We start from the raw sequence: 103,270 nt of genomic DNA, 5'->3' as shown, positions 1-103,270 counted from the left end.
TCCATCTTATTTGCAAACATTCCAGTCCTGCCTGGACAACAAGCTGTCTGCCAAGGGACCACTCACTGGAAACTCAACTGAGAAATGGAACCAGTTCAGAGACTCAGTGAAGGAAACATCAAAGGCAATCCTAGGCCCCAAACAACGCAACCACCAGGACTGGTTCGATGAGAACAACACTGCTATTGAAGACCTATTGAGCAAGAAGAACAAAGCCTTTATGGAGTGGCAAAATAACCCAAACTCTGCTCCTAAAAAAGACAGATTCAAGTCTCTCCAAGCCACGGTGCAGCGTGAGATCAGGAAGATGCAAGACTGATGGTGGGAAAAAAAGGCAGAAGAAATCCAGTGGTTTGCTGATATGAAAAACTACAAACAATTTTTCAGTGCCCTCAAGACTGTCTATGGGCCATCAAAACCCACTACCACTCCCTTGCTATCCTCTGATGGTGACACTCTCATAAAAGATAAAATAGGTATCAGCAACAGGTGGAAAGAACACTTCAATCAGCTTCTCAACCGACCCTCTTCAGTTGACCAAAGAGCCCTTGACCAGATCTCCCAAAATCGCTCCATTGAACAACTTGATGTCCCTCCTTCAATAGAGGAAGTCCAAAAAGCCATTAAACAAATGAGTGCAGGCAAGGCACCCGGTAAAGACGGGATCCCAACCAAGGTGTACAAGGCCTTAAATGGAAAGGCACTCCAGGCATTCCACATAGTACTGACCAGCATATGGGAAGAGGAAGACATGCCCCCAGAACTCAGAGATGCCTCTATCGTAGCCCTATACAAGAACAAAGGCTCACGATGTAAACCTTAAAATTTCTTAGACTAATGAATGTTGGAAATTTCCCCATTGGGAAATTTCATACTGGAAAAAATTTCCTACTGATAGTAAGAAACTCTATTGGAACGTGAACCCCTAGGCATGGGAGGGTCCTTCTCCTCCCTACCTAAGACTACTTTAGGACAGAAACCTTTTGCTAAACAATGGAAAGGGCTTTGACCTATGCTTAAACATGGAACAGGAAGTTCTTTGAGTCATGATTGATTTTAGAATTAATACAATAGAGATACTTGGAATGACAGAACCAGGTCTTGGAAAATACAATCTCCACCCTACTCAGAGTAAAAGGATTTAGGAAGGGCTGCAGCAAAGGATCAAGATTTAATTATTTGAGAATATGACCTTCAACAGACATGTGCAAAGGGGCAGCCCTCTGGGCGGTCCTGGGTTAAGCTAGAGCCACCATTGGCACAGGGAAGACATGGACAGTGATTGGTAGATGTGAGAACTGAGGGGAGGGAACTTAGATGGTTTCCTTAAAGATAGTGAGGTCTGAGGACTGGAAGGGAGTTCGAGAGGTTTTGCTCTGAGAGGTTGTGCTCTGAGAAGTTTTGCTCTGAAGGAGGCTGGAGGTGGAGGCCCCTGAGACTGTTTCTCCATTTTGGTCACGTGAGTGATAGGGACTAATCTCTTTTCTTTGCCTCAGCTATCTAAGGGCTTGGGCCTTTTGGCCCAGCCTAAACAGAGGGGGTATTTAAGCCCTATTCCCTTCTCTCCCCTTTCTCTTTCCCTCTCTCTATCTCTAATACCTTTTTTCATCCTGTTTGTAATTAAACTCCATAAAAGGTTGACTGCTGACTTGAGTTTTCATTTAGGAATTACATAGCTGAATTCCTTGGCGACCTTAAATTAATATATATCAGTCTTTTAAAGTGATTTCCTTGTCACAACGAGCAGCCTGTGACAACTACAGAGGCATCTCACTACTCTCCACTGCCGGAAAGATCCTTGCTATAAACCTTAAAATTTCTTAGACTTATAAATGTTGGAAATTTCACCATTGGGAAATTTCATACTTGAAAAATTTCCTATTGAGAGTGGGAACTCTATTGGAATGTGAACCCCATTGGCATGGGAGGTTCCTCCTCCTCCCTTCTTAAGATTACTTTAGGACAGAAACCTTTTGCTGAACAATGGGAAGGGCTTTGACCTATGCTTAAGCATAGAACAGGAATTTCTTTGAGTCATGAGTGATTTTAGAATTGATACAATAGAGATACTTGGAATGACAGAACCAGGTCTTGGAAATTACAATCTCCACCCTACTCAGTCCTAACAGGATTTAGGAAGGGCTGCAGCATAGATCAAAATTTAATTATTCCAATCTCTACCCTACTCAGGGTAACAGGATTTAGGAAGGGCTGTATCAAAGGATCATGATTTAATTATTTGAGAATATGACCTTCAACAGACATGTGCAAAGCCACAGACCTCTGGGCAGTCCTGGGTTAAACTAGAGCCACCATTGGCACAGGGAAAATGATGGACAGTGATTGGTAGATGTGAGAACTGAGGGGAGGGAACTTGGATGGTTTCCTGAAAGAGAGAGGGGTCTGAGGACTGAGGGGGTTGGTTGGAGAGTTTTGGCTCTGAGTGGTTGGAGAGGTGCTCTGAGAAGCTTGCTCTGAAGGAAGCTGGAGGTGGAGGCCCCTGAGACTGTTTCTCCATTTTGGTCACGTGAGTAATAGGGACTGATCTCCTTTCTTTGCCCCAGCTATCTAAGGGCTTGGGCCTTTTGGCCCAGCCTAAACAGAAGGGGTATTTAAGCCCTATTCCCTTCTCTCCCCTTTCTCTCTCCCTCTCTCTCTCTATCTCTAATTCCTTTCTTCCTCCTGTTTGTAATTAAACTCTATAAAAGGTTGACTGCTGACTTGAGTTTTCATTTAGGAATTACATAGCTGAATTCCTTGGCAACCTTAAATTAATATATATCAGTCTTTTAAAGTGATTTCCTTGTCACATCGCCCGTGTTATACTCAACAGACTCCTGTCATCTGTTTCAGAGCAGAACCTGCCTGAATCACAATGTGGCTTCCAACCAGATCGCAGCACCATCGACATGGTCTTCACGGTGAGGCAAATGCAGGAAAAATGCCTTGAGCAGAACCTGAGTCTCTACATTGTCTTCATAGACCTGACAAAGGCATTCGACACAGTGAACAGGGACTCATTGTGGGTGATCCTCAGCAAGCTCGGTTGCCCAGCAAAATTCGTCAAACTGATCCAGCTCTTTCATGTCCACATGACAGGGGAAGTCCTGTGGAGAGACTTCCGATCGCTTCAACATTTCCAATGGCGTGAAACAAGGCTGTGTCCTCACTCCAGTACTATTCAACCTATTTTTCACCCAACTATTACGACATGCTGTGATGGATCTAGACCTGGGCAGCTACATCAAATACCGACTGGATGGCTCACTATTCGACCTTCACCACCTGACTGCAAAAACAAAGACAACAGAGAGACTCATCCTGGAAACTCTCTTCGCAGATGACTGTGCTCTCCTGGCCCACCAAGAACATCATCTCCAAACCATTGTGGACAGGTTCTCCACCGCAACAAAACTGTTTGGCCTGACTATCAGCCTCAGCAAAACAGAGGTGCTGTTCCAACCTGCACCAGGGAGGCCAACGAACGAGCCGTGCATTACAATTGATGGCACGCAGCTTTCTAACGTCAACACTTTCAAGTACCTGGGCAGCACCATTGCCAACGACGGGTCCCTGGACCACGAGATTAATGCCAGGATCCAAAAGGCCAGCCAGGCACTTGGGCAGCTGCGCTGCAAAGTCCTCCAACACAGTGGTGTAAGCACTGTGACGAAGCTCAAAGTATACAACGCAGTGGTCCTCAGCTCGCTCCTGTACGGTGTGAGACATGGACACTGTACCGGAAGCACATGAAACAGCTGGAGCAATTCCACCAACGCTCCCTCCAGTCAATCATGAGGATCCGATGGCAGGACCGAATCACCCACCAGGAAGTCCTCGACAGAGCCAACTCCACCAGCATCGAAGTCCTGGTCCTCAAAACCCAGCTACGATGGTCTGGACACGTCATCCGCATGGACCCACAGCGAATACCAAGACAGGTATTCTATGGTGAACTGTCAGCTGGACTCAGGAAACAAGGCCGACCAAAGAAAGGATTCAAGGATCAGCTACAGTCCAACTTGAAGTGGGCTGGCATGACACCAAAGCAACTAGAACTCGCAGCCTCAGACAGAAGCAGCTGGCGAGCCCACATTCACCATGCTGCCACCACCTTTGAAGATGAGCGACGTCGACATCTTGCCGATGGCGTGAACTTCGACACCAGGCCACAACCACACCTCCCGTAACAACTGGCGTCCCAGGCCCCATGTGACACAAACTCTGCGCCTCAGCCTTTGGACTCCAAAGCCACATGAGGGTACACCGTAGATGAAACTGCACTAAGACAATCGTCATTCTCTGTCACCGAGAGACTACTATATATATATATATATATGTATATATATATAAAAATCTATTTAGCCAGTGAAAGCATGCTTTTTTTGGCTGCTACCAGGTGTCTAAGGTTTAAAATTTGAGATCAAAGAAAAAAGGTAATATGAAGTTCTTTGTATTCTTGTCAGGAGAGGAAGAAGGTTATACTGCTAGTTAAAAGAAATGAGGCAGTAAGGTATTTTGCTTGTAAACCAGTGAGAAAGGAAGGGAGGTATTCGTGGTGAATGGCTAAGGAAGTATACTTAGACCAGACACAGGGTTTTGTATGACCTGGGTTCAAATCAGATTTTAGACACTTTTTAAGGATGTGATACTAGGAAAGTCACTTAACACCAATCGCCTAACCCTTGCCACTCTTTGTTTTCAGAATTGATACTAATATAGAGGATAAGGGTTTAAAAAAGAAATTAAGGGAAACCATCAATGGTTGATATTGGTATGAACATGACAGACTGAAGGGTCTGTCCAAGTTCCCCAATTTAAAAAGCTACCACATTTTGACTAAATAATTTAATCCCAACATTGGAAACTAATTCTAAATAATTCCTTTAATGTTTTGAAGGATTCTTGCATTTGTGGTGGGTTAAATCTGAAATGACTGAGGAAACAAAGATTCAGGCTCCCAAGTACATCAAAGGTTTAAGCTCCTCAGTATATAATGCATGCCCGTTGTATAATAAATCAGGTCCAGGCCTCCTTAGCTTGGCACTGGATCCCAAATACAGAGGGACACAGATTTTTCCACATTAAAAGAAAAAAATGAGATGGAAAACCAGAATGCAAGATTAGGGAATCTGTTTTCTAATTGAGGGAAAGACTAGGGACTTTCCACTTAATGAGAGGGAGAGTTGAAAAGTACAATTCTCTGAAATCAGAAAAAGAGGCCATTCCCCCAATCTGTGTTCAATGAAAAGAACATAAAAATAATATCTGACTTAATAGTATGGGCCCAGTTTTCAGGTAACACATATAGGTTGTATGAGGTGTAGAATTATGAGAAAACTCCTTGAAACAATCTTTGGATCTCACCCAGTCTCTGGTCAGCATAAGCCAAGTCCTTAGTTAAAAGTCTCTAAGATACCGGTAGAGGTGGTCCAGCTTCCCAGTCATGAAGGGAGAGGTTAAAACCAATGCAAAAGTTCCATAATGTTTTAAAATTTTTCTCACAAGACAGAAATTGGACTAGACTCATAATTGAATAGAAAGGGAACTGAGCGAGATCCAGAATTGAGTCACAAGATGGAGTCAGTGTGTTCTACTCAATTCCCTCAGGTCAGAGGATGGAAGCAGATGACCCAAAAAGAACATAGGTTGCAATTGGTTGAATAAAATTAGTCATGCCTTGTGGAACAATGGATTACAAACCAAAGTTCCAGGACTTCAACCATTTAAGATGTGCTTCAGTTGTGGAATCCTGGAAAGAAGCAATCCTTGTGGAGAATTCACACTGGTTATGGGAGATGAGAGAATTTCATCAATACTCTTGGTCCCCCACTCCCTCACTGTACAAAGGATGAAACAAAGAATCAGGAGTTCCCAAATTTATCTGCTTCATTGGTAGCAGAATCTAGAGAATTTAATAGCAAACCCATAAAACAGTAGTAGTCAGTTGTATCATGCATAAGGATATTGGAAATGTGGGCTTTGTTATATTAGTTTAGACATAAGAAGTAGAGAAGCTGGCTTGAGAAAGAATTGGCATTTCAAACAGAGCTGAGACGGTGTTCAGTTTCAAATCTAACGGTCTTTCTCTGGCAATTTGTCTTTGGCAGTTGGCAGAGTCACTCATGGAGACTCTCTTTGAGGGCTTGAATGAGGTAACATCCTTGCCTTCTCTCTCTCTCTCTCTCTCTCTCTCTCTCTCTCTCTCTCTCTCTCTCTCTCTCTCTCTCTCTCCTTGGGAAACACTATTGACTATCTATTATTGCTGTTTTATGAATTGGTTTAACACTGAGAAGACCAAAGAATACATTGGAGACTCATCCAGCTAATGTTTTTTATTTTTCTAAATTAGTGGCAAAGTTAAAAATTATAAGGATAATAGTGGTAGATTATTTAGAATAGTAAAAATTTGGATTTGTCAGATCAGGCAGGATTAGTTTAGCCTGTGAAAACAAGAGAAGCAGTTCCTCGTGGAAACAGGGAGTTTTATTTGGGTGGAGTTAGAATCCCTTAGAGTTAGAAATCCCTTTAACCTTATATATTTCAATAAATATATATTTTAATATAACAAGTCTCGTTAGCATCCTTGCACCTGGCCCTGAAGAGAAGTTCATTTATGATCTTCACTGCTATAAACTGAAGATACTTTGTTAGCACAGCAAGCAGAGTATCTAATCAGTTCATAATCAATAATCAATCCATCGCTTATTATTTTTACAATTCACCTACTATTATTACACCTGCTGGGGATCCAGGCCATCTATGTGAATAGAATTTGACATGGCACCCAGAGAGAATGCCACAATCTACTAATTATTTTGCTAGATTTGTGTGGGCTATTATTTAAGCCTATTATTTCCAAAACTGGATGTATAAGGTCTTGCTTCACATAAAATCTTGCCTCCAGAATCTCGTTTATTCTTGACCTGTTCCAGGGTGTTCCTCTCTGCCTTCAGGAGGATCACATAACATTTGGGAATAAAAATGCATCCCAGCAACCCCACACTGGAGACCAAGATGGAGAAGATCTCCACAGTCACCATGGCCTTCCCTTTGGTGCTCTGATAGGTGAGCAGAAAAGTGGCCCAGACACTGCAGAACACCAGCATGCTGAGGGTGATGAGCTTCGTCTCATTGAAGGTGTCAGGCAGGTTCCTGGCCAGGAAAGCCACGGTGAAGCTGCCCAAGGCCAGGAAGCCCATGTAGCCCAGGACACAGTAGAAGGCAAGGACAGAGCCCTCATTACATCTGATGATGATGTGACCATATTCAGAGTGAGTGTCAGCCTCTGGGAAGGGGGGAGAGGTGCCCAGCCAGGTGCCACAGAAAATCACCTGAATCCCTGAGCAGAGGAGGACAACATAGTTGGACACTCTAGGACGTAGGAATGTGCGAATCCTGCTCCCTGGTCTAACACCCCTAAAAGCCAGAACCACTATCATGGTTTTGGCCAAAATGGAAGAAACAGCCACCGTGAAGACAACTGCAAACACTGTTTGTTGGAGGAGACAAGTGGCGGTGGTAGGCTGGCCTATGAAGAGAAGGGAGCAGAGGAAGCAGAAGATGAGGGAGATGAGGAGAGTATAGCTGAGAGTCCGGTTATTGGCTTTGACTATGGGGGTGTCTCGGAACTTCACAAAGACCCCCAGAACCAGAGCAGTCAGTAAGGAGAAGGAAACAGCCACCAAGGCCAACATCTTGCCCAAAGGTTCTTTCACATTCAGGAAGGTCACAACCTTGGAAAGGCAGTGGTCTCTCTGCTTGTTCGGATATTCAACCTCTGAACACTTTGTACACCGCTCTGCATCTGCAGGAGAGAAACAAGGGCTCAAAGCTTAGACTCAAAGAATTCTCCCCATTCCCAGTTAGAGGCTAGAACCACGAGAGCTGAAACAATACCTTCTGCCTCCATAGGATGCACAATTCCTTTCCCTCTGTGCTGGGAGAATGTTACTGGTAAGCAACATGGCGCCCAAGGTTGGCCCGTTTTGTTTATAGCCTGGATTATTGGTTGGGCATAGAGCACATTGACACTCAGGGTTCCTTTTACTTAACTGATGATGTTGGTTCCTTTTAATCTATTCTCCTAGTACAAAACACTGAAAAACTGGAGCCCTTTCATATGCAACATGAAGATCTGCTCTGAGTCTGCTGTATTGGTCAATAACAACTCTAGCTGAAGACTGCCTGCATTAACCTTTCCTCGTTCTTCCCAGCTCCAGGGTGTACACATAGTTTGTAGTTGGCACTACTGTGTCTATTCATGTTGTCTCCTCCATTGGAGGAAGCTCCTTGACTGTAAGAACTGGTGCCTTTTTGTCTTTGTATCCCCACCCTTGTCACCAATACTGTTATACTAAATGGCTATTGCTTGATTAATTGATGATTTATTGCATAGTTGGCAAATTTCTTATAGAGAGGTCTTCCTAGGGACTTAGACCTCTAGCTGCCCCTATGCCTTTTTCTCTTCTGTCTTCTCAGGACTGTAATTTATTCCCTCTGCCTTTTGGAATCCCTTTGCTCAAGGCTTAGCTCCTGAGTCCTCAAGGACCTGGTTCCTTTAGACAGCCCCCTCTCTTCCCTCCTCCCCAAATTATCCCAAGCTTGGTTTGCCAGCTGTGTCATTTTTGCCAAACTTCAGCTCCTCCAGAGATGGAATGCTTTTTCTTTTTTCCATTTGGGGCTTTCAGTTTCTAGTACAGTGCTTTACACATAGAAAGTGCTTAATAAATGCAGGCTCACAGAGGGTTGGGTTAGGTGGGGTTCAGACGTGTTGGAGAAATGTTAACTTTCTAAGACTTAGAAAAGCAAAACCTCCCATCAGAGCAGGAACTGCAGGCGGTGTACTTTGTCCCAATTCCTAGCTCTCCTTTCCTCTCTTCTCTTCCCCTCTGGACCTGAACTAAATGGTCAGGGCAATGATGGCTCTCCAAAGAAATTCCCTGGGTTTGGCATGCAAATCTCCAAGGAATGAAGACCTCCACCTTCCTGGCTACCACTCAAGCTCTGGAGAGCAGCCCTGGCTCACCAGCTTAGGGTTGGCATCCTTAAGAGGTCATATCCCAAATCTTCCACTCTCTAGAGGCCATCAAAGGCGGAGACTTGAGGCAGAGTTCCTCAAGAATGACTATCAATCCACACAGCAAGCCTAGTCTTCTGGAGAGACTGACCTGCACTCTCTTTTAATCCCTGCCCTATCAGAAGAGGACAAATTCATATTCCAGAGGCAGCACAGTAGTGGAAGGAGCCCTGGGCTTCAGAGTGGTCTGGGTTCTAATCCTGTCCTGGACACTTACCAACTATGTGAACCTAGGGAGGGAAGCTCTGAGCCTTAGTTCCCTTGTTGATAAAATGAGATGGAGGAGGACTAGTAGCTCACAGGGCCATTAAAAGTAACAAATCAGATGTCTATAAATGCTTGGCAAGCCTCAGCCCTCCACACATGGGCTTTTCAAATACAAGCCTCTGCTGTGTTGTAAACCTTAAAATTTCTTAGACTTGTGAATGTTGGAAATTTCACCATTGGAAGGTTTCATGCTTGGAGGGAATTTCCTACTGATAGTGGGAACTCTATTGGAATGTGAACCCCATTGGCATGGGAGGGTCCTTCTCCTCCCTACCTAAGACTACTTTAGGACAGAAACCTTTTGCTAAACAATGGAAAGGGCTTTGACCTATGCTTAAGCATAGAACAGGAAGTTCTTTGAGTCATGATTGATTTTAGAATTGATACAATAGAGATACTTGGAATGACAGAACCAAGTCTTGGAACTTACAATCTCCACCCTACTCAGTCCTAACAGGATTTAGGAAGGGCTACAGCATAGATCAAAATTTAATTATTTGAGAATATGACCTTCAACAGACATGTGCAAAGGGGCAGCCCTCTGGGCGGTCCTGGGTTAAGCTAGAGCCACCATTGGCACAGGGAAGACATGGACAGTGATTGGTAGATGTGAGAACTGAGGGGAGGGAACTTAGATGGTTTCCTTAAAGATAGCAAGGTCTGAGGACTGGAGGTGGTTGGAGAGGTTTTGCTCTGAGAGGTGATGCTCTGAGAAGGCTTGCTCTGAAGGAGGCTGGAGGTGGAGGCCCCTGAGACTGTTTCTCCATTTTGGTCACGTGAGTGATAGGGACTGATCTCTTTATTTGCCTCAGCTATCTAAGGGCTTGGGCCTTTTGGCCCAGCCTAAACAGAGGGGGGTATTTAAGCCCTATTCCCTTCTCTCCCCTTTCTCTCTCTCTCTCTCTAATACCTTTCTTCCTCCTGTTTGTCATTAAAAACTCCATAAAAGGTTGATTGAGTTTTCATTTAGGAATTACATAGCTGAATTCCTTGGCGACCTTAAATTAATATATATCAGTCTTTTAAAGTGATTTCCTTGTCACAGTGTTGAGTCCTGAGGGCTAAGTCAGGGGGCCATGAAGGTAAAGGAAAGGAAAATTTCACCCCTGTTGGGCAGATTCCAGGAGCTTTGTGGAGAGAGTGTACTCTGGGGGCAGAGATTGAAGGAAAAAGCCTGCTGGACACTGCAGGACCCCAAAAATGCCAGAACAGAGGCAGCCTCAAAGCTAAGGAGGAAACTAGGGATTTATCAAGGTGGAGAGTGAGGGCAAGACATGAGGAGCCTCCCCAAGAAAAGGCATGGTAAGGGGAGATGCCATCTTAAACTCAGAGAATCGCTTGGAAGAAGGGCGCATGAAGGGCGTGACATGGATAGACAGGTAGGAGTCAAGATCAAAAAGGCTCTTCAATGCTCGACCAAGAGCAAAGTTCTGCTGAGAGTTGTAGCCCAGCAGCAGGTTTTGGCCCAAAGGATGGCATTCTCTATCCAGAGTTCCGCCAATGGGCAGAAGCCATACTCCCATTTCCCCATCCTAGCAGGGCTAGTCACAGGACCAGGCAGGGAATCTGCCTCAGAACAAGCTGGCCCACAGAAGCCTAGACACATTACTGGATGTGAAAGTTCACCGTTCACCCAAATTACCCAAGCCTTGGCCCCCAGAGGGCTGAGAATGGTGTCTCATCAATGGCCAACGTTCAGGTTCCCTAGCCTGGGTCATCAGGTTGAGGATATGAGAATTTAAAATTTAGGTCTTATGATAACATGAAAGTTCTAAAGTAATACTGTGGTAGACGATCTAAAAAATTAACTCTTAAGTCACAAATCTGTTAGCCACTCTTAACAATTTAATTTAATGGAGATATAGTAAAAGAGAGAAATGCAGAAAGTAAGTAGAAAGTATTGCTTAGCTAGATAACCTATAATTTCTGTCCAAAGATGTCCAGCTCACCACCCTGTAAGGGCTCTTAAATTCTGATCTTCACATGGATTTCTGGTAGTCTCAGCAAGGGTACCACCAATGTAGCCTCCTCCAGGAAAGGAAGGCCAGCTACTCACCCAGGAAACCAACACAGGATCCAGGGAAAGAGTCTCCTTCAGTCCAGCTCACTGACACAGAGACTCCAAAGACAAACTCCAAAGGAGAAGTTCAAAGGAAAAGTCCCAGGGAAAGGAATTTTAGGACTTTTTATAGTCCTTTTTCAAATCACTTCCTGTCCCTTCCTCACCTTAAAGGAACCAATCACAAGTCTTTCAATTTGCCTAACACTGCAGAGGGGTGGGGAAGTGGCCTCTGGAATTGTCACCCACTCTAGCAAATGTCTTGTGAACTCTAATAATTAGACTGGTAAGGTACTAAGTAGGGGTACTTAAGTCTTTGTTGATTAACTTAAATAAGAGAAGAATTAATCCTATATTCACGAGGAATGAGCTCCGCCCCCCCCCACAGGTCACCAAAGGGCCTTGTGGATCAAGGTCACATCCACACCAATTCAACAAGCTTTTAGTAGGTTCCTATCCTGTGTCAGTTTTGGTGCTGGGGGTACAAAGACAAAAATTAAATAGTCCCTTCCTTCAAGGAGTTCCCACTCCCCATCTCCTACCCATACCCAGCTTGCTTGACCTACAGGGACCATCCCAAGGGCCTACATCTGGACCAGTAGAAAGGAAAAAGGCAGAGCCAGGACCCAAACCAGAGAGGGACCCACTGGGTCATGGATCACTGCCATCAGACTAGACAGGATGGATTCCCTGATGTGCAGCAAGTGTGCTCCTCTGTATGAAAGCCATTCCACACTTTTAACATTCATAAGGTTTCTCCAGTGTGGATGCTCTGATGTGCAGTGGAAAACTTTCCATAAAAGCCTTTCCAAATTGTTTACATTCAAAAGGTTTCTCTCCAGTGTGGATTCTCTGATATGTATTAAGTCTCTCTATGAAAGCCTTTCCACACTATTCATATTCATGATGTTTCTCCCCAACATGGATTCTCTGATGTCTAGTTAGAGAGACCCTCCGTATGAAAGCCTTTCCACAATGTTCACATTCATAAGGTTTCTCTCTAGTGTGGATTCTCTGATGTGAAACAAGACTGCTCCTCTGTGTGAAAGCCTTTCCACAGTGTTTACATTCATAAAGTTTCTCTCCACTGTGGATGCTCTGATGTGCAGTGAGAGAGACCCTCACAGTGAAAGACTTTCCACATTGTTTACATTCATAAGGTTTCTCTCCAGTGTGGATTCTCTGATGTGAAACAAGACTGCCCCTCTCTGTGAAAGCCTTTCCACAGTGTTGACATTCAAAAGGTTTCTCTCCAGTGTGGGTTCTCTGATGTGCAGCAAGGTTGCTCCTCTGTGTGAAAGTCTTTCCACATTGTTTACATTCATAAGGTTTCTCTCCAGTGTGAATTCTCTGATGTCTAGTGAGAGAGATCCTCTGGGTGAAAGACTTTCCACAGTGTTTACATTCATAAGGTTTCTCTCCAGTGTGGATTCTCTGATGTGAAACAAGACTGCTCCTCTGTGTGAAAGCCTTTCTACAGTGTTTACATTCATAAGGTTTCTCTCCAGAGTGGATGCTCTGATGTGCAGTGAGAGAGACCCTCACAGTGAAAGACTTTCCACATTGTTTACATTCATAAGGTTTCTCTCCAGTGTGGATTCTCTGATGTGAAACAAGACTGCCCCTCTCTGTGAAAGCCTTTCCACAGTGTTGACATTCAAAAGGTTTCTCTCCAGTGTGGATTCTCTGATGTGCAGCAAGTTTGCTCCTCTGTGTGAAAGCCTTTCCACATTGTTTACATTCATAAGGTTTCTCTCCAGTGTGAATTCTCTGATGTCTAGTGAGAGAGATCCTCTGGGTGAAAGACTTTCCACAGTGTTTACATTCATAAGGTTTCTCTCCAGTGTGGATTCTCTGATGTGCAGCCAGATTGCCCCTCTGTGTGAAAGCCTTTCCACACTGTTTACATTCATAAGGTTTCTCTCCAGTGTGGATGCTATGATGTTCAGCAAGTTTGCTACTCTGTATGAAAGCCTTTCCACATTGTTTAAATTCATAAGGTTTCCCTCCAGTGTGGATGCCCTGATGTTCTGTAAGCTCAGAATTCTGAGTGAAACGTCTGTCACCTTTATCACTTGCAGAAAACATCGCAACACTTTTATGCTTAGAATGTCTAAAGAGATCTAAAATCCAGCCAAAGGTCATCCCTCCTAGGTTACCTTGATACAAGGACATTTCAGGAGGTTTCTCAGGTGAATGAACAAGACCTACTTCTTCAGGAAATGGTTTCCTATATTTGCTATCCTGGAAAGTGTCATTTCCTGAGGTCAATTTCACATACTCATTTAGGACGGAATATTGATTGAATTTCTTTGAAGTATCATCAAATTCAGAGTCATTTCTTGGATGTTTTTGCACCATATTAGAGTTGCAGATTTCTCGCAAAATGAGGTCACAGGGTCCCACATTCACGCATCTTTGGGCGTCAGATCCTTCCTCAAAAAGGCTCAGCTTTGTACACATCTCCTTCACTTCAAAATTCGTCTCAGCCTCTGAAGAAAACAAATGATGATAATGACACATAAGGAAGGAGGACACACACACACAGAAATATATTTCCTCTGGTGGCAGAAATTAAAGTGTTTATTTTTCTCTTTCCCCTGGCAAAAAGGAATTTCCAAATGTAAACATGAAGAACCAGTCCTTGTATATACCATTTGTTCATATCTGCAAGATGGATGATTTTAGAAAGACTTGCCCATGCACAATAACAATGAAACCTTACCAGGGACATGTGACACATGAAGGCCTGATTTATTCAACATCCTTTGCAACTCATGTCATGAGTAAAGAATGGAGGAATGACCTGACCAACTTCATTGCAACTAGATTACCACTCAAACACTATGCCTGATCATGCTTTGTTCACAGTATTGCATAGTGTTTCTCCATTGCCCTATTTTTCCTAAAAAGACACTTGTCCAATATTCTTGTAATTTTGTGAATCTCAGGTAACCTTTGAGATATTGTATTTATCATTTTAGATATCTATCATCACATGGTCATTCTTGGTAAATTTTGTATGCTAAGCAGAAAAACAATTTTGCTCTTAACTCTCATGCAGTAATTTTCAAAGTGGAATAGAAATTGTCTTCTTTTTTCTACACATGCAAACATATTATTACTCTTAGTACATACATACTAATTATTCATCATATTTTGTGATTAACCACATATTATGTCACAAGACCTATATTGAGACTATCATCCATGTCTCAGGAAACGAACAGCATAATTCAGCACTGGTCTCCGAGCCCCTAAGTCTAGCATTCCATTCACCACAACAGATAAAATTCTTTTGGGATAACAGCCCTCATACACCTGCTTTCACGTGACTTACCTGGGCAGGAAATCCTTGGGCCTTTTTGTTCTAGCAGCCATGGTGCCAACCCTTGTTGAAAACAGAAGATCAAATTTTCTCTAGGAACTGGAAGCCCTGGGCATGAGAAAGAAGGCAAAGATCAGGAGAGAAAAAACAAAAAATTTGGTCTTCTTAAAGGAAAGGGGACAGGCAAGTAAGGCCTACAGAATGGCTTCTGTTGTATTCACTGTTGGCATATGTGCAGGAGGGCAGAAATCATGGAAAACATTTGGAATCAGAAAAGCCCATATTGATTTATCTCTTGTAATAGGATTAGGCACATTATAAAACCTCCATTATCTAACAATTAAAGGCAGCTAGTAGAGAAGAGATAAGAGATTAGAACATGGAGTCAGAAAAGTACATTTAACCCAGGATCAGAGAGATGGTGCCCCTGGGCAAGTTATTTAATCTCTGTTTACCTCAATTGCTTCAAGTATGAACTGAAGACAAAAAGAAGATCAAACTCACAGGGATGTTAAGAAATTAATGATAATTACCAAATCCTTTACCCAGTAGAGGGGACATAGAGCAGATATTTTCAAATGCTTATTTCCTTCCTTTCCATTTCTATCATCTGACCTGGGATGTGAGGGAAGAATGAAGGTGTAATGAGGATAAATTTGCTAGACTTAGGGGCTATGAGGTTCAGTCTTATACTTCTTTATTGTTACGGATATAACAATACCCTTACCTTTATTCTGTATAAATCTATATGTCAAATATGTTTTTATAAACAACACATCACAGGATACAGGTTTTTTATCCACTCTTCTCTGTTTCCATTCTATGGGTGAGTTCATCTCATTTACAATCACAGTTATGATTACCATCTCTGTATTCCCCTTCATCTTGTTTTCCTCTTTTAATCCTACACTTTCTCCCTTCACTATCTATCCATATGCTTCCCTTTTAATCACTTCTTCCATTTCCCTTCCCTTATAATATTCTCCCTTCTATCTCCATGCTTCTTATTCTTCTCCTATTTCTCTATAGGGACTCTTAATTTCTCCACCTATTCCATTGCCCTGATATTATTCCCCTCTCTCCATCACCTTTCTTATTCTTCTATTTCTTTTATAGAATAAGATAAGATTGAATACCCCAATGAGTCTGGCTGTTGTTCCTGATGAGAATAGGTTATACTGATTGCCTGGCACCACTCTCATTGTCACCTCTACTGTAATAGTTTTTCTTCTTATGCCTCTTTATTTGATAAAATTTACTCCATGTTACTTCTCTCTTCTTTTTTCTCAGTGCTATCCTCTTTTTGACTTCTTAAATTTTTTAGCATATCTTCCTAAACACTTAATACCACCCCCATAAGTATTTTTCAAATAACTACTATGATAAGGAGAATAAATTTAAGAGTTACAAATATCATTGTTCCACTAGGCATATAAAAAACAGGACCTTCTTGAGTCCTATAAATATTCTCTCTCTCTTTTTAATTAAAACCCTTACCTTCCATCTTGGAGTCAATACACTCCAAGGCAGAAGAGTGGTAAGGGCTAGGCAATGGGGGTCAAGTGACTTGCCCAGGGTCACACAGCTGGGAAGTGTCTAATGCCAGATTTGAACCTAGGACATCCCATCTCTAGGCCTGGCTCTCAATCCACTGAGCTACCCAGCTGCCCCCAAATATTCTCTTTCTGATTTAACTTTTTATACTCTTGAATTTTGGACTGGAACATAAGCTTTTCTATTTTGGTCTGCTCTTTTCATCAGGAATGCTTGGAAATCTCTTTTTATTAAATAACCATTTTTCTCCCTGAAAATATATACTCAATCCTTATTGGTGGCTAATTCATGGTTATAAAACTATAAAACTAGTTTCCTTGGCTTTCAGAATCTCATATTACAAACTATTTTGATCTTTTGATGTAGAAGCTCCCAGATCCTGCGTAATCAACACTGGGGCTGCATAATATTTGAATTGTTTCTTAGTGGCTTAGCTGAGTTATTTCTCCTTAGCATCTTGGGAGTTGTCACTTGGGGACTTATTACAGGAGGTGATCTGTGGATTCTTTTCATTTCTCTTTTAAGCAATGATTCAAGAACATCAAGGCAGTTTTCTTTTATAATTTCTTATAAGACATCCAGGTTTTTTTCTTTTGTAATATATTCTAATAAATCTTAGATGGTCTTTCCTAGATCAATCTGCCAGGTTGGTTGTTATTTTCAATAAGATATTTCATGTTTTCTTCTCGTTTTAAATTCTTTTGATCTTCATAGTTTCTGGATGTCTAATGAAATTCTTAGCTTCTATATGTCCAATTCTAATTTTTAAAAAAAATAATTTCCTCCTATGACCTTTTGATCCTCCTTTTCCTTTGGGCCTTTTGACTCTTCCTGGAACTCTTTTCTACATTCGATTTTTTTTACCCTCTTTTCCCACTTGGTCAACTCTCCTTTTTAGAAAAACTCTTTTCTTCATTAGTTTTTTTGTATTTCTTTTGCCACTTGACCAATTTTCCTTTTTCAGGTCTTATTTTCTTTCTGCATTACTTACATTTCTTTTCCCCATTTTTCTTCCACTTCTCTCATTTCATTTTTGAATTTCTTTTTGAACTCTTCCATCAACTGAGACTAATTTCCATTATTATTTGAAATTCTGCATGTGGGAACTTTTGTATTCCAATGCCTGAGTCTGCACCTTGCTCTTCTTTGGCTCATTAGTCATTTTCTACATTTAGATGTTTTTCTTGCTATTTGCTTATTTTCCCAGGTTTTTTCCACTTTGACCTCTATCTCTGTTCTCAGGGTAGTAGGGGCATTATCTTAAACTTCAATTTTTCCTTGCTGCTCCCCTCAGCTGTAGTTCTGGTTTTCTGCAACTTTCGTTTCTTCCTAGGTGGTACCATGGCATGTGGGCTGGGTGCTCTGAAAGCTGCTGGTTTAGTCTCCTCTAGGGACTGCTGATGGCTTGCAGGTATCAGAGAACTGGGAGCTACTTTGTTCTGGGGTTAGGGGCTTCATTAGAGCCCTGAAGTGGCCAAGTCAATTTGGTGCCTCATATAAGAATAGTAGAGAAGAAGAGAGGTTTGTAAACGTCAGAGGCTTGGGTTTGCCATCTAGAATGGCTCATGTACAGAACACAAGGGAAAAGTTCCAAGGAGTGTCAGAAATATACATAAAAGGGAACAGAAAAGCTGTAGGAAACCTTTTGGTTCCTGTCTCTCAGGGATCTTGGAGAGGTCACTTACTGCCAGGAGAAAATAATGGGCTTTCAGTTGGACCCTACACCCACGATTTCTCCCATCAGCTATTCGGTCTCTGAAGAGAGATTTATCCACTGGAGTTATATCTGTTCCCGCTGACCATGTTCCTGAGTTCCCGTTTCTTATTTGTTATCTGATTTATTCAGAAGAAGCCAACCTGAGTCAAGAATATCTTTCTGTCATCAAGAAAAGCTGCAGTGGGCAGCTGGGTGGCTCAGGGGGCAGGTGGGTGGCTCAGTGGATCGAGAGCCAGGCCTAGAGATGGAAGGTCTTAGGTTCAAATCTGGTGTCAGACACTTCCCAGCTGTGGGACCCTGGGCAAGTCACTTGACCCCCATAGCCTAGCCCTTACCACTCTTCTGCCTTGGAGCCAATACACAGTATTGTTGTTCCATCCAAGATGGAAGGTAAGGGTTTTTAAAAAAATAGAAAAGCTGTAGCCACTTTGCTGGTCCCTTGAGGGTGACTCTGCCATTCACCTTCACCCTCTCAAAGCAATCTGAAGTATATTTTGTCTACCTGTATTTGGAGAAGCCAATTGTCAGGAAAGTCAGATAGGGATTATTGGGTTAATAGACAGTCAGTGTAACAGTAAGCAGCCTCAAGAACAGAAAAATAGATCCGCAAGTGTCTTTTAGGCATGGTGAGAGAACTAGAGAATTAGAGATTAGGGAATCTTTCCTTCACCCTCCTTCCTTTCTCTGTGTGAAAATACTCAAATAAATCCTTTCATTTATAAAGATAGCAGTCAGACTGCATTATATCACTGAATCCGGTCCGAGGCCTAGTAGACCAGGCTACAGACTGATAAAACCAGAGAAGAGCACTTGAACAACTAACATCTACATAGGTGAAGTAATTTACTTACTTCACTCACTACAGCCCTGTACCAAGCCATTATATTCCATCAGGAGGGCATGGGATGCATTAATAACGTAGGATTAAGAAGCATCCCCAGTCTGGATTTTGGCTTGTGCCCAGATTCAGAAAGTAGAGTAATAAGGGGGGCGGGGGGAGGGGGTAGATTGACTGCACTCCTCTGTGCACAATTTTACTTCTAGTTCCTGCCTTATCCCTTTATGCCTAACTTTCAAGTTGTTTTTCTCAGGAGTCACCTCACTCTTACATGTTTGTTTATAACTAGTCATTTAAAAGTACATTTTCAGGTTGCTTTGAGATTCTTGGGGGTGGTTCCAGCTTTTCCTTCTGTTTTGCCACCTTCTTGGCTTTACCTCCTCCATTAATACTTAATCACAGGAAATCCTTTCTAAAGACTAGACCCAACCAAACATGGAAGGGGCTGCCTTCGCAGGAACATAGTTTCCTTCCATGCCCATCTTCAAGGAAAAAGTGCCTGGGTATAAACAGAGAATTTACACACAAATTTCAGGTCTAATTAGAGGCTGGACTAGATGACTTCTGAGAGTAGCTTCAGGAATGAAAATATGTAACAATGGTTTAAATTTTCACCTGAAGCTATCTAAAACAGGAGAAATGATTTCAGGAGCAAGAAAGGAAAGTCCCAGCTTCTTATCACATAATTTAAAGACTTTTTAAAAATGAAAAGCAGAAAGAAAGGGAACCCTGGGCAGAGCTCCACAATTTTGCTTTTTTAACCATTGACAAAGGCTCAAAATCTTGTACATTTGATTAGAATAAAGACATTCCCTTAATGTCAGATTCAGAGTTAACATAGGAAAGGGTCCTTACCCACAGACAGTACATTGTGCACATTCTCCAGCATCACCTCCTGGTACAGCTCTTTCTGAGAATGGTCCAAGAGGCACCACTCCTCCTGGGTGAAGTCCACAGCCACATCCTTGAATGTTATTGACCCCTAAAATAGCAAAAGTCACAAGATTCAGATCTGAACCTTCATATTTCATCTAGTTCAACCCTCATCCACCGACTAGAGGAAACTGAAGCACTCAAGGGATTTATCAAAACCCCTAAACTTGAAGGGTGTCAGGGCCAGCACTGCAGACCTGTCATTCAGAGCCCAATGGAATACTGACAAAGACATTTTGTGTCTGAAGACAGAATCATGTTGTGAAGAGTAAAACCTGGAGAAGTGTCTTACTGTGAAATGCTTTCCCCTGTGGCATCAAGTAATTCACAAGTACTCTGAATTAAGTATGTGATGCTGTGGAGGAGAAAGAGAGAAGGTGACCTAAAATTATTTCTCATCAGAAGTGTCGAGAATTGATCTGGTAAGAACACTTTTTTTTTAAACATTATTTTATTTGGTCAATTTCAAACATTATTCCTTGGTTACAAAAATAATTTTCTATTCCTCCCTCCCCTCCCCCTCCCATAACCAACGTGCAATTCCACTGGGTATTACATGGGTCCTTGATCAGAACCCATTTCCATGCTGTTGGTGTTTGCACTAGGATGTTCCTTCAGAGTCTACATCCCCAACCATATCCCCTTGACCCATGTAATCAAGCAGTTGTTTTTCTTTGGTATTTTTACTCCCACAGTTTTTTCCTCTGAATGTGGATAGTGTTCTTTCTCATAAATTCCTCCAAGTTGTTCAGGATCATTCTGTTGCCACTAATGGATAAGTCCATTACGTTCGATTGTACCACAGTGTATCTGTCTCTGTGTACAATGTTCTCCTGGTTCTGCTCCTTTCGCTCTGCATCACTTCCTGGAGGTTGTTCCAGTCTCCATGGGATTCCTCCACTTTATTATTCTTTTGAGCACAATAGTGTTCCATCACCAACATAGACCACAATTTGTTCAGTCATTCCCCAATTGAAGGGCATCCCCTCATTTTCCAATTTTTTTGCCACCACAAAGAGCGCAGCTATGAATATTCTTGAACAAGTCTTTTTCCTTATTATCTCTTTGTGTTATGGCTGGATCAAAGGGCAGACAGTCTTTTAGCGCCCTCTGGGCAAAGTTCCAAATTGCCCTCCAGAATGGTTGGATCCATTCACAACTCCACCAGCAATGCATGAATGTCCGACTTTGCCACATCCCCTCCAGCATTCATTACTTTCCTTTGCTGTCATGTTAGCCAATCTGCTAGGTGTGAGGTGATACCTCAGAGTTGTTTTGATTTGCATCTCTCTGATTATAAGAGATTTAGAACACTTTTTCATGTGCTTATTAATAGTTTTGATTTCTTTGGCTGAGAACTGCCTATCCATGTCCCTTGCCCATTTATCAATTGGAGAATGGCTTTATTTTTTGAATTGTAAGAAAACTTTCTGAAGAGTTTCTGAGAAGGTAGCATGTACTGTGTATTCTAAGGGGAAAGTATTACCAGTGATCAATGAGGAGAAAACACAGAAAAGAGAATCCTCTTCTTAATTTCCTAAAAGGTTTATCTAGATGATAACATAAAAACGTTTATTGATTCTAGCCAAGAGAAGAAGCACAGTCTTAGGTTAAATTGAGAAAAAAAATAAATTGAGAGTTTGGGGAACCACTGAGTATAATGTGCAATAGTCAAAACATTCTTTGATTCATGATCAATGCTATTTGTTACTAGAATATATTCCATCATTTTATATTTAGTTACACAGAAAGAAGAATATGATTTGAGTTATTTCAAAGCAAAGACACTGACATTTTAATGAATGGAATTCTCAAGAGGCAGATTTTTTTCATTTTAAATACTTTATTACATGACTGGTTATTTAATGTGTTCAGCTGACATCGTCCAAAATCTAAAGGAAAGAAAAATGGGTAGGAGAAACTAGTATAATAAAATGACAATCCTACCAAAATTAATTTACTTATTCACTGCCGCACATATCAAACTACCAAAAAACTTTTTTCTAGAATAAGAAAAAATGATAATAAAGTTCATCTGAAAGAACAAAAGATCAAGGGAACTAATGAAAAGTAATGCCAAGGATGGTGGCCTAATTGTACCAGATCTTAAACCTTACAATGAAGCAGTCATCATCAAAAAATATGGTTCTGGCTAAGAGATATGTAAGGGTTAAAAATGCTTTCACTAAATTTATGAGTTAATAAAAGAATTATTGTGGTCTCCATTTATAAAATTAACTTTTAAGTCACCAGGCTGTTAGCAGCTTTATTACAGCAGGGTAAAGTTAGTAAATAGGGAAATGTAGGAAGGTGATAGCGGAATTCTCTAGGCTACCTCTCTATGTCTGCTCCAAAGAAATCTAGCCTGCTCCCTAACAAAGTTCCAATCTCTAGCCAGAGGCGCAGGACAGTCTCAGACGCGAATGCAAAAACCCTTCAACCCAGAAAATCCTCCAATATGGAAGTCCTGCAATGCAGAAGAATCCAACACAGAAATACCAATGCAACAAGGGCCACCAGTCCAGCAGAAGCAGAAAAAGATCCTCAGCCAAGAGCCACCAGCAAAGAAGCAGAAGTCCTCCCTCAGAATGCGCTTGGATGGCTTTTATTAGAAGTTTTCTCCATATCAATTCATGTCTCTCTGGTTCCTCCTTCCTTTCACTGTAGGCTGATCTATCACATCTCAGGAAACAATTAAAGTCTCTCAATTTGCCTAGCACTGCCCAGGGGTCTCTGTCTGTGGGATCTACCTCCCATCCTCTGAGGGTGTGAACTCTATCAAAAGGATTCACAAGTTCCTAACTGGTTAAGTCAAAACGGTGGAGCATTCCAAGTACTTGATTAAGTTAAGATAAAAAAATGCCTTTCACAGATAGAAAGGTAGATCAATGGAAAAGATTAGGGGTAAATAACCTAAGAGAAAGAAAAAAGGCAGTTCTCTTCAGTCCCACAGGTCTTTATCTCTCTTTCTGACTCTTCCTCTCACTTTATATATTTTATGATTATATATATAATGTGTGTGTATATATATATACACATGTCTCTCTGGTGAGCTCACCATTCAGTCCCTCCCCTGGGCATTCCCTGAGATTTCAGATTCATAAATAACCACTGAGGAGGGGGCTTAGGAGACCTCAACTCCCCCCAACATTACTTCACCACAGGAGAAGTAGGTCCTTGTCCATACAAGGAAGATGTCAGTCCAAGGTTTCCCCAGCCTTGTGGCTGACTTACCTCACTCTCAGCATATGTCAAGGTTCACCATGGCTTCCTAGTCTTTTAGCTTAACAAAAGAAGAGATTCCTGCCTAATTTCATAAACTGGGAAGAAGAGGACAGCAAGTCTGGAGCTTTGACCTTGGTCAGACTAAATGGAAATTTATTATTCCATAAAAATATCACAATTCAACCTGAACTTCAAAAAAAAACAGTTCATTTACGAAAAATAAGCCTAGCCCTGTAACTACAGAAATCTGGGGACCAAGGGTCAAGTAGTTAAGAGGCTGACTGAGGAATGAGTAAAAGGAAATTTACCTTTTTGCCTTTCAACTATGTGATTCTGATGTGAGGCCTGGAAGCAAGGACTGTCTGAGGTCCTTTACCATTGAAGATGTAAAATACAGACACATCTTCAGAGAAAGGAAGTTGAAACCAACAAGGGGAACTGATCCCACAGGCATTGATGCAAGGCAAATTAAGGAACTATGATTGGATCCCGAGATGTCACATGAGAAACCAAGTGGATGAAGAAAACTGTTTATGAAGGTGAGACCAAAGCTTTGGACAAGACTCTCCCACATTTCTGGCTGGAGATGGGACCTGAAGCAGCCCTTGTCAGTGGTGAGCTTGAATCCATCACAAGAGCACATAAGGTGGTAGGTTAGGCAACTCCCTACCTCCTTCCTACATATTCCCCTTTTTACTATCCCTTACTTTTTACTATTTTGATATAATTAAGCTACTAACAGCCTCATCATTTAATCTTAATTATTACAAATGGAAATACACTATATAATTTTTCAAAAGTTTCTTCACTCCTCTCATTTCTATATTCTTAAAGTTATTCTCTACAGTTTAGTACCTCCTTGGAACCTTGATTAAAATTCCTTACTAAAATCGTACCTGTCTTAATTCTATCCTATTCAAATCCAACATTCTTTGTACTTCCCATCATTCCAAATAGTCTGTAGTCACACAAAGTATCACTTTAATTGATAATCAAAAACTCAAAGGATTCCAGGTTTAAAAAAAGACTCCCATTTAAACATGGTATCTTAGCATGTTGCTATATCCAATATGTCAGATATTACTTTAGTCCATAGTACAAATTGGTAAACTGAGATAAGTTCTTATGGTTAAATAAAATCCCTGACATATGCAGTTTGTACCAGTTACACTGATTTTTACATACAACCAATGCAATGACATTTTTATTCTAAAAGTAAATCTTATAATAGTATTCCAAATGAATTTATGTTATATCTTACTTAAATTTTCTCCTTTTTAAATATCAATAATCTAAATGAGTAAAGAAGCTTTTAAACACTTTTCCTTGACTGTAAAAAATCTGTTTGTATGAGACGAAATTGTGCATTTTTGCAGTGAATCTTTCATGACTTCATGAAATGGAGTTCCTCTTCCCAGGTGTTTATGACATACCATTCCTGCTGAGTACACCAAAACAGAAATCTCAGTTCAAGGCTGCATAAACAGTTCCAAGAAATCCTGGGAATGGGTTAACTCCCCTGTTCACATTCTGGGGAGGATAGATTGTTTCTCTCAAGAAGAGCTTTAAATCTAGTGTGCTGCCTGCAATAAACGTTCATTATCCTTTCTTTGATAATGTTTCAGTCTTGCTTTCTTGCGACTCTGTAGCTATTCTCTGACAGCTCTAAGCTATCCCCCGACAGTTCTAAACTGTCCTCTGCTGTGACTCCGTAGATGTCCCCGGCAAGTGGCGCCTGGTATAGGGACACCGTTTCCCCCCGGTTCTTTTATTGGAACCCTCCCTTCGGTTCTCTTTGGAAAATCTCCGACTTGTCCAGGTCTTTCGAGAACCCCCGACGCTGTGTGCTAGTCATGCAGAGTTTCGACACTATGGAGATCCCCTCGGTGGTGAGTATATGAGATACTCTAAGGGTGAGAGGGAAATTATATTTCTTCTTTAGAATGGATCCTAAAACACTGATCTTTTCCTTTCAAAGCATGCTTGTCACAATGTTGTGTGTTTCCGTTTATCATTGTGTTTGTCAGTCTCGTCTCTACGTGTTCTTAAATTGGACACTCACAAAAAGAAAAAAAATGGGATAGTTGCAAGATTGAACTTGTCTGTCAAAAATCCTCAGCAGAGGACAAAAGCAAATACCTGTTCAATGATTTTTTTCCTCTTTCTTCCTTTGGATGGGCCCCCGAAGGAGTGAAAAAGAGAAAAATTCAGAGCAGAAAAAGGGAGATTTTTACTCCATAATTAGAGGCTACTTTTCACTTATGATTAATTCTAAGGTTTGATGTATGCAATTTGGGAGGATTGTTAATGATTTTGATATGATCCAAATATAATTTCATGTATTATGGTAACTATTTGTCAGTTAAATGTGAAATGTTAACCAGATTTTCTTGAGCACAACAAAACTACGGTTTGAAGTTTGTTTTGTTAGATCTTGCTATGCATAATGGTTTCAGTGAATTTGAGAATTGTCTAAATGTGACTGATAGCCAGCCTGACACAGAGAGGGAATGTTTTACTCTATAAGGACAGAAATTGCACTGGCTACTTTATAGAAGTAAAAGTCATCCAGAAAAAGTTGTTATGTTGTTGAGAAGAACTTATTCTAGAATGTAAATTTGGGATTTTTTTTTTTCAAATCAGATTTATTTTAATGCATGTGCTGTCAGGAGTAGTAACAAGAAATCATATGGCACACAAGAAGTTTTTAAAGTGATTAATCTGTTCATGGGATTTAATAATACTAGTACTAAGAATCTGGTATTTTGCAAAAGAGAATTTCTAAACGATGTTGGCTCTTTGACTAAGGTTATATGAATTGCTTTTAAAAATGTGTATAATGTATAGGAAGGAATTTAAGGGTATATGATATGCAAACAGCAGCCTTGAAATCAAGAAGGGCTTGTCATAAGGATTACATACAATTCAGAATAGTACCTTTCCTCTACTTACAATAATGGTAAAAGAGAAGCCAGAAGAAATAAGAGTATTGGATAGACATACTAGTTGATACTATGCATTCTAGTGTGAAATAGATACAACAAATTATAAACTGGAATTTAATAAGGTATGTAGCAATATTTTGAGCTAAAAGAACTAAACTGGAGGATCTATTCTACTTTAGACAGAGGTTTGAGAGGAGTGCAGGTCAATGCTTTGAACTTCAGTTTGGTTACACTGAAACATCGCTAAAGGACTTAATCAAAGTTATTTGGGAGTTGTGGAGTTCAAACTAAAATCCACTGAGAGTAAATGATTATGAAAGAGGTTTGATACATTCACAATTTTAAATTGTAGTAAGCTCACTTGTTAAAAAAGGATGGGACAAGGTTACTCAGTAATAAAATCTAAATTGAGTCAAGCAGCCTTAGGATAAATTGCTCAGAAGCTATTAACCCCTTCCTTGCACACAGGAAGGAGAAAGAAGTGCTTATAATTGTTCCACATTGATACTTGGGGACTGAAATGGGGACCTCAAAGAGGTGACAACCACTGTGTGATAGAACTTAAGATGAGTATATTTTAATTGTAGAAACAGAGGTTTTAAGACGCTCAAACAAACAAACTTTGCCAGCCCCATCTGACCAAGTAGCTTGTTTGAAGCTGTGGAATTTCAATGCAAACATTCCATGTCCAGAACCGACAAGATTATTCAGCCAACAACATGTAGCTTCAGCCCTTCATTCTGTAAGACTGCACTTTCCTGCTCTGCACATTGTCCATTATATGGGTGATATTCTTATCGCGGCTGAAGATGAATCCCAAATAAGCAAGTGCTACAGTCAATTGGAAATTACCTGGCAAAAATACCATTTAGTTATTGATCAAGAAAAGATTCACAAAACAAGTCCCGTACTCTATCTAGGGGCTCCGTTATAGGCAACATCTGTTACGCCTCAAATATACAATTAAGCAAGGACTGCCTTAATGCCTTAAATGATAATCAGGAATTGTTAGGTGATATCAATTGGGTTAGGCAATATTCATTTACTACAACTGAATTACAACCGTTATTCAAACTACTGGAAGGGAGTTCTGACTTGAATTCTCCTGGAACTTTGACACCGGAGGACTCTCTTGCTTTAGATAGTAGAAGACAAACTGAATCAGGCTCCACTTAACCGTTAATCAGCCTCCATTCGCCGTGGAAGTGACTCTTTCTGCAACTCCAATGTTACCAACAGGTGCCTTATCTGAGAAACAACGAGTCATTGAATGGCTACATCTAAAAAGCAAATCAGGAAAGCCTTTACAGAGTTATGACTGTCTCATGGCTCAATTATATGGAAAGGCATAGAGTAAGTGGTCTGAGGTTTAGGACAGCATCCTCATGGAATCCGGGTACCCATTGCTAAAGATGTACTACAGAAATATTTACAAAGTCGTGACGAATGGCCTTGGCTATTGGTGTACCCATTGCTATGACCACCTGCACTCCACAAGGCTTATTTCCTTTTTTGTCACCACATCCTGTTGTTTTCCCCATATTCTAAGAGATCGTCCGGTATCAGGACCTAATGTTTACGTTGATGCGAATGCTCGTTACGAGGCAGGAGTATACAAGGACGGCAGCTCCCCTGTCATTTTCAGCCTCCTTATTCTTCTACCCAACACAATGAATTAACAGCTGTTTGACCAGCTTTTTGGTTATTTCAGGAGCCTTTCACCCTCCTAATGGACTCTAGACATGGTTTTCAGTCTGTGCAGGGTACAGAACAAGCTGTCATCAGAGCCACTCAAAGCAATGTACAAACGTTATTCTGTGAATTACAAACTGTCCTACGACACAGGACACGTCCAGTGTGTGTCCTGCACGTACGCAGTCATACCACTCCGCCTGGACCCGTTTTTAAAGGAAATGACATCATAGATCAAGCTTTGATTGCTCCATGTTATCTCACTAATATGCAAATTAGCCGAGGAATCCCATCATAGATTTCACCAAAATAGTCCTGCTTTACGCAAAATGTTCCAACTCACAAAGCATCAGGCCAGGAGTATTGTTCAAAAGGGTCCTAATTGTGTTCCAAACCACCCCCAACGCATATTGCTGTGACTCCCAGAGGCTTAACTAGTACAGAGATATGGCAAATGGATGTGACCCATGAACGGTCCTCTGGACGACTTCAATATATCCATGGCACTGTGGATGCTCATTCAGGGGTTTTGTGGGCTTCCTGCTTGACGGGAGAAAGAACTTCTCCTGCTATTAATCTCTGCTTAATGACTTTCCAGATGGCTGGTCCCCCCGAACATTTAAAACAGAGAACGGACCTGCTTATGCTTCCAATTTTTTCTTTTTTGTCAAACTCAGGGTATTCGGCACCTCACAGGTATCCCGTACAATCCACAAGGACAAGCTATTGCGGAGCGCAGTAATGAAATACTAAAAACATTTCTTTTAAACAAAAAGGGGGAGACGGCACCCCGCATTGACGACTGGCAATAGCTGTACATACTATCAATAATTTGATCTTTACTTCCAAGAACATATCCAGAGCTGAAACAGTTTTCTCTGTGCTTTCTTATGAACGAAGTTCAGGCACCGCCACTCCTGGGCTCCCTCCCGCTGTGTTCAAGAAATCGACCCTAAAGAGAAGGACAAGGAGAGGACGCAGGAAGCCTCGCAAGGAGACTCGGCAACGTCTCCCTAAGATGCTGCCTCGTCTGCTTCTGTTCCAGAACTTAAGTGCAGCTACCGGAATAAAGGGATGGTCTTTGGGGAACCCTTGGGTAGAGTCTGTCGGCACGGGACACGCTTTACCGGAAGTAAATACAAAAACGAACTCTGGTATTCCTGGCATTTACCATTGTGAGAGACAAGCTAAGGACAGCAATCAGGCCAACAACTGGTTTGTGCCTTTCAATTGGACTGGACGAGTTGGGGCACCCCCAGTGTGCCTCGCGCGAGACCATCCTGCCTGCCTGCCCTCAGATCTCTGCAGGCGCCTTACTATGGTCATCCTGACCTGTCAGACTCTCTGGACAGGACCTTGTCGTGTACACAAAGGGGTAAAATAGGAAGGTTACGGCCAACGTAGTATCTAGGTTGTCTGGGGGAACCTTGTGATAGTACTTGGGGACAAGAGAGACCTGTTTGTCCTTCTGTGATGGGATATGAACAAGGAGACACCGTTAATATGCTTCCGCCCTTGCTATCGTGTAGCTCTAAGAGGGCGTCACGTATTCATTGGAAAAACATGACTGGGGTGTCTTGGCACAACGACACAAGGCGGATTGGACAGAAACTGGATTGTTATAAATTTCATGATTGTTTTATAGGAGGAGAAGCTCGCCTGTGTGGGTGACGCCCCAGAGCTAATTGGTGACGCTCTGCTACGTCACACAGATGTTGACTGATTGCGGACAGACAGCCCTGGCGTTGGATAAAGTGACTATGTCTCCCTGTGTGACTGTCACTAATACTGGGAACGTCCAAACACCAGTAAATAGAAGTGTTGCATTAGACATTCGAGCTTGCCTAACTGGGATGTGCTTTTATAACTACAGTAAAAAATTATCCTGAAGCTTTGAACATTCCCGAAATAACACACAAAGGAGTTAGATATTGGAATGTAACCTGAAGCAATTGCAGGGCCAGTTACTGTGTAGGATCACAAGTGGACGGGCCAGTCTTAACCATCAGGCGACCACGCATGGCCCTTTTTGCCCCTGAACATAAAGATTCATGGTGTGGCCGTCCAGGGGGTCAAGTTCTTCATGTACTACAACAAAAAATAAGACCACGACGTAAATGATGTATTGCTTGTATTGCATTAGGCATAGTAGCATCAGTTTCTGCTTTGGCTTCTACTCTAATAGGTTCTGTATCTTTGGTACTATCAGTATCTAACTTACATACTCTTGAACATGATGTCAATTATTTGAAAGCATTGGCTGCTAATGTAACCTCAGCATTAAAAGACAAAAAAGAAAATGATGTTTTTATAAAAGAATTATGTTACAGAAAAATATGATTGACCTAACGAATGAAGTAGAATATTTGTCATTGAAAGCACACATGAAATGTGATTATAGATATACCACATTTTGCTTGCTACTCATAACAGTAAATAATGACACAAAAACATTGGAAAAAATAAAATTACAATTACAGGGATTATGGGACCAATAAAACACCACCAAAGATATTAATGATTTGAGTATATTAATTCAAAATATTGATTCATCCTTTTGGAGGACCTTGAACCACAGCATATTGCAGATTCTTTGTATAATTGGATTGAAACAGGAAAAGGATTGTTTTCCTCCTTATTTCATGATATTGCTCTTCTTTTAGTTGGTGTGCTTATGATTTTGTTTATCTGCTTATGCTTGCCTTGTTTACTAAAAGCTTTAATGACTAGTTTTGCTGTATTACAAAAAACTATAAATCGGACCCTGTACCAAAGGGAATTGGATGGCATAAACAATAAGGGGGAATTGCAGTGAACCTTTCATGACCTCATGGAAAAGAGTTCCTCTTCCCAGGTGTTTGTGACATACCATTCCTGCTGAGTACGCCAAAACATAGAATCTCAGTTCAAGGCTGCAGAAACAGTTCCAAGAAATCCTGGGAATGGGTTAACTCCCCTGTTCACATTCTGGGGAGGATAGATTGTGTCTCTCGAGAAGAGCTTTAAATCTGGTGTGCTGCTTACAATAAACGTTCATTATCCCTCTTTGATAATGTTCCAGTTTTTCTTTCTTGCGACTCCATAGCTATTCTCCAACAGTTCTAAGCTGTCCCCCGACAGTTCTAAACTGTCCCCTATTGCAACTCCGTAGATGTCCCCAGCACATTATCTCTCAGCATACATCAATTACTATTAATAATTATAGATTGGCAACTTCCCTATAGAAAATTAGTGCGAGTTAGGTTCCCTTCAGAAAGGAGATACCAATCTCTCCTTATGAAGAGTAGAGAAATCCACCTCCCCAAGCAGGTATATTTACACACACACAAACATACACATAAAATACATAAATATGCACCATTAATACACTTTTCTAATGTGGCAAAATCCTCTCCTTCCCTCCACATGGGATGAGTTCTAACTAAAAGAAAATCAAATAAAATTTGTGGGATGAAATATATTCTCTGCATGTCAATCCTGGAAATTTTTCTGCTCTAAACTGTGATGGGTAAGATTTGCTTTTTCAGGTAAGAGCTTTGGGGGCTGCCATTGACATTGTTTGGAGTTCTGTTATAGTTGTCTGATGGCTCCTTGATCATGAAGTTGATAATCCACCATTCCAGAGAAAAGCCACCTTATTCAGAAGGAATGTGCTGGAACAGTCATGGTGGAGATCTTTATCTGGCTACTCTTTTTTTCTACTCTTTCAATGGGCACTTTTGGAATTTTCTCCTGCTTTGGTCTTGCTGACAACTTGCCCTTGAATGATCTGTATAATCTGAACCTTCTGAAACACCCTCATTTAGAAATGAGATTTTTTTCCAAGTCTGCAAAGTGATATTCTTCTTTCTGCTTTGTTGGCTTAAAGACACAGTAAAGAAATCTCAGGGAGGAAGTAAAGTGGCTCAGTGGATGGAGAGTTAGGTCTAGAGATGGCAGTTCCTGAGTTCAAATCTGCCCTCAGATAACTTTCTAGCTGTGTGAATCTGAGCAATTCACTTGACCCCTACTGCCTAGTCCTAGCCCTTACTACTCTTCTGCCCTGAAACAAATACACAGTATTGATTCTAAGTCAGAAGGTGAGGATTAAAAAAAAAGAAAGAAACCTGAAACTGTGCACCCTAAGAGAGTAAGTTCTTGCCCTGCCCAATGTAAAGGAGGCTGCTCTAAACTTTGGACATTTTTCAGAAGAGATCTCTGCTCTCCACACCTGCTGTCCCAGACAGATGCAAGTCACTCCATCGAAGGACCTAAGCAGGAAGCTGCTGAGCCCTGAACCTCTCTAGCCTCCTCTGGGCCACCAACAGCCACAGCATCCCTGCCAGACCCAGCCCAAGTGGCTGCTGGTGTCCCACAGCAGCTGCTGCCCATTGACAGGGAGCCCAACATCCTCCTCCACACTGTCTGTGCCCTGTAAGAATGCAGGCCAGGGTTCAATTCATTTATGTAAAGCTGATCATCGGGTGTGCTTATCTCGCATTCGTGATTCTACACTGTAAACTGATACCTCCAACACTGAGCCACAGCAGGTTCCTCGTGTTCGGAAATCTGGTCACTGTCCTGGCAGGTTTCTGTCCACCCTAACCAGCTCCTGTAATGACTGCCTGAAGTCAGTGAAAAGCTTGTTTTACAGATTCCCGTCACTAGAGAAGTCGCTGAGGAAGTTGTCTGGCAGGAACAGGAACGGCGGGCTGGGACACTGGATTCCGGTCCACGTAAGGTCTCGGTCCAGAGTGGCGTTTCCAACAGGCGACTCTGGGTGCTACCCAGCCTGTGTGTCACACAAGACCTCGGCCTGGAAGGCATTTCCTGATTGGCGGGAAGAATTCTCTTCTCTGAGTCCGTCCAGTTCCAGCTGCCAGATGTGACCAAACACAGGCACGAACCATATTGGACAGAGACTTCGCCTGCGCATCACTCAACACCACATCGGAGTTTCCCGGCACTGACGTGGTGCCTAATGATCCAGCAACGTCCGGGCCTCGTCAGCGCCTGCTAGTTGGGTTGGGGGCGTTTGTCTGTCCACCACGGAGAACGTCCCTCCGGAAAGGGCTTCCACAAACCGTCTTCTGAACGTATAACCGTGAGGAAAGCCCACGAGTCCCCGGAACAGGAACGGGCAGCTCGGCCTTCCCATGGAGTCCGTGAGGAATGTCCTGGGTGCCAGAGGCCGGGGGGAGTTATGGTAAACGGGGCCCGAAGCATTTCCAATGCTTTAAAAAGTAGTGAAAGAAAAGGAAGCCTAAAGCACCCGAGCGCCAGCCCAAGGCAGCTCCATCATTCTGTCAAGGCACGAATCAGCACAGGACACGGATGTGACCTCAAAATACCGAGCCGGGCCCGCCCCTCCCCCACGTCTTACTGCCTAATAAGGCCCAAAGGCCCAGCGAAGGCCTGACCCAGGAGGCAGTCCATGGCGTGTCCTCTGGCCTGGAGGCAGGAGCCTGGCTGGAGCCCCTCTCAGCAGACCCTGGCCGGGGGAGGGGCTGCACTCACCTGGGAGGGGGGCCTTGGGGTCCAGACGGCCATTCCTCTGGCTGCGGGCTCTCTGCAGGGCCACCCTGGGGTGCTTCGGGGGGGTGGCAGCCCCAAGGGGGGGAGACTTCCTCTGGGTGCGCCTGGGGGGGGAAGGAGAGAGGGGGAGGGCTCAGAGGGGCTCCCAGGCCTTCCCTGGCCTCAGGGGGTTACAGGTAGCCTCAGGCTGGGAAGGGCATAGGAATAGCCAGGAAGAAGCCCCGCCCCCTCTGACGCCATCTTTGGCTTCATCCCATTCAAGGCTGCACAGGGTGGAGGGAGGGAGGCTGCTGGGAGGAGACGGAGGGTGGGCAGGGCACTAGGTGGGGACGGGGAGAGCGGGCTGGCACTCCGTCAGTGCTGAGATCAAGGCTCCCCCCCGGCATGTGGGCACGGACACCCCCCCTGCTGCCCCCTGACGGGGCTCACGTGGGCCGCTTCTCCCCTGGACGTCCCCCCCGGGGGGAAGGGCAGGACCAGCCCCTCCCCCATCCTGTGACTGCGCCCCTCCCCAGCTGCCTCCCGGCTCCCGGGCTGGCGGCCCCTTCTCTCTCCTGGGGGAGGGCAAAGCCCCGCTGTGGCTCGGGTCCAGACGGAGCCGCCCCGGCCCGAGCCCGGCACTTCCGTGTTTGTCCCTTTTCCGGGGTCCTTTAAAGTGGGGGACAGACACTGAGGCAGCCCCCCGGACCGCTAGCATTTATGCGCCCCTCCCTCCCGCGCTCCTGCCCTGCTTCACTGGCTGCACATGCGCACAAGCTCAGAAAGCCAGAAGGTCCACCCGGGTCTTCCCGCCCCCCAGGATCCAGGGAGCAGAAAGTCTCAGCGGCAGAGCCGGGAGCCCGGGCCGCCCCTCCCTGGGCCACGAACCCCTCCTCTCCCCCTCTCACCCAGCAAAGGTCCCAGAAACGCAGTTGTGCAGCTTCCAGGAGCTGAAGAAGCCCAGAGGAGACTCCCAGCATGCTCGGAGACCGCCACAGGGGGGAGGAGCCGGGGCTGAGGCGGAGTCAGGAAAACGGCATTCTGGGAAATGGAGTCCTGCACAGCGGACGGCCCAGACTTGCACGTCTGTGTCAGGCATTCTGGGAAATGGAGTCCCTCACAGCGGAGGGCCATGTCTGATTCAGGCATTCTGGGAAATGGAGTCCCTCACAGCGGAGCGCCCAGACTTGCATGTCTGACACTGGCATTCGGGGAAATGGAGTCCTCCCTCCTGGGCCCCTGGGGGTAGAGGCCTGGTGGGGGAAGGGTACTGAGGCAGCCCCGGGGTGGGGGTGGGGGTGGGGGCGGCAGCTGTCTCCCCTCCCCCCATTTCCCCTTTCCGCCCTGCCAGCTGCTTCTTCCTTAGACAGGGAGCTGCCTCAGGATGGGGCCTGGCACACAGCAGGTGCCTAATAAGTGTCTATTGATTGACTGACTGACTGATCAGTCCAGGCCCTGCAGGGCCTGGGGAGGTGGCTTGAGGATCCCCCTTCTGACAGAGGAGGAAACTGAGGCAGAAGGCAGCCGCTGACCCCCAGGCCCAGGCCCCCCCTCCCAGCTTCCCCTCCTCCAGGGCTCTCTCTGAACATCCTGCTGCTTCTTCTGTTTTGGGGGGACGCCAGCGACCCCCCAAAGGAGGGGCCAACCCCATCCCCAGGTGGAGGGATCAGGTGACTCCAGGGCTGCCCTCCTCCTGGAAACACCAAATCTGGGCTCAAACATGGCCCAATGGGGGGGCCTGGCCAAGGCCCTCCCCAGCCTTTGCCTCAGTTTCCCCCACTGTGGAATCCAGACAATAAGAGCCAGGCTGGAGGCTGTGGGGAAGCTGGTCCAGAGAAGGTCTGGGCAGAAGCACAGCCACTTCCTCGGGGTCTCCTGGGGCTCTGGGCCAGCTGAGGAGGGTCTCTCTCAGCTCCTCCCCCAGCCCACAAGGCCCAAAGACCCTCCAGAGGCCCAGGAACCCCCTCCTGCCCTTTGGGAGGCCACAGAAGGCAGCAGCAGCCGCTGAGCCCAGGCTCGGAGCCCTGATGGACAGAGGACAGTCTGGGGGTGTCTGTGTGTCTGTCTGCAGGGCTGCTGGGCTCAGGCTGCTCAGGTCTGGTTGCCTCTCCCCCATTTGGGGCTTTCTGGGCAGAGGCTGGGCCTCTCCTCCTGCAGCCTATAGGACTGGGGAGGAAACTGAGGCAAGCAGAGTAAAGTGACTTGTCCAGGGTCTCTCAGGGGTGATCTCAGGTCTCCCTGACTCCAGGCCCTGAGCTCTGGCAGGCACCAACTTCCTGGGCTTGGGGGTCCCTGGGCCAGGACGGCCCCCCATCCTCAGGACCTGGAGCAGAGCAGGAGGGGGTCTGGGGCCTTGGTGGCTCCCTGGGAGAGAAAAGGAGGCTTCTGGGAGGAGAGGAAGCCATGATAATGGGTGCATGAAGGTATGAAGACACAGGGAGGTGCAGGAGAGAAGCTGACTGGGCCAAGGCGTCTCTGAGCAACGTCTGTCTCCGTTGGATGGCTGGGAAAGGAGGCCAAAGTCTGCGGAGGCCCCCCTTGGCTCCAAGGCCCCGTCATGGGCCCTGACAGGCTTTTAGAGGCCCAGAGAGGAGGTTGGGGGGACTCTGGGGCTCTCTCGATGTCAGGATTAGGAGCTTCTGGGTCACAGCTGGCTCAGAACCCTTTTGATCCGGCTTCTTTACGGGTCCCTCTTGACCTCCTCCTTCCCCCCGAGCCCCCAGAGAACCTCCCTGTCACTCCTGATCTTGTGGGGACCTTCTGGCCTCTGCAGCCTCCTCCAGGAATGAGGGTGACAGAAAGGACCATCTAAATACGTGGGTTCAGCCTCAGCAGAGTCTCTCAGGAAATGGGCCGGGACCAGGCTCTTCCCCTGCTTCTAGCCCGGCCTCCTCAGAGCCCCCCAAGCCCCCAGGATCCAACTAAAGGGGTTCTGGAGGGACGCCCGAGAGGGGCGGCTTCATTCATTTCCTTCTGGCCTCGATTCTGTCCATGTCCACACGCACAGACAGATGGATGGGGCTTGGGTGCGAATCTCCTGTCTCTATCCCTGCAGTCACACCGCTGTCCACACACTCCCCCCAGGACGGCTCTTCCCCCTTCCCTGCCCCTGCCTCTCTCCAAGGTCCATGATGCAGCAGCCTAAGCTCTGGGGTCCTCTGGGCTGCCGCCATCTTCTTCAGCCCTCCAGAGCCACGGTGGTCCTCCACCTGATTGTTATGGCTATAACAACCCCCTTACCTTTACTCTCTGTGTGTCGACTTCTTTGGGTCAAATGTGTTTCTTATAAACAACACATCATAGGATTCAGGTTTTTAATCCATTCTTATCTGCTTCCATTTTATGGGTGAGTTCATCCCATTCACAGTCACAATTATGGTTACCATCTCGGTATCCTTCCTCGTCTTGTTTTCCTCTTTTAGCCCTGGTCCCCAAACTATGGCGGCGGGCCACAAGCAGCCCCCCAAGGCCATGTATCTGGCTCCTACCGCACTTCAGAAGGGGCACTTCTTTCCTTAGATGTGGTGGATAAAGACTTTTTTCCCTTTGGGGAAGGCAAGAGACTATCCACTCAGAAGATTTCCCACCAATATCTACAAACTCTATCTCTCCATATCAGGAAAATTACACCAGCCTGACTCCACCAAACATCCCAGACCTGAGCCCCCAACCCCTGAAGGGAATTTAGGTTGAAACTTGCTCCCTAGGCCCAGCCCTGGGGTAGTCTGAGGCCTTCTGCCATCCTGACACTTTCCCCAAATTCCCCAAATATTGACCTTTTGGGTGGAGGGCCTATGGGGAGGTCTGGGTCTCAACCTTCCTATTACAATGGAAAATTTAAATTTTATCTGCCTAGATTGAAATCCCAATGATTTCTGGGAAGTCAGAACTGGCCTCAGGTAAAAGCGGTCACTTTCTCTCAGGTTTGGCATAACCACAAACCCATCCATATTCCCATTTCCTGTTTTTTTTTGGGGGGGGGGTTCCTCAGTTCTCTGATGTAGCAGAACAATGTGCCCCAATCTGCTGTCCAAACTTCAGCAACTTTCTAGTCTATGGAATTTGGATCTCAGAGGCAACAAGAGAAAGAGAAGGTTGCAAAGTGGAGTTAAGTTCTGTTGAAAGCACAGCCACCTGTCCTGCCCCATTTCCCTCTTTTTCTCCAGACTCTGGCCAAGCCCTTTTAGATCCTACAATATCCACATGTGAAATATGTGGAAGAGAGAAATCCTAAAATAAATGCAATAACTGGATTTTGCAAGGTTATCTCCTGAAGAAATGAGATGGGACACTGACTGCCATCAGGGGATGGGAATGGACCATTCCATCTAAGAAAAGGAAGAGCAGTTGGGGACTGCTGGGTCTTTTCTCTTTGACTTGAAGAGGGGAGGAGCAAAATCTTCATTGAACCTACTTAGCTACCAACCTACAAATCCCTTGTTGAGCAGGAAAAGTTCTCTAGGACAGCACTGCTCACCCTAATCAAGGGAGGGGACTAGAAAAGGTGTCCCAAACATTGCCTGCCCTACAAACATCCAGTCAGCACACCACGGCTGGTGGGTCATCCCTTTAAGTGGTCGAAATCAAAGAAAGAATACAAAGAAACTCCTACTAGGAGCATGGAACATCAGGACATTACTTGACAGAGAGAATACCCCAAGACCTGAGAGAAGAACAGCTCTAATCGGTAAAGAACTGGCGCCATATAACATCGACATCGCAGCCCTAAGCGAAACACACTTACCAGAAGAGGGATCACTCAGCGAACCCACCACTGGATACACCTTCTTCTGGAAAGGTAAAGCCACAAATGAAGACAGAATCCACCGTGTTGGCCTGGCTATCAAGACCAGTTTGCTCAAACAGCTGCCAGACTTGCCTGTGGGCATCAGTGAGAGGCTCATGAAGATCCGTTTGCCTCTCAGCAAAGACCGGTATGCCACAATCATCAGCACATATGCCCCTACACTGACCAGCATGGATGAGACCATGGAGCAGTTCTACTCTGACCTGAGTGCCGTCCTGCACTCAGTGCCCACAAATGACAAGCTGATACTACTGGGAGACTTCAACGCCTGTGTTGGCCAGGACCGTGAAAGATGGAAAGGAGTGCTCGGCAAACATGGCGTGGGCAAAATGAACAACAACGGCCTACTACTACTCAGCAAATGCTCAGAGTTCGAACTCACCATCACAAACACTGTGTTCAGGATGGCAAATAAATATAAAACAACATGGATGCACCTACGGTCAAAACAGTGGCATCTCATTGACTACATCATTGTAAGCCGGCGAGATGTCCAGGATATAAAGATCACCAGAGCCATGAGAGGAGCTGAATGTTGGACAGACCACCGATTGGTTAGAGTGACTCTTCAAATGCGCATTGCGCCTCGCCATCCAAAACACATTGGCCCAGACAGTTCACACATTTTACAACGTGAGTCATCTTAGAGATCCATCTTATTTGCAAACATTCCAGTCCTGCCTGGACAACAAGCTGTCTGCCAAGGGACCACTCACTAGAAGTTCAACTGAGAAATGGAACCAGTTCAGAGAAGCAGTGAAGGAAACATCAAAGGTAATCCTAGGCCCTAAACAATGCAACCACCAGGACTGGTTGGATGAGAACAACACTACTTTTGAAGACCTATTGAGCAAGAAGAACAAAGCCTTTATGGAGTGGCAAAATAACCCAAACTCTGCTCCTAAAAAAAGACAGATTCAAGTCTCTCCAAGCCACGGCACAGCTTGAGATCAGGAAGATGCAAGACTGATGGTGGGAAAAAAAGGCAGAAGAAATCCAGCGTTTTGCTGATACAAAAAACTACAAACAATTTTTCAGTGCCCTCAAGACTGTCTATGGGCCATTAAAACCCACCACCACTCCCTTGCTATCCTCTGATGGTGACTCACTCATAAAAGATAAAAAAGGCATCAGCAACAGGTGGAAAGAACACTTCAGTCAGCTTCTCAACCAACCCTCTTCAGTCAACCAAAGTGCCCTTGACCAGATCCCCCAAAACCGCACCATTGAACAACTTGATATCCCTCCTTCAATTGAGGAAATGCAAAAAGTTATTAAACAAATGAGTGCAGGCAAGGCACACGGTAAAGACGGGATCCCAACTGAGGTGTACAAGGCCTTAAATGGAAAGGCACTCCAGGCATTCCACATAGTGCTGACCAGCATATGGGAAGAGGAAGACATGCCCCCAGAACTCAGAGATGCCTCCATTGTAGCCCTATACAAGAACAAAGGCTCACGAGCAGCCTGTGACAACTACAGAGGCATCTCACTACTCTCCACTGCTGGAAAGATCCTCGCCTGTGTTATACTCAACAGACTCCTGTCATATGTTTCAGAGCAGAACCTGCCTGAATCACAATGTGGCTTCTGACCAGATCGTAGCACCATCGACATGGTCTTCACAGTGAGGCAAATGCAGGAAAAATGCCTTGAGTAGAACCTGAGTCTCTACATTGTCTTCATAGACCTGACAAAGGCATTCGACACAGTGAACAGGGACGCATTGTGGGTGATCCTTAGCAAGCTCGGTTGCCCAGCAAAATTCATCAAACTGATCCAGCTCTTTCATGTCCACATGACAGGGGAAGTCCTCTCTGGTGGAGAGACTTCCGCTCGCTTCAACATCTCCAATGGCATGAAACAAGGCTGTGTCCTCGCTCCGGTACTATTCAACCTATACTTCACCCAAATATTAAGACATGCTGTGATGGATCTAGATCTGGGCGTCTACATCAAATACTGACTGGATGGCTCACTATTCGACCTTCGCCGCCTGACTGCAAAAACAAAGACAACAGAGAGACTCATCCTGGAAGCTCTCTTCTCCTGAGGCTTCCCTGCACCAGGGACTGGGGAGATGTGGACACTAGGGAGTACTGCAGAATCTCAAGGAGCCAAGGTTGTGGGCAGGACTGCCCCTGGGCACTTGTCTGTCCAGCTCTGATTAATTTAAGAGAAGATATCTTGCCCTCTGGCTAAACCCCATGTGGGGGGGGGGGACTTCCCTTACTTTAGGGTTAAGTCTGGATGCATTTGCTTTTGTTGATTAATTCAAAAGTAGACCAAGGAGAGTTAATCCTGTCTTCCACCTAGCGAGTGTAAAGGATAATTTAGTGTAAAGGATAATTTAGCGTTGTGACCTAAAGTATGTTAATTATTTGGTCACTATGGATATCCTAAATATAAAAAAAAATAACTAAGTCAGCTGGAAATTTATGGTGATTTAGTTGATATAGTGGAAAGAAATTAAGAAGAAGGAAGAAGGATAGGGTATAGGATTTCTCCCACCTGGCTAGTGCCAGGAGGAAGACCAGAGGCTCTAGGAAGATAAGGGTTTGGAGAGTAAATGAGGAAGGAGTCAGCCTGAACTCCAAAAGGACTCAGTCAAGATGCCTGAACTTGATTCAGCTCAAGGGCAAACTCACTGCCAAAAGCAGATAAATAGCTGCCACCACACCAAGATGTTGGAATGTTTAGCATGCTGCCAGCCATAGTCGCCTCTCCAGGGAAAGAGACCAAGAGACAAAATGACGTGCCTTATATAGATGGCTTTACGTCACTTTCCTGTGCCTCATCTGTACCAATGTTAGCTTAGCTTGACATAGGACAGCCCAGGGGTCTGTCTGCTGTTTCTCCACATGTCTGTTGAAGGCCATCTTCTTAGATAATTAAATCTTGAGTACGGGTGCGGACATTCCTGACCTTGTTAAACTAAGTAGGGTGGAGAAATGTAGAGTTCCCAAGACCTGATTCTGTTAAACCAAGTATCTCCATTGTTACTAATCAGGAAATAGCTAAATCAGATCTTCTAAAGTACAGTCTGAGTAGGGTGGAGTAGTTTTAAAATTCACAGGAGGTACTAAGTAGGGGTACTTCAGTTAGTGTTATTCCCATGTGTTAACTCCAATGAGGCAAAGAGAACCAAGAATTTCATTTCATAGTGGTAGCATTTAAGCTCAATGTTATGTGATTATGATTGTAATATTATAATCTATAAAGTAGTATCATACAGCATAATCTACTAAAATCTAACAATGTAGCACAATGTGTAATACTGTATCATTGAATATTGTATGATATCGATGTTAAAACCCATCAATTATTTAATTGGCTCTATTTGAAGAGAGAAAATTGAGATCTGCTTGAATCTCCGTATTTCCTTGTGAGCTATAAGAGCACGTCAAATTCTGAGCCCTTTCTCCATTATAATGACTCCCTGAATAGAGGGAAAGCAATTATTAGAGGGAGGAGGAATTAGGACTTTGTTCCCTTATAGAAATGTTTTATTGTGTAGCATTCAGATTTTAACCAATAAAGAATATGAGGCTATTTCTTTGAGGATAATATTGTTTCTCAATGGGGGCATGAGATTCCTATAAACAAAATTTGTCTCCTTTACCATTGTTTCTGAAAAAGAGGGTGTCTTACCTCTTGCTGAGTTGTGTCCTGTTTCTCTTTAGTCTGACAGCTCAACTCTATGATGTCCCCCAAGTTCTTATTTCATCAGAGGGGTTAGCCTTCTGGTCACACCCAGAAATCAGTCAACCTGAGTCCTTGGATAGAATGGACTGAACAGTAAGGATCAAGTTCCCTATTCCACATCTTCCCTATGAGCTCTCATTTTGTTTGTTTGGTAAAATCTATCTGCCAGCAAAAAATAAGAAACAAGTGAATGCCAATTAACTAGGGAAGGGCTAAAAAAATTGTATTAGGTGAATGCCAACAAACAGTGAGGAAGAATGACAAGGATTAGGTTTTCAAAGAAAAAGTACTTATCATTGTAGCATTTTTTGCAGAATATGAAATTGGGGTGCTTATTGGGGGCTCCTCTGTGGAACAGTCTATAAAATCTGTGCTACAGCAAAACTCCTTTCCTTGAGAACTGGAGGCTTTGGATCTTATCTCCAGCATAATGTGTCCAGTGTATAGTCAAGTATGAGCTCAAGGTGATGCCCTTCCTGTAATCATTCCTTGGCCAGCCCTTTATTCCAAAAAGCATGCTGTTCACCAGGAATCATGAAACCATGGAAAAATACTTAGAAATCAATTAAGAAAATTAAATCCTAAAAAAATAAAAATTTAAAATTTGATAACAAAAAGCAATGTTATTCACCACTGAACATACAACTCTTCTCTTCCATCATTTCATATTTTATTTTTTGACAATTGTGTGTAAGAACAATATCCAATATTTCAAAAAAAATTGAATCTTGGATTCCCACCCCCAACCCCAAGAGTTCTTTAGAAATCTTACACAGATTTTGCATATACAATCCTATAAAACATTTTTCCATATTGATCCTTCTGTGGAACAAATCTCAAACAAAAATGTAAAAAGTTAAAATATTTTTTCTTTGATCTGGATTCAGACTTCTTCAGTTCTTTCTCTGGAAACAGATAACATTTTTTATTACTAGTCTTTAGGAATTGATCATTGTATTGTTCAGAATAACTCAAGTCAAAGTTGTTCTGCATACAATATTTTGGTCACAATGTGCAGTGGTTCTCCTGGTGTTTCTAAATTCAGTCTGCATCAGTTCTCAAGCCTTTCCAGGTATTTCTCAGTTTCTCCTTCTCCTCATGAATTACAAAACAACAGTATTCCATTACAATCATATGCCATAATTGATTCAGTCATTTCCCAATTGACGAGTTCCCTCTAACTTCTTGATTCTTTTGTCACCTCAAAAAGAGCAGCTTTAAGTGCTGGGGTTTTTTGGGTATTTTTTTGGTAAATACATACAGGTCCTTTTCCATTTTAATGCCCTTTGGACATAGTTCAAAATTGCTCTTAAGAAAAGTTGAAACAGTTCACAACTCCACTGCATTGTTCATCAGTACCCGAGTTCTTCCACATCTTCTCCAACTCTCTTCACGTTCCTTTTGTGTCATAGTAGTCAATTTAATAGAAGTGGGGTGGTCCCTCAGACTTACTATAATTTGCATTTCTCTAAATAAAAGCAATCACCCTCCTCCTGAGGAAAATACATACAACTTGAACACGTTCATTAGGAATTTCTGCACTATGAACCCAACGATATGAAGAGATGATCTCTGGCTAAAAGCCTACCATGATTCCTGGTTGGACTTGAGCTGGATTTCATCAGATTGGCAATTAAGGGGTATTTAGTTGGCAATATTTTCTACCTCCTCCCTACATTTCCTTCTTTACTATCTCTACCCAGTTCTCTGGCCTCGCCTTTTCCCACATCACTTCCTGTCTCTCTGGTTTTTATTTCCTTTTACTGTGGGCTGGTCTATCACATTGCAGGAACCACTTAGAGTTTCTTATTTGCCTGGCACTGCCCAGGGGGAGGACAGTGCTTGTGGGGTCCACCTCCTGATCTCTGAGGATGTGAAATTTAATCAAAAGGATCCTCAAGTTCCTGACTGATTAAGTTAAAGGGGTGAAGCACTCCAAGTACTTGTGATTCCCTTTCTTAGTTATGACACCTAGATCTTGTGCTCGATCCAGCAAGTTTGTGCTTTGACTTCCCTAGTGTTTGGACTGGCTCCAATGTTATTACATGTCTCCAGCTGCTCATATCTATTTCAATGTACCTTGCTTTAAGTTGACCTCCTGCCAACTTTGCTTAGCTGTATGTATGTAGTGGGCATCCTTGTCTAAATGTCAAATACCTTTTCCAGAGCCCTGAGGAGAGGGGGCCACACTTCCTTTTGGCTCATTCCCCTCTACCAAGTGAAAAAGGAGTATAGGGAAGCCCCACAGATGCAGATAGTGGCAGATCCACTCAGGGACCCCCCTGAATACCCAGGCGGGTCTTTTAACCTCGTTAGTGAGAGCAAAACTGGACCCCTTTCTCTGCCTGAGCCAGTTGTGCAACCGCCTTGGAGCCAGTTGATAGAAAAACCAGCATCTCTTTTTTTTTAAGCTGGAGTACAACTGAGGATCAGCACAAGGGGTCCCTGGCGCTAAGGGATCTACCTCACTCCCCACAATCTGGTCTTCTGGATAACTAACTGCACAGCTCCGTTTCTATCTAGATTGTTCCCAAACTGACTAAGCAACCTATCTAGGACCCTCAGTAGTCGGTTAGATTCATTCCCCAAAAGCTGTCTCTGAAAGCCGGTAGGAATGAGCTCCAATGGCTAAGTTCACTCCAAGGGTGAGCCCCTGAGGTGAACCAGCCAAGCCCATCTGACAGGACTTTCTAGATAAAACCTTCTGAAAAGAGCAGCAGGTCGGCTCAGATCCTTTTCTAGATCTTTCCAAGTCAGACAGAGACCCTCCAAAGATGAACTCGGGTTACTCCTTCTCCTCAGTCAGGTGACGTAGATGAGCTCCCATAAGGCCATTCCCGGACAGGAAGCTCCTAGCCTCCAACAGGAAGTCAGCGCTCCCGTGCAGGTGTCACTGCTCGGCCTTCTGCCTGCAGTCCTAGTCTGTGCCTTGGAGCCGGCCCTGCGCTCTCCTCAAGCTCTTCCATCTCTGTCCTTTTCCCAGGCCACACGTGACCCAATAGATTTCCTCCTACAACGCTTCCAGGTGCTGGAGTTGGTCCTCGCACTAAGCCTCCGCAATGGCACCGGCAGCACTTCTGCGACACGGAGTGGGAAGCAGCTGTGTGGGTGCCCTCAGTTTGGAAGAGGCCCGACAGGCACCGCGAGGGGAGCTCCTGGCTTGCGCAGTGCATGAACGCGAGGCGAGGGCCAGGATAACTGACCAGCCCAGGGTGCTTACACCGGAACTCCCGCTCGGGGGCGGGGCGTGGAGGGAGGAGCAGCCTCTCCGGGCGGCCGGCTCGCGCCTGCAGTTCCTACGAGCCAGGCAGGCTCAGCAGCCACAGCCCAGTAAAAGCATCTTCAGAGGCGCGAGCCGAGGGGCTACCCCAGGCACGGAAACAGTCCCCGGGGGGCGGGGCCAGGGACAACCACGGAAGGGTTAGACAAAGGAGCGCCCAGCCAGGGAGCAGTGACTCGGCGCACCGCTCCGGGAGTACAACGGAAGACTGTGGCGGCACAAGAAATGCCGAGAAGCAGCTCCGTCGGCACAGCCCAGGCTGAGGCCGCGCCCCACGCCCCGCCCCCCTCTCCTCTCGGACTCCCAGGGCCGGGTCTGAGAAGGGAGGCGGAGTTAGAGGAGCGAGCAGGGGGCGGAGGGAGATGGGGAGGCGGAAGGATGCCGGGAAGAAGCTCCAGGAAGCCTCACAGGGCAGAAGAGGGCCTCCTAGACAGGCTACGGAGAAAGGGAGCCCGACACCGGAAAAGGCCCGGATCTGGCCGGACCGGACCAGGAACCCCACTCGGGCCTCCTCCCGGCGTCCTCCTGACTGGCTTCGGGAAGCAGCGCCAGAGAACGTCCCCTTCGGAGCGCGAGAGCCCCCCTGGAGATCGATCTGCTACCCAGAATCCCCCGCGCGGTGCCCTCGGGCCCCCCTCCTGCCTTGCACAAAGCCGGAATGCAGAGACCCCGAGGAAAGCGCAGCGCCCCGAGCTGTGTTAGGAGACAGAAGAGCTGGGAACGGGGGACGCCCGAGGCCCGGGAAAGCCAGGAGCCCGGAGCGCCCTACACTGAGCAGACGAGCACGGGCACCAGAAGGCCTGCGACCCACAGGGGAGGGGCGTGGCGGGGGCGGGGCTCACACTGGAGGACCCTAAGGCAGGCTCTGGAGAGCGGAGGGGGGGCGGGCCAGCCGCACAGGCCAATCTAGCCCTTGAAGCGGCGGCGCAGAGGCCTCTGGGAACCCGGAAGTGAAGATCGTACCGGGTTACCCCCGCCCCCACTTCCAAAGCTTTTCCCGCCGCGGCCCCGTAGCCGGCCGTAGAGCTCCCTCCGCCCCGCGACTCGAGCCTCGGTAAGGAAAAGTGGTGGCGGGGACCGCGGGAAAGGAGGAGGCCGCGAGGGGAGGGGTCTGGAGGAGGGCGGGAGGCAGAGCGCCGGACTGAGTTCGAATCCTACCTTAGACGGGTCCCGCCTGGGCCTCCGGAGCCCCGCTCCTCCCCGCAAGTCCTGGGACTCTGCGGCTGGGCGGGGCTGGCTGGGGCCGGAGCGGAACCGGACAGGCAGCGCCAATTTCCTGCGAGGTACAATGTATCCGGGGCTGCTCTGGTGTCTGACAGGGGTCGGCTGTGACCTCCGGCTTCCTCTCCGGGATCTTCTTTGCACCTTAAACGCCCTGCCTGGAGAGGGACTGCCGAGGAGGAGGGCCTTCCCCACCGGGAGGACTGCCTGGGCCTCTGGGGAGCCCCGCGGAGAGTGCGGGGCCTGCATGGGGAGGGCCTGGGTTCCAGTCTAGCCTCAGACCCTTCCTGTGCTCTTAGCGGCTCCCCCTTTTGTCTTTGAACTCCGAGCCTGGCCTGCCTGGCTCCCCGGAAGGGCTTCCTGGCTGGAGGATCTCCTGGAGACTGGCTGGGCCCCCTGGAGCACTGGGAGGGACCCCCATGCCCCTCCCCCAGCCCAAGGGGCCTCCAGCAGGCACGGGAGGACTTCTGTGTTGGGACAGCTCCGGGGGTCCGCCTGCAGCCCCTCCCCCTCCCCTGAGAGCTGGCTTTGGCTTTGGGCCAGTTTCTTGTCAGAGTGGACCCACCTCGGCCTCTTGGCCACATCCGGGCCCCCTTCCTGGTTCTCCCCTTTTCCCCTCCCCCCACAGCACTGACCCCCCTTCACCAGCCTGATTCTCCTGAGATGGTTCCAACCCCTCTAGAACCCCCAGATGGCCCCTCCTTCTGGGCCTTACATTCCCCCTCTCCCCTCCCCCCATGGGGCTCTGCTCTCCCCCAGGAGCTCTCTGCTGCCCCCACTTCCCTCAGGCTCTATCTAGGCTGTCTGGGGGAGAGGGGGAAGGAGGGGATGAATGGGAGTAGGGGGCTCTCTCCTGCTCAGCCTGGTACATGTGGCCCAAGGGGGAATCCCAACCCTGGGGAGGAGTCTATGGCCAGAGAGGGGGCCATTCCAGGGGCCCAGGAATTCCTGACCCAGATGTCCAGACTCCCAGCTCCTGCTTAGAGCTTTCTCTGGGCTGTCCTAAGAGCTAGCCCTCTGAGGATCCCTGAGCTCTGCCTTTCTTCCCCGCCTCCCCCCCTCCCCAGGAGCCAAAACCCTTTCCTGGCCTGCTTCTTTAGCCTCCTTCTTTGGCCTTGGGCTCTCCAGCTCCAGTTCCCTTAAGGGATTCCCAGCCTCAGCTGTGCTGGAGGGTCCCAGGTACCCCCCCCCCCTCCCACAGCTCCGAGGGAGACCCCAGCATACCTTCATCCTGCTTCTTCAGGCTCAGCTGCCCCCAGGAACACTTGAGTCTCCCCAGGGTGCTGCCCTCCCTGCTAGGAGCTCAGTTGTGTGAGTTTTAAAAGACTCCACCCTACTCAGGCTGTACTTTAGAAGATCTGATTTAGCTATTTCCTGATTTCCAACAATGGAGATACTTGGTCTAACAGAATCAGGTTTTGGGAACTCTACATTGCTCCACCCTACTTAGTTTAACAAGGTCAGAAATGTCTGCACCATACTCAAGATTTAATTATCTAAGAAGATGGCCTTCAACAGACATGTGGAGAAACAGCAGACAGACCCCTGGGCTGTCCTAAGTCAAGCTAAGCTATCATTGGTACAGATGGGACACAGGAAAGTGACATAAAACCATCTATATAAGGCACATCACTTCCTCCCTCTTCCTCTTTCCCTGGAGAGGTGACTCTGGCTGGCAGAGTGCTAAGTGTTCCGACATCTTGGTGTGGTGGCAATTATTTGTCTGGGTTTTGGCGTGAGTTTGCCCTTGAGCTGATTCAGGTTCAGGCATCTTGGCTGAGCCCTTTGGAGTTCAGGCTGATTCCTTCCTCCTTTACTCTCTAAACCTTACCTTCCTAGAGCCTCTGGTCTTCCTCCTGGCACTAGCCAGGTGGGAGAAATCCTATACCCTATCCTTCTTCCTTCTTAATTTCTTTCCTCTATATCAATTAAATCACCCTAAATTCCAGCTGACTTGGTTATATATATTTTTCAATTTGGGATATCCATAGCGACCAAGTAATTAACATAGTTTAGGTCACAACGCTAAATTATCCTTTACAGTTGGACCCTGTGCCTTCCCAGTCCCTCCCTGGGCTCCCCTTCCCCAGGCTTCCCTGCCAGTGGGGCTTTGGGCTCTGCCTGGGCCCCTCCCATGGGGGATCCCAAGGCCCTGCTGCCTCTTGGGGGTCTGGGAGGAGGGGAGAAGGGAGGGGCTCAGATGCCCCTTCACACCCTCTTCTCTTCCCAGGCTCCCCCCTGAGCATAGGCTGCCTTTTTCCTGTATTTTTCTCCCCTTTAGTGACTCATTTTACTCTTTTACTGTCTCTGCTTTAATGAACCTAAACTGTTCACAGGAAAAGCTGCTGGGCGGCTCCTTTCCTTGGCCTGAAGGGCTGACCTGAATTTACTCGCCTGCTGTATTCTCAGTAAACCTGAACCGATTCAAGGTTCTCCCTTATTGTGTCCAAACTCCTCATTTAACCCTGGCAGAGAAGAGGCCGGGAAAGCTGGAGGAGCTTCGGGGGGGACTCACTGGGGCTGCTTTGCTGCCTCCACAGGGAGCCTGGAGTGCCCGGATGGCCTTGGAGAGGGACAGACTCCCAGCCCAGGTAAGTGCATTCCAGCCCCAGATGGAGCCCCCTCAGCCAGGGAGGCCCTTCCCTGGCTCTGACCAAGATGGCTGGGAAGCTGCTGCCTCCTTCCTGTTGGGCCATGTCTGTCCCCACATCCCAGGCAGGAGGAACAGCCCTTCCCGGCTCTCTCCTCGGCAGCTCAGACCCCAAGAGCTCCTCCCAGGCACTGCCTCCCATGTTGGATTTCTCCCTGGATACAAGTGAGCGCCGAGGACGACCATCTACTTCTTCTTCCCTGTCTAGAGTTTGAGTCTTTCCTCTCTGCTTGCCTGGCGACACTCAGCAGCCTCTTCTTCTGCTTCCTTTTACCTGTTCCCTCTTGAGTCTGGTCTGCAGCAGAGCCTGAGGGTGTCCCCTGGTCTGGGCCAACCTCAAGAAAGACTTTGTCCCCTGGAGCTGCTCACTGGCTTCTGCCTCAAGTATTCCTGTCTCTCTGGTCTCTCTGGCTCCTTCCTTTCTCCCACTTCTTAGCCCAAGTCATCCAGGCTGGAGGGAGACCCTGTGTGTGCCTGGCTCAGCCCAAAGGAGGGAAGAAGCCATCGGCCACCCTCCAGGCCCCCCACTCTAACCAAGGAGACCCCTCAACAGCCGAGTCCAAACAACTTCTGTTGGGGCCGGATGGAGGCCCGCATTTCGGGAGGGAAGCTCTCAGGTTCGGGGGAGATCATTGGTTCCTGAGGGGAGGATTCAGCTGGGACTGGAAGGAAGCTCCCAGGCCAGAGAGAGGAGGGAGAACCATCCCTGCAGGGACACAGACAGTCCCTGAAAAGGCCCAGAATCAGACCAGGAAGGTCTTGGCCAAGGATCAGCCCAGTGTCCCTGGGTCAGAGGAGGAGGAGAGAGGTGTGAGGGGAGAGGAAGGGGCTGGAAGGTCAGTATATATATAAGGCTTATGCTGAGTCTCATTTCCTTCCCGGCTACATTCCAGTTTTCTTAGCAGTTTTTACCAAATAAGGGATTTTCTCCCAAATTACTTGTTCTCCACTTGACAGGAGGTGCTTTCTTTAGCCTGTCCCATTGCTTTACCTCCTTACCTTACCAGTCCCCCAGCTTTAGGATGATGGCTGGCTTGTGATCTGGTCTGAGCTCTGGCCGTGCTGCTCCCCAGCTATCCTGGCTTCTTGTCTTCATCTTCCTTGATATGGTTGATCTTTTGTTTTTCCAAAGTGAAGTTTGTTATGATTTTATCCAGTCTTGTCACATACCTTCTTCCTCATGGCATGAAGGGAGGAATTACATTTATTTCTCCTGGATTATATTTTGGCCTTGATACTCTTAGGATTCTGTTCAATCTGAAGCAGCTTCTGTGACATTTCACTAGAGAAATTTATGGGGACTAAAGCGTGGAGCTTCCCCTCTCTGAGGAGAGATACTGAGGCTGCCATGGCTGCTGTTGCCAGAAAATCTCTTCTTCAGTATTGTAAGGGGTAAAAGTTAGGATTGGACTGAATATTTAATTTAATTACTAAATCCCAATGAATTACTCAAGCCAGAATGGCTTTTTTGGTAGTTTATTTATAAATAGTGAGAAGAAATTAAGGAAATGAGAGAAGGAGAGGGGAAGGGGGAGGCAGAGGCAGAGGCAGAGGCAGAGGCAGAGGCAGAGGCAGAGGCAGAGGCAGAGGCAGAGGCGCTCCAGCCTGGTCTGAACCAGGCAGGAATTCAAAGGCCCCAGCAAAGGGGAGCCCAGAGGATTAAATTTAACACAGCTTCCAGCCACGAGGCCTCCTCCAAGATGAGGGGCCTCTCCAGAAGTTGGTGCCTCCAGAAAAGCCAAGGAAAGGGAGTCGGCCTTTTCACTCACTATGTGACAGTCCAAAGGGAAGCAGTCAGCTCTCCAGCCTTGGAGTTCCTCCAAGGTCAAGTTCCAAGGCAAAGACCCCCTCACAGGAAGTGACCACAAAATTTAAAGAAAGTTCTTTGCATCACTTCCTGTGCCTTACATGTACCAATGGTGGTTTAAACTTAGCTTTGGCCTGCCCAGAGGGCAGTCAGTTGTTTCTGATTTGTCACTTGCCAGCACACATGGGTCATAGACTGTCCTCCCCCACACTTAATCCTTAACTGGGGGTGTCTACATTCCTGGTGGCTAAAATTCTACAGAATAAATAGGGTGGAGTAAATCTCAATTTCACAGTATTCCCATAAAGGATGGTGTCAGCATTTCCTGTAGGGTGTGTGAAGAACCTGGGAAAAGCTGACCTTGTGCCATCTACTGATTCCCTCTTGGGAAGGCAGGGAGGGCTTCGGGGCAGAGAGGGGTGAATTGTGGAAACAGTCTCCATCTTGTGACTCCGTGCTGGAGCTGGCTCGTGTCCCTTCTCTTCAGTTGTGGCCTCGTCCAAATTCTGTCTGGGGAGGAAAGTTTATTCAATGGGGAGAACTGGGAGAAAGCCTCGTTACCCTATTTGAACCTCTTCCTGCCTGGCTGGAAACTGGACTGCCTGTGCCTGCGGTTTAGAGACCCTCAGCTATGGCCGAGCTTCGGCTGACCAGAAACACAGTCAGATTCTGAGACTGATGGGAGGAGTTTTCTCCTGATTGTACGTCTCAGGGTCTCATCTGCACACTGGCTGCACATCAATCAATCAGTTCTTGCTTCTTTGTACAGACATTGGGAAGGAGAAGGACCCCTTGTCAGGGAGCTTCCTCTGTCCCTCTTCCCCAGGCCGACTTGGCAAGTCCCTAATCTTTCCTCCAGTCAGAAAGCAGATGAACCAACACTGGATTGTTTCCTTTGCATTCGTTGGTCTCGTTCAATTCATCTCTTATGCGGTAGAAAAGTCTCTTTTCCCCCTGATTTTGATGTCCAGCCCTAAGCCCAGGAAAGGGCCTCGTCCCTATTGGTTAGGCAGTTGGCATACGTTGCTTTAATAAATTGATGTGCTCAGAAGAGCAGAGCTCTGATTCCTCGGGCGTTTCATCTGTCACTTGTCACAGTGAAGCTTCTTGTTTTCTTCCTCATTTGCCTGGAAATCTGGTCCTTGGGTCAAGGCTATCCCAGTTGTCCAAGTGCCACACTGGATACCCCCACCCTGACTACAAGTTGCAGCCTCCCCCCTCAGAATAAGTAGACTGTAAGCACTAAGTATCTCCAGCTTCAGTGTGAGGCCTCATCTCCTTTTCCCCATAAGAACATTCATCAGTGGAATCCCCTCCATCCTCTCTCTATCTTCTCAGCCTTTGGCTTCTCCTCTGTACTTCCATACCTCCTCCTCTATGCTCTTCTCTTTCTGAGACAATAGAGACCACCTCCTCAGTCCTCCTTCTCTCACTCCTGTCTAAAGCCTTTGATGCTTTTGGTCCACTCTTCTCAACATTCTCTTCTCTCTAAGGTTTTAGGACACGGCTATCCTGGTTAAGCTCCTGCCTCTTCGACCTGGGATTCTCTGTCTTCTCTGTTAGCTTCTCCTCTAGATCTTGTAACAGTAGGGTTGGGGTGAGGGAGTTCCTCCAGCCCTGTCTTTGGCCCTCTGCACTTCTTTACTTGGTGATCTCATCAGCTACCAGGGATACAAGCACCATCTCTCTGCTGATGAGTCTCAGATCTGCATCTTTTGGCCCAATCTCTCCAGTCTTACACCTCCAATTTCCTCACAGATTTCACACTAGGTAACCAGTAGACATCTTGAGCTCAGTGTGTCCTCTTACGATGGATCATTTGGGATAATAACAAGAGGGAAAATATCTAAATAGTTTTAAGTTTATTGATGGGAAGGTTGAGAGGAAGGAGGGTAAAAGGGTACGGGTAGGTTCTGGATCTTAACCCCAAAACCCAATTCCCATAAAATTATCTTAATGGCTGTTATCTATGCCAAATAAATTAAGTTTCCCCAAACATAATCTCACAAAATAAGAGTCCAGTATATGAGCCAAGATCCCAGAAGAAATGTCCAAAGTAGGTTCAGTAGAGAAGTGGTTCTTCTGTGGTCTTCTGTCCAGCTGCCAACAGCCGTCCATGCAGGTTTTCTGTCACTCAAGCTGGTATCTTCCAACGGGCCAGAAACCTGCTAGACAGATGGAAAATCTCCTATCTCCTGCAAAAGCTTCCTCCAGGAGACTGTTTACAGTTGGGACCTTAGAATCTGCACTCAGGCTCCCTTGTGAATTTCTGGCACATGTTCCTGTCAATCAAATGGAAGTTCATATTGCAAAAGACAATCTTCCTTTTCTTATTACAGCCCCAAACACATTTTTCTCTCTAACCTAGGCAGAACCCCCACTTTATAGCTGTATCCTCTTCATCCCCCAGGCTCAAAACCAAGGAGCCCCCCTTGACTCCTCACTGTCCCTTAACCATGTATCCAATATGGCACCAGGACCTGTCAGTTTGACCTTTGCAGTATCTCTCCAATATGCTCCCTTCTGTCCTGTGTCACTGCCATCCTTCTGGTGGAGGCCACATCACCTCCCTCCTGAACTATTAAGACAACCTGCTGCTGGGTCTGTCTCCCTCAAGGAGACTATTCACAGAGTCACCCAACTGCCCCCAAATGGAAAAGTTGTTTTTTTTTTTTAACCCTTCCTTCTTGGAATCTATTCTAAGATAGAGGAGTGATGAAGTCTCGGCAGTCAGAGTTAAGCGACTTATCCAGGTTAACACAGCTAGGAAGTGATTGAGGTCACATTTGTACCCAAGTCTTCCTGACTCCAGATCTGGCACTCTATCCACCATGGGATCTGGCTGTATCTAGTTCCAGACATGTTCAATGGCTTTACCTCATGTCTGGAATATTTTCCCTCCACATTTTAGATCACTGATCAACTTAAACTTCCTGAAAGTCCCAACTCAAAACTAAAAACTGTCTACAGGAAATCTTCCCTGGTCCCTCTTGGGCAGAGTGCCTTCATTCTTTCCATTCTTCCCCATTTTTCCTAGACAGAGCTTGATTTGAGTCCATGTTCTGTATATTGTCTCCCTCCCCCAGTGGACTGTGAGCTCCTGGAGGGCAAGGACTATCTTTTACCTCTTGGGGAATCCCCAGAAGGGCAGAACAAGTGCTGAATGTAGAGGGAATGGAAAGGAAAGTTTCTGGTCCTTGAGATGCCCTCGTGTGTCCCTGTCTTCTCTGTATCTACCTCCTCTTCTCCCTTGTGGTTCTGCAGTCCAACACAAGAAGCATCCTCCTGGAGCAGAAAGGAGGCCACATGAATCTTCCCATGATCTCCTCAGTCAGCTTTGCCCTCCCTGATTTCCTCCTTCCTCTCTTTCTACTTGACTGTAGTTTTTCAAAGACGTCTTTTTCTGCTTTCTCTGATGTTCTTCTGCTGTTACTGCTGTCTTCAGTTATTCAGTCCTGCAGTTCTGGTGCTCGAGGTATTCAAGAAGCAAATGATCTCTTCCCTTTGGGGTCTCTTCCTAAAAATGCTGCAGACTCCTCTTCCTTAGTGAACATCTACTGTTCTGCCCAACCTTGTGAAGTTCACATTTGCTGGTGTTGGGAGTGAAATTTAACCAAAGGGTAAACTGAGGCAGCTCTAAGGAAGAGAAGTAGAGAAATGCTGCCTGTCAGTAAAAGGGGTCAGGGGCTTGCCTCTGTTCATGCTCCAACCCCTAAGCAGAAGGTTAGATCTCATTGACAGGTTTGGGGGAGCACAGAACAAAGACGAGACAGAATAAGTGATATCTACCACAGGATGGAGGCTCGCCAGTGGTTATAGAGCTGAGATGGTCAGGGATGCTGTGATTGACTGGAATAATCAATAATAAGGGCCAGCAGTGCCCCAGCCTTCCTTCTCTCCCCAGACTAAGAAGAGATTTTTGTGAGAGTCCAATGCAAGGTCAGGGCCTTGACTGGGCAGCAAACCAGATATGTCTGAGATAGGTCGAGAGAAGAAAGACTAAACTGACTCCCTGGGGCTCTCTTGAATCTTCCAAGGCCAGTTAATACCTCAAAATGAGGCCAGAACACTGATGAGGTGCCCAAGAGCTGCATTCTGCACTTCCCCTGTTACAGGCTGGCTGAGTGTGGAGCTGAGTCAGGAGGCAGAGAAACAGGACTCAGGCAGTTACCAGACAAAAGCAGTTACTGGTCAAGAGGATCAATAAGGAAATGATCCAAGATCAGCTCAGCCTTCTCTGAGGATGGGTCACCCGGGCTGCATCCATGAGAGTTGGTGACTCTCACACTAATGCTGGCTCTCCTGGGACACAGCAACAGGGCCACAGACATATGACTGACTCCTCCATCCCACCCTGGGGCCCTGGGATCCAGGCTGCCCTGGAGGTCCCCTCAAGGTTTCCCTTCACACACTACAAACTCCTCGGCTTCCCTCAGGAGCCTCCTAGAGCTGCTCTTCTCAAGCCTCCTTTGGGCTCTTACAGACTCAGCTTCTAGTGCTGGCTCTGACACTGACAAAGGGTGGGACCTTTTGGCCCCTCCCTTCTCTGTGGGTCAGTTTCCTCCTGTAACTGACCAGAGGTGGGCTCTTCATCATGATGTGACTTTCAGCTCTCTGTGTTCTGTCTTGGGCTGCTCTAGGAGGTGGTGACGTTCAGGGATGTGGCTGTGGACTTCACGCGGGAGGAGTGGCGCCTCTTGTCCCCTCTCCAGAAGGAGCTGTACAAGGAGGTGATGTTGGAGAATGCCCGGAACCTGCTCTCTGTTGGTAAGGAGACTCTCTCTGCTGCCTGAGTCTGCCATCCAAGGGAAAATCGCCATTAGTAGCTGCCACGCTTGGGAGCAGTTTTCAGTCATGAGGAAGGGATGAGGGCTGGTATGCTGAGTCCCAGAGCCAGGGCCCTCCTGCTGCCTAGTTCTTCTGTAAAAGGACTTTGCATCATGTAATGGGATCTTGGGGGCTCCCTTCGGTGCTCCTGAAGTCTGAGATCAAATGTGTTTTGTAGAATCTCAGAGGTAGAAGTAATCAGAGCTGATTCTGTCTCTTGTCTCCAGAACCCAGAATTAGGTCTCCCAAAGCCATCTTGAGAAAACTGTTCAGGAGGTTATTACTGCCACCCTCTTCCCCTGTATTGGGGATCTTTTTCTTTTTAACCAGCATAAACTCACAGCTCCTTGGTGTCACCAGGCAGAGATGGTTTCTCCTTAGTCTTACTTCCTATTGCCCTAAACCTCCAGCAGAGCCAGTAAGGAAGGTAGGGAAGGGATGAAGCGTTTATAACGACCTGCTTTTTGCCCAGGGCTCTGTTGAAGGTTTTCTCTAATATTCTGGCACTTCTTCCTCACCCCCTAACCCTAACCCTAAATCTTCCAAATTCAGTGACAAAATTATCCCTGTTTTACAGATGAGGAAATAGATTTGATTAAGTGGTACCCATATAGGAGTTGTTTGTGGTGAAATGCAAACTGAGGCCTTCCTGCCTCTAATCCCAGGCCCCGGTCCCCTCCCCTTCTAACTGCTTCTCATTTCCAGATAATGGAAAACTATGTACTCAGTCTGAATTTCTCTAAAGAAAATGCCTTAGAGCCAGATTAGGGTTAGGGTTCTGGATTGGTTCCCTTACCTTCCCCCTCTTTTCCCCACCCTAAATGCTGTGGAAACTCTTCTAGGGCTCCTGCAGTCCCTGCTTGCCCCACTATGTGATTATCAGAATGAATGGACTGGCTGGGAGAAAGCATTGGGCCCAAGGAGGATTGTTGAATTTCACTGGAAAGGAGGCAGAGCTCCAGGGGAGAAGAGTCCATGAGGCTCAAAGAGGTGTCAGAGAGGAAGGAGAATGTAGGGTGATGGGACAGAAACTGATTCCTCGAGGTCCCTGTGTCTGGAACTTCAGAGCAACCCAGAACACTGACCCTTGCATCTAGTTTGGAAGTTTTGGAGTTCTTCCAGAATGGACCAGAACAGGATGGGGGGTGTGGAGGGGTTGTTGCTCATTTAAGACCCCCCAGGAGGTTAACAGGCCCATCCTACCCTGGACTATTGCATTACATTCTCTGAGGGGGAAAGGCAGACTCTTGGAGGAACCCCATGGATAGATTCTCTTTAGTGAAGTCACTGGACTCCCCCAACTTTCCCTCAAGAGAACTCAGTGATGAGCTTCTCTCAGTTCTCCTCCCTGACTGTTTCCCATGCCTAGGACTTCCAGCTCCCCCAGAAGAAGTGATCTCTTATTTGGAACAGAGGGAAGCCCCGTGGATGCTGGAGCAAGAAGGCCTGAGTTGCTGCCCAGGTGAGGGAGGAGAAAAGAGGTGTGGGAGAGCCTGGGTGACCAGAGGCTTCTGGGTGCTCTGGTGAAGCCAGTGCTAGATTTGGGGTCAGGAGGAGATCCGACATGGAATTCTTTTTCAGAGGTTTTAGCAAGGGCTCCCTGGGCAAGTCACTGAACCCTTGAGCAGCCTGAGTTTCCCCATCTGTAAGATGAAGCTGTTGGATTCCATTTTCTATCTGAGTTAGAATGTAATAAAGCTAGCCTGTCCCAAATCCCAAATTTTTTATGAAGAGCCAATGAGATCATAGAAGCGAGGCTCTTTGTTATTTAAATTGTTCTTTAGCTTTGAGGCAATGGCATTTTCAAAGGATAGATTGTGCCTATTTATGTTGGAAGACTTTTTCTTTACTGATGTAATAGGATAGAAAGTGGTTAATTTTTTGACAGTTAAGGATTGGAGATAGTTATATATGTGTATATGTCACTCTCTATATATGTTTTACTGATTGTTTCTTTTAGACGGGGAGATTAGACCTGAAATGAAGTCAAATCCAACAGAGGTGAGCTATCCTGTGGAAGAAATGGACTTACAAAGATTCATGCATAGCGTTCCTGAAAGCTTTTCTTCTAGGGAATTCTGTGTTGCACATCAAAATTCATCTCCTATTGAACATCAAAGAAAGCACCCTGAAGAAAAATCTAGTGAAAATAATCAGTGTAGAAATACTTTTATACACAGATCCAGTCTTGCTGGACATGACAAAATCCATACTAGCAAGGAACGTTATGGAAAGACATTCAGTCAGAGCTCCAATTTTGCTGGACATCAGAGAATCCACAGTGGAGAGAAACCTTATAAATGTAATCAGTGTGGAAAGGTATACAGTAGGAGCTCCCATCTTGCTGTACATCAAAGAAGCCACACAGGGGAGAAAGCTTATAAACTTAAGCAATGTGGAAAGGCATTCAGTCAGAGGTCGAGTCTTGCTGTACATCAGAGAATCCACACAGGGGAGAAACCTTATGAATGCAAGCAATGTGGAAAGACATTCACTCGCAACTACAATCTTGCTGTACATCAGAGAAGCCACACAGGGGAGAAACCTTATGACTGCAAGCAATGTGGAAAGACATTCAGTCAGAGGTCCCATCTTGTTGCCCATCAGAGACTGCACACTGGGGAGAGACCTTATGAATGTAATCAATGTGGAAAGACATTCAGTATGAGCTCCCATCTTGCTGTACATCAGAGAATCCATACAGGGGAGAAACCTTATGAATGCAAGCAGTGTGGAAAGACATTCACTCGCACCTCCAGTCTTGCTGTGCATCAGAGAATGCACAATGGGGAGAAACCTTATGAGTGCAAGCAATGTGGAAAGACATTTAATCAGAGGTACCATCATGCTGTACATCAGAGAATGCACACTGGGGAGAAACCTTATGAATGCAAGCAATGTGGGGAGAAATTCAGTCGGAGTTCCCATCTTGCTATACATCAGAGAATGCACACTGGGGAGAAACCTCATGAATGCAAGCAGTGTGGAAGGACATTCAATCAGAAGTCCCATCTTGCTATACACCAGATAACGCACACAGGAGAGAAACCGCATGAATGCACACAATGTGGAAAGGCATTCAGTCAGAGGTCGAGTCTTTCAGTACATCAGAGAATGCACACTGGAGAGAAACCTTATGAATGCAAGCAGTGTGGAAAGGCATTCACTCGCACCTACCATCTTGTTGTACATCAGAGACTGCACACTGGGGAGAAACCTTTTGAATGTAAGCAATGTGGAAAGACATTCAACCAGAGGTCCAGTCTTACTGTACATCAGAGAATCCACTGGGGAAAAACGTTATGAATGCCAGCAGCGTGGAAAGACATTCATTTGCACCTCCAGTCTTGCTGTACATCAGGGAATACATACTGTGGAGAAATCTCATGAATCCAAACAATGTTCAAATAAATTCAACCAGAGATCCCATCTTGCTGTACATCAGAGAATGCACTCTGGGGAGAAACCTCATGAATGCAAGCATTGTGGAAGGACATTCACATGTACCTCCAGTCTTGCTAAACATCAGAGAATGCACACTAGGTAGAAACCTCATGAATGCAAATTATGGAAAGATATTCAATCAGTGGTACCATCTTGCTAAATATCTCAGAATCCACACTGGGGAGAAACCTCATAAATATAATCAATGTGGAAAGGCATTCAGTATGAACTCCCATCTTACTGTACATAAGAGAATGCACACTGGAGAAACTTTATGAATGCAAGCAGTGTGGAAAAACATTGAATCGGAGGTCCAATCTTGCCATACATCAGAGAACCCACATTAGAGAAACCAAGTGAATGCAAGTAATGTGGAAAGACATTTAGTTGTGACTTCAGTCATGCTATATATGAAAGCCAAATGAGGGAGAAACTTCAAGATTAAAAGCTCTGTGGAAAAGTCTTCATATTCAGCTCCAGTCTTACTATGTTGTGGAGTAAATTTTCCTCCTTTTTGGGGCAGCATTATGGAATTAGAAATCTATTACCCTAAAAACTGATTCTTAACATCCCATTTATCCTGTTCTTACATGCTGTCACAGACAGGATAGAAATTTGTAGGAGCCTTGCCTCTCACACTTTTCTACCTCTAAGGGTAGCTGAGAACATGGGGATTTTTGAGCAGCTAGAAAACTTAAGTCATGTGTTTCTATTTTAAAATTATAATTGAATCTTGTGTATTAATCCAAAATCTTATGTGTTTTAAAATAGTAAACAACATTTGTGTCAGGATGCAGGTACTGAATTTAAGAATGCTCTTCTTAAATTCCTATATCTGTTGTTATAGAGCCTTATTTACTATTCAGAAAGTAATGAATTGACACAGTGATGGAGTCTGAAGAACTACAAATTCAACTCTAGACTGCAGCTTCCTTCTGCTCCCTAGTGTCACCATCCACCTACATTCCATAGGTCACATCTCTGGGATCTCCCATAGAGAGATGGAGTTCTGCACTAAGTATAGTGTGAAGGAATCTCACTTTGGATGTGTTGTAGAGACTGGGCAGGCCAAAATGGCAAGGGGGACCAGGAAGGTAAATTTCGCCCCTGAATTTCAGGATACTCTAGATAATTTAAAGGACCAGTGCTCTCAGGAAAAGTAGTTATTTGAGATAAGTAATTCACTGCCCTTCCATAGAGTGAGCCATCCTTGCAATTCTACTTCCTGTCTATAGTTTGGAGAAGTAACCTTCCTTGCTCTCCCCTCTAGGGGTAAAATGCCAGAGGCCACATGTTTCCAGGGACCTGCTTTCAGGCCATGTGGCTGGAAAAAATAAGGTTTAAGTGGCTACTATGCTTGAGAACCACAAGGGGACTTGGAAAAAGGAAAGAGTAGACTACAGAGAGCAAAATTGGGCTAAAATTTGTTAAATTTACCTTAGCAATCAACACCCTGTAATAACAAAAGATTAAGATTAATTCTTTCTCCAGTTTTCTGGAATGTTAAACTAGAGACAGTGTCTTTTTGGAGTATTTGGGTTGCTCCCCCTCAGGTGAAGGAAGCCAGAAGGGTTAGAGTCCAGTTTTTGCTAAAACACACATACACACCTGGCTTAAGGGGTCACAGTGAACAATGGCTATCCAGCTACCAGCAATATCAAGGAAAGGGATTTGTATTTTCCTGGTCTCAATAGACCAGCTGCAAGGACTGCCAGCTCACAGCAGCAGCAGCAGCAACATCAACAGTAAGAACAGCAGCAGCAGGAGCACCCAAGCAGTGAGGGAGGGAGAGAAGAGCAGGCAGCAGCAGCAAAGGCCAAAAAACTGGCACAGGGCCATAGCAGGAGAAACATGGTTTCTTTTCAAAATAATCTACTCATAATTAAGGGTTCTGAACCCCACTTCTGTGGTCACCATAAATATAAGATTTAGATTAATATCCAATGCCTGAATTATATTTAACAAAGCTTATATATAACAAAATAGAACCATGTGACTAAGTTGTTTAAAAATTAAAATTAAATCTTGATAGTAGAAATATTTTAAGGAATTTATTAATGATCATTAGAAGTCAAGGAATAAAGAGGATACAAAATGAAAGACCTCATGCCTATGTCTTATCAGCCATTTCAAAACCCCTGCCTTACCACTGCCATCGTGTTCGCTGCTTCCTCTGTTTACAGGAAGTATGTGATGACGAAGTCAGTGGGCTCCCCGGGAATGTAGATCCTTTTTAGGGTAACAGATTTTCAATTATACGTTCCCCCCGATGATCATTGGGGGAGGGCTAGTCTCTCCAATTTGATCATTTAACATAATCAAGTTTTAAATTACAGGAATTTGGGGATAGAGGGGAAAAGAACAAACCCATGATTGTGTAAGGATAATTTTTGGGAAGTGACGGTTATGCAGTAAAAAAATCAACCGACCTACACTCTGGTATATCTGGGATGACAGAACGTTCCGTGCGTGGTCCCAGGAACAACAGGGACCTTGGGTATGCCAACAATCACCCACCTGGCCCATGGGTATGCCAAAAATAGTGCACCTTTCATGTCTGTCCAAACATCACCCACTTGTTATGCTAATCACCCACTTGTTATGTCAACCTAGCCAAAATCATTGATTAACAGAATATTCTAAAAATATTGTCATTCCCCACCAAGTAACTCATCTACGGCTGCTTTAACCAACATAAACTCCACTCTGACTCTGCCTCTTCAGAATTCACTTGCTGAGCTTCCCCTAGCATGCTAGTAATAAACTTCCCCTTGCCTGAATTGCATTGTCTTCCTTGGGGTGATCTTCCACTCAGACCCTAACATATAGGGGCTTGTCTGGGATGGAAAGAATCCCCTAAGGACCACGGGGACAAACAAGTGAAGTTCTCTCCCAGCTTTTGTGGTGACTCTCCAGAGGTGAGCAGTGTGTCTGTGCAGTGTAATTGGTTGTGTGACTGTGATGGGGATCAGATCACGGAATTAAAGCATACGGCTAAGTGGTCCGGCTAGCCCCTCCGCCTTGGGGTTTATATGAGGGGACCTATGCTAAGCCCAATTCCGCTAAGTGGTCTAGTTCCACCTGTGTGTGTGAGGACCGGTGACTACTGCAGTTCCTGTTTCCTGCAAGGGACCAAATCGGGAAGTGAGTCCATTTAGATGGGTGGGAAGGGAGTTGTACAAAAGCTTGAAGACATACGGAACTTTAGAAGATTGGAGGCCTTCTATGGAACTTCAGAAGGCTAGAGGCCTTCTGTCCCCCGGGAAATAAGGGGGAGCCCAGGGTTAGATGCACTGGCGGAATTAAATTCCAGGAAGCCCTGTAGTGGATGCACTACGGGCACAGATTAAGTAAAAGAGCACTGTGTGTTGCACAGACAGGACAAGTAAAAGGGACACTGGGTCTTTTTTTAGTAGGACACTAGGTAAGGTGAGCTGAAGCCCTGAGCAAGCTCCAACCCCCATACAAATTTTGTGTGGTTCCACAAAAAGGATTCTTTGTCTTTGTCTCTCTTGTTCTCTTTGTTATCTGAGTCCCCAATCAAATGCCCTATATCCTGATTGGGTAGGACCTGGTCTTGGACCCCTCTCCCTCATTCCATCCCCTGGTGTTGGCCACCAACCCTCTACCATCCTGGTGACCAAGGCACTGACCCTAACCCCTCCCGTGTTGCCCCCTTCAGGGTCACTACCCCTTGACCCCCCATTATCCCCACCCCCATACTTCTCTAGGTTTACTCTCTTCCTGGTCTCCAGCTACTGGTGTAGAACTCTTGGTCGGCAGAAAAGGAGTTAAGCTAAAAACCCAGTGGAGCAATGGGCAGGCCCTCTGCCATGTCCTTTCTGCTCCACTGGCACTCAGAGGAGCCCTTCCCCGGCCCCAGGTGTAACCCACTCAGAGCCAGTTGGGCTAGATGCTGGGGGCTGGGGTTGAGTGGGCTGAAATGGGAGGACAAGTCCGTGGCCTATGTGGATTTTTAGGACAATCAATGGGGGTTTGGGGTTTCTGCATAGGAAAATCTTTGCTCTCCTTAAGGGTTGGTGAGCCGGGAGAAGAAGGGCAAGAAGTTTGTCCTGTGCATGGCTGTAGATCCTTGGGTTTTCCCCTCCCCTTTCTCCTGATGCCACCTCCACCACCTACCCCCCCCCCAGAACAACCCCACTTCTGCCACAATGGCCCTCCCCATCTGAAAGATTAATTCTAAGGGTTGATGTATACAACTTGGGAGGATTGCTATTGATTTTGATATAGTACAAATGTAATTTCATGTATTACTGTTTGTCAGTTAAATGTGAAATGTTAGCCAGATTGTTATTGAGCACAAAAACTCATAGTTAGAGGTTTGTTTTGTTAGATCTTGCAATGCATGATGGTTTCAGTGAATTTGAGAATTGTCTAAATATGATTGATAGCCAGACTGACACAGAGAGGAAATGCTTTATTCTATGAGGACAGAAATTATACTGGCTACTTTATAGGTGTAAAAGTCATCCAGAAAAAGTTGTTATGTTGTTGAGAAGAACTTATTCTAGAATTTAAACTTGGGATTTTTCCAATCAGATGTTATTTTAATTTATGTGCTGTCAGAACTAGCAACAAGTACTCATATGACACACAAAAATTTTTAATGTGGGTAATCTGTGCATAGGATTTAATAATACCAACACTAAGCTAAATGGTGTTTTCTTTGACTAAGGTTATATGAATTGTTTTTTAAAATGTGCAAAATGCATAGAAAGGAATTTATGATCTAGAGATGAATATGTATTCAGATATAAATTATGTGTGCATTTGTACTATATTTGTACCACCTAAAAAGGTTAAGGGCTTATGATATGCAAACTGTATGTCCTTAAGAAGACAAATTTGACCAGCCCTGAAATCAAGAAGAGCTTGAATTCTAGTGTGAAATAGATACAACAAATTATAAATTGGTATAATGTTGATGGAATTTAATCAGGTATGTGATAATGTTTTGAGCTAAAAGAAGACTAAACTGGAGGTTCTATTCTACTTTAGACAGAGGAGTGCAGATAGATGCTTTGAACTTCAGTTTGGTTACACACTGAGAGATTACTAAAGGACTTAATCAAAGTTATTTGGAAGTTGTGGAGTTCAAACTATAATCCAATGAGAGTAAATTATCATGAAGGGGGTTTGATACATTCAAAATTTTAAGCTAAGGCCACTTGTTAAAGAAGTGCCTTGAAACCAACACACAGTATTGATTTTAAGGCAGAAGGGAAGGGGTTAAGAAAAAAAAAAGAGAATATTATGGGGATGTAAGCTGACCTTGTATATAGCTGTGACAGAATTATTCTCCAGAAATGGAAGGATCAGGAAGGGCTAAGTTCTTGCTGTTAATAATAGCCCAAGTTTCCATAGTGCCCTGTGTTTTTACAAAACTCTCTTCAAAGCACCTCATCAATGTAGGGTGGGCAAATATTCTTATGCCCTTTTTACTGATGGAGAAACTGAGTCCCAAAGGTTTGCAGGGCCTTTCCCAGTGGTAGAGGTGAGATTTGAACCCGGATCTACTGATTCCCAGATTTAGGATTTCCTTCAACCATATCTCTATTGATTAAAGAGAATTCTAATTTGGCAGAGGGAAGTTCCTTTGGGGGGGGAGCATTAATTTTAAATTATTAATTAAAATTCATCCCAGTAGAGTGGATAGATTTCTGGACTTGAAGGCAGAAGACTCATGTTCAAGTTTTGCCCTTGATATATATTGACTATGTGACCTGGGATAAGCCACTTAACACTCTAGTGTTCTGGACAATTCTCAAAGACTGTAAGTTAGAGATAAAGTAGCATCCTGAAATGATGGAGGGAATTTCTTCGCCTGGGAGTTCCCAGTGCCAATAAAATTGCAAGACCAGTCTCCGTCCCTCATTTTTTCATGAGAAATTCTTTATTATGCTCTTATTATTCAAAGATTTGATATAATTTTAGTCATTATTAAAAACATTCTAATAATTTTTAATGAGCTCATTGAATTGTCATACAATCTAAACTATTTACAATGTTTTTTTAAAAGGTGTGTTCTTCATAATAGCCGACATTTGAGAAAGTTGTAGTAGGCAGAGGTTAACTTTGGAGTCAGGAAGACCTGAGTTCAAGCCCTGCTTTTGATTCATACTAGTGGAGTGACCCCAAGCAAGTCACTTAGTCTCTGAGTGCCCCAAGATGCTCCAAGTCTAAGTTGTGGTGTGTGACCACGAAAATATGGGTTCCAAAACTGTAAAGATAATTTTATTGTCTTGATTTTATATCAAAAATAAGTGGTTGCCATGGGAAAAATTCCCAAATATGAAATACCCAAGTCAACTGGGTTTTATGGAGATTTTAATTAATATAAATGAAGGAATTAAGGAAAAGGAAAGAGACAGAGTAAGAGGAAATAATAGGAAAAAGGCTAGGGCCTAGGCCTTTCTCTTTAAGAGAGAATCTAAGTCAGTCTTTAATCACACACCACAAGATTGTTCCAGGCAAAACTCTAGTGTTCAGAGAGACCCAGCTACTCCAACTAGTTTGGGTTCCAATTCAGTTTCCAATGCTGAATTTATTTCAGCCACCGAGAGACCCTCCAGTTCAGCTTCCTAAACTGAACTATTCCAAACTCCTCACCACCAAGAGAGAGATCCCAGCTCTTAGCTTCTGACCTCCTTTTAAAGAGAATTTTCTCCTATGTCACCTCCCCTAAGTTTTCACATTTACCAATCACAGTAGACGTTTTCCAAAGGACTGACCATTCTTAGTTCACATCTTGTTATCACCTTCTCTGGGTAGACTAAAACTTCTGAGTATTTCACATCTCTTTCCTAAGCTTGCCCTTTTAGTGATTAATTTGACCTTCATAGGTACTTAGCACCTTTTTGTATTAGATCTAAAAATAGACCTAGCTTAAGGGCTTGGCCTCACTATAAATATGGGTTGGGGACTTTTTCATTGTTCAGTAAGGAGTTTTACAACTTTATCTTCCCCTAAGGTATACCTAAGTATGGGTGGAGTAAGGTTAAGTTCTCAATACATTCCTGATCAAGTACCTCCATTGTTTAAATGGGGGATAGCTTAATCAAATGTTTTAAGGTAGAGTTTGAGCAATTTTAAGATTCATAGGTGGTTGTTGTTCAGTTGTGACCCTACTTGAGGTTTTCTTGGCAGACATGAGTGGTTTGCCATTTTCTTCTCCAGCTCGTTTTACAGATGATGAAACTGAGGCAAACATGGTGAAGTGACTTATTGAAGGTCACCCAGCTAGTAAGTGTGTGAAGCTGAATGTAAACTCAGGTCTTTCTGACTCCAAGCCCTCTTACTCTATCCACTAGTGGGTGTCACCTATTGGCCAAATCTCCAAATCACAAATGAGCTGATGATTTAACAATAAATAAACCTCACCTTCCATCTTAGAATCAACACTTTGTATTGGCTCCAAGGCAGAAGAGTGGTAAGGACTAGGCAATGGAGGTCAAGTGACTTGCCCAGGGTTACACAGCTGGGAAGTGACTGAGACCAGATTTGAACCCAGCGTCTCCTGTCTCTGGGCTTGGCTCTCTATTCTCTGAATCACCCAGTTACTGCTACATAAAGGATCTTTGTCCCATCACTTTTCCTTAAGCCAGTTCCCTCCTCCTCTGGGGACCTTTGTTTCTTCCTCCTTAAGTTGAATGAGGGAGTTGGCTAAAATGTCCTATCGGGTTTCTTCCTGCACAAAATTCTCGGCTTTTAGAAACTCATCAGCTTTCCCAGAATAATGAAAACATCTTAGCTACTTCCATTGTCCCCCTCTGGTTGATTGATTTTCTCGGAGCCTCAGAGTGTATTTTTAAAGGCTCTTGTATTGTTACAGTGACTGTTTCTAACATCCTCCAACCAGTGGGTAAATGTTATTGTCCAGACTTGCTTATTTTCTCTCTCAGTAACCCTGGGGAGGGAGTTCAGTAGAATCTTAAAGATCACCCCTGAATTTTACCAATGGGGAAATCGAGGCAAGATGACTTGCCTGGACTAGATTTAGGGCTAGAAGAGACCCTAGAGATGAGTGACTTCAACCTCCTTCTTTAGGCAAGTTTGATGGTGGATAGAGTGCTGGGAATGCAGTCAGGAAGACCTGAATTCAAATTTGGCCTTAGATGCTTCCTAGCTATGTGACCCTGGTTGAATTATTTCACCTGTCTGCCTCAGTTTCCTCATCTGCAAAATTGGGATAACAGCACCTACTTCCTAGTGTTGTTGTGATATTTGTACAGATATCAATCTGTCATCTGCCTTTCCAGTCTTCTATCCGTCCATTCATCTAATAATCCATCTTTCTATATAAATTTGTCATCCATCCATCCATTATTGATCTATCATCTATATTAATATGTTATCTATTATCTATGACACATCAATATGTCATCTACCTTTCCCTCTCCCTCCCTTCTATGTTCATCTATCAATTCATCTTTTTATAGATCATCTGTCATCTAGCAATCTGTCATCCATCCATCCATCCATCCATCACTGATCCATCATCTATGTCAATCTGTTATCTGATACATCAATCTGCCATCTACCTTTCATCTGTTTATCTGTCACCTATTCACCTATCCATTCGTCATCTGCTTATCTATCACCTTTTCATTTATTCCACTCCTCTATCATAGAGCATACATCCATTCATCTGTATCCTCACATTACCAGCATTAAGAGGAGAATTATAAATTAGTAGGAGGTTGTTGGGGTGGAAGGGCAAAAGCAATTGGGAGGATCAGCAGAGACTGTAGAATTTTGTGCTTGAGATGAGCCTAGAAGGAAGGAGTCCATGAGTTGGAGATGAAGAGGGGAGATGGTCAGTGCAAAGCTGGAGGGCTGAATGTTAGAGGCAGCTGGACAATAACAAAAAGTGAGGGGAGATTCCCCAGCATGTGGGAGAGCATCTTTTGCTTTTGCTTCTCAGGGGTTCCAAAGGCAGAGCAACACTATAGGGCAATCACTTTGGCAGCTCCGTGGAGGATGAATTGGAGACACTTGAGGCAGGTGAGTCAATGAGAAGGCTTTTATATGAGTTCAGGTGAGAGGTGAGGAGGGTCGGAACTAGAATGGTGGAAGCTTGGCAGTATGCCACAGCCATCTCATGCCCCCCAGGTGTCTCTAAGTTGTCCTTCAGGGTGCCTGCTGGTGAGATTGCCCATGAGTCATCAGTCATCATCCTCTGAAATTCACAGAGCACAAAATAACTCAAAGGGTAAGGGGGAAAACAAACAAATGAATAAATGAATGAATAAACAAGTAAATAAATATACACATTTAATAAAATCCTCACCTTCTGTCTTAGAATCAATACTCTATATCGATTCCAAGACAGAAGAGTGGTAAGGGATGGCAATGGGGGCTAAGTGACTTATCCAGGAACACACAGCTAGGAAGGATCTATAGTTACATTTGAACCCAGAACGTCCTATCTGCAGGCCTTGCTCTTAATTCACTTAGCTAACACAGTTGTCTTGATGCCATCTCCCGTTAGACTGGAAGCTCTTGGCAGTGGGGGCTGTCTTTTCCCTTTGTATTCTTTGTATATTTGATTCTTTGTATCACCAGTGTAGATCCCCTGTCCAGCAGGGGCTACAAGAAGGGATTTTCGCTTTGTGGGTTCGACTGGAGGAAAGGCAGGGAGTCTGAGAACCAGGGTGGAGAATGAGAGACACAGACAAGTCAGTATTTAGATAGGGTAGGCATGAACCCCTATGATATTCTCCTTGGAAGGAAAATATGAGAACCAGTGGAACACGTGGAAGAGAAAGGAAATAAGATAGAGAATGCAAAGCCAATAGAGGTTAGAGGTCCAAGAAGGAGAAGGTTCCAAGAGAAAATCACGGGGTTGCCTTCTGTTTTTATTACAGCGTGGTTTGGGAGGCACTCTCAAGCACGTAGCAATTCCGTAACAAAGCATAGCTATTTCAGATTGGATGGCAATGTAAGGGTTTGGGAGGCACTCTCAAGCACGTAGCAATTCCGTAACAAAGCATAGATATTTCAGATTGGATGGCAATGTAAAGGTGACACCTTTTGGGCGTGTAGATTTAAACCCGTGCTTTCACAAAGGAAGGTACTCCGCACCAAATGTTAATGAGTTTGCCTCAGGCAATGGCCGCATGGCTAGGTTAAGATTTCACTCACAAATATCAGAGTATCACCTTGTGTCTGAAGACACAGTAACCATACAATCATTTATGTTTCATAGATGTGAATATGCTTGGAAGGCTACAACCAGCACTTGGCACCATGCCTAGCACATAATAGACACTCAGTAAATGCCTGACCAACCAGGCAGCCACCATCTCAGCCAGCCCAACTTTGGGCTGAACACAGTGTATTGGGGCTTAGGTATGCCCCCCACCCTTTCTCCCCTTTATTTGGAATATTTTGAATTCTTGAAATCAATTCTCACTCAACAGTCTGCTTCATCTCTTCTCTGGTTCTTGAGGCCTTCTTTCCTTCAGTTTTTATTTCCAGCAATTCGTGCCTTCCCTGCGGGCCGGGTGGTCTCTCTCTGTTCTGAGCTGGCATTGGCATCAGGAGGTAGGTGCCTGCTCCTTTACAGATGCCCCAAGTGACTGACTCCAAGCACTACAATCTTCCCCATTCCCAAATGGAGACGAAGGGGTCAGGCTGATGGGTTCTGAAACTGTGTGCTCTCTCCAGGGGTGGCAGAGCTAGGTTGGCACAGGAGTGGCACCACACTGGAAGCATGGGGAGCCTCTCCCCCTGTCTTTTCTTTGGGGCACTTGGGTCCTGATTGGGACAGGAAAATGGTACTGAGGTCTGGTACTGAGAGCCATCAGGCCATGACGCCTGACAGTCACGTGTGGTAACTAAGGAGTGGCCCTTGGCAAGATGTGACTGCCCTCTCTATCCCCTTGCATGACCTCTCTCATCAATGCCCCTTACCTATGAATTGACATGATTATTATTCCCCCTCGTCTCAGAAGGAATAATGTAAGAGGAAAATAACTGTACCCTAATTCTCTAAAACATCCCCAAAAGATCAGACCCTCAATTCCAACACCAAAAGACTATCATGGGTTGACTTTTACTTTAGGTACATAATCCCCAGTGTCTGAAAATAACCAAAGAAAAACAAAAAATATCATTGAGGATCATTTCATCTCTGATCCTGTTTTTTTATCCATGTGATTTTATTTTATTAAAAAAAACTTTTTAACCCTTACCTCCTGTCTTAAAATCAATAACAGGTATTAGTTCCAAGGCAGAAGAGGGCAAAAGGCTAGGCAATGGAGGTTAAGTGACTTGTCCAGGGTCACATAGCTAGGAAGTATCTGCAGCCAGATTTGAACTCAAGACCTCCCGTCTCTGGACCTGGCTCTTCATCCACTGAACCTCTCTCCCACCTAGTGTTTATAGATCAATCACTTCTCTTCTTGGGACTTTGTTGTGTTGTCCAAACTAGAGAAGTTCTGGGGTCTTCCTTGAAATCTAAGCTAAAATCCCTCTCCTTTCCCAATCCCTTGAATACTAGCGATTCCTCTCTTGAATAATCTCTGATTCATCTCAATTGGCTCTCTCATGCATATTTGTCTGCCTGTTGTCTTCCTCCTTAGATAGAGCTCCTTGGCTGGAGGAACACTTCTCCATTTCTTTTTAGCCTTTGTGTTCAGCACAGTGGCTGGCACATAGTAGGTGCTTATTAAACGCCTGATTCTCTGTCCCAGTTCTGAATCCTGAGACCATCTGATGAGATCTGTTGTCCCAGGATTGCAGGTGACTTATCCAGGGTCCTGTAGGGAGCAGGTGCTTGGGGATGATCCCCACTTTGTGTTAGGAGCACGAATTCAAGTCAAATTGTGGAATCCTTCGGCTTTAGATCACGGAGGGGCTTGGGACAATCCCAGGAGTGATCTCTTCCTCTAACTTGCTTTAGGAGGGCTTTTCCCTGAACCCAGTCACAGAGAAGGAAATCTCTGTTGCCTTTGAGTTCTGAGTAAGCTCCATCTGTCTTTTCTTGCTCAGCTACATTGCTATTTGGGGTACGCCATGTGGTGTGGTGATATATTGGCCATTTTGTTTCTCCTCAGTCATTTCCTTTAGTTGCATCATCTCCTCCAGCATGGCGAAAACCATCACAGCCATTTCATTGTCTTTTGCCTTTCCCCCCACAAATTAGATGCACACCTTTTTTTTCCAGGGAGCAGCCTAATTGGATTAAGGAGAATAATGCTCCATATGTGGTAACAAATGAAATCAAGTGATCTAAACTAATCTTCAGCCATTGAAAGGTTTCACAGATGTTATGCAGAAAAAAAATATAATCTGGAATAATGACAAAAAATAAGGTGTAAATAATGTTTTAAAAATCCCATCAAGGCTAGATAATTCATGGCAAGTAATCATTTCTTTGCCATCTTGTATCTTGAAAAGCCTTTTGCAAAGAAAAAAAAAGTGTTTAAGTCTGGCCCTTTAAGAGTTGCCTCCTCCCTTCCGAGGGAGTGGTTTTTTATTGGCTCTGGTGTTGCCAGGCAGATTAGTTGTATTGACTGGAACACTGATCTCAAAATGGCTACTTTCCAGTCACACAGGCTTTTGAAATGTATGTAGGCCCAATCTCTCTGAAACCTCCCTGACACCTCCAACTGTCTTCTTCTTCCCATATTTTTTGTAAACTAGGCTGGAAAACCTAGCTGGCTTCACCAAAACTGTAAGAAAAAAACACTGCTTACAGATATTATACCAGGGTGTATAAAAATTAAATTGTAACCTCTAATAATAAAACTATTATATTTTGTGAAGTTTATTAAATGATCATTAGAAATCAAGGAATAGGGGCAGCTGGGTAGCTCAGTGGATGGAGAGCCAGGCCCAGAGACAGGAGGTCCTGGGTTCAAATCTGGCCTCAGACACTTCCCAGCTGTGTGACCCTGGGCAAGGCACTTGACCCCCATTGCCTAGCCCTGACCACTCTAATGCCTTGCAGCCAATGCACAGTATTGACTCCAAGACGGAAGGTAAGGGTTTTTAAAAAAAATTAAAAAAAAGAAATCAAGGAATAAAGAGGACACAAAATAAAAACCACGTGCCTATGGCTGGTCAGTCATTTTCAAAATCCCCACTCAGCACCATTACTGCTGATTGCTGTATCATGCCCAAAGAGAGGCGGAGGCTCAATGCCCACTCTTTTTATCCTCTGTCTACAGGAAGTACATAATAACAGGAAGTCGGTGGGCTCTTGGGAAATGTAGTTCCCCTTTAGGGTAACAGATTTTCAATTATATAGGTGAAATGTGAGAGAGGCAAAGATAAGCACCTCAAGATTTAACATACTTGAAAGTTACAGAGAACCTTCTACCATAAGAAACTTTCTCCCCTCAGGGCCCCCTCAACCTTACAAAGATTATCTGACTGTTTAACTAAAGCTGATTTAATAACAAAATCCAAAATGGGAAGGTATCTCAGTAGAGGGAATAGGGATTGTCCTATACTTTAGCACAGCTTGTTTTTCAAGTCTCCCTCAGGTTTTGAGGTGAGTCCCAGTCTCACTGTCTTGTAGAGGGTTTCTTTTATTCCTATTCTATATGTATGGGGTGCTCAGGGAGGGGTAGTATCTCTGGTATGGAGGGCTTGTCATGCCCTCCTAGGGCAGCTCTCCAGCCTCTGACCCCCACCTGACACCCAGCTCTCACTTGTAGCTCCCACTAGCTGCTAGAATGCGACAGTGGCCACACCCTGGGCAATGGCTTTGACAGGCTGGCTAAACCTTGTGAGGGGAGCCATCGGGTCGTCGACCCCTGGTGAACCAGGGCTTTGCTCACCCAGCATGTGAAGACTGCTTCGGCTGAACAGATGGAAGAAACCAATAAGAAGGTTCAACGGCTGAGAGGGCGACGCAGCAAAGCACTGTGGAGTGCTCAGGGCGTGTTGGAGCACAAAAGACAACATGGCCATCCAATGCAGCTGAGCAAGTCTCCAGGTGTAACAACTTTTCGTGCCACTGGACCCAGGCTTCCAATGCCGAGAGAGTGGGACTGTCTCTGTGCATCGACTCTTCCACTTAAATCTCCTTCACACACAAGTGTCTTTGTGCACTCATCTATCACAGATGAAAATGCACAAAGACAATCGTCATCCTCGATTACTGAGAGACTACTACTACTACTACTATTCTATACTATATGTATACTAGCTTTCTCAAGTTCAAAGTCTTTACAGTAGACAGCAAGAGGAAAAAGAGAATCTGATCTTCAGAGCTGGTTGGGCCTTTGAACTAATGACCCTAAAGACTGGCCTTACAGTTCAAGCAGTTCCCCTTAAATCCTTTTTTTTCCCCCAATGGCAAGATCCACAGGAATCCAGGTAGAGCAAATAATTGGGTACTATCTGTGTGACCCAGGTCAAGCCACTTCATTTGAGGGGGTCTCAGTTTAGTCATTTGGAAAATGGAGAGCATTAAACTAGATGACCATGAAATCTACTTGCAGTCCTAAATCTGTGATTTTAAGATTCTGTGAGCTCTGACCTAAACTTTCCTGACCCAGAATACACCTGAAATCCATCCTGGTCCCTCCCCCCAACTCAGAGCAGAGGACACAAACTAGTAATGGACTCAGAGTGGCCAGGTCTCCCCTACTTTCTCCCACATCATAAAATTCAAAAAAGATCTCCTACTTGAAATATCCTTCCTATTTCTCGATCCTCCTTATAACAACTAAGTCTATTCCAAGCAATGACGTTCCACAAAGCCTCCAGATCCACAGCCAGAAACACACACATACACACAATAGACATTAAAAACTGATAAAGGGGTTTCAAGGATTTCAGAGATCTGCCCTTCATTCTTGGAAGAAAAGAGTTGGTCCTCTAAAGGGAGATGAATCAGTCCAAAGGTCTAAACACTTTCCCTTTCCACAAGGTGCCTTAGGACAGGAAATGGTGATTTCCCACCTTCTCCCCCACCCAGAGGAAGTTAACTTCTCTTTCCTTTTCCCTCACCCTGAGAGAAAAAACTCTCTTAATACTTATTATAAAAGTATTTGATGTAGACTAGGAAACAGGGTGAAAAACACACTTTAAGGTAGTAGTAGTCTCTTGGTAACCGAGGATGACAATTGTCTTTGTGCATTTTCATCTATGGTGTATAGATGAGTGTGCACAAAGACACTTGTGCGTGAAGGAGATTTAAGTGGAAAAGTTGATGCACAGAGACAGTCCCACTCTCTCGGCATTGGAAGCCTGGGTCCAGTGGCACGAAAAGTTGTTACACCTGGAGACTTGCTCAGCTGCATTGGATGGCCATGTTGTCTTTTGTGCTCCAACACGCCCTGAGCACTCCACAGTGCTTTGCTGCGTCGCCCTCTCAGCTGTTGAACCTTCTTATTGGTTTCTTCCATCTGTTCAGCCGAAGCAGTCTTCACATGCTGGGTGAGCAAAGCCCTGGTTCACCAGGGGTCGACGACCCGATGGCTCCCCTCACAAGGTTTAGCCAGCTTGTCGAAGCCGTTGCCCAGGGTGTGGCCACTGTCGCATGCTAGCAGCTAGTGGGAGCCACAAGTGAGAGCTGGGTGTCAGGGGAGGGTCAGAGGTTGGAGAGCTGCCCTAGGAGGGCATGACAAGCCCTCCATACCAGAGATACTACTCCTCCCTGAGCACCCCATACACTTTTCAAAACAAAATATTCCTTCATGGCTACTACTCCCCTTTATGTACTGTTTTCTTCATGAGAATACAAGCTGAGGGAAGGTATTATCCTTACATTTGTATTTGTATCCCTAGCACTTAACAGAGTTTGGCATAATAGCTTTAAATGCTTTTTCATTCATTCATTCATTCATTCATTCATTCATTCATTCACAGATAAGACACCCTTATGGAGGATTTCTAGAAAGACAGACAAAAATTAGACAGCACGGGTGGGCTGTAATTGGAATACCTATATTGAAGGATGAATGTTTATTATTTTTGTTGAGAGATTTTCATTTTACTTATAAATAAAATAAAACTCAATATTTCTGGAGATATGAAATGGAACTAGTATGATGGGTCACATTCCTAGAATATGATTTTGGGAAGAGATTTCAACACTAGAACACATATTATAAAGGAATTTAAAAAATACTAATATATGGTAAATAGTAAGATATAAAAACATGTATATATGTGTTCTCTCTTTTCTGTCTCTCTTAGGAATTTAGGAACTTAAGAGAGAAAAAATGGTAGAAAGCATTTGGGTCAGTAGTAGAAAAGAAATTATATTTGTTGAAGAGGTTCACTACAGATAAACTTGATTAGAAGAATTAAATGAGGAGCTTGGGAAATAGATCACAAAACTGGCATAGAAGTATATTATTATAAAAATGGGAGACTTTGACTATCCAATTCTAGTATTCTTTCTACCAAAAGCCAGATAGCTAATAAATCTGTAAAATGTTTAAATGATGATTAATAATAATAAAATATAGGCTAAAAACAATAAGAACTGATAACAATAGTTAACATTTATCTTGTGCTTCAAGATTTGCAAAGTGGTTGACATGCATCATCTCACCGACCTGATCTGACAAACAAGGCGGCTTTACTAAAAATGACAGGAATCTTGGGGGCAAGTGACTGCTTCATGACAGTTTGCGACAGTGAAAGTTTTGTTTTTTTTAAAGACAGTCTAATGTACACCCTAGATTTTAGGAGAACAGATTATAGAGCTCAGGAAAAGGACAGGACAAACGTAATGGCCCAAAACTTTCTAGGATGTGAAATTCTCAAGAAAAAGATTCTGAAGCCAAAAGCAGAAACTATTCTTAAGATGAAGAAAAGGGCAATTGCCTAAAGATCCTGCTATGTTTACAGAGCGAACATACTGAAAAGCTCAGATTTTTAAAAGTGTTGAAAATTAAAACATAAACACGCAACGAGGAACTAAAGAGAAAAGCACAGTCCGATCAACACGGTGTACAAACAGATAATGGAAACGAAAGGTACGGAATGTTACGCATTTTCAGATATAAGCACCTTATGAGAAGCTTTGTTTTTCCTTATTGATGTACATTTGTTAGTACGGTTTGGTTTTCTTTTGTATGTTTGTTTTCAATGAGGGAAGGAGGGGATACCTAGAAGGGAAAGAAGACAGAAAAGAAAAGCTACCGGGGCTTTAAAAGCACTTCCGGTCCCAGAGGCTCCTCCCAGAGGCCCCTCCGTGTATTTCCGGTGTTGGTCACAACAACTCCTTAACTGCTCCCTCAGAGGTTCTCTTCCAGGCCGGCCCCGCCCAGCTTCTCAGTCAGGAATCCCTTTTCTATCAGGCTGAGCAGTTCCTTTACCCCTCCCCCACATCAGTTTGCCTGGCTTGGCTCCCTGCAGTGGTCTGGGGGAGGGGCGCAGAAGCCTGCAGGCTGCCCCAGAAGGCCCGCAGCAGAGCAGTCCGACCACCAGGGGACGCTCTTTTCTCCCAGTAAATACCCCGCACGTGCTGCGGTCAGCCCCAGCCCAGCAGGGCCCGAAGATGAGGGAGATCAAAATTGAAAGCTGCCCTGAGAAATTCAGCCAGGAAGAATGCCAAGGCCCGGCTACAGATGGATAAGCTTCGGCCCTTGCACTGGGATCTGCTCAAGGTCCCTGATCAGCTTCAGCCCCGAGACCCCAGCTGCAAAAAGCAACTTTCCAACAAAGGTTATTCATGAAAAAGCCTGTCAGAAGCAACTTGGTTCCCCCTGATGCGCGCATCAGTCTTTTTCAATAAAGGGCCTGTTCGTGTCTGATTGCATTGTCCGTGGTCTTCCATGATGGTGGGTGAATTCCGGGACCTTAACAAAGAGGGGGGGGAGTCGGGGGTCGGTGCTTTTCTGGGAGCCCCGGGGTGATGGGGGAGGGGCTAATTCTTCCATCTAATTCCTCCGTGCCTTCCACCCCTGCCCTCTGTGGCTGGGGCTCCCTGGCCCTGAAGGCCGAGAAAAAGACGCTTGGAGATCCCCGTCCTAAAGTGTCCACTGAGGCCCCTCCAACGGGCCGAGCAGCTGGGGCTGAGGCTGTGGCCAGCTCACGAGACCGTCAAACTCCTGGCCTGGAGTAAGAGCAACTCTCTCTCCTCCCTCTCCATCCCTCTGCACTGCGGCTCGGGGTCCGAGGAGAGGGCGCGGAGGCCCGGGGGAGGGGGGGGCCGCTTTCGGAAAACAGCGCTCCGGGGGCCCGGCTGAGCGCCCCCTCGGTGCCCCCGGTGAGGGCGCAGGCTGTGGCCTCGGCTCCGGCTCCGAAGGGCTCCCGAGCTTGTCCCCGCGGCCGCAGCTGCTCTTCTCCGGGCCATCGCCTGTTCTGGGCGCAGCATCCCGGCCGCGCCCCTGCGGGACCTCCAGGTGCCCAGTGGTCGGGGGCGGGGCGAAGGGGGCGCGGCATGACCCGCGGGAAGCCAGAAGCCAGGCCGTCTCTCCCTCTACTTCCGGCGCTCCTCCCTCTGGCTCCCAGCTCTGGCTCTGGGAAGTTCTCTCAGCGCAGACTAAGCTCCGCCCCCCCCGGCCCCGCCCCCGCCTCAGACCCTGCCCCTTCCTTTCCTCCCCTCTAATCCTCCCTAGGCTGAGTCTGAGAAGGGAGGCGGAGTTAGAGGAGCGAGCAGGGGGCGGAGGGAGACGGGGAGGGGCGGAGGCGGGAGCCTGAGAAAGGAGAGCGGGTAAAAGGGATGCTGAGAAGAGGCGGGTGATGCGGGGGAAGGCGAAGCCGGAGGAGGCTGCGGGAAAGGAGTAGAGAAAGCAGGGAAGCGGGGAGGATGCCGGGAAGAAGGAAACCGCGTGATGGCCGGGGAGAGGCTCCAGGAAGCCTCACTGGGCAGAAGGGGGCTTCCTTGACAGGCTACGGAGAAAGGGAGCCCGACACCAGAAAAGGCCCGGAACTGGCTGGACCGGACCAGGAACCCCCTTCGGACCTCCTTCCGGCGTCTTCCTGACTGGCTTCGGGAAGCAGCGCCAGAGAAAGTCCCCATCGCAGCACCAGAGCCCACCTGGAGATCGATCTGCTACCCAGAATGCCCCGCGCGGTGCCCTCGCGCCCCCCTCCTGCCTGGCACAAACCGGGAATGCAGAGACCGCGAGGAAAGCGCAGCGCCCCGAGCTGTATTAGGAGAGAGAAGAGCTGGGAACTGGGGACGCCGGAGGCCCCGGCAGCCTTTTCCGTCTTTCCGAAAGCCAGGAGACCGGAGCGCCCAAAAGTGAGCAGGATTGCACAGGTACCACCGGGGAGGGGCGGAGGGCGGGGCTCAAAGGGAGGCTCCCTAGGAAGGGAGAGGAGGAGGGGCAGCCCAAGGACAGGGCGGGGCAATCCAGCCCTGGAAGGAGCATCGCAGAGGCCTCCGGGCAACCGGAAGTGAAGATCGTACTGGGTTACCCCTCCTCCTCCCTCCGCCCCGCTCCTCCTGTGGCGGTGATGATGAAGTGGTGGCGAGGGACCTCGGGGTAGGGGGCCCGAGAGAGGAGGGGTCGGAGGGAGGGCGGGCGGCAGAGAGCCGGACTGAGTTCGAATCCTACCTCTTACGCGTCCCTGTGGGGCCGACACTTCCCGCCTGGGCCTCCAGGAGCCCCGCCGCTCCCGCCAGGTCCTAGGACTCTGCAGCTCGGCGGAGTACAATGTATCCCCGAAGCTGCTCTGGTGTCTGACCGGGGTCGGCTGTGGCCTTCGACTTCCTGGCCTTGACAGAAAGGCATCCGTCTCAGTGGCAACCTAAAAATTGGCTTTCCGCCATCTGTGCAATAATACTCTGGGGGTACATGTTCTTATTCTCCTTCTCTCACAGTGGAGGAAACTGAGGCAAACAGATTGGGGTTCTGTTGTGCAATGGAAACCCACAGACTCCTTATAGACAGTTTAGGTAAATAAAGTCAAAAAACCAAAGTTCTCCAAGTCAAGGTAGAAAGTTAGATTTTATTGGAAGGCCAAGTCTTCCAATACAAGCGCTCTCGTGCATATATTACGTTGTAAGACCCTGGCAAGAGACAACACCCAGAGGCCGAGACCTGGTTTATAGCAAAATGAATACTTCTGAACAAGGTCACAAGACGTAACATCATATAGACCTCTCTCTCATCTGATCTGGGGGGAGAGATGACTCTTCCCAAACAAGAAAGGGTGTGTGAGGTTTGTGCCATAGCGGGACATGAGACTCAGATAGCATCTTATGATCAAGGGAAGTACAAACTTAGGGAGGGGTTAGATATCCCCTTAGAAGCAGTTTTTATGCTTTAGTTAGAAATCCTTGTAAAATTATGAATTTTACTGATTGTATTAAGATTATAATGGAATTTATAGTAATCACTGTAGAATCACAATGCCGATTAACTTAAACCTATCACGATCACTAAAATCCAATCAAGTATAAGGGGGTAGGGGTCTTTTTTCTCCTTAGTTCTGTGCAGAAGTTTTTCTGTTTTAAGTAAAGTTTTCCATTTTTTTGGTAATTACCTCTGTCATGAGTTCGGCTAAGCACTTGTGTCCTTGAACTGCAAAGTAAAACACCACTGAGGAACCCTCTCACACCTGTCATTTTAGCCATTGTGCCATAAAAAGAAAATGATCACATTAGAGATACATGAAAGCTGGGACACTCATGCATTGTTGGTGGAGTTGTCATCCATTGATCGACCATTTGGGGGTCCATTTTGAAACTTTGCCCAAAAGGATTTCAAACTGTACATACCCTTTGATGTAGGCATGTATCCTAGAGATCCCCAACAGGGGGAAAGAACCTATTTATACAAAGATATTTATATAACAGGTCTTGTTGTGGTAGCAGAGAATTGGAAATGGGGGGGACCTTCATTAAGTGGCGAATGGCTGAACAAGTTGTGGTGTGTGATTATAGTGTATTGTTACAGATAAAAGAGTTGTTGTCATAAACTGTGACCAAAAAAATATGGTTTCAAGACAGTGTCTTGCGTTAAATCAAAAATAAAGTGGTCGCCATGGGAAAAATTCCCAAATATGAAATATATCCAAGTCGGCTGGGTTTTATGGATATTTTAATTAATACAAATTAAGGAATTAATGAAAGGGAGAGAGAGAGTAAGCGGAAAGAATGAGAAAAGGGCTAGGCCAGCCTAGGCTTAAGCCTTAAGAGAGAGATCAGTCAGTCTTTAATCCACTCACCACAAGATTTGTCCCAAGCAAGATTCTAGTATTCAGAGAGACCCACCAGTTCAGCTCCTCAGCTCAACGAAGTTTAGCCATCGAGCCCTCCAATTCAGCTTTGGCAAGCTGAACTAATTTCAGAGGCCTTTCTGACCTCCTTTTAAAGAGAATTTTCTCCTATGTCACCTCCCCTAAATTCTCACATTTACCAATCACAGTAGACATTTTCACAGGACTGACCATTCTTAATTCACATCTTCTTTAGTTCTCAACTTCTCTGGGTAGACTAAAACTTCTGAGTAATTCACACCCGAGTAGACTAAAACTTCACACCTCTTTTGTTAAGCTTGTCCCTTGCAAGTTGCCTGACCTTTTAGTGATTAATTTGACCTTCATAGGTACTTAGTACCTTTTTGTATTAGATTTAAAAATAGACTTAGCTTAAGGGCTTTTGCATCACTATAAGTATGGGTTAAGTACATGAGCTTCTTTGTGACATAAATTTACCCCCATTTGTTTCTTTTCCCATTTCTTTTAGTATTAACCTCTTTTTTTAGCCCTAGTTGTGTATATAAGGATATGTGTACACACATATATATGTATTTATGCATGCATATATCTATATACCTATTTATGTCTTGTCCTTTCATCCTATATAGTTTGTCACTGTTCCTTCTACGTGTAATTCTTCTAGCTGCCCAGGTGATAACCACAATTTTTAAGAGTTACCAATGCCCTCTTTTCTTTTAGGGATACATCTCATTTTAACTTATTGAGTCTCTTAAAATTTTTCCTTTTGTTTTGTTTTTCTTTTTCCCCTCTTTTTTCATTATCTTTTGATGATTCTCTTGAGTTCTGTGCTTGAATGTCAAATTTTCTGTTCAGGTCTGGTCTTTTTTTTGCGAATTCTTGGAATTCTTCTATTTTGTTGAATGACCATACTTTCCCCTGTAATAATATAGTCAGTTTTTCTGGGTAGTTGATTCTTGGTTGTAGACCTAGTTCCTAGCTTTCCGGAATATCATATTCCATGCCTTTTTGTCCTTCAGTGTGGATGCAGCCAGATCCTGCGTTACCCTCACTGTGGTTCCATGGTATCTGAATGACTTCTTCTTGGCAGCTTGTAATATCTTTTCTCTGGTCTGATAGTGCTTGAATTTGGCTATAATATTCCTGGGTGTTGTCAGTTGGGGATTAAGTACAAGAGGTGATCTGTGGATTCTTTCAATCTCCACTTTTTCCCTCTTGTTCTAGAATATCGGGGCAGTTTTCTTGAATAATTTCCTGTAGTGTTGTGTCCAGGATTTTTCTTTTGTCACGGTCTTTTGGTAATCCAATGATTCTTAAATTGTCTCTCCTTGAACGATTTTCTAAATCCTCTGTTTTGTGAATGAGATGCTTCATATTCCTCAATTTTTTCATCCTTTTTGTTTTGTTTTATAGTGTCCTGCTGCCTTGTGAGGTCACTTAATTCTATTTGTTGTATTCTGGTTCTTAAAGACTGGATTTTATCCCTGGCTTTTTGGTCATCCTTCTCTTTCTGGTCTGATTTTCTTTGGAGGTCATCTTTCATCCTCTTTACCTCATCTTTAATCTCCTTTGCATCATCTTTCATTTCCTTTTTCTCATTTTCCAGTTGATTAATTTTGGCTTTCAAGACACTGTTTTCTGTTTGTAACAAGGAGGTAGCTAGGTCTCTGTGGCAGCTAATACCCTGCCCAGGAATTCTTTTGTCCTTTGGACTGAAGGTTTGGAAATACGATAATTAAGAAGTAATATGACCATGAGTTTGGTTTATGAGTACATAGGTTATAATATCAATGCATCAGTAATATTTTAAAGTTGATAATAGACCTGGGATGCTACACAGCCCCCTTTTTGTTTAAAAATTAAGATGAGGGTGTATAATAGTAAAAGAAACTAAACAAAAATAACAATAAAAAATAAGAATAGTAGGTATAACAAAACTAAAAGAAAAATGAATTCTAAATCAAATAGCATAATTAAATTAAAAAAAAAGCTTATGTAAGAACAATAATTGACAAAAAATTTATAAATATGACCTTAACTCACAAGTGATCCTGAATTAATGTGATATCAGTCCCACAGTCCTGTAAGACAGGTGCATTAATATAGCATTTTACCCATGTTCAGCCAGAACTGTAGGAAGTTGCTAGAACTTTAAATCAAAAGAAGGGACTATAGTTTGGGGTGAGAGGAAAGTCTTTCTCTTAGTCTGTTTATGCATAGAGTCTTAGAAATATTGAAGCGAAGATGCCAGCCATATAGATATTTGGTTGGAACTGTGGTACCACGCTGTCCTGTGTTTGAGGGTATCAAAACATTGCATCCTTTTACCTCCAACAAAACCTTAGCGTGTTTATCCATCTCATTGATTTTAGGTCTCTCTAGATCTTAGTCTTTTTGGCAAAGTGTAATGCCTCCATTTGAATCCCTTCTGTAATCAGACACAATAACTCCTAGGGTACCTACGTATATATGTATATATATATATATATATATATAGACAGATAGAGATATGTATATATATATATATATAAGCTTAGAGATATTGTAAATGTATGCTTCATGATCAAAATATTAATATTGCTTTTAATATACTGCAAGTACTTAGAAAAGAAGACATATGGTAAAATAACATGAAAAAGCTTGGGAAAAAGGAAATAATAGAAAAGGATAATAATTAAATGCCTTAAGAATAAAATTAATGCAAAAATTTAATGTTGTACTACGGATTGTCATTCATATGAAACATATTTCAAAGGGGTAATACTATTACATTTAAACTAATATATATATATATATATCTACTAGTTATTTCTTTTATAAAGTTCATTAATAGCAGAGGTAGATCAGCACAGATTTAAATCTCATCCTTAATTCCAAGTTATCTGACTGAGTTGCCTAGCCTCCATTCCCTTCCTCTTTCTTCTTATTGCCCTGCTCCCTCCTGGAGTTCATCCCAAATCCCTGGTCAGTCCCTGCCCCTCTCTTTTATTGATGTTTGCAGATGCTGTGCTGGCATTTTAGGAATGTTGACAGACATGTCAGCAACCAGGAGGTGGAAGGAATGAACTTCCCTGACACAATGACATGGATAAGTAATTCTAGTGTGTAAAGCTTCAGCCTTGTTTCTTAGCCAAAATACAGCATCTTTTAAAGTTTCTAATTCATCCTGAAAAGCAAGGTTAAGACATTGTGTGTGCCAAATGAATTAGCTACAACTTCTTGTATAAAACCTTGGTTTTATAGAGTTAATCAATACAATTGTTGCTGTAGTTAGTGCCATAAAAGCAGCAATGTTGGAAACTACCGCTCCTATAATTGTCAATATAAAATGTTTGGAGCGATGTTTAATGAGATTAAATGCTTTGTGAAGGAAATGAGCAGTTGGAGTGAATGCTCGTGGCTGTAAGAGTCACAGGTGACCATGCCAATGGTGGTTGGTACATAACAGCTACATAGGTATTGTCATGCATAGAATCTATACATTGATGCAGATAACAGTTTAACCATTGAATCTCCTACAGACCTTTTTTGTTTATAGAGATGTTAAGTGTACTACCTACTAACGTTACATAAGGAGCAAATACACAAGCTATAATGTTGACATGAGTGGCATTTTCTAAATCAACCCCGACATTTGTAATATTGACCTGAAATTTATGAATTGAATGGATGGCTGCCATAATTTTCAACTGAGTATTTTGAATGGGATCTACATCAATAGCAAGTCTGGGACTTGATACATCAGCCTGTGTAAATCATTCAATCTTATACTGTGTTGTACATGGAACATGCCATCTCTCATGTCCTCTAATTCCATTGGAACGTATCAATAGATCATAAAATCCACAATGTAATTTAGGTCCCCAATTAAAAACCTCAAAGTCTACTTTACCTGACATCTCATCCTTTCTAGGGGGTTGACCAGAACAATCTGCTCATGATTAATCCCTGTGCAATGTCTCTACCTGATTTAAACACAATTTTTTGTTCTCAGGTCAGTTAGGTTTATGTGGTAGGTGATGTATTCTATCCCCTTTTCCTATGGCAGCCATACCAATGTCTATATGCTTGTTATCAGTAGCATTTCTTACAATCCAAGTTTGAATTCTATGAGGTATACAAAATGAATTCTTTTTGTCAGTACATAAAGTAGACATACAGAATGGAGGGTATACAGTAACACCTGAATAATTGTAGGTAGGCCCTTCTGATTCCATGGGAATGCTAGCTAAAATTGGATATGGTAGCCATTTGGTGTCATTAACATACACAAGTGGGCGCTTGTCCATCCAAGTTAACATCTTTAATACTGGGGGTTTAGGTTTAATAGACCAATAGATTTCAGCCTGACAACTATCCATCAGGGCAATGATAGTGCATATTACTAAGAGGGGTATAATTGCAGTCTTTGGCAAGTGTGTAGTGAGCATCTCACCAGATGTGTATTGTGTGTGGCTGGTTTGCAGGTTATCAATGTCATGTGTTTGCTTCTCTTCCTGGTCCTGGGCCACATGGTGTGTCATGCTTGGTCCTGGATGCATATCTGCTCCATCTGCATCTGGATCTGGTCCTTTCCATGGTTTGATGTGCTTGTTGGATGTGCAGATGTTTCCATTTTCTTGTGGAAATACAAGCAAACCTTTGACTCAATGTTATCATCCTTTTGGGTACCCTATAGTCTTTATCTCCTGGTAATCTCCAAAAAAAATAGGCTGTACCATATAATCGTAATCATCACTCTCAAAATGCTTTTGCATAGGAGTAGCAGATAGCCCTTCTGGGATGGAGAAGTGATTGATGGTATGAAGATTGGATTCAGCTAGCTCTTTCTTTATTGTGAAGATAAAATTGTAATCTCCTGATTGTAACAATGAAGGTACTTAGCTCTTCCTTTATAGTGAAATTAGGATTATAAGCTACAATCTATTTTTAGATTTTTAACTACAAAAAGGTGTTAAGTAACTACAAAAGGTGAATTAACCACAAAAAGGTGTTAGGTAACTACAAAAGGTGAACTTACCAAAAGAGGTGTTAAGTAACCCAAAAAGATATAATCTAACCAGAAAAGGTGAGAACTAAAGAATGGACAGGCCTGGAGAAAAATCTAACCAAAGAAAGTGAGAACTAAAGAATGGGCAGTTCTGGAGAAAAGTGTCTGCTGTGATTGATAGACATGAAAATTTAGGGGAGGTGACACAAGAGAAAAAGGTCTTTAAATAGAGGGGGGGAAAAAAGACTGAAGGGACGGTCAGTCACCTGGGCTTGGAGTGAAGAAGGATCAGTCACTTGGAGCTGGAGGGAAGATGGACATTCAGGCATTCGGACAGTCGGGCACTGACTTGGAGAAGTGACTGGAAGACTGGCTCAGAGGAGGACTGGAAGTATCACCAAGGGTAGGAAAAAAGAAAGAAAAAATAAAATATCCCATTAAAAACATAAAGAACAAAAAAAATTTAAAAATCATAATTTCACAGTTCATATTCCATTCAACAATTAGTTAGCCCCACAGAGGTACAGCCCAAAAGGTGCTCACTCAGAAATGAGATTTATATCCCTCTTAACTTGGCCAGGATCCACAGGGTGAGAGTACATAATTTTTTCCACCAGGAAAAAGCCTTTTAAAAACAGTAGCACAACAACTAATACATATTCTAAGAAGTACCAAAATCCCCAAAATTATAAGAGCCCATTTTAGGATAACTACAAACAAACCCATTCTTTGCAGCCATGAGGGGTTCTACCAGCTATCATTAGGATTCACATGAGTCTCTATAGCAACTATAGCTCTTGAGTTTCTGGTCCTTGAGATGCCCTTGTGTGTCCCCATTTTCTCTGTATCTACCTCCTCTTCTCCTCTGTGGTACTGTACTGGACATCCTCTAGTAATTTCCCTTCAGACATATGTAAAACCCAGTGTAATTGCACATTGGCTATGGGAAGGGGTGGGGAGAAGGGAGGGAAGGAAAGAAATATGATTCTTGTAAACAAGGAATAATGTTCTAAATTGACTAAATAAAATTAAAAAAAAATTTCTCTTCACATACTAGAAACTCCTCAGCTTCATTGAGCTCCTTTCCTTAAGCCTCCATTGGGCTCTTACAGACTCAGCTTCTAGTGCTGGCTCTGACACTGACAAAGGGTGGGACTTTGGGCCCCTCCCTTCTCTGTGGGTCAGTTTCCTCCTGTAACTGACCAGAGGTGGGCTCCTCATTGTGATGTGACTTTCAGCTCTCTGTGCTCTACCCTGGGTTGCTCTAGGAGGTGGTGACCTTCCAGGATGTGGCTGTGGACTTCACTGGGGAGGAGTGGCGCCTCCTGTCCCCTCCCCAGAAGGAGCTGTACAGGGAGGTGATGCTGGAGAATGCCCGGAACCTGCTCTCTCTGGGTAAGGAGCCTCTCCCTGGCGCCCGAGTCTGCCATCCAAGGGAATGTCACCCTCAGCAGCAGGCAGGGTTGGGAGCAGTTTTCAGTCAGGAGGAAGGGATGAGGGCTGGTATGCCAATTCCCAGAGCCAGGGCCCTCCTGCTTCCTGGTTCTCCTGTAAAAGGACTTTGCATTGTGTAATGGGAACTTGGGGGCTCCCTTTTGTAAAGATTAAAATTAATATCCTGTACTCTAAGTATTATATTTAATAATATTTTTAAACATTTATCTTGAAGTATAAAGAAGTAAGGCTAGCAAAAACTAAAGCCACTCCTCCCTCTCCCACCATGGAACCAGAGTCCCCACGTGGGCAGAATCAGAACTCAAAACTCCCCCCACATACGAAGATGCACAAACAGGAAAAGGAAAAGGGGGTTGTGGGAAATGTAGTCTCTAGGGTTCAAGATTCTAAATCAACACACTTTGGTGCTCCTGAAGTCTGAGATCAAATGCGTGTTGGAGAATCTCAGGTGTCAAAGTAATCTCCGAGCCAATTCTATCTCGCCTCTCTGGCTGGAAATTGTGTCTCCAAAATCCATCTAGGAAAACTGTTCAGGAGGATTTTCCTCCCACCCTCTTTCCCTCTTGGATGAATCTATTTGGGATCTTTTTCTCTTTAACCAGAATAAACCCATAGCTCACAGCTCCTTGGTGTCCTCAGGAGAGATGATTTGTCCTTAGTCTTCCTTCCTATTGCACTAAGCCTCCAGCTGAGCCAGTGAAGAAGGGAACGAAGGGACGAAGCATTTATAAAGACCTGCTCTTGTCCCAGGGCTCTGCCAAGGGTTTTCTCTATAATATTATGGCACTTCTTCCTCACCTTTATCTTCCTAATTCAGTAACACAATTATTCCCATTTTACAGATGAGGAAATAGATTTGATTAAGTGGCTTATTCTGAGGCACCTGTATAAGAACTGTTTGTGGTGAAATGTAAACTGAGGCCTTCCTGCTTCTAATCCCAGGCCCCTGCCCCCTCCTCTTTGAGCTGCCTCTCATTTCTAGATAATGGAAAACTAATGACTGAGTGCAGCCTTCTCAGAAGAGAATGCCCCAAAATTGAATATTCTGGTTCCAGATTGGTTCTCCAAACTTCTCCCCCATCCTCTCCCCACCTGATATACTGTGAAGACACTCCCTCAGAACTCCCCGCAAGCCTCCCACAGGCCCTGCTTGCCCTCCTCTGTGATTGTCAAGATGAATGGACTAGCCGAGACAGAATTGGGCCCAACAAAGATTGCTGAGTTTCCTAGGAGAGGAGGCAGAAACTCCCCGAGAGAAGAGTCCCCGAGGCTCAGAGATGTGTCAGGGAAGGAGGAGCAGACAGGGTGATGGGACAAAAGCCAATCCCTCTAGGTCTCTGTCTAGGGCTTCAGACCTACCCAGAACATGGACCCTCAGACCAGTTCTGAGGGTCAGGAGTTTCTGTCAGAATGGACCAGAACAAGATGGGGGAGGGAGGTTATTGTTCATTTGAGGTCCCCCAACAGGGTAACAGGCACATTCTACCCTGGGCTCCTACAGAAAAAGCAGTGAGAACAGACTCCTGGGGTAATCTCATGGACAGAATCTCCAATTGGAGTAACTAGACTCCTCCACCTTTCCCTAAAGAGAACTCAGTGATGAGCTTCTCTCCATCCTCCTCCTTGATTGATTCTCCCTTGCCCAGGGCTTCAAGCTCCCCAAGAAGATGTGATCTCTTCTTTGGAGCAGAGGGAAGCCCCATGGATGCTGGAGCAAGAAGGTCTAATGAGCTGCTGCCCAGGTGAGGAAGGGGAACAGAGGTGTGGGAGTGCCAAGGTAACCAGAGGCTTCTGTGTGCTCTGGTGAAGCTAGGGCTAGATTTGGGGACAGGAAGAGCCAACTTGGAATTCCTTTTCAGAGGTTTTAGCAGGGGCTTCCTTGGCAAGTCACTGCACCCTGAACTTCAGTTTCCCTATCTGTATGATGAGGCTATTGTACTCTATTTCTTATCAGCTCCCTTCAGGGGATCAGTATGTGACCCTCTAAGAAGTCAAGTGTGTAAAGACTAAAATTTAGGGGAGAGGGGGAGACTGAGGCAGGAGCTGAGGCAGGTAGAAATTAGTTTCTCTCTGCAAGGAGTATTATATTTTTTAGAGGTTTATTGAAGATTAAGGATTAAAGAAAATACAGGATAAGAGACACGTGTCCAGGCCATCGAGTGGCCTAGACACAACCTCACCTACATTATGAAAAAAAAAAAGCCATGCCTGCCCCAAAACGGAAGTCCAAGAGAGCCAACAAGACCTTTGCCACCAGCTTAAATCCTTCCTCGATCTCGGCCCACCTCAGAATTCCCGTGAGATTACAAAGCATTTTGGGGAAGTGGAGCAAAGGCTTGTGGGGGATTGTAGTCCTGTATTCGAGTCTATTTTTTACAAGTGTTTGGGACTGAGGGGCCTGGAAGTCTCCTTCAGTTGCTAGAAGGGTTGAGCATATCCCCTCTGAACTCTTTCGTATCCAGAAACATATATGAGTGTTTGCACTGTGCCAGGTCTTGGGCTAAGTTATAGGGGACATAAAGGTCTACAGTAGGCATTCCCTGTCCTCATGGAGCTCACCCTCTGCTGGAACAGATAGAAGCATGCTGACAGTTCTATAGAAGCCCTCTAGATCCCAGCCCCAGGGGACTCTGAAGAGCAGGATCACTAGAGAGGTCTAATGGGGGAAGTGGCCTGAGGCTTTAGGAGAACCAGGTTGAGTATTCTGGGGGAAAGCATAGCAGAGAAAACAAGGGAAAGGCAGTAGCACAATGCAATGCAAATGCCATCTCTAGTAGTTTATCCCCGAATCCATGGACAGGTGTTGGACAGTATCTCAGTGGGGGGAAGAGATCAAGAGAGAATGTCTGGAGGATTGGGGAGAGATGGTTTATTGATTTCCAGAGCAAGAGAGTCATTGGGTCCTTAATGGGGGAAAGGCTGAAAATGAAAGAACAATGGGGAAGAGGGCCCTGCAGGGAGGAATAGATGGGTGTAGATGAGGGATGGGATGGGCTTCTTTGTGCATGGAAAGAGATTTTTCCTTAGTTTGGAGAATGACCTTTTCCTCTGATCCTGAGGCCAAAGGGGAAAAGGAGGCAACTGAGCTAGGTGAGACATGGAGGATATGAGAGCTCTACAGAGAAGTCCAGCTTTTGTTCAGTGAAATATGAGGTCAAGTTCTCAGCTCAGAAGGTGAGGCATAGGGTGGGAGGAAGCCATGAGGGAGAGCAAGAGACCAGGTAAATATTTGGAAGGCTGCTGTGGTGGGTGGCAAAGGGAATCCATGAGAGAGACATCATAGGATTGTCTTGCCATGGTGAACACCCAGCTGAGGTCAGGGAGCCTCAGTGTAGATTGGAGACAGGCAGCTAGTTTCCTGATTTTTCTTTGCATTTCTTTTCTTTCCATTGACCTGAAGCCTATGAGCAGGAGTGAAGACTGTTGCCTTACTTGGAAGTTATCCAGGGCTAAGCTTTCCCGAAATCATCAGCCCAGGCCCTTTCCTGGTTTCTGGGGCTCAGGCTTTGTCCTGTTCTTGCACAATCAGGTGACGACAGCACCTCACTTTAGGGAGAGGAGATCCTAGAGAGAAGCCCCTGGGATCTGCAGGATTAGGTCTGCTCCTGTTCCAATGGAATTACTGTTCACTACTGAGAAATAAGAGCAAGAGAGGGACAACAACACAGTTGAGGCCAGAGCATGCATTTGCCTTCCAGGAGAGAGACCAGAATGCAAGGATCCTGGTAGAGGTTCGGCCTGACATAAGTCCTGGACCCAATAAGTAAACATGTATTAAATAATAAATATGTTCTAGAAACCGTGCTAAGCTTTGTGTAAATAAAGGAAGGGAAACACCAGTCTGGGTTGTCCTGAAGCTCACAATCTAGAACCCAAACATGGAGGTGGTTTAGAAAGAAGAAATGAATCTCACTCTGAGATGACCCAGGGAGAAAGGAATGTTAGGGAATGGAAATGCATTTAATTCAACAGGGAAATCAGGAAATAATTAGAGGAGTGAAGATAATAGTTTGAGGAGAAAAGCAATCAAAGGAGGAAATAATCCAAAGTCTGTTGATAAAAAAAAAATCACCATTTGCATATGGCCCCTAGAATGTGTCATACACATTATGAATATTATGTCATTAGATCTTCATAGGAATGCCAGGAGTCACTTGATATTATTATATCCATGTTATAGTTAAGGAGCCTGAGACCAACAGAGTTCCTGTGACTTGCCCAGGCTTAAAAGTTCTACCAAGTTTCTGAGGTACAATGAGAGTGCACCACCACCTTTATTGGGATTTTACAGAAGAATATCATGAAAAAGCCAACATCTATATAAGGTGGGAAAGAGGAAGAGAATTGTACAAGCTTTCTTACCCATTTCTTTATAAAAGAATCATGGACTCAACTTACTGTATGAGACATTTTTAAACATGGGAAATGCCATGTTTTTGTTTATATTTAGTAGGAGTTTATTTTAGTAATAGGAGGCATTTAAGGAAAAAGATAATGGCTGCTCTCAAGATGTAGGTCACAGAACAAAAACTTTTATGCCTTGGGTAAATGCAAAAAAACACTGAATTTCATCGGATCTCAGATACTGGAACAAAAAATAAGATCAATAGCAATCACAAAGGGAATTGCATAATTCTTACAGAGAACCTAGATGATGAAGTAATAGGAATATTTAGTCTATCCAAGTGGTGTCATACCTGTGATGAGAGGATTGAATGTATAGACAATGAAAATAAAAGCAAAAGGATTAAATGTGAATAGTCTAATACTGTGGACAGAGCCTGCCCATTCACAGGATTTGGTCTTAGCTGCCAGGATTTGGGATTAAGTCAATCATCCAGCCTTTCTGTGGTCATGGTCTAAGTTACGAATGTAATAAAGCTAGCTTGTCCAACATCCCAGATTTGTTATGAAGAGCCAATGAGATCACATGGGAGGCTCTTTGTTATTTAAATTGTTCTTTATTTTTGACGTAATGGCATTTTCAAAGGATGGTTTGTGTCTATTTAAGTCAGAAGACTTTTCTTATCTGAGGAAATGGGATATAAAGGGGTTTATGTTCTGACAGTTGAGGAAAGGAGAGTTATATATGTGTATATATCACTATATGTATGTTTTACTGTTTGTTTCTCTTAGGAGAGATCATACCTGAAATGAAGGAGAATCCAACAGAGATGAGCCCTTCTTTGGAAGAAATGGAACTACAAAGATTCATAAATGATAGTCCTAATAAGTTTGCTTTCAGAGAATTCTGTATTGCACCTCAAAATTCATCTCATATTGAACATCAAAGAATGCACACTGAGGAAAAATCTAGTGTAATTAGTGAGTGTCAAAAAACTTTTATGCACAGGGCCAGTCTTGCTGTACATCAGAGAATCCACACTAAAGATAGACCTTATGAATGCAAAGAATGTGAAAAGACATTCAGTCAGAGCTCCAGTCTTGTTGAACATCAGAGAATCCACACAGTTGACAAACCTCATAAAGGCAAGCAGTTTGGAAAGACATTCAGTCATAGTGACAGACTTGCTGAACGTCAGAAAATTCATACGGGTGAGAAACCTCATGAATGCAAGCAGTGTGGAAAGACATTCACAAATAACTCCAATCTTGCTGTACATCAGAGAATTCACACTGGGGAGAAACCTTATGAATGCAAGCAGTGTGGAAAGACATTCAGTCAGAGTTCCACTCATGCTGTACATCAGAGAATTCACACTGGGGAGAAACCTTATGAATGCAAGCAGTGTGGAAAGACATTCAGTCACAGCTCTTGTCTTGCTAAACATCAGAGAATTCACACTGGGGAGAAACCTTATGAATGCAAGCAGTGTCAAAAGGTATTCAGTCACAGTTCTTGTCTTACTAAACACCAGAGAATTCACACTGGGGAGAAACCTTATGAATGCAAGCAGTGTGGAAAGACATTCAGTCAGAGTTCCACTCGTGCTGTACATCAGAGAATCCATACTGGGGAGAAACCTTATGAATGCAAGCAGTGTCAAAAGGTATTCAGTCACAGCTCTTGTCTTGCTAAACACCAGAGAATCCACACTGGGGAAAAACCTTATGAATGCAAGCAGTGTCAAAAGGTATTCAGTCACAGCTCTTGTCTTGCTAAACACCAGAGAATCCACACTGGAGAAAAACCTTATGAATGCAAACAGTGTGGAAAGACATTCAGGGAGATCTCCAGTCGTGCTGTACATCAGAGAATCCACACTGGTGAAAAGCCTTATGAATGCAAGCAGTGTGGAAAGACATTTACAAATAACTCCAATCTTGCTGTACATCAGAGAATCCATACTGGGGAGAAACCTCATGAATGCAAGCAGTGTGGAAAGACATTCAGACAAAGCTCTTGTCTTGCTAAACATCAGAGAATCCACACTGGGGAGAAACCCCATGAATGCAAACAGTGTGGGAAGACATTCAGACAGAGCTCTTGTCTTGCTAAACATCAGAGAATCCACACTGGGGAGAAACCCCATGCATGCAAGCAGTGTGGAAAGACATTCAGGGAGATCTCCAGTTGTGCTGCACATCAGAGAATCCACACTGGGGAGAAACCTCATGAGTGCAAGCAGTGTGGAAAGATGTTCACAAATAACTCCAATCTTGCTGTTCATCAGAGAATCCACACTGGGGAGAAACCTTATGAATGCAAGCACTGTGGAAAGACATTCAGGCAGAAGTCCACTCATACTACACATCAGAGAATCCACACTGGGGAGAAACCTCATGAATGCAAACAGTGTGGAAAAACATTCAGGCATACGTCTCATCTAGCTAGACACCAGAGAATCCACACTGGGGAAAAACCTCATGAATGCAAGCAGTGTGGAAAGACATTCATAAGTAACTCCCATCTTGCTGTTCATCAGAGAATCCACACTGGGGAGAAACCCCATGAATGCAAGCACTGTGGAAAGACATTCAGGAAGACCTCTGCTCTTGCTGACCATCAGAGAATCCACACTGGGGAGAAACCTTATGAATGCAAGCACTGTGGAAAGACATTCAGGCAGAGTTCCACTTGTGCTGTACATCAGAGAATCCACACTGGGGAGAAATCTTACGAATGCAAGCAGTATAGAAAGACATTCAGGCAGAGCTCTGCTCTTGCTGAACAACCAGAGAATCCACACTGTGGAGAAATCTTATGAATGCAAGTAGTGTCAAAAGGCATTCAGTTGCAGCTCTAATCTTGCTGTACATCAGAGAAGCCATACTGCAGAGTATTCTTAAGAATATAATAGATGAGTAAAAAGATCTCATAAAACATAATACTTGAATTTGTTGAATATTAATTTTAACCTTATAGGCCTGAGGTGCATTTGTATGCCATGAAGTATGTTCCTTTAAAAAGGAATTCCACAAAACAATGTTCTTGAATATCTAACAAATGGGAAGAATACACTGACTCACTATAACAGTAAATGTACAGTTTGTTGCCTTAAGAAATGCAATATATTAGGAATGTTTTGGGTTCCAGAGCCTGTGGGAAGTCTTATTGATGAATGGGGCCCTGAAACCATTTTCAATGCTTTAAAAAGTTTGAAAAAAATGAAAAAGAAAGCTGAGATTCTACAGAATGCTTGGGCATCAGCCAAAGGCAGATCAGTCATTCTAGCAAGCCATAAATCAACACATGGCACTGACAGAAGAGAATGTGGATCCCCCTTCCCCCTCCCCCCCCCCCCGGTCTAATAAGGCACAAAGGGCCTGGTGAAGGCTGACCCCCTGCCTGACCCAGAAAGCAGACCTCAGGTCCTCTTGACTGGAACCCTTCTTAACAGACCATTTAACTCTACCTGCAGTGCCCAGCCCTTTCCTTCTGCTATAAACACTCCTTTTCCCATATCTGCCTCAACTGATTTCCCCTCAACTCCTTCTGAAGCCTCCCTGACTTCTGAAGCAGGCCTGATTGACCCATCCCAGCCTGGAGACTAGAGATTAGGAGCAGAGCCTGCCCCTGTGCCATCCCTGGAGCTGGGGGACACCTAGCCATTGCTGCTGAGGGATGATGTCACACTGGGGGTGGATGAAGGAATGGAAGCACCTGGTCCTGTCTGACTGGAATTTGGGCCAGCTCAAACGGGCTACCAAGGCTAGGAAACCCCAGAACACAGTGGATGTGGGAGCAGCAAGGGCTGACCCTCAAGCTCCCCCTGAGAACAAGCAGTGATGAAGCCCCTGGAATCCTGACAAAGACATAGCTCTGAGTTCTGCTTGACTCCACCCTGGGGTATGTTGGCCAGGTCTGGGGATGGGTTGCACTCATCTGGGAGGGGGACCTTGGGGTCCCAGGCTCATTCCCTCTGGCTCTGAGCTCTATGGGCCACATGGGTCCTTCAGGGGATGGGATACCCAAGGTGAGGACACTTCCCCTTTAGAGCCTGTGAGGAAGGAGAGAGGGGAAGGGATCAGAGGGGGTTCAAGGGCCTTTCCTGGCCTCAGGGAAGACTCCAATAGGAGGGACAGGGAGTCTCAGGCTTCAAAAGGGCCTTGGATTGACTGGGAAGAAAACCTCCTTCTACCACCACCTTTGGCTTCATTCCATTGAGAAACTGCACTGTGTGGATTGAGGGAGACTGCTGGGAGGAGAGTTTACTGGGGAATGGGTGGGAGTTTGAGGGGGAGATGGGCATCAGATGGGGGTTAGGAGAGCGTGCTGGAATTTCTTCAGTGCCCAACATCAGGGCTTTAACCATGGCATGTGGGCACGAATACACCCAGGCCTGCTGTCCTCTGAGCAGGCTCACATAGGCTTCTTCTCCCCTTGATCTATTCTAACCTGGATGTCCCCCTGTGGGAAGAGCAGGACCAGCCCCTTCCCCATCCTGTGACTATGCACCTCCTCCCCCAGCTGCCTCCTGGTTCTGGGACTGGTGGGCCCCTTCTCTCTCCCCGGGGGAGTACCATGGCTCTGGGTCCAGAAGGAGCCTCCCTGGCCTGATCTGGGCACTTCCATGTTTGTCCTTTTCTCTGGGTTCCTTTAAAGTGAGAGAGACACTGAGGCAGCCCCTCCCCCATCACAAACATTTACACTGGGGCCCAGGTCTCCTGCCCTGCCTCTCTGGTTGCACATGCACACAAGTTCAGAAAGCCTGACCTGGTCCACCCTGGTCTTCCTGCCCCCCAGGAGTGTGGGTGCAGAAAGTCTCCACAGCAGAGTAGGGAGCCGGGGTCACCCCTCCCTGGTCCATTGACCACTCCCTCCCCCTCTCACCAAGGAAAGGTCCAAGAAGCACAGCTGAGCAACTTCCAGGAGCTGAGAGGTTCCTAACATGTCCTGAGGCTGTCACAGAGGGGAGGAGCCAGGGTGAGGGAGTAGTTAGGAATCAAGCATTCTGGGAAATGGAGTCTTCCAAGGGGGAGGGCCAAGACATGCATGATGTCATGACACAGGCATTCTGGGAAATGGAATCCTGTCTGGGCCCCTGAGTGGAGAGGCTTGGTGGGGGAGGGGTCATAATGGAATTGTTCCCCATGGGGGGGGCTGTACCTTTCTCCCTGAACCCCCATTTCCCCATCCCACCCTGTCAGCTGCTTCTTCCTTAGACTGGGAGTTTCCTCAGGATGCAGCCTAGCACAGAGCAGCTCCCTAATAAGTGCCTATTAACTGACTGATAAATCCATGGATCTCTGCTCCCTAGGGCCTGGGTAGGTGGCTCTGGGATCCTCTTTCCGACAAGGAAGGAAACTGAGGCAGAGAACAGCACCTCATAGCCTATGCCCAGGTCCAGACCTCCCCTTCCCACTGGTTTCCCTCCTTCATGGATCTCTCTGAACATCCTGCTTCTCCTGCTTTGGGGGGACCCTATCCCCAGGTGGAGGAGTCTGGTGACTGGGGGGCCATCCTGAGCCTGGAACCCCAAAGATCTGGGCTCAAACATGGACTCAAACACTGCCCAGTGTGGGTAGCCTGTCTGGCACCCTTCCCCAACTTTTGCCTCAGTTTTCTCCGCTGTGAAATCCAGAGAATAAGAGCGTGAGCCCCGGGGGGCTGGAGGGAAGATGGTCCAGAGAGGATCTGGGGGCAAACAGTTGCTTCCTCTGGGTCTCCTGGGACTCTGGGCCAACTGAGGAAGGTCTCCCTCAGCACCACCCCCAGCCCACAAGGCCCAAAGACCCTTCACAGGCCTGAGGGAGGCCCAGGAACCCCCTCCTGCCCTTTATAAGGCCACAGAAGGCAGCAGCATCTGCTGAGCCCAGGCTCTGAGCTGAAATAAGCAACCTGAAATTATATATATAAAGATAACTAAAATTGTTGTTTTAAGGGAAAGGAAGGAAGGGAAGGGAAGGGAATTGGGATGATCTGTCTAAGACTAAAGTCAAGTTGTAAATCTACACCATCCAATACTTTTCTGCCTACAAATCTACTTCCTACAACTAATTAAATTGAGCCCCCTTAGTTAATATGTAAAATGGGGCCGAGTTGAAGGTAACAGGAACTGGGTTCAAAGGAAGGGTCTCACTGACAGTTGTCTTCTGGAGTCTTGAGTATCTCTGTTGGAAATCACTTCCAGCATCGACAGGATCCAGAGGTATGGGTAGAATCACAAGGAAAACCACAAGAAAGAGAAGATCTAGCTCTCTAGATCCACCGTAGAAGAGCCAGACAGAAACTCCTCTCCTGGCGCTTAACTGTCTCTCCCAGAAGGAGAGACTACCTGTCACTTCTCTGGCATTCTGGAATTTTGCTCTTCTACTCTACAGGGTTTCTTGCTCCTGCTAATTTCCCTTGTAACAGAGCCCTGATGGACAGAGAACAATCTGGGGGTGTCTGTGTGCTTGTCTGCAGGCCTGGCTGACTTCCCAACCTCTTTGGGGCTTTCTGAGCTTCTGCCCTCTCCTCCTGAAGCCCTTTGGACAGGGGAGAAAAATGAGGCAAACAGGTTAAAGTGACTTGTCCAGGGTCCTGCAAGGGGAGAACTCAGGCTCCCCTGACTCCAGGCCCTGAGTTCTGACAGGCACCAACTTCCTGGGGTAGAAGGGGGCCTCAGAGCATGGACAGCCCCCATCTTCCAGGAACTGGGCCAGAGCAGAATGGGGTCTGGGGTCTTTTTAGCTCCATGGGAGAGGAAAGGGGGCATCTGGGAGGAAGAGGAAACCATACTAATGGGTACATGAAGGTATGCAGACACAGGGAGATGCAGGAGAGAAACAGATGGGGCCAAGGCATCTCTGAACAATATCTGCCTCTATTGGAAGGCCAGGAAAGGAGGCAGAAGTCTGCAGAGGCCCCGCTTGCCTCTGAGACCTCCTTGTGGGCCCTGACAGGTTTTTAGAGGCGAGAGGAGGTTGGGGGATGAGGAACTCTGGGGCTCTCTTGATGTCAGGAATAGGAGATTCTGGGTTATGGATGGCTCAGGACCCTTTTGACCCAGCTTCTTTACAGGTCAGTCTTGACCTCTTCCATCCCCTTGAGCCCTCAGAAGGGCCCTGTGATCCCCTGATCTTGGTGGCACCATCTGGCCCCTGTAGCCTCCTCCAGGAATGAGGGTGACAGGAAGAGCAGTATAAATGGGTTCACAGCCTTAGGAGAGTCTCTCAGGGAACAGGGCAGGACTAGGCTCCTCCCCTGCTTCATGCACAGATTCAAGTTGGGGACTAGATTCCTCCTGGGAGCCCCACAGCTCCCCAGGATCCAACTGAAGTGGTTCTGGAAGGATGCCTATGAGGGGCAGCTTCATTTGATTTCCTTCTGACCTTACTTTCTGTCCATATACACATGCACACACAGATGGGCAAGGCTTTGGTTTGGATCTCCTCTGTCTCTATCCCTGGGGTCACCCTGCTGATCTACCCAGGGGCTCATCCTTGTGTCAGGGCGGCCTCATGGTCTTCTGAGGGATCAGTTCCCCCAACTGCTCTTCTCTGAACATGTAACTAGGGCCCAGCAGAATCAATGGAAATGACTAATTCACATACCTACAGAAGAAGGACGATCTAAAGGATATTTGCCACTGATTGGGGAGGTCAGCGGAATAGAACGTCTCCACTGGAGAAGGAAGTCCCACGATTTCCCAACAGTCCCACTCACTGTCTATCAGACAGGCAAAGATGGAGAGGAAAGATGGCAGCTCTTATTCCTGTGGATTGGCACATCTTTTCTTTTCCCAGGATCAGCACTCTCCATAGGAGAAACTCTGGCGAAGGATTAAAAAGGGGCACAAGACTGAAAAAATAAACCTCTGTTGCTTCATAGTGTTAACCTATATTCTGGGGGCTAAAGACCCATCATTTCCATCAGTTAGTCATCAACGTGAGGTCCAGACAGGGGTGACAAACTGAAACAAGATGGAGCCTTCTCAAGAGCAAGCTTCCTGACAATGGGCCATGTCGAGGGAGCAGGGAGGAGGAGAAGGGGAGAGGCTTTCTCTGTTCGCTTTAGAACTCCATTTCACCCAGAAAAACTGACAAGAATGTAGGAGCTATTTGGAGAAGAGGGGGAAGAGCAACAATCGTCTTGCAAGTCATGGGCCTACCCTTCTGCTCCATGTGGAAGGACCCCTTTATAATCATCCCAGTCAAAATGAGCACCGGCAGACCAGGAGACTCACGGATAAGGCTTGCAAGCTCTGTCAGGAGGCCTTCCAAACGGGTCTGCTCCCATTGAAGTGTTTCCTTCAGCTGAGAACAAGCGTAAAAAGATCCCGGATACCAGGTCCCCAGCATCAGCAGCAAAGAGATCAGAAGTGAACAAAGCGTCTGAGTACTGCTTTTCTGAAGATGGGGCAACATCTCCTTGAAGTCTACAAAGTTACAAGGGTGGGAAAGCCAAAAAGCCACTCACTCTGCCTAGATCAAAGTCAGCTGCCTCAGGCATGGACTAGGGAGGAGCTGTCCAGCATCGGGATGGCCCTGCCTTCTGCAGCTGTCCAGTCCCGGCCTGCTGGTCACCCCTGAGGAAGCACACTGGGATATTAGTCTGGCCCCTGTCCAAGGCAAGGACAACTGTGCAAAATGAATGGACGCTCTATAGTTTCACCAGCTGTTGGCCTGGACTCTGCCTCACAGCACCTGTTTTTAGATCCTCACGAGGGTCTTCCTTCCTATTCCAGCCTCCTTAGAGAAAGTCTTGGTCCATGAAGAATTCTGAGGATGAATGTTCACTTAATTAATTAATGTTCATCCTGTAATCTGCAGTCCTTTCCAGGTTTTTCTTAAATTCTACTTCTCATCATTTCTTATGACATGGTAATATCCCATTACAATCATCTCCACAAGTTGGTTAGCCATTCCCCAACAGATGGATATCCCTCATTTTCCAATTCTTTGTCTCCACAAAGAGCTGCTATAAATGTTTTCCTACAAATGGGTCCTTTTGCTCTTCTTTTAATCTCTCTGGGATACAGACCTAGTAGTGGTATTGTTGGATCAATGATTATGCTCAAATTTAAAGCCCATTGGGCATGGTTCCAAATCACTCTCTGGAATGGCTGAAACAGTTCCTTACTCCGCCAGCAGTGCATTAGTGTCTCAATGTTCCCACATATCCCTCCTCAGAATTCAGTATTTTCCTTTTCTGTCATGTTAGCCAATCTCAGAGGTATCAGGTGGTATCTCAGAGTTTTAATGTGCATTTCTCTAACCAAGAACAATCTAGAGCATTTTTCAGGGTATTGTATGGAGTCTTGATTTCTTAATCTGAAAGCTTCCTGGTCCTGTCTTTTCACCAGTTATCAACTGAGAAATTATGTGTATTCTTATAAATTTGATTTGGTTTCCTATAGATTTGAAAAATTAGGTCTTTATCAGAAATATTTCTAGAATTTCCCCCAGCTTTCTACTTGTCTTCTTATGTTGGTTGCATTGCTTTCATTTGTACAAATTCTTTTTGTACAAATGTTATATGATTTTACATTTTATAGTGCTACAATCCTAGGATTATATCCAGGATGCAGTGAATTACCTTGGCATCTTCCCTTTCTGGCAAAACTCTAAGCAACATAGCCCCTCCTTCAGCTATCTTCCTGGATTTGAGAACAAATTGTTCTCCCTTACCCATTTCATAGAATTGTTTTCAAATACCTGGAATAGGGAGCCCTCTAACCCCATGATGGGACTGAGGCCAGCCAGTGACTCTCAGCCTGCTTTATCCCACATGCCAATAGAGTTGTGCTGGGGTATGACCTTAAGCTGTACTATAAAGCAGTGATCATCAAAACAATATGGTACTGGCTAAGAAACATGAGGGAGGATAAGTAGAATAGACTTGGGGTAAGTGACTTCAGCAAGACAGTCTATGGTAAACCCAAAGATCCCAGCTTTGGGGACAAAAATCCACTATTTGACAAAAACCACTAGGTTAAATTGGAAAACAGTATGGGAGAGATTAGGTTTAGATCAACATCTCACACCCTATCTATACCATGATGAATTCAGAATGGGTGAATGACTTGAATATAAAGAAGGAAACTATAAGCAAATTAGGTGAACACAGAATAGTATACATGTCAGATCTTGGGGAAAGGAAAGACTTTAAAACCAAGCAAGAGTTAAAAAAAATTACAAAATGTAAAATAAATAATTTTGATTACATCAAATTAAAAAGGTTTTGTTTAAACAAAACCAATGCCGCTAAATTAGAAAGAAAGCAACAAATTGGGGGAAAATCTTTATAATAAAAAATATCCGACAAAGGTCTAATTACTCAAATTTATAAGGAGCTAAATCAGTTCTACAAAACATCAAGCCATTCTCCAATTGATAAATGGGCAAGGGACATGGATAGGCAGTTCTCAGCCAAAGAAATCAAAACTATTAATAAGCACATGAAGAAGTGCTCTACATCTCTTATAATCAGAGAGATGCAAATCAAAACAATTCTGAGGTATCACCTCACACCTAGCAGATTGGCTAACATGACAGCAAAGGAAAGTAATGAATGCTGGAGGGGATGTGGCAATGTAGGGACATTAATGCATTGCTGGTGGAGTTGTGAACTGACCCAACCATTCTGGAGGGCAATTTGGAACTATGCCCAAAGGGTGATAAAAGACTGTCTGCCCTTTGATCCAGCCATAGCCCTGCTGGGTTTGTACCCCAAAGATATAATAAGGAAAAAGACTTGTACAAGAATATTCATAGCTGCGCTCTTTGTGGTGGCCAAAAACTGGAAAACGAAGGGATGCCCTTCAAGTGGGGAATGGCTGAACAAACTGTGGTATATGTTGGTGATGGAATACTATTGTGCTAAAAGGAATAATAAAGTGGAGGAGTTCCATGGAGACTGGAACAACCTCCAGGAAGTGATGCAGAGAGAGAGGAGCAGAACCAGGAGAACGTTGTACACAGAGACTGACACACTGTGGCACAATCAAATGTACTTGACTTCTCTACCAGCAGCAATGCAATGACCCAGCACAAATCTGAGGGACTTATGAAGAAGAATGCTATCCATATTCAGAGGAAGGGGAGTAGAAACAGAAGAAAAACAACTGCTTGACTACATGGGTCGAGGGGATATGACTGGAGATATAGACTCTAAACGATCTCCCTACTGCAAATATCAATAATATGGAAATAGGTCTTAATCAACAACACATGTAAAATCCAGTGGAACTGAACATCAGTTATGGGAGGGGGTTGGAGGGAGGAGACAGAAAGAACATGACTCTTGTAACCATAGAAAAAATACTCAATTAACTAATTAAATAAAATTTTCTTTTTAAGAAATGCCTGGAATAGGAAGCCCTCTAAACCAGTGATGGAACTGAGGCCAGCCAGTGACCCTCAGCCAGCTTTATTCCACATGCCAATAGAGTTGTGCTGGGGTGTGACCTTTCTGGAGCAAAAGGCGAGAGTTGGGTGAAAAGTAGACACCAAAGGTGGATAAGCAGTGTCCTTCTGACCGTTTCTTGATAAGCAATGTGAAATGGTGGTCTCTACCTAGTTTCTGGGAAACTATTTTCCAATTTTCTAAAAGCTTGATGTGCAACATGCCAGGGATCCTTCACTTTTCTCACTCCTTTTTGGGAACCAGTGGACTGAAGCCCTTAATTCTAAATTTGAAGGAATAAATTTATTCCTGTATTACAATAAATCCAAAAAAAATTTCATTTATTTTTTAAGTAAACCAAAAATATTTATTTGGACAATGCAAAGGATCTCTGATGTTGGCACTTTCCAGAATTCCCAACACCATGTTAACTTTCAAAAAAAATTCCAAGAATATCAACAGCAAATTTAAATCATAATATGAATGGTTATTTTCTGAGGCAATCAGAAATGTGGACCATTTGAACTGGCCTCCACTTTTGTCCTCTTTCAGAAATGTAGAAAAATAACTTCCTTGATACCGGCTGATTCAGGAACATTGTGCTGTTTATCCATGTCCTCTTATCAATTCACAGTATCAGTGATCTCATCAAATACTGATTCACTTTGCTGGGTTTTTTAAAAATTATTGATAGGTTTTATGTTCCTGTAATTGATTTCTCTCCTGAATTTCATTCTTAACCTTTACAAGTTTAAGAGGCTGTGAAAACCCAAGAAAATGGCCAGTCCTCTATTTTTAAATTACCTGACTTGTGTAACCCTTTGAGTTAATCTTAACGATCATATTCCGATGAGCTCTTTCTTCCTGTGCCAACAATCATTCTCCTCAAACATTAATAAGTAGCACCAGGCTATTACTTTATACATCTTGTGATGTTCTTTGTCTCTTATTTGATCATAATTTATTAATTTGTCCATAAATAGCAAAGGCGAATTAGAGATGGCCCGTGATCTCTTATTTTTACCTATCTTGGTATGGGATATGAATTGTTGGTCTATACCCGGTTTATGCGGTACTATTTTCCAGTTTTCCCAG

At 44.9% G+C, this 103,270-nt stretch overlaps 3 protein-coding genes, 1 long non-coding RNA gene and 1 pseudogene across 6 annotated transcripts; 2 read left to right on the top strand and 3 right to left on the bottom strand.

The window, feature by feature from the left end:
- On the bottom strand, window positions 6,912-7,811 carry VN2R513P (vomeronasal 2 receptor 513 pseudogene; annotated as a pseudogene).
- Window positions 11,170-34,264, bottom strand: LOC107651998 (zinc finger protein 383-like). Its single transcript, XM_056825051.1, has 5 exons — window positions 34,039-34,264; window positions 33,134-33,255; window positions 19,698-19,824; window positions 14,746-14,841; window positions 11,170-13,897 (listed from the first exon to the last, which is right to left on the bottom strand). Exons 1-5 carry the CDS (start codon window positions 34,262-34,264, stop codon window positions 12,297-12,299), a joined length of 2,172 nt encoding a protein of 723 aa, XP_056681029.1. The 3' UTR covers window positions 11,170-12,296.
- A 7,588-nt stretch (window positions 34,265-41,852) lies between these two features.
- Window positions 41,853-61,651, top strand: LOC103104670 (zinc finger protein OZF-like). Of its 3 annotated transcripts, XM_016432474.2 has the most exons (5): window positions 41,853-45,976; window positions 48,684-48,734; window positions 55,241-55,367; window positions 56,797-56,889; window positions 57,388-61,651. In XM_016432474.2, the coding sequence occupies exons 2-5, from the start codon at window positions 48,702-48,704 to the stop codon at window positions 58,731-58,733; spliced, it is 1,599 nt and encodes a 532-aa protein (XP_016287960.1). In that variant the 5' UTR covers window positions 41,853-45,976; window positions 48,684-48,701; the 3' UTR covers window positions 58,734-61,651. The 3 variants fall into 3 exon arrangements, with proteins under 3 accessions (XP_016287960.1, XP_016287962.1, XP_016287961.1); XM_016432476.2 differs by lacking the exon at window positions 48,684-48,734; XM_016432475.2 differs by lacking the exon at window positions 56,797-56,889.
- A 13,140-nt stretch (window positions 61,652-74,791) lies between these two features.
- LOC103093559 (zinc finger protein 420-like) lies at window positions 74,792-93,732 on the top strand. Its single transcript, XM_016432477.2, has 4 exons — window positions 74,792-78,072; window positions 86,256-86,382; window positions 88,089-88,184; window positions 91,579-93,732. Exons 1-4 carry the CDS (start codon window positions 77,872-77,874, stop codon window positions 93,609-93,611), a joined length of 2,457 nt encoding a protein of 818 aa, XP_016287963.2. The 5' UTR covers window positions 74,792-77,871; the 3' UTR covers window positions 93,612-93,732.
- Window positions 84,287-86,168, bottom strand: LOC103104878 (uncharacterized). Its single transcript, XR_008917235.1, has 3 exons — window positions 86,042-86,168; window positions 85,254-85,372; window positions 84,287-84,615 (listed from the first exon to the last, which is right to left on the bottom strand). It is a non-coding gene; the product is annotated as an uncharacterized LOC103104878 (long non-coding RNA).
- Window positions 93,733-103,270: the final 9,538 nt, after the last annotated feature.

Source organism: Monodelphis domestica, chromosome 3, assembly GCF_027887165.1.
Source record: "Monodelphis domestica isolate mMonDom1 chromosome 3, mMonDom1.pri, whole genome shotgun sequence".
Lineage (NCBI taxonomy): Eukaryota > Metazoa > Chordata > Mammalia > Didelphimorphia > Didelphidae > Monodelphis > Monodelphis domestica.
Note: the sequence above shows the minus strand (reverse complement) of the source record. Positions and strands in the feature narration are given on the sequence as shown.

What these genes read in the sequence shown, in the direction of transcription:
- LOC107651998 (XM_056825051.1), bottom strand. Translation starts at nt 34,264, where the DNA reads ATGGCCCTCCGCTGTGAGGGACTCCATTTCCCAGAATGCCTGACACAG. An exon ending in GTTTCTGGGACCTTTGCTGG is followed by an intron (nt 33,256 to 34,038) that starts GTGAGAGGGGGA and finishes TTCCCCCCCCAG; the next exon opens with GCGCACCCAGAGGAAGTCTC. An exon ending in CCCCAAGGCCCCCCTCCCAG is followed by an intron (nt 19,825 to 33,133) that starts GTGAGTGCAGCC and finishes TTGCTATTTTAG; the next exon opens with GGGTCAATAACATTCAAGGA.
- LOC103093559 (XM_016432477.2), top strand. Translation starts at nt 77,872, where the DNA reads ATGCCCCGCGCGGTGCCCTCGCGCCCCCCTCCTGCCTGGCACAAACCG. An exon ending in AAGTGAGCAGGATTGCACAG is followed by an intron (nt 78,073 to 86,255) that starts GTACCACCGGGG and finishes GGGTTGCTCTAG; the next exon opens with GAGGTGGTGACCTTCCAGGA. An exon ending in CCGGAACCTGCTCTCTCTGG is followed by an intron (nt 86,383 to 88,088) that starts GTAAGGAGCCTC and finishes TCCCTTGCCCAG; the next exon opens with GGCTTCAAGCTCCCCAAGAA.
- LOC103104670 (XM_016432474.2), top strand. Translation starts at nt 48,702, where the DNA reads ATGGCCTTGGAGAGGGACAGACTCCCAGCCCAG. An exon ending in GGGACAGACTCCCAGCCCAG is followed by an intron (nt 48,735 to 55,240) that starts GTAAGTGCATTC and finishes GGGCTGCTCTAG; the next exon opens with GAGGTGGTGACGTTCAGGGA. An exon ending in CCGGAACCTGCTCTCTGTTG is followed by an intron (nt 55,368 to 56,796) that starts GTAAGGAGACTC and finishes TCCCATGCCTAG; the next exon opens with GACTTCCAGCTCCCCCAGAA.